This window comes from Salmo salar, chromosome 12 (genome assembly GCF_965601325.2).
Source record: "Salmo salar chromosome 12, fSalSal1, whole genome shotgun sequence".
Classification (NCBI taxonomy): Eukaryota; Metazoa; Chordata; class Actinopteri; order Salmoniformes; family Salmonidae; genus Salmo; species Salmo salar.
Genome location: NC_138302.1, coordinates 83,061,763 through 83,183,658, shown reverse-complemented (window position 1 = coordinate 83,183,658; position 121,896 = coordinate 83,061,763). Strand labels below are relative to the sequence as shown.

Here is a 121,896-nt window from a genome sequence, read left to right as displayed (position 1 = left end):
AAATACATTAAGAAGGAAATAAATTACACTATTTTGCTATGAACAAGGCACACCTGTTAATTGAAATGTATTCCAGGTGATTACCTCATTTAACCTTGTTGAGAGAATGACAAGACTTGAAGAATCTCAAATATGAAATATATTTTGGTTGAACACTTTTTTTGGTTACAACATGATTCCATATGTGTTATTTAATAGTTTTGATGTCTCCACTATTATTCTACAACGTAGAAAATAGTAAAAATTAAGAAAAACCCTTGAAGTAGTAGGTGTGTCCAAACTTTTGACTGATAATGTATATACAGCTGACTAAATTGTTAATAGCCTTTGTCGTTTCGAAGAAGTATTTTTTTTTATGTAAATACGTTTTTCTGTTGCAACTCGCTAAGAGGTCAGGGAGGGGTGACATCATGCAATCCCTTTTCACATTTGGCTCCACAAGAGGTCACTGTTCTGTTTCAGGTTCGGCAGAACTGCAGCTCTTGGCTACACCTATTCATATATATATAATAATATATATAAGTGTGTGTGTATCTACAAAATGCCAACAATGAACAATGGAGCTGTCTATTCAGGCAAAAGAGACGAGGCAAAATGTCTCACGGTTAATAAACTGGTGCCCTGTGTAGTTTCAGCAAATGCAATGTGCCATTCAGTGTACCGACGAGGGCAAAAATAAAATGTCATAGGCACAGGGACCTAGGCACTACTGTACATTGTCAAACTGCAGAGAGGAATATCCTACTTTTAAAAATGTTTGATTAACCCCGTATTTCATTTAATTTCTCCTTTCTGCTATAGGCTCCCGAGTGGCGCAGCGGTCTAAGGCATTGCATCTCAGTGCAAGAGGCATCACTACAGTCCCAGCTGTATCACATCTGGCCGTGATTGGGAGTCCCATAGGGCGGTTTACAATTGGCCCAGCGTCGTCTGGGTTTGGCCGGAGTAGGGCGTCATTGTAAATAAGAATTTGTTCTTAACTGACTTGCCTAGTTAAATAAAGATAAAGAGAAAAAAATAGGCCACAGTTTAGTCTGTTTCTTTAAAGAAAATGTCCCTTAGGAAAGCAGACAAATCACAATTATAGTATTGTGTTAGTGGGGTAATAACATTGGAGTATTGGCCTACTGTACAGGTTATAAACCCTGATTAGTCAGACTTGCCAAAGAAACATAATTTGTTAAATACCCAGAGCATCACATAAAAAGTTCCTGCAATTATGTATTTATTTGATTAGATAAAATCATCACTTATCTGTTCATAAAAAGTATATTTTTATGTAACCACATTAGAATTTTATGGCGCAGAAGAACTTGGTGTTAACTTCTGTCTTCAAAATAGTAAGTCATCTACATTTTTTTCTCTGTTTGCTCTGTTATGTAATGTGTTGATGTTCAGTTGGCTTTTGGACAAGTTCATCTCAGTTACAAGAGGGGGAAACTTTGCAGATCGACCTCGCTGACTGTCTCTCACTGTTTGTTTGCTCTCATGTATTTGTGCAACACTTTTTCACTGCGTAGGATTTGAACTGAAGGGTGGGATCTATGAAACAGGCCTTTTCTGAAACGTGGCCTTGGGCCTGTCCAGTATTCGTGCTCCTGTTGCTGTATTTTGTGAAATACAACCAAATGTCCTTGTAATATAGACGGGTCAAGCATGGATTACAGCACCATGTGGTTTTATTGGATGTTCTGTGCTGTGAAATGGTTTATTTTGTGATTTGGGCCTTGTTTCTCCCTCTGTCCACAGCGCTTCTCCTGCCTGACTGTGCGGAACAAAAGATTAGCAGTCAGGAAATGCCCCAGCCAATCAGCTGCAGCCTTACATCCTGCCAGTGAGAGCAGGCCACTCACAGCTTGGTATCTATCCTAGCAGCCGATCGGCCAGCCTGGAGAGCCGTGGCTGTGCTCTGAGCAGGGTGAGGACAGAGGGCTGTCCTCCATGTTTTAATAAGCATTGACATAAAACACTGAGTTTTTTAGCCATGCATCCACAGAGGTAAGCTTGCTTTTCATTATTTCACTTTAATAAGCTACCAGCTACTGTGTATGTTCTGTGCCTTGGGAATATAGGTTTGTCTCAGGGAGAGAGGGGGGAAGAGTCCCCACAGCACAGTAGTGGAGCCTGGCAGGAGAGCAGAGTACAGCACAGCAGGCTGCCTCTGCTGGTTATGTCTCTGATCACATACGGGTCAGCCTGTTTTACTACCTTTTTACAGAATATAGCATGGCAAGAGGAATATATCCCTGTTGGAATAAGGAACAGGATTGATCCGTTTGGCTTGGCTGTCAGGTTGTAAGGGTTTATGACTGTGTCACAGGCCTGTACATTCAAAATGGAAGGTGTGGGGAGGTGAGAGCTGTACATTCAAGATGGGATCCCAGTGGATTTAACAGATGGTAAAGAGACAGCTCAGCAATAACAGCACAGCAAGAATGATTTAGGCCTCAGTGGTATTAGAGCAGGGCACTGCTTTTAATCGTATGCCCTTTTAAGCAGGAAAGCAATCTTTATTGAGGACAGACAAGGGCAACTATTAAAAAGGCATATTCTCATGGCTGTACAGTCTGTTTTTCCAGACTACTGTTTATACCTACAGGTAGTTCTTGCATTCTTCTTTTAGCGTGTTTAATTATTGAACAGGATTTTTATATTGAACAACTAGCCAAACTAAAATCTCTCTGAATGTTAGATTATATTCCTCAAAGGTTTAGTATCTTGTGAGAAAATCTGCCTAATGGTCTTTTTCAGTTCACTGCTTTCTCTTTGCTGTGGAGTGGCAGCCATTTCAGAGAGCTTCCCCTTTCTGTGCCTTGGCTCTAGGCACTCTGGGTGATATCATGTGAAGCCTGACGAAGGGAAGCAGGGCTGTTTCAGACAGCCTTGGCCAGAAAAATATCATCCCAAGAAGGATATATGAATATTTAATTTTGTAGGAGAACTCATATAATTCACACACATAGACCAATGCTGTATCTCGGCAGATGATTTGTCAACAACCATGCAAACTATCATATTATTCCTGAATTTCTGGCATGTAATGCCAATTGCCTCTAATTCACAGAGTCAAAACACATGACTTTTTACCGTACAATGGTTCTTCTTAATGAATTGAATGGAGAGCAAACCTTTTCATCCAGTGCCTTTTTGTGAATGGTCTTTGGTAATGCCCATAATCTCTTCATTTCTGTCTGGCGTGAGGATTTGAGGTGCTGCCACCGACTTAACCCATTGATAGACGCTAGCTACCTTTAGCGCCCATTGATCAATGTATCTTCTTCTTGGGGGACTTTTGTTTAAAAAAAACTGACGCTTGCTGTAAAAGTTAAGTTGTTTTGGAAACATAAACTTATATTTCATATCAGCGAGAAATACTTTTCTAAACACCAAAGGTTAAATGAATACACACCTTTTATTAGTATTCCCACACGGCCATAACGCCATGTTACAGCGCTTGTTTAAGGAAGACCGACAGAAAACAAAGGTGACCACCTGTGCTAAATAGCTATCTACCGTGCACCTGTGTGTAAGCATAACTGGGGAGGAAGTGTAGTTAGTCAACTGGAGGAACACAGTGTATGGATCAGTGAAAATCTGCTAGTGTTACAGTAAGTGTATCTTTTTTATTTGAAAGATTCTTTATCGCTGATATGAAAGATAAGGGCCGTATGTTTCGAAAACCGCTTAGCAAGCGATGAATTGTAGTTCAGAATTGTAGTTCACATGGCCAGCAGTGGGCGACGCTAACTGCAGAAAACCCTACGGAGAGAAGGGTTTTCTAGAGCTACGACCAACTGGGCTTTGTAATAATGGTCCAAACAAGAAAACCAATTCATGCTGCCACTTTTGCTTTTATTCACCACACCTGTGTTGTCTGACCTTTTCTAACAACCTTCATGTCATTCAGATTTGTTCTCCATGTTAAACCATCATTGTTTTTGTCTATCATAATCTTTTTAATGGCAACATTAGTATTTATTTAACTACAAATAGAAATGATGGTTCAAAGTGGTACTGCCAGAATAAAATAAGTAATAGCAGTACCACCGTTGGTTACAAGTAGAGACACATTGTAAAGGTCCAGAGGAAAAGCCAGTAGGAAAGTGTTGGACTGGGAAGAAAAGGGTGTTGGCAGCATGTTCTCCAGTCTTAACCACAGCCGTCCATTTTGATTTTGAGGCCTGTGACATTTTCAGCCCTGTCTTTGTGCTCAATGTAAGGCCCTTCCTGCATTCCTGTGAGCCGGTCTACTGGTAAGCTGTGTATGATCTCTACAGCAGCTCGTCTCGACTGGAGCGTCGTGTGTGCAGTGTTCTCAGCAGGCAGGCAATAAGGGAATGTCTTCAAAATGGACGCCACACACACTGCCTCATAGCTGTGGAGTGAGATGGGAGGGAATCTGATACGCTCCCTTTCTGCCTGTGTAACTGCATCCCCCATGTTTTAGAAAATGCACACAACCAGTGAGGACTATATGGGCTTTGAGGGAGTGAGGGACTTGGTTCCAGGGGTTTTGTGATAGTGAGGAGAAATCCTCTCTGCATTGCAGCACTGTGTCTGAGGAGATAGGGGAGAAGAGAGCCTGTGTGGCACTCTGAGCCAGGCGCCCAATCAGGCACCTCCGTGTGGTGCTCAAACCAATCGGCAGTCCACAGCTGAGGTTAAAGATTGACAATCGCAGAGAGAGCAGCAGGGAGAGCAAGGCCCTTCTGGAAAATTCTGCACCAATCTTTGTCTCATCCCCCACCGGCCTCAAAAAAATTAAAATAAGAAAGAATAACAATTAAAAAAGGCTGAAGAATCTGTATTCTGTGCGTAAAGAGAAAAAAAAGGTATGCTGTCAATTTCCTACATTGAAGCATGGGTGTTCTGTCAGAGAGGGCGTGGGAGGGATTATATCACTATATTAATGAAAATAATGTATTTTCGGAAATGTTTTAACTACAAGGGTGTTGTAGGCATTGGTTTAGTGTGTTTTCACTGTCTCTTGCTCTGCGTATCTGACCGGAGGAGGAGGGGATGTTGCTGAGGCAGACTCTGTCTGTGCTGAAAGCCTTTATCAGAGGTGGAGGCCAGTAAAGCCAGTGCTCTGTCTGTAATTTTCTGCCCCCGAGATGGAGAAGAGAGAGACAGAGGTGATAAAGAAATGGTGGAAAAGGGACTACATTTGCTTCTCTAACAGGGAGCTGCTGTCTTTGTATCCCACACTTTCACATTCTAATTATGCTGCTCTCTCCAAGAGCTAAATAAAAAGCTGGTGAAATGGAATCTATCTGAGCTGTGAGACAGTGGCTTGTGCCGTGGCGTAAAAAAAAAATGTCTGAAACAAGGGGATCGACACATTGGTGTCTGAAAAAACAAGGATGGTCATGTTGCGCTGATACTGCGTAAAACCTGTTTGACAGTTTTCTTATGAAGCAGTGGCTTTCCCACAAGAAAGTACCTTTTTAAATTCAAGGAAGTGTGCATTTAAATGATGTGTTCATAGGGCTGGGGCTGTGTTTGTTCAAGACAATGAAACAGTAATGTTTGAGTTGCTCCTCTCTTGACTTGAGGGATATAAAACGCATGAGACTGAGGTAGTCCCATTTTAGAGGGAAACGACTATGGCATTGTAGTCACCATGCAGTTTTAGAGCTGATGGTTCTCCATTGCCCCTGGCCTCAGTTCAGCCTTGGCCTGTCTCAGTAGGTATTGGGGCCCAATGGTTGTGGGCTCAGGATTCATGGGTGATGCGAACAGTTGAGTTTGATATCCATTTTTAGATTACCAACAGGTTTGTCAAACTATTCTATGATTTCTTGAAAGTATTATTAATTCTTTTGTTATTTTTTAAGCTTTAACATAATTTATCTAAAAAGGCATAACCTCACATTTTTAAACCCTATTTTACATAATCTGAAGTGTTTGTTATGCCCGCCATTGGTTGAGACATAGCATTTTCTTGAATGCAGGGTGAGTGTTATTTCAACCTTAGAAAAAGTGGATCTATCCCTTCAGACCCCTGCAATCTAGCTGGTTCGCCACTGACATTTAAATGGAATTTAAATTTTAACTTCCAATCACTACCAGAAAGATGGCCTCTGGTCCACCCATTGTCGAATGTCAACTTGAATGGAAATGTCTATTCTATTATCTCACAACACAAACACCTCAGATGATGTAAAATAGGGTCTAAGCTACAACATATTTTTGGTCATGTAGTGTATGTGGACAAACATCTCATTCCAAAATCATGGCCATTAATATGGAGTTGGTCCCCCCTTTGCTGCTATAACAGCCTCCACTCTTCTGGGAAGGCATTCCATTAGATGTTGGAACATTGCTGTGTGGACTTGCTTCTATTTAGCCACAAGCATTAGTGAGGTCGGGCACTGATGTTGGGCGTTTAGGCCTGGCTCGCAGTCAGTGTTCCAATTCATCCCAAAGGTGTTTGATGGGGTTTAGGTGGTCTTTGCAGGTCAGTCAAGTCTGTGCAGGTCAGTCAAGTTCTTCCACACCAATCTCGACAAACCATTTCTGTATGGACCTCGCTTTGTGCACGGGAATTGTCATGCTGAAACAGGAAAGGTCCTTCCCCAAACTGTTGCCAAGAAGTTGGAGGCACAGAATCGTCAATAATGTCATTGTATGCTGTAGCGTTAAGATTTCCCTTCACTGGAACTAAGGGGCCTAGCCCGAACCATGAAAAACAGCCCCAGACCATTATTCCTCCTCCAGCAAACTTTAAAGTTGGCACTATGCATTCGGGCAGGTAGCGTTCTCCTGGCATCTGCCAAACCCAGAGTTGTCCGTCGGACTGCCAGATGAAGCAGATGAAGCAGTCACTCCAGAGAACGTATTTCCACTGCTCCAGTCCAATGGCGGCGAGCTTTACACCACTCCAGCCGACGCTTGGCATTGCCCACGGGGATCTTAGGCTTGTGTGCGGCTGCTCAGCCATGGAAACCCATTTCATAAAGCTCCCGACGAACAGTTCTTATGCTGATGCTTCTAGAGGCAATTTGGAACTCGGTAGTAAGTGTTGCTCAGTACCGAGGACAGACGGTTTTTACGCGCTTCAGCACTCGGCGGTCCTGTTCTGTGAGCATGTGTGGCCTACCACTTCGCGGCTGAGTTGTTGTTGCTCCTAGACGTTTCCACTTCACAGTAACAGCACTTATAGTTGACTAGGGCAGAAATTTGACAAACTGACTTGTTGGAAAGGTGGCAACCTATGACGGTGCCACGTTGAAAGTCACTTCTGTACGGGCCATTCTACTGACAATGTTTGTCTATGGAGATTGCATGGCGTTGTGCTCGATTTTATACGTGTCAGCAGTGTGTTTGGCTGAAATAGCCAAATCCACTAATTTGAAGGGGTGTCCACATGTTTGTTTTTGGGTAATTGATGCTAAAGCTGAAAAAATTAGTTATTTAAAACATAAAAAAAATTGCAATCATAAAATAGTTTCACAACCCTGTTTGTAAGCCTTCAAATTATATCAAACTCAACCGTTTTATCTTTTTTAGGGAAGACACGGATGTCTCATGGTAGAATGGGGTATGCAAAATGGGTCAACTTTGACCACCTCTAGCTCCTGAATGTTTTAGTATTCAGGTTCAAAAAGTCCCTTTCTACCCTGGGCAAACATGTATGGAAGGTTTTGTTCAAATCAAAAGAGGTGCAATCAGAAAGTCATTGAAATCATATGGAACCACCCCATGTTGAGTTTGAAACTAGAACGCATTTAGCTGTTAGTTAATAATAGTTAGTTACATAACATCCATGCCCAGTCAATTCCAGTAGATGTGTGTAATTTGTCCATTTGAGAAATCCACTTTTGACATCAATGCATGGTTTATGGGTTTGAGTTCATGTGTAGATAGGATTCAACCCCATGTTATGAAATGCATGGCTCCAGAAAAGCAAATCTAATCTCTGAGACATTGTTCTGAGGCACTGACAGATGATTGTTGACCTTCAACCTAATCACATTCTGTCAGTTTCACACTCTGGAACTCTGAACATTAGAACACTGCTTTACTAGACATTTTCCTTCTCCCAATAAGAGAGGGACTCTTGCTGGCCATAGCCTGTAGATTTATGATACCTCTGCACCAAAGCGAACAGTCTGTGTCCAGTCAGGATTGGTTTAGACAGAGTTTGCCTCCGGGCCAAATGGACTCTCACTCTAAGAATAACCCCATTGTAGTGAGACCGAGAGATTGAGTCAGTGTTGAAGCAGACCTTTACAGCCAGACGGGATTGTCTTTCCTCTGAAAATTATACTAGATCCACACAAATAAGATTTGTGAGACTTTGGTTTTACATTTACACACACGTATTTCAGCAGATGCTTTTATACAGTGTGATTTATGATTGTTACTTAGTAGATGATGTTGCGAAACCACGTGCATACTGAACATACTGTAGATGAAGCAATGTCTGGTGTAAACAGAGTCAAACTGTAAAAAGGCATTAGATGAATTGATCTATGTTGGGAGTCTTTCTGTAGGTATTGTCATAACAGGGCTTTAATAGTGCATCTCTCTTTCTCTGCCAGTTTGGCTGAGGAGGAGGTGAAGACTGAGTCGGATGCAGTAGAGGGGATGGAGATCTCTACACGATCCAAAGGTGAGAAACACAGAAAGCTGAGCTGTACTTCCACCTATTTATGCCTATGCCTGCAGGCAGTATGTGGTGGTGGTGAAAGGCTTTATTTTATTGCTCCCATGTTGAGTGTAGGCTAGTGTATGTATGTGTCTGGTACAGAGCTGAATCGCACACGGTACAAGATGGAGGCTAATGTGCTGCTTCTGTTCATATCGCTGTCATGTCTTATCACTATGGTAACTGTTTTTTATCTTCTGTACTGTATGAAAACAATGAACATCTACTGTTCTATGGCCAGTACATGCACTTTCTTCTGGGAAATAATACATCTGTCATGTTGGCTTGCCTGACATTTGACCCCCTCCCTGCAGTTTCGGACCCTGGGACAGTGGAGCGGGCGGCCCAGAAACGCAAGGTGCCCAGCCCCCCTCACTCGTCTAATGGTCACTCCCCGGCTGAGACCTCCCCCAGTCCGGTCAAAAAGAAGAAGAAGCCAGGAGCGGTCAGCAGCAGTAAAGACCAGGTGCGACCTCCCCCTCCCTGCTTCTCTGTGCTCACACTGTTGTGCTTTCAGAGGCTGCTGGATTTCTGTTACACTGAAATATATCCTACAAAAAAACCTGTGTATAACATTTTCTGTTCCAGTTGTCTTTTGGTATGCCATGGGACTATTTTATGTTTGAGGTTTATATTTTCTTATAGTGTTACATTAAGCCTATATGACCTAATACTATGTAATAAGATTTATCTAAATAATTGTTTCATTGTGTTTATATGCTTGTTTTACAAATTTTGCCTACTGAAATCAAGTGATTGGTGATGCTTCGGCTGTTGCTCACTCACACTGAGACTATTAATGATTAGCACTTTTATCTTTATAAATGGTAAATTACAATAGCAACCTGGGCTTAAAAGCCATGGATCAAAGTTTGTCTCAATGCAAAAAAAGTAATCGGTGTGGCCCAAAACACAGACTGCTTATGAGATCCAATCAGTAAGCGATACTAAAGGCTAGTTTCTCAAACTGATCCTTTTCACTGTCTTGACCTTTGAAAGTGGATTTGTAATATAATCTACAGTAATGATTCTCTTCCAGTCTGATACCAGGAACGGTCAATTAATCAATGTTTTAATGCCTTATGTCGCAACACAGGGTTCTAAGTAGTCTATTTTGGACAGTTACTATGTAGATTGTCGTTTTTGAAAAACATTTGTAATTGTTTTTTTCATGTCTGCTATGCTGCTCATGTAATCTCACACCTGATTTTGAAACCCCAAATGTTCTCTTTCTCTTGCCTGCATTTCAGTCAGAACTAAGACATGGTCCCTTTTACTATGTGAAGCAGCCAGCACTCACCACAGACCCTGTTGATGTTGTGCCGCAGGACGGCAGAAATGACTTCTACTGCTGGCTGTGCCACCGCGAGGGCCAGGTGCTCTGCTGTGAGCTCTGCCCGAGGGTGTACCACGCCAAGTGCCTCAAACTACCCGCAGAGCCCGAGGGTGACTGGTTCTGCCCTGAATGTGAGGTACTCGCTTGTGGGTGGGACCGAAAACCAGTTGTCTACCAGGAAGATAACTTTAGAACTTTAAAATGCATGGGAGGCTGGGGGTTGAGGCCGGACCATGATGACAGACATCCCTATTTTATGGAATTTACAGAGTTGAGAAAAATCTTGGAGTTACAAGAAATTCTGACCATGTTGGTATAAGATGTGGTCAAGGTAGTAAAATGAAGCTTGATACTGGGAATATCCTTTGAAATGGGAATATACATTTGAAGCTAACATCTTGCTCACAAAAGATCTCTCTTTTCTTTCAGAAAATAACAGTTGCAGAGTGCATAGAGACTCAGAGTAAAGCAATGACGATGCTAACAATAGACCAGCTGTCTTACCTGCTAAAGTTTTCACTCCAGAAGATGAAACAGCCAGGTGTAAGTGCACTGACCGCCCTCCTCCAACTGACTGATCAGTAACATGCTAAATCAACTGTATGTGGGGCACATATTCCAAAGGCTTGTGCTTCTGCTTTTACCCTCACCACATTGTCATGGAAGAACTACTTATTTCTACCTTTTCTAACTGTTGTTATTGACTAATTGTTTTGACAGTAGATATTGAACTGTTGAAGAATAGAGAGATTAGCGTTAGTAAAATTCATATACACTGAGTGTACAAAACTTTAGGAACATCTGCTCTTTCAATGACAGACTGAGCAGGTAAATCCAGGTGAAAGTTATGATCCCTTATTGATGTCACCTGTTAAATAATATCCACTTCAGTGTAAATGAAGGGGAGGAGACAGGTTAAAGAAGGATTTTTAAGCCTTGCGACAACTGACACATGTATTTTGTATGCGTGCCATTCAGAGGGTAAATGGCCAAGACAAAATATTGAAGTGCTTTTGAACAGGGTATGGTAGTAGGTGCCAGGCACACCGGTTTGAGTGTGACATGAACTGCAGCTCTCCTGGGTTTTTCACGCTCAACACATTCCCGTGTTTATAAAAAATTGTCCACCACCCAAAGGACATCCAGCCAACTTGACACAACTGTGGGAAGCATTGGCGTCAACATGGGCTAGCATCCCTGTGGAATGTTTGACACCTTGTAGGCCATGCCCGGATGAATTGAGGCTGTTCTGAGGGCAAAGAGGCGTGCAACTCAATATTAGGAAGGTGTTCCTAATGTTTTGTACACTCAGTGTAATTCCAACGTGAGTGAACAGAACTCTCACACAAACACAATAGAATAGTTGTGTGCTTGTTTATATGGTCTGATTTTAAGACTGCTCAATGCTTTCTCCTGATTTTGTGTTCCATCAGTGATGAGGTCCATTGTCCCTTCCCCAATACACTGTGAACTTAGTTACTATACTCAAGTCTTAAGTATCCTTTGGTGTTCTGATTACAAAATGGTAAGCCATAAGTAAGGGTGTTCTAACACTAAACCACCCAAGCCTGTTTTTAGCCAGTCCTCTCCTCTACAAAGGAACCATTGAACCAAGGGTCCAGTTTGGAAAGCGGTGTTGTGGTGAGGATACAGTTGCCCCTCTTACTCTTTTTCAGGACCAACCACGCTCGTCATCTCACTCCCCCCATGCAGGCGCCACGCAGAGAAAGGCTTTTAATTGGGTAATCAAACACAAAAAAAAGACCTAATCATATTTCCCCCGTTATTTTCCTCCTGTTTGGAGTGTTTTTGTGTCTGTTTTTAGTTGCTGTTGTCTGTCCTGGGGTGGTAGTGTTAGTATGGGTTGTGGTGGTGGAGGTCATGCAGTGAAGGCTTAATCCTAAATTGAGATGCAATTGAAATCTTAACCTAAATCTTGAATTAATTGCAATTATATGTGTACATGAAAGTTTTGGCTATGAGTGTGTCTCAAGTTAGGATTTGGTCTAAGTGTGACCTATTTGGAATTGGAATATGAAGGTTAATTCACTGCACGTCTCTTTTGTCTCTTCTCCAGACGGAACCCTTCCAGAAGCCTGTATCTCTGGAACAGCATCCGGACTATGCAGAGTATATATTTCACGCCATGGATCTCGGTACATTGGAGAAGGTTAGAAAATGTACTGTTCTTCTTTCTTTGGGGTTAGAACTACAATCCCAAACCTCAGTGGTTGATCACTGACCTTTTCTATTTTATTTTTCCAGAATACAAAAAAGAAAATGTATGGCTGCACTGAAGCTTTCTTGGCAGATGTGAAATGGATTTTACACAACTGCATAATTTATAATGGAGGTCTGTGTCCCTGTTTTGATTGCAATGGATTTTTACTGGTTATCAATAACTGGTTTGTAATGATTACTCACTGTGACCTTCTTTATTTTAGGCAATCATAAGCTCACTGCCACAGCTAAAGTCATAGTGAAAATCTGTGAACATGAGGTAAGCATGGGTATGCGGTCAAAGATTCTTTCAGGCCTTCAGAAAATATTCTTCTTACACGTACAATGATTCTTCTCTTTCAGATGAATGAGATTGAGGTCTGTCCGGAGTGCTATCTGTCAGCTTGCCAAAAGAGAGACAACTGGTTCTGTGAGCCATGCGTGAGTTCAAAGCTTGTGCTAAACGAGTCATACATTTGAATTGTAGTACCTTCTGTATACTGAATGTGGTCTGTATAATGGTCTCAGTATGATAACTAGTCTTCCTGTTTACTTTGCTCAGAGTAATCCTCACCCTCTGGTGTGGGCCAAACTGAAGGGGTTTCCATTCTGGCCTGCCAAAGCACTGCGGGACAAAGACGGGCAGGTGGATGCTCGTTTCTTCGGGCAGCACGACAGGTACTTTTGGTACTTAACTATGTCACTTATACTAATCAGTACATTTGGTATTTCACAGCTCTCTGTCTCTATCCTCTGTGTCTATTCAGCTGTTGCGTTGTATTATTATTCTTCACCTTCCAGGGCATGGGTCCCCTTAAACAACTGCTACCTCATGTCCAGGGAGATTCCCTTTTCTGTGAAGAAGACTAAGAGCATCTTCAACAGTGCCATGCAGGAGATGGAGGTCTACGTAGAGAACATGAGGAAGAAGTTTGGAGTGTTCAACTACGCCCCCTTCCGGACACCTTACACCCCTGACAACCAGTACCAAATGCTGCTGGATCCTGCCAATCCCTCGTCCGGCTCGGTCCGGCCCGAGAAGCAGGAGAAGATCAAGTTCAACTTTGACATGACTGCATCTCCCAAGATGCCCTTGGCCAGGAGCATGCTGTCTGACGGGGGCATGGGTGGAGTTGGAGGGAGTACAGGCCGGAGGATCTCCCTGACAGATATGCCCCGCTCGCCCATGAGCACCAACTCCTCTGCTCACACAGGCTCTGATGGAGAGCAGGATACACCAGACAAGGGCCCGGCTAGAGCCCCAGTCAGCCACTACAGTGCTGGGGAGGAGTCCATGGACTGCACAGGTAGGTACTGCCTCTCTGACAGTCTGGAGTCCTAGGGGAATATGAAATATACTGTAACAGTGACCTAGACTCTGGTTTTCGGTATAAATCAAGAACTGTAAACACAGGGCATGTTGATTTCTTCAACGTACAATTGTCATAATTTTTTTTTTAATACCTACCACTTAAATTAAGATCCTAAGAAGAGCATGACATTGACAGATATATCTGCGCACTCTCCACAGCTTCACCTGCTTCCAATCGACCTGGTCCTGCCTCTGGTGCCAATGACAGCCCTAAACCGTTCCACTCCCAGGGTCCTGCTCTAGTCCCCAAGCAGGAGAAAGCAACTCTCACAGGGAGCATCCTTAACCTCAACCTGGGTGAGCTGCCACACACCTGCCCTCAGTCACACCACAATCATCTTCAAAGCTCACCTATTTAGCACACCTAGGAAAGGCTTCATGACAGCAAAACCATATCCATAAACCTTAACCATATGTAGAGGCATTCCTACTTGGTCTAGTGATTGGAGTGGATTTCAACCAATCAATAACATTGTTTGTGATCTTGTGTGCTGGCCTGTCAGACCGTAGCAAAGCCGAGATGGACCTAAAGGAGTTGAGTGAGACTGTACAGCAGCAACAGCAGGGGGCCCCACCAGTCCTCACCTCGCCCAAGAGACAGATCAGGAGTCGCTTCCAGCTCAACCTGGACAAAACCATTGAGAGCTGCAAGGCCCAGCTAGGTGAGTGAACTCGCCACACCGCTAGTAAAGCACCACTTATGAAGATAGCAGCACCAGTCAACTACTTTGTTTTCAGTTAGTCCATTTGTATGAAAACAACCAAAAGAGCCTTTGACGTTATACATTTACCACAATTTCCCCTCTGCTGTGTACAGGTATAGATGAGATATCTGAGGATGTGTATAAGGGAGTAGAACACAGCGACTCAGAGGACTCTGATAAATCAGATTCGAGTGACAGTGACGCCAGCGATGAGGAACAGAAACCTAAGGCAGGCAAACACACAAAGGCCAATGACAAGGGCGAGAAGGACCCTTCCAAGAGGGGATCCAAAGACCCCCTGCCCCCCAGCCTAAATGAGGTCAAAACAAAGGGGCCAGCAACTGCCACAGTAACCATGGGGGATGCGGGGGCACCATCTACCCTCTCTGAATCCTCATCTAAAGGGAAGCAGGGTGTACACTCGGACAAAGAGCCCCCAGAGGAAGCAAAAGCAGCCCCAGTGTCCCCGGCATCCAGAGAGAAGCCCCAGGTGAAGCAGGAGGCGAGGCAGCCATCTGTGGTGGACGACTCCGACTCTGAGAGGGAGCTGGTGATTGACCTGGGGGAGGACCAGAGGGGCAGAGACAGGAAGAAGAGTAGGAAAGATTCACGCGCCACCAAAAATCCACCAGCCAATAAGACAGAGGGTGAGAGTCCTCCTGTTCTCTATCACTAGTTGATAAAATATGAAAGCAAGAAGAAATTTTAACCAAAACAGATGCTGTTATTAATATTTTCTTTCCATTGTAGGTAAAGCCCTGTCAAGTTCCCTTACTCCATCTCAAAACAACACAGCCCATTTCTTAACCCCCAGTATAAAAGATTCATCACATTCTCCACTAGCCATCCCTCTAAACATGGTGTCCTTCACTACTGCTTCTTCCACCACCATCGCCCCAACCACACTCCCCAATGCCACACTACCTATGGCCCCCATCACATCCTCCTCTGCCACCACAGCAGTGAAGAAACAGCGCCCTCTGCTGCCCAGGGAGACTGTCCCGGTGGTGCAGCGGGCGGTGGTGTGGAACCCCACCAACAAGTTCCAGACTTCCTCCCAGAAGTGGCACATGCAGAAGGTGCAGCGGCAGCAACAGAATCAGCAGCCAGATACGCCTCAGCTGCAGGCAGCATCACCAGGCCAGCCACAGACAATGCCGCAAACGCCAGCATCTGCAACATCTTCATTGCCACAGCAACCTTCCCAAAGCATGCGGTACCAGACCAGGCAATCTGTCAAAGGTACACCACAGTATTAGTTGAAAATTAAATTAGCACACTACAGAGAAAATGGACACAGCAAAAAAACTATTTGAGGTTCAACTGCAGGCCTAAAAAACATTGCTGTGATTTTTTTTATTTATTTAACCTTTATTTAACTAGGCAAGTCATTTAAGAACAAATTCCTATTTCCAATGACGGCCTACCAAAAGGCAAAAGACCCTGCGGGGACGGAGGCTGGGATTTTTTATTTTTATTTAAAATAAATACAATATAGGACAAAACACATCACGACAAGAGAGACAACACCACATAAAGAGAGAACTAAGACAACATCATAGCATGGCAGCAACACATGGCAACAGAACATGACAACAACATGGTAGCAACACAACATGGCAGCAGCACAACATGGTACAAACATTATTGGGAACAGACAACAGCACAAAGGGCAAGAAGGTAGAGACAACAATACATCACGCAAAGCAGCCACAACAGTCAGTAAGAGTGTCCATGATAGGGTCTTTGAATGAAGAGATGAAGATAAAACGGTCCAGTTTGAGTGTTTGTTGCAGCTCGTTCCAGTCTCTAGCTGCTGCAAACTGAAAAGACGAGCGACCCAGGAATGTGTGTGCTTTGGGGACCTTTTAACAGAATGTGACTGGCAGAACGGGTGTTGTATGTTTTATTTATTTATTTCACCTTTTATTTAACCAGGTAGGCAAGTTGAGAACAAGTTCTCATTTACAATTGTGACCTGGCCAAGATAAAGCAAAGCAGTTTGACACATACAACAACACAGAGTTACACAAACATACAGTCAATAATATAGTAGAAAAATAAGTCTATATACAAAGTGAGCAAATGAGGTGAGATAAGGGAGGTAAAGGCAAAAAAGGCCATGGTGGCAAAATAAATACAATATAGCAAGTAAAACACTGGAATATTAGATTTGCAGTGGAAGAAAGTGCAAAGTAGAAATAGAAATAATGGGGTGCAAAGGAGCAAAATAAATAAATACAGTAGGGGAAGAGGTAGTTGTTTGGGCTAAATTATAGATGGGCTATGTACAGGTGCAGTAATCTGTGAGCTGCTCTGACAGCTGGTGCTTAAAGCTAGTGAGGGAGATAAGCATTTCCAGTTTTAGAGATTTTTGTAGTTCGTTCAAGTCATTGGCAGCAGAGAACTGGAAGGAGGAATTGGCTTTGGGGGTGACCAGAGAGATATACCTGCTGGAGCACGTGCTACAGGTGGGTGCTGCTATGGTGACCAGCGAGCTGAGATGGGGGAACTTTACCTAGCATGGTCTTGTAGATGACCTGGAGCCAGTGGGTTTGGTGACGAGTATGAAGCGAGGGCCAGCCAACGAGAACGTACAGGTCGCAGTGGTGGGTAGTATATGGGGCTTTGGTGACAAAACGGATGGCACTGTGATAGGCTGCATCCAATTTATTGAGTAGGGTATTGGAGGCTATTTTGTAAATGACATCGCCGAAGTCGAGGATCGGTAGAATGGTCAGTTTTACGAGGGTATGTTTGGCAGCATGAGTGAAGGATGCTTTGTTGCGAAATAGGAAGCCAATTCTAGATTTAACTTTGGATTGGAGATGTTTGATGTGAGTCTGGAAGGAGAGTTTACAGTCTAACCAGACACCCAGGTATTTGTAGTTGTCCACATATTCTAAGTCAGAACCGTCCAGAGTAGTGATGCTGGAAGGGCGGGCAGGTGCAGGCAGCGATCAGTTGAAGAGCATGCATTTAGTTTTACTAGTATTTAAGAGCAGTTGGAGGCCACGGAAGGAGAATTGTATGGCATTGAAGCTCGTCTGGAGGTTAGTAAACACAGTGTCCAAAGAAGGGCCAGAAGTATACAGAATGGTGTCATCTGCGTAGAGGTGGATCAGAGACTCGCCAGCAGCAAGAGCGACATCATTGATGTATATAGAGAAAAGTGTCGGCCCAAGAATTGAACTCTGTGGCACCCCCATAGACTGCTAGAGGCCCGGACCACAGGCACTCCGATTTGACACATTGAACTCTATCAGAGAAGTAGTTGGTGAACCAGGCGAGGCAATCATTTGAGAAACCAAGGCTATTGAGTCTGCCGATGAGGATGTGGTGATTGAGAGTCGAAAGCCTTGGACAGGTCAATGAATACGGCTGCACAGTATTGTTTCTTATCAATGGCGGTTAAGATATCGTTTGGGACCTTGAGCGTGGCTGAGGTGCACCCATGATCAGCTCTGAAACCAGATTGCATAGCGGAGAAGGTGTGGTGGGATTAAAAATGGTCGGTAATCTGTTTGTTGACTTGGCTTTCGAAGACTTTAGAAAGGCAGGGTAGGATAGATATAGGTCTGTAGCAGTTTGGGTCTAGTGTCTCTCCCTTTGAAGAGGGGGATGACCGCAGCTGCTTTCCAATCTTTGGGAATCTCAGACGACACGAGAGGTTGAACAGGCTAGTAATAGGGGTTGCAACAATTTCGGCAGATAATTTTAGAAAGGGTCCAGATTGTCTAGCCCAGCTGATTTGCAGGGGTCCAGATTTTTCAGCTCTTTCAGAACATCAGCTGACTGGATTTGGGAGAATGAGAAATGGGGAAGGCTTGAGCGAATTGCTGTGGGGGGGTGCAGTGCTGTTGACCGGGGTAGGGGTAGCCAGGTGGAAAGCATGGCCAGCCGTAGAAAAATGCTTATTAAGATTCTCAATTACAGTGGATTTATCGGTGGTGTCAGAGTTTCCTATCCTCAGTGCAGTGGGCAGCTGGGAGGAGGTGCTCTTATTCTCCAAGGACTTTACAGTGTCCCAGAACTTTTTTGAGTTTGTGTTGCAGGAAGTAAATTTCTGCTTGAAAAACCTAGCCTTGGCTTTTCTAACTGCCTGTGTATATTGGTTTCTAACTTCCCTGAAAAGTTGCATATCACGGGGGCTATTCAATGCTAATGCAGAACGCCACAGGATGTTTTTGTGTTGGTTAAGGGCAGTCAGGTCTGGAGAGAACCAAGGGCTATATCTGTTCCTGGTTCTAAATTTCTTGAATGGAGCATGCTTATTTAAGATGGTGAGGAAGGCATCTTTTTTTTTTAAATAACCAGGCATCCTCTACTGAAGGGATGAGGTCAATATCCTTCCAGGATACCCGGGCCAGGTCGATTAGAAAGGCCTGCTTGCTGAAGTGTGGAGGATGAGGTCTGCAGTAGATATCTAAGATAGGAGGGAGTGAGGCCTAAGAGGATTTTATAAATAAGCATCAACCAGTGGGTCTTGCGACGGGTACACAGAGATGACCAGTTTACAGAGGAGTATAGAGTGCAGTGATGTGTCCTATAAGGAGCATTGGTGGCAAATCTGATGGCCAAATGGAAAAGAACATCTAGCCGCTCGAGAGCACCCTGCCGATCTATAAATTACGTCTCCGTAATGTAGGATGGTCATCTGAATCAGGGTTAGTTTGGCAGTTGGGGTGAAAGAGGAGCCATTACGATAGAGGAAACCAAGTCTAGATTTAACTTTAGCCTGCAGCTTTGATATGTGTTGAGAGAAGGACAGTGCACCGTCTAGCCATACTCCCCAAGTACTTGTATGAGGTGACTACCTCAAGCTCTAAACCCTTAGAGGTAGTAATCACACCTATGGGGAGAGGGGCATTCTTCTTACCAAATCACATGACCTTTGTTTTGGAGGTATTCAGAACAAGGTTATTAAAGAAAGAGAAAGTTGTTGGACACTAATAAAGCTTTGTTGTAGAGCGTTTAACACTAAATCTGGGGAGGGGCCAGCTGAGTATAAGACTATCATCTGCATATAAATGGATGAGAGAGCTTCCTACTGCCTGAGCTATGTTGTTGATGTAAATTGAGAAAAGCGTGGGGTCTAGGATTGAGCCTTGGGTTACTCCCTTGGTGACAGGCTATGCCTGAGACAGCAGATTTTCTGACTTTATACACTGCACTCTGAGGTAGTTAGCAAACCAGACCCACAAGAATGGAATGGTCTACCGTATCAAAAGCTTTGGGCAAGTCAATAGAAATAGCAGCACAACACTGGAATCAAGGGCAATGGTGACATCATTGAGGACCTTTAAGGTTGCAGTGACACTTCCATAACCTGAGCAGAAACCAGATTGCATACCAGGAGAATACTGTAGACATCAAGAAAGCCAGTCAGTTAAGTTTTTGATGAACAGGGCAAAATAGAAATAGGCCTATAACAGTTAGGATCAGCTTGATCTCCCCTTTTTAAATAAAGGACGACCCGTGGCTGCCTTCCAAACAACGGGAACCTCCCCAGAGAGGGAGACAGGTTAAAATGGTCAGAGATATGCTTGGCGATGATAGGGGCAGCAACATTAAAGAAGAAAGGGTCTAAACCCTGTCACTGATTTAGTCTTGGTTCTTGTTGTTTACTCTAGCTGTCCAGCAGAAAGACCCTCCACTCAGTACGTCCACGTCGTCTGTTACCCTGGTGACCAGTACCCCACCCTCTGTGGCCATGATGGCAGCCCCTGGATTAGGTAGTGGCCCCTCCACCCCATCCTCCATGGCAGGGGACTTCCAGATCCCCACCGCATCAGCAGACGTAGCAGCTGACATTGCGAAGTACACTAATAAAGTAAGTATGCGAGGCTTGGATCGATGGCCAGAGTAAGCAAGCTGAAGGCTGTACACTACACTATCAGTATTATGGTTTGGTGCTTGGAGCAAGGCTTATTGAAGCATGCACACTTTTGGGGGACAATTTTACATATGGCAGATAGATGAAAGATGTATTTTCTTTGTTATGTCTTTTATTTAAGGTATGATTAGTCATTGGCCTCTCGGGTACTCAAGAGTGTGATGGGTCTGCATTCAAAGAGATTGCATAAAGCTTACTTCCGGAAGGTTTTAGCTTCAGGTCTCCTTTTTCCCTCAGATAATGGATACAATCAAAGGGACTGTGACTGAGCTGTATACAGACCTTTCCAAAAACACTTCAGGGAACACATTAGCAGAGGTAGGTATCTGCTGGTCACCCTCAGAGGGACTGAATACCACCATGCCTATAATAGTTAGCTGTATGACTCTGGGGAGTCTGAGTGTATATCCTTGTCTCTCCCACACAGATTAGACGATTGAGAATTGAAATAGAAAAACTGCAGTGGCTTCATCAACAGGAGCTGTCAGAAATGAAGCACAATCTAGGTAAGGACCTTTGCATTACTCTAGCTTAAACTGCAGATGACCTTGGCAAATCTGGGTCAAGGACTGTCTGTCAGTATAACAATGAATGTCATTGACTAAGGAGAAGTAATCACATTATTCTACAGAAAAGGTTGTTATTGTCTGATGTGTGTGCATGTGCAGAGTTAACCATGGCGGAGATGAGGCAAAGTCTGGAGCAGGAGAGGGAGCGACTGATGGCGGAGGTGAAGAAGCAGATGGAGGTGGAGAAACAACAGGCGGTAGATGAGACCAAGAAGAAGCAGTGGTGTGCCAACTGCAAGAAGGAGGCCATATTCTACTGCTGCTGGAACACCAGCTACTGTGACTATCCCTGCCAGCAAGCCCACTGGCCAGAACACATGAAGTCCTGCACACAATCTGGTAACGCACACGCACCAGCCATATTCAAAGCTGAATTGATATTAGTTAAAGAATATTGAATCCATCTGACTACAGGTATCAATTGTATGGTTATATATTTCTGTTCTCCTTTTGTAGCGACAGCCTCACAGCAAGAGCCTGAGTCGGGGTCCACGGCAGACGGCCCAAACAAAGCCTCAGGACAGTCAAGTGGTCAAACCTCTCCCAGAGGAACGACATCCGCCCCCACAGACAAAGACTCTAACGTGGAGAAAAGCAAGGACAATGTCACTGTCAGCCTTTCCTAACACTGAGCCCTTGCCCCAACCTTTGAGTTATTGCACTTGGACCTGTAACATAAAACTATCGACACTTTATATTTTCAAGCTGCTGCTCTGGAGTAATCCAAAGGCTCTTTTTTTGTTAATGACCGGAATTTCATCTTTCCCAAAAATCTACAATCGTCCTTATCCATCTCAAGTATACTTACTGTATTTCCAGGAGATTAATGTCCAATGTACTGTGGGACAAGTAACCACCAGAGGGCACCACCTGTTCTCGCAATCACTGTCAGCAACAGGCAGTACATTACACTCCCTTTGCAAGCTCATAGAGAAGCAGCTTTATGGCCAAATTTGAGGAGTAGGTGTGTGAGTAAGATGCATAGAAAGTTTATCTATTATTATCTGTAATATTAATAAACATTTATTGGGAGTGCATAATAAGTTTTGGTACTTGACAGTTTGGTCAATGATCATCCAGATGCCCAAACTCAATGTGAACGGACAAGAATGGAACATGGCTTCAGATGAGTGTTAACACAAATGTCTTTTTCTTTTTTTACAATTGTATGTTAATTTATTTATACCAGAATGTTGCCTACAGTTTATTGCAGAGATAATGTTGAATATACTGCCTGTTGAATTAAGATATGGTTTAAAGATAGGCTTTTCCATTTCGGAATGTTTTTCTTTCCTCCCCTGGGTTTCGTGTTCATCATAATGCTGCCATTTGTCCTGAATTCATATTTGTGTTATACGCATGTTGTCCCTGAGAAATAAACCATGTTTATGGAAAACACAGGACTAGTGTTTGAGGTAACAGAATATACCACTACATCTAAGGCTGTTACATTTTTCAATGTGTCTGCCACATAATTCCAAAATGTTAATGTAGCTGGTTGAAAATTATAAACTACAGCGAACAAGTCTTCGTGTGTCAGGTTTGAGCGCTCTACACCTTATTCACTCATCTGAGAGCAGGAAATGTCATTTGATTTTCACAAACTATTTTCCTACTACAATCTACTGTAATGGAATCATTCCTCCCTGTATAGAGAAGTGACTAAATCAACTGTTGTATTTAATGTCGTTTGTTTACATTCTGTAAATAAATAAAGTATGTTCTGAAACTGTTTGACCATTTATTATGGCAGTTGGGGTGAAAGATGTCAAATAAAATGTTATTGGTCACACACATGGTTAGCAGATGTTATTGCGAGTGTAGCGAAATGCTTGTGCTTCTAGTTCCGACAGTGCAGCAATATCTAACAATTCCACAACTACTTAATACACACAAATCTAAGTAAAGGAATGGAATAAGAATATATAAATATATGGATGGGCAATGACAGAGCAGCATAGGCAAGCTGCAATAGATGGTATAAAATACAGTATATGTATGAGATGAGTAATGCAAGATATGTAAACATTTAAGTGGCATTATTAAAGTGACTAGTGATCCATTTATTAAAGTGGCCAATGATTTCAAGTCTATGTAGGCAGCAGCCTCTCCGTATTAGTGATGGCTGTTTAACAGTCTGATGGCCTTGAGAAAGAAGCTGTTTTTCAGTCTCTCGGTCCCAGCTTTGATGCACCTGTACTGACCTCACCTTCTGGATGGTAGCGGGGTGAATAGGCAGTGGCTCAGGTGGTTGTTGTCCTTGATGATATTTTGGCTTTCCTGTGACATCGCGTGTTGTAGATGTCCTGGAGGGCAGGTAGTATGCACCACGCTCTGGAGAGCCCTGTGGTTGTGGGTGATGCAGTTGCAGTACCAGGCTGTGATACAGCCCGACTGGATGCTCTCAATTGTGCATCTGTAAAAGTTTGTGAGGGTTTTGGGTGACAAGCAACATTTTTTCAGCCTCCTTAATGATAAACTTGGAGGGTTCTATGGTGTTGAATGCTGAGCTATAGTCAATGAACAGCATTCTTACATAGGTATTCCTCTTGTCCAGATAGGATAGGGCAGTGTGATGGCGATTGCATTGAAGTGGGTCTAGGGTGACAGGTAAGGCGGAGGTGATATTATCCTTGACTAGTCCCTCAAAGCACTTTATGATGACAGGTGAGTGCTACGGGGCGATAATCATTAAGTTCAGTTACCTTTGCATTATTGGGTACAGGAACAATGGTGGCCATCTTGAAGCATGTGGGGACAGCAGACTGGGATAGGGAGAGATTGAATATGTCTGTAAACAAACCAGCCAGCTGGTCTGCGCATGCCCTGAGGACGCGCTAGGGATGTGTCTGGGTCGGTAGCCTTGCGAGAGTTAACATGTTTAAATGTCTTACTCACGTTGCCACCGAGAAGGAGAGCCCACAGTCCTTGGTAGCAGGCCGCGTCAGTGGCACTGTATTTTCCTCTAAGCGGGCAAAGAAGGTGTTTAGTTTGATACCATTGCAGCTCACTTCCCGTCAGATAGGTAGCAGCATGGCTCTAATTGCACCATTGTTGTACTGTGTGACCTCGAATTTTGATTTGGCGCACAAGTGCGCCTAAAAATCTGACGGGAAGTGAGCTGCAATGACATCTTGGTATCAAATCCTAGATGCCATTGCCTGGCGTTGTGCCCTTGAGTTGAACAGCTCCCCGGATTAAAATCGGAAGCAATATATCGGTTGGACCTTGTGTGCAATTGACCAATACAGTGATGGCATAATCTATATTAATCTATTGTAGATTGAATGGCAATGCCCTGGTTTCCCTGGGGTTTGTTTTGGCATCAGAATCTGGCTTTCCACCCCTGGCCTGAATTAGCGCTGTAGTAACAACTGAGCAAAATAGCTCTCCTCTAGCTGACAATCAGTCAGCGCCATTCTGCATTGCCAGCTAGTGCGAGCCAACCAACACGAAATGAAAATGGAGGACTAAACGGAGACTGTGCAAGAACGTAAAATATCGTCAATGTTTACAAGTGGGTCGAATTGCAACGTATTATATACCCAAACTATACTTGTGTGGCATTCTTTGTCAATTACTAGATACAGTACGGTTGAATACTGTTTATATTTGAAAGTATCTAGCTAGTTGTAAGCAGCTAGCTAGCCAGTCGAAGCGTGGTGGTGGCCTAGCTAACGTTCCGCGTTTTGTAACGTAATTTGCGGTAATACATCACATGTATGTTCGTAAACTTAAATTATTTGGCTTTAAACGAGTCCCTATCTGTGTGTGCATTAACGCATGTTGTCTGGTAGCATGAATTCATGTTGAGGTCACTGCATGGGGATCGCTACATAGTTTGCTACAATAAAATGGTGGGTGTGTGATCCTTCTCGAGTTTTCAACTTCAGTGCTTTTATCTAGTAAATTTGCAAAACATCAGGTACTTGGTTAGCTAGTTGTGGCGTACAATATTTAGCCACCCAACATAAATCTCATCGTTTTCTAGCTAACGATCGTGGCCGATTTCTCAGTGGACGCAGACGCCTTGCATTTGCGATCTACTGCTACGTTAACGGTACCACGATAAGCGGTTCGTGTCAATAATTGTTTCTTCGGTGTCATTCAGATACTTCTTTGCCAGCCACCCGAGTACGACTATCGGGATTATAATTTGTATGATACGAAAGACCAAGTCGAGCATGTGATGTGTTCCTACAACGGTTGTCAAGATCCAGCTAGATGGTTCGCAGTGTTCTGTTAGGCCTGGACTGAGAGCTATCTAGCTAGCACAGTGCAAAATAACGTCAGGCATTAGTATGCGATCACTGTCACTTCCCCACGATTTAGTTTAGAATAACATTGTAGTTCTTTAGCAATGTTGCAGTGACCACCCCTTCCCCAAACATGCCAATTGGGGTGGGTCTCTGGGAGTGGTTTTCTCACGTGTGTCGTGACCATGATCGGGGAACAATCCGCGGTGCACCCCTCTCATCCTAGCATCGCGGTTCTCTTGCTAGTATTTTGTCTTTCGTTGAATCGCTGTAAATTCAAATCCAGACATTTCAAATTCCTTTTTATTTTGTGGGTGAGGCTATTTAATTAATGACTATGTTTTAAAGGAGGGGAAGAAATGTCAATAGGCCTACCACTCTGCCTTTGAATGAGGACTCAACTCTTGCCAGTTCACTTCACCTATTTTGTGGGCCGAGTCCCTTTGCATTCACATTGCTATGTTTAGAAAGGAACCAATATATCTTTCCAATATGCACGCAGGGTTTTTACAAAGTGCAGGACAAGCCATTCAATCAGAATGTTTTATGAAGACTGCTATATATACCTACATACATTTTGGAAGCTAATATGTTGCATTTAATTAAAATATAATAATTGTAAACAGAATATACTATTAACATGTACATTTTATTGATAACAGGATAAATGGCAATAGAATAAATGCACTTGTACACCGAAAAGTGCAGTTTTCCCAGACATCTGGCAGTATTTCAATGTTCTCAATGAAGTGTGGATTAAGGTAAAATTTGGAGTACAGTAGGATATCCCATCCCTGCATTCAGGTACGTTTTTCGACCCTGAGTGTAACGGTAGGGTCTGTATCTTTTGGCAAGTGCTTCATCTATTGGTGAGTTGTAGAAATGTGGTTAATTTGCGTTGCATTTGTCCATTAATACCATCAATATGGTCTTTTGGCATACAATAACCATTTATATTCAGTGGTGTACCCTCCCCAACAGTAAATCAGGGATGAGAAATGCATTTGAGAATAATCAGACCAATGTAAATGGGATATTGATTCTTAACATGTGAAAGTAAATGTCAATGTTTCCCTGCATGTGTGTTTGTCAGTCATTGAAACATACAATGGGGTGCACATTTTAAAACTTTACAACTTTGTGTATTAGGCAACTTCTATACAGCCAAAGCCATTCCCAGAGTTGTGCTAATGTAATTTTGATGTCAAGTTGTTGGTCTGAAGTGTTTATTTAGTGACAGTTTAATGTGTTTTTACAACCCAGTTAAGTTTTATTATTATGATACAGATGTTTTGTCAATTAATGCACCAATTCAGAGATAAATATGACTGACTTGAATCCCAGGCAAACCCCCAAAACTGCAGAAATGGTCTTGTCTCTTCTTGCTGCATTTGTATATACCCCATCACCAATTACCTTTCTCATTGAGATATTATGAAGTTGTAATTGTCACATGCTTCGTTAACAACAGCTGTAGACTAACAGTGAAATGCTTACTTATGGCCCTTCCCAACAATGCAGAATACAATAGTAGTAGTAATAATAAATAGTAACATGAGAAATAAATACACAATGAGTAACGAGAACTTGGCTATAGACATGGGGTACCAGTACCGAGTCGATGTGCTGAGGTACGAGGAAATTGAGGTAGATATGTACATACAGGTAGAGGTAAAGTGACTAGGCAACAGGATAGACAGTAGCAGCAGTGTGTAACTGTGACAAATGTGTGAGTGTGTGGATATAGAGTAAAAAATAGTTAGTCCGGATGGCTATTTGGTTTAACTATTTAGCAGTCTTGTGGCTTGAGGTTAGAAGCTGTTCAGGAGCCTTTTGGTCCCAGAGGTTTCGCCTGTTCGGTACCGGTTGCCGTGCTGTAGCAGAGAGAACAGTATGACTTGGGTGGCTGGAGTCTTTGACAATTTTGTGGGCCTTCCTCTGACAACATTTGGTATAGAGATCCTGGATGGCAGTGAGTTCGACCCCAGTGATGTACTGGGCCGTACGACTACCCTCTGTAGCACCTTACTGTCAGATGACGAGCAGTTGCCATACCAAGCGGTGATGCAGCCAGTCAAGATGCTCTCAATAGTGCAGCTGTACAACTTTTTGAGGATCAGAGGGATCTATGCTGAAACGTTTAATAAGCCTCCTGAGGGGGAAGAGCCATTGTCGTGCCCTAGGGCTGGGCGATATATCAAATTATGAATTCAAATTTATGTTATTGCGCGATGTTCCAAGTGCCTGTATCGCTAGAATCTAGACTAGGTTTGTCGTATTTTCAGTTTTTATGAGTGTTCCGTCTCCTTCGCAACTTCCCACTCAGACACCAAGCCCGTCCCCCAGCCTACTCGCAAGACGAAATATAATGTATTCTCTGACAACAAGCAATTTAAACTCGCTATTTGATGTTTGGTCCAACAGAATCGGTCATATGGACACTGAACTGCTTAGATACATTATTTTATTGTAGCAGACGACAACTTAACCTTTCTAACGATACCGTTTTTATGTCTCAACGCCCAAAATGTAGAGTAGAGCAGACCCTACTAAAACGAGAGTATCAATGACCATGATTGTGGGAAATTAATGCTCAGGTTGTCGCTCCCGCTAGCAACATTTTAGCCACAGACGTAAACGTCAGCAGTCTAGTCTGTGTTTTGTAATTGTGCAATGAGCATTAAAAGACGCGTTTATATAAGGGATTGGCAACTCATTTTCATTCTGAGAAATAAGCATCTTATCCAGGTAGGCCACTTGATTTCAATATCTAAACAAAGTGAACAGGCTAGAGGATCTATTAATCACAGTTCAACTGTACTACTTTGTTAGCAAGCAAATAGATCCAAGTAGGCTAGACTTGAAATAGAAAGTTATCTTGGCTACTCACTAGCACGCGGGCTTGTAATTGATGGATTTGTTTGCGACCTGTGTTAATTTTCTATAATGCCTGCTATTAGAAGTTGTTCATTATTAGAGGATGTGCATGATTCTGGCTAAATTTATAACAAAAAGGGCATTTTCACAGACGGACTTGAAAGCCAGATAAGTGATTTATTGCAAAAAGCAGGTTAAACTATTTTGATTAAATTATTAGTGTGTCTTATGGTGGCAGGTTAATATTTAGCAGTGTATTGACCTTTTTAATTGTGCAACAACGCTTATTTAGATCATGTATTTTTTGGGTGGAGATATACTGTGTATTCTGAAAGTATTCAGACCCCTTGACGTTTTCCACATTTTATTACGTTACAACCTTATTCTAAAATGGATTCAATTATCAATCTACACGCTACCCAATAATGAAAAGAGCGAACAGTTATTTTAAGAAATGTTTTGAAATTATATATATATATAAAAAAAAAAGAAACAGGTTCCTTTATTTACATAAGTATTCAGACCCATTGCTATGAGACTCGAAACTGAGTTCTGGTGCATCCTGTTTCCATTGATCATCCTTGAGATGTTTCTACAACTTGATTGGAGTCCACCTGTTGTAAATTCAATTGATTGGCATGTTTTGATATTGCACACACCTGTCTCTATAAGGTCCCACAGTTGACAGTGCATGTCAGAGCAATAAGGAATTGTCCGTAGAGCTCCGAGACAGGATTGTGCCGAGGCACAAACCAAAAAGTTTCTGCTGCATTGAAGGTCCCCAAGAACACAGTGGCCTCCATAATTCTTAAATGGAAGAAGTTTGGAACCACGAAAACTCTAAATTGAGCTGGCTGCCTGGCCAAACTGCAGTCAGGGGAGAAGGGCCTTGGTCAGGGAGGTGACCAAGAACCTCATGGTCACTATGAGAGAGCTCCAGAGTTCCTCTGTGGAGATGGGAGAACCTTCCAGAAGGACAACCATCTCTGTAGCACTCCACCAATCAGGCCTTTATGTCAGAGTGGCCAGACAGAAGCCACTCCTCAATAAAAGGCACATGACAGCCCACTTGGAGTTTGCCAAAACAAAGGACTCAGACCATGAGAAACAAGATTTTCTGGTCTGATGAAACCAAGATTGAACTCTTTGGCCTGAATGCCAAGAGTCACGCCTGGAGAAAACCTGGCACCATCCCTACGGTGAAGCATGATGGTGGCAGCAGGGACTGGGAGATTTGTTAGGATCAAGGGAAAGATGAACAGAGCAAAGTACAGAGAGATCCTTGATGAAAACCTGCTCCAGCGTGCTCAGGACCTCAGACTGGAGTGAAGGTTCACCTTCCAACTGGAAAACTACCCTAAGCACACAGCCAAGACAACGCAGGAGTGGCTTTGGGACAAGTCTATAAATGTCCTTGAGTGGCCAGCCAGAGCCTGGACTTGAACCCGATCGAACCCGATCTCTGGAGACACCTGAAAATAGCTGTGCAGCGACGCTCCCCATACAGGTGTGCCAAGTAGAGGTCGACCGATTATGATTTTTCAACGCCGATGCCGATTTATTGGAGGACCAAAAACCGCCGATACCGATTAATCGGCCGATTTTTGTACTAATGACAATTACAACAAAACTGAATGAACACTTTTTTTTATTTTAACTTAATACATAAATCAAATTTATTTAGTCTCAAATAAATAATGAAACATGCTCAATTTGGTTTAAATAATGCAAAAACACAGTGTTGGAGAAGAAAATAAAAGTGCAATATGTGCCATTTAAAAAAGCTAACGTTTAAGTTTCTTGCTCAGAAAATGAGAACATATGAAAGCTGGTGGTTCAATATTCCCAGTTCTTCAGTATTTCTAGTTAAGAAGTTTTAGGTTGTAGTTATTATAGGAATTATGCATTGACTATTTCTCTCTATGCCATTAGTATTTCATTTAACTTTGACTATTGGATGTTCTAATAGGCACTTTAGTATTGCCAGCCTAATCTCAGGAGTTGATAGGCTTGAAGTCATAAACAGCGCTGTGAATCAAGCATTGCTAAGTACTGCTGGCAAACGCTGCAAAGTTTGAATGAATGCTTACAAGCCTGTTGCCGCCTACCACCGCTCAGTCAGACTGCTCTATCAAATCATAGACTGAATTATAATGTAATAAATACAGAAATATGAGCCTTTGGTCTTTAATATGGTCAAATCCGGAAACTATAATTTCGAAAACAAAATGTTTATTCTTTCAGTGAAATACGGAACCGTTCTGTATTTTATCGAACGGGTGGCAACCCTAAGTCTAAATATTGCCATTACATTTCACAACCTTCAATGTTATGTCATAATTATGTAAAATTCTGGCAAATTAGTTCGCAACGAGCCAGGCGGCCCAAACCTTTGCATATACCCTGACTCTGCGTGCAGTGCACGCAAGAGAAGTGACACAATTTCCTTAGTTAATATTGCCTGCTAACATTAATTTATTTTAACTAAATATGCAGGTTTAAAGAAATACACTTCTGTGTATTGATTTTAAGAGAGACATTGATGTTTATGGTTAGGTACATTCGTGCAACAATTGTGCTTTTTTCACGAATGCGCATTTGTTAAATCGTACCCCGTTTGGCGAAGTAGTCTGAGATTCGATGATAAATTAACAGGCACCACATTGATTATATGCAACGCAGGACAAGCTAGTTAACCTAGTAATATCATCAACCATGTGTAGTTAACTAGTGATTATGTGAAGATTGATTGTTTTTTTATAAGATAAGTTTAATTCTAGCTAGCAACTTACCTTGGCTCCTTGCTGCACTCGTGTAACAGGTGGTCAGCCTGCCATGCTGTTTCCTCGTGGAACGCAATATAAGCGACCATAATCGGCATCCAAAAAACCTTGAAATCGGCCCTAATTAACAAGTTGACTATGTCTGTACCCTACACACTCAACCTTTTTTACAGTAGTCACTATTCTATTATTTTGCAACTTTTTATTTCAATAGGTCTAGATGAAGTGAATTATTGTTGCTAATGTGTGTTATCATGAGACTAAAGGAAGTGACCTCATATAGACAAACTGTCAGAGAACAACCTCTGTTTCAGCAGTGTCTTGAATTTGGAATCCGTGACGTTGTATGATCTGAAGTCCCTGACAGTGTCTCACACATTGAAAAAAGTTAGGCGTTGGATGGGTGCCAACCTGTTGTGATGCATTATATTTTTCAAGGCTGTATACTGTTGCAATTTCCGTACCCTCAAATGCTTATCGGATGTTTTCTGACTTATCTACAGGTCTAAGATCCCAGTTCCAGACCTGTGATGAGTACTGATCAGAACCTGCTGTGAGTGGAAAAGGAGCACTTTTGTCATCAGAGAAGCACTTTATCAGTGCCCTACCACTGCAGAGCAGCAGGTAGGCTCATGTTTTATTCTGTCAAAGAACGGATGCCATGCACTCATTTGTTTGATTTACGGTGGTTCCATTTATTTTGTAAACCATAGGAATCGTGTAAATTTAGATGTTTCAACAGACTAGGCTTGTCCCAGTAGTGGTGTTCTATATAGTTTTTATGAACTGGGTGGTTTGAGCCCTGAATGCTGATTTGCTGACAGCCGTGGTATATTTAAGCAATAATGCCTGAGGAGGTGTGGTATATGGCCAATATACCACAGCTAAGGGCTGTTCTTAGGCACAACGCAACACAGATTGCCTGGACACAGCACTTAGCCGTGGTATATTGGCCATATATCACAAACCCCCAAGGTGCCTTATTGTTATTATATACTGGTTACCAATGTAATTAGAGCTGTAAAAATAAATGTTTGTCATACCTTTGGTATACGGTCTGATATACCACGGCTGTCAGCCAATCAGCATTCTGGGCTCGATCCAGCCAGTTTATAACAGAATATATACCATGGGTATGACAAAACATTTATTTTTACTGCTCTAATTACATTGATAACCAGTTTATAATAGCAATAAAGCACATCTGTGGTTTGTGATATAGGGCAAATATACCACAGCTAAGGGCTGTATCCAGGCAATCCGCAGCATTGCGTCGTGCATAAGAACAGCCCTTGGCCACATACCACACCCCATCGGCCCTTATTGCTTAATTGTACGAATTTGACGACATGGGAGAATTTGGCCCAATTAGTGAACTGCCTCAGATTTTCTGTCCTTCCATTATCATTTTCAATATCAATGAACAGCAAGGTGATAATATGGCATTGTAAAACTGTTTTACCTGAAGATGTACAAATATTGTTCTGTAGGAGGGGTTTTAAAATACTCATAACTTCGTTCAATCAAAATTCTTCTGCTGCTGTTTTGTCATTTTACCATGGTTTGTGGTGTAACGAGATCTAGGCTAACAAGGATAAATTCACTATTCAACTACGGGTAGAGTTATCATTATAACTACAGCAGCCAACCTGCTGTAGCCATTTTGTGCAAAGGAGGAAAATTGATGGTATGAAAAGACGACAGCAATGGCTGACAAAAACAAATTCGGATAATTTTGGGAAAAGGGTTGTCTATCGATATGAAGAAAGTAGTTGAACATTGACAAAGTGCTGCTCCACCCACCCACCCTCCCCAAAACAACCACACTCTTCAGTTAAATGGAGTTGAAGAGTAGCTATCTCAAGCTCGTCTCTTGTGCTCTTCTCTTAACTGTAGACGTTCTGTTTGAAAGTAGTGAGTGACTCCATCATCTATGGAGGAGAATGTGAGCCCTGAGCTCTATCTTGCTCTCGAGCCAGAGCAGAGCCAGGACCCTATGGATAGCAGCTCTCAAGGTACCTTGGACTAGCTTCCTTTCCCTTGTCAATGAGGGGGGCATCTTGTTTGTCTAACTTTAATGGGCACTGCACTGCTGGATTCTCTGTAATTACTCTTTGTAAGGTGTTGATTAGTGTGTAGGGTCAGGATTACTAGAATCACAATGGATTTCACTATTCCTATGTACGCTTTGAAGACCTAATTAGCTTAGTAAATCAGTCTTTTGATTGGCAAAATCTGCTACTTCACGTAAACACATTATTTGTGGCCCTTAATGTGTCTATACCATCAACAGCTATCCCAGAGGACGATAAGGTCCAGAAGGACAGAGTAGATAAAGAAGACCAAGAGCACGGTGACAATGCTACTAAGGAAAAGCTAGAGGAGACGGAGCAATCTGCTAAGACCACAAGCGAGTTCAAGAAGACCTGGGGATTCCGCCGGACCACCATAGCCAAGAGAGAAATGCCAGGAGACACAACTGCTGAGGGCCAGGATGGCCAAGTAGGGCCTGTGCGCCGCAGCGGGAGGCAGGCCAAACGCACTGACAAGTTGGAGGAGTTCCTGCTAACCACCAAGAGAACGCGTACAGTGGGGAGGAGGAGTGCACCTGGCAGCGTAGAGGGTGGGGACCCTCCCTCCCAGACCCATACAGATGCGGAGACTGCCTCTGAGGCCAGCTGTGACGGCAACACAGAGGCCAAGTCTGTGGAGGGTAAACCGGATTCCCCAGTGAGGAAGACGAGCAGGAAGAGGACAACTCGGAATGCTAAAGGCCGTGGCAGCTGCAGAGGTGGCTCGGTCAGTGACGATGGAAGCTCTGACAATGAAGAGAAGGGTAGTGGAGATGCACCTAAAGAGCCCCAGCCTCAGCCCCAGGAGGAGAAGGAGGAGGACAAGAAGACAATCATCCCTGAAAAGAAAGAGGAGGAGGATACAGTGCAGCCGCAGCCAGAGCAGGACTCTGTGAAGAAAGAAGTGTCAGAAAAAGAAAAGAAGGAGGACGAGAAGGAGGAAAATGAAAAAGAAGAGAGCGAGGAAAAGCCCGTGGAGACCAGTGGGAGGCATGCCTCCAGGTCCAGCAGTCCTGCCAAGGCGGCCAGTAGGGCCACCAACCCAAACAAGAGAGACACCAAGTCCAGAGGAGGGGCAAAAACCCGCAAAGACAAGGAGGATGAGGATGATGATGAATATTCATCATCATCCAGTGACTCGGGCGACACTGAAGGATATGACCCTAATGCATTGTACTGCATCTGTCGACAGAAACACAACAAAAGGTAAGCATTTGGATGTTATTTTGCATTTCAATTGGAAATCTGATGCCTCTAGTACTTAAAAATGCTTTGTCTGATCCTTCATGGATTACGGATTGTGATCAAAATAGCCTCCATTTCCCACCGACAAGGGGATGAATAGTTAGTGATTAGTTAACCTGAGTGATGTCCTTGACTTGTAAACTCTTATCACTATACTTTGCTGCCAATAGGATATGTATTGCGATTCTCACGATTCACTATGTATTGCGATTCGATACTGTTATTTTACTGCGATTCAATGTTCCATATTGCTCACCACATGGTCGCTGGACCAGAGAGAAAGCCATGAGAAACACATTTTGATCAGTCAGGAAAATAAAAGTGCTCAAAACAAATTGGCTCCCTATTTAAAAGATGGAGAACAAGCTGTGAAGGTAAAATACTGGAGTTTTGGTGCAGGTACAGCCAACTAGCGCAAAAATATAGCGACGTTGTCAAAACAATGTGATATAAATCGTCACAAATAATATCACAATATGTAACCCTCCCATTGCTACTGTTTGCATAGTAGTCTCTCTATGCTCTGCTAAGTGCTCTGTGTACGCCCAGGTTCATGATCTGCTGCGACCGCTGTGAGGAGTGGTTCCATGGAGACTGTGTGGGCATCACTGAGGCTCGTGGACGTCTGATGGAGAGGAACGGGGAGGACTACGTCTGCCCCAACTGCACCACCAAGAAGAGCCAGACAGCCAAGCCCAATGGCAAACTCAAAGCAGCTGTCCCTGGGGCCCGCAAGGCCGAGCAGAGCCCCTCTGTGGCAGCTTCCTCACCTACAGCTGCTGCTGGTGCAGATGAGAAGGGTGGAGATGACTTGGGTATTAAAGGGAGAATAGAGAAAACAACAAACCCCAGTGGAAAAAAGAAGATCAAGATTTTTCAGGCAGTAGGTTTTCTATTACTTTTCTCATAGCTCCAGTGGATGAACCCAACAAAAAACCTGGTCAAGTTTGTCATGCCAATAATACCTTTCTGAAAGACATCTGAGAGCTCCATATTAGGGATGGGTGTGAATACTTGATTGAATGTTTCTATTTTATTACTAATAATTGATTAAAAGCACTCAATGTGTAAGCAATGACAACATATCAAACTCTGAGATGTGTTTATTGTTTGTAGTGAAAGTAGGTTTTCGTTTTCAGTTGTATCAGGACAACCTGTATTTGGAACAACCGTGTTGCACTGTGCACCTGTGTGACCTGTTTGACTTTCAACAGGCAACAGAGGAGTCTAATCTGCCCAAATGTATCGGGCCAGGCTGTGAGAAGAACGCCCTGAAGGACTCTGTCTACTGCGGCAGCGAGTGTATCCTGAGACATGCCGCCGCAGCCATGGCAGCCAAGTCCATCTCTGAGCCCAAGCAGAAAGATGAACCTAAGCAGAAAGACCAAGACAAGGCCAAGGGACAGAAGAAAACACCTGGTACCAGGGCAACGCCCAAGGTAAACATGGGGTTCATAAGATATCGAAGATGATTACATTTTTACCTACTGAAACTGGTTAGTAATATATTGTGTGGAGCCCAAATTAAGCATAATCCTCATACATTCCAATGTTTTGAAATACGTTCTCTAAATCGGGCCAAAAAGGTACACCAATTTTGAGTGTGAAATTGAGTGTGAATATTTCATTACCAATGGGTTATACAACTGGTTAGATTTTTTTCAGAAATATCTTGAGTAATTATAGTGACCTGAAAGAATGTTTATTGGTTACTTGCTAGATTGTAATTTTTTCTGAGTCATTGGTAGCAAACATTCATGGAAAGGTTGGTGATTGATTGCATCAGTAGGAACTACAGAACACAATTCTGGTCTGAGGAACATCTTGTGGAGGAGAGACAGGGGGACATTGCCCCAGGAGAAATATATTTGCCGTCATTTGATTGCTATTCAATAGCTATTTCATCTATTCAGCTGTGTCTAATAAATTACAGACAACTGTCATATGATTTACTAAATAGTTTTTTTCCCCCAACGTAATGAATTGGCAGCAGTTTAAAATTGTATATACAGGACCCGTCAAAAGTTTGGACACCTACTCATTCAAGGGTTTTTCTTTATTTTTACTGTTTTCTGCATTGTATAATAATAATTAAGACATCAAAACTGTGAAATAACACATATGGAATCATGTAGTAACCAAACAAGTGTTAAACAAATCAAAATATATTTTATATTTGAGATTTTCAAATAGCCACCCTTTGCTTTTACAGCTTTTCACACGCTTGGCATTCTCTCAACCAGCTTCATGAGGTATTCACCTGATATGCTTTTCCAACAGTCTTGAAGGAGTTCCCACATATGCTGGGCACTTGTTGGCTGTTTTTCCTTCACTCTGTGGTCCAACTCATCCCAAACCATGTCAATTGGGTTGAGGTCGGGTGATTGTGGAGGCCAGGTCCTCTGATGCATAACTCCATCACTCTCCTTCTTGGTCAAATAGCCCTTACACAGCCTGGAGGGGTGTTTTGGGTCATTGTCCTGTTGAAAAACAAATGATAGTCCCACTAAGCCCAAACCAGATTGGATGGCATATCGCTGCAGAATGCTGTGGTAGCCATGCTGGTTAAGTGTGCCTTGAATTCTAAATAAATCAGACAGTGTCACCAGCAAAGCACCATCACACCTCCTTCTCTATGCTTCACGGTGGGAACCACACATGCGGAGATCATCCGTTCACCTACTCTGCGTCTCACAAAGACACGGCGGTTGGAACCAAAAATCTAAACTTTGGACTCATCAGACCAAAGGACCGATTTCCAACAGTCTAATGTCCATTGCTTGTGTTTTTTGGCCCAAGCACATCTCTTCTTCTTATTGGTGTCCTTTAGTAGTGGTTTATTTGCAGCAATTCAACCACGAAGGCGTGATTCATGCCGTCTCCTCTCAACAGTTGATGTTGACATGTGTCTGTTACTTGTGAAACATTTTTTTGGGCTGCAATTTCTGAGGCTGGTAACTTTTTAACTTATCATCTGCAGCAGAGATAACTCTGGGTCTTCCTTTCCTGTGACGGTCCTCATAAGAGCCAGTTTCATCATAGCGCTTGATGGTTTTTGCGACTAAGGCCTTCATGTCTTAAAGTAATGATGGACTGTCGTTTCTCTTTGCTTATTTGAGTTGTTCTTACCATAATATGGACTTGGTCTTCTACCAAATAGGGCTATCTTCTGAATACCAAACCGACCTTTTCACAACACAACTGATTGGCTGAAACACATTAAGAAGGAAAGAAATTCCACAAATTCAATTTTTTACAAAGCACACCTGTTAACTGAAATGCATGCCAAGAGTGTGCCAAGAATGCCAAGAGTGTGCAAAGCTGTCAAGGCAAAGGGTGGCTACTTTGAAGAATCTCAAATTTCTTTAACACTTTTTTTGGTTACTACATGATGTGTTTACTACGTGTTATTTCATAGTTTTGATGTCTTCACTATTATCCTACAATGTAGAAAATAGTAAAAGTAAAGAAAAACCCTTGAATGAGTTGGTGTGTCCAAATGTTTGACTGGTACTGTATATTTGTCCATTTGCTTTGATGTATTGGTGAATTGAGGTTGATGTCAGACTTTGATCATTAAGTATTTAATTGAACCTAACATATGCAGGACATATGCACAAACACACCACAGGTGAAATTCAATTAACTTGTGAATAACCTTGTTTCTCATTTTAATGTGCATCGTCCTGCATTACATAACACCATAACTTTCAGTATTTTGCTATGAAACCCTTCCTGTACTGATTTGAGTGAATGTCTGTCTGTCCATCCAGAAGAATTCCACCACTGGGAGGAAGACCAGCAAGAAGTCCACAGAGGAGGAAGAGTCTGACGCTGAGGCTGATGAGGATGGTGATGAAGAGTCACACGAAGAGCATCCACCGCCACCCGCCATGTCGTCCTGGTCCAGCGACCATAATTACAATGCAGTAACGCCAGAAAAGACTACACCCATAGCACCACCAACAGTGTTAAACAAAACGTGTATGTATCTCTTTGAAGGTCTTAATAATCCACTCTTAACTGTTTATCTTCTCACACTATAGGGGTTGTCTAGTGAGCCAGTTGAATGTATGATATGCATTGATCTATTACGGGTTCTTTGAAAAACCACGTTGTTTGCCCATTATAAATGTGGTTGTTATCATGGTGACGTAATGGCTTAGATGAATGACCCATATCTGTGGGGAAAACTGTAATGACATTGGGTCCCCAAATGTATTCTGAGTATGTTGCCAGGGCCTGGTTACTTAGTCAGGTATGCAGAGTGGGTAAGTACACATTGCAATGAATGGATACAAAGATAAGTATTTTAGGATTTATTTTGAAAACCCTATTGTTAAAAAGAAAATCAGTAACCATGAACAAAGCAATGGTTGGGGATTACTTGTGTAGATTCATATAAATCCTAGGTTACTGTATGCTGTGTGTGTGTTGGCACCCATGTGGTGCGTGTGAGTATCTCCACGTGCTCCTCTTGCCAAAGCTGCTGTTCATCTGAAGGCAGTCCCTCCCTCTTCTCTCCAGCAGGTAGGTCTGTGACTTTTTATCCCTGGATTTATACAGTGGACTATACAGAAATACAGCTCACTGCTGATTTAATTAAGCCATAAGTCTCTTCAGCGCAGCCAAGGAAGTATTCACTATTAGTTTTGTGAATAACGTGCTGGTTTTTCAAATAGTTTGCATTATTATTCATATTGAATGTCATGCATCCAAACTCCCTCTGCGACACTGGCAATAAAATAAAAGGTGTTAAGACAGATTTTGGATGCCTTGATTGATTATGGGAGAGGTCTTGGATTAATGGGGATGTCCTGGCCAGTTGCTCTGTCAGCATGTGCCACAGATCTACACCGTGCCAGGAGGAAGTGCAAGTCTGAAGCGGACAGACTGGAGAACAGCTGGGACAGGAAATCTATAGTTTCTTCTACTGAGACGAGACCAGCTGAAGACACAGGAGCACAGAAGTATTAGAATGACTGCACAAGAAGCGTGGAAGACCAGAGTCCTCATAAACTATACATAAAGAGCAGGGAGGCAGACTGTTGTCACCTAAAAGTTATACCACACTTCTGATTTACTGATATGAAAATATATGAAAGATATATTTAGGGACAATTGAGTGTATTGTTCACTATGAGGAACTCTGCTTTGGTTCCTAGCTTTATCCAGGTTACTTAAGAAGGCAGATATTACAGGTTGTGGATTTTTGGAGTGTGAGGGCAGTCACAAGGTATTTGGTAGTTCACGCTCTCAGGAACCATCTTATCCACCATAATACCAGCTGTCTGTTACTCTCGACCTTGAGGGATGTCATATGTGATTCACTCAACCTGCTCGCATGTCTATATCTTCTGATCTGTAATATCTTATTTTGCAGACATACAAGTTCTGATTATGACATTTTTATTGTTTGACAACGAGATCTATATTTTTTTGGTACAAATCAGTCAACTTGAAATTGTCTCTCTTTGGATCAATTAGTAATTGTGTAGTTGGTGATGGCAGTAACATTTTCTCTTGATGGCACTCGGGTATTGCCGTTTTGCATGTACATCCCAAATTCTCATACTTTGGTAATGAGCAACACAGACATGGCAGAAAAGCTTAATTTGCTTTAACAAAGCTATAACTAATATAGATGTACATATTTTGACATGGTCATACACATTTTATTTGAGCTAGTATGCACAACCCATGTCTGTGGAAGATGTTGCATTGATCTTGAATAGTTTTTATTGAATTGTTGAGGTTGATAATATTCCTTGACAATACATATTTAGTCTTTATTGAATTCTCATTAAATGCGTGTACCCCTGAAGGTAGATGGTGTTAGGACATCACTACACTGTTTTGTTTTCTAGCTTTGCTAGCTTCACAGCTCTACTTTCTGTGGTGAACATATCCGATTTTAGGTGGGTAGTATGAAGATATATAATGTTCAGACATTTTCCTTGACATGGTAAGTTCCAAGTTCAGTTGAACTTTTGGGAAACATTGGTTGTTTTCGGCCTACTTGATAGTGGGTCAACTGGTGGGATCTTCAAAGACCAGACAAAGAGAGAAACCAATAGAATTGTAGTTTTGTGGAGAATTCCCTTTACCCAGTGACTTTCTAGACAGGGTGTCTTTGGACACAACTGGTATCTGTTCTGATCTAATGGGTTGTTGATTGGGATCCAGTGCTGTAGCTCAGGAACGGATGTAAAATGTTGGTTATGCAGGCACCATTCATATCAGAGAGCACTGTTGCTTAGTAGTCAGGCCTGTGAGGATTTAGCCAGCTCATCCTTTCTGATAAGACTGAAGTGTTGCGTCTTGCTGACATTCTTCATGAAAAGGATTACCACCATTTCAACTGATGTTAAGAGGATTGAAATTGCAACGCCAACATGATGGCGATACATTTTTGCCGGAGAATAATGGAGATTTCTACGTTCTAACTTTCTGTTTTTATATTAATTCAACCCATTGTTGTATGTGTGCATATTGTTGGCTTTTTCAGTGTGTGGAAAGATGTATTTAACTAGGTTTATTTTGTGTTTCTAATGTCAAGGTATTTATTTCTACATCCAACAAAGAGAGGAGGTCCTGTCTTCAAATCACCAACATTTGGTGTTTTTGTATGCATTCTGGTCAGATGCTGTCTGACAGTCAGTGATTAAGTGAATCTAAGTGGGGATATCTTACACCACCCCAAGATCACATTGAATATTCCTACATGTCCTAAATTCTGAATTCTATTTACTTGACATTATGTTTATGATGGTTCACATACTGTTTGTACTTAAGTTTAAAATAAGTTGTTTTATCCTCCACAGCTCCTGAAAAGGAGAGTGAAGAGGACCAGAGTGAGAAGGAACCAACCCCCCCTGAGAAGAAGTCTCCTGCTTCCACAGTGCCACTCAAAGGAGGAAAGAAGTCTCCTGGTCCCAAAGTATTAAAGATATACACCAGACGCAATAAACCAGCAACTCCAGTCAGCAGTGCTAAGGCACCAAAGAAACAACCATATCCCCCTCCTAGCAAAACAACCAAATCCAAGAAACCACCACCACCACCTGCTGTCCTGACCCCTTCTGCCCCTGGCTCTCTAGACGCCCCACGACATCACGTCACAGGGGCCCTGAGGGTCGGCAAGTCCAGCTTTACCATCCCTAAGAAGCAGGCCCAGCCCCAGCCCCAGCAGAGAGACTCCTTAGGCCGTAGTCCGTCAAGAATCCCGTCCTCACCAGCCCCCTCCTCCCGACGCCCTGATCCAGCCACTTTAGCACCTTCCATGATGTGCCCGACGGCTCCGCCCAACAACCAGATGAGACAGAACATCCGCCGCTCGCTCACAGACATCCTATACAAGAGGTGTGTACCCATACGTTTATTGGAGAGAATAGTTTGTATTGTTTTGTGAGCTTCATGTACCTAAGGTCATTCATCTGAATGTTTATATTTCTAAGAGAATAAGATTGTTGTAGGCCAATGGGAAATAGATTTTCCTGAAATGAGCTCTAAATGTGAGTTGTATCTCATTGTTCCACCAGGGTGAGTGACAGTGATGATTTGAATATGTCTGAGAACGAGGTGGGAAAACTGGCTGTCAACATTGAGAAAGAGATGTTCAACCTCTGCTTGTGCACGGACAGCAAGTACAAGAACAAGTACAGGGGCCTCATGTTCAACCTGAAGGACCCCAAAAACAAGGTCAGTCCACAGAAACACTGACTTGGGCTCTTTTGTGTCTGCAGAAGAGACTAGTCAAGCGATAAGTTGTGTATGCTGAATCAAATATGCTGAATGTTGGAAAGCCATGTACATTTTAATGACAAACTGTCTTTCTATATTATAGTAATGCGTTGTTGGTATGTGGGTAAATTCACTTACAACATGAATTGATTGTGAGTCATGAATTGGATTTAAATGAATCTGCTGAATATTGGAAGTTCACTCCAACCCAGATGCGCAGCCTACCAGACCTAGAATTATGTGAATGACAGTGTGTTGTGTTTGTCTCAGGGCCTTTTCTATAGGGTGGTCTGGGGAGAGGTCAGCCCCTTCAGGCTGGTGAGGCTGAGTGCAGATGAGCTGCTCTCCAAAGAGATCTCAGAGTGGAGGAAGCCTGACACCACTGAGGTAAGAGAACATGATAATGGAAACCAATAATTCTATGACCAGAGCAATACTTGGAATTTCATTGATTGTGCAACTAAATATCACAACTAAAGAGACCATATCATTAGCCTTATATTCCCTTTATTGCTACAGACACTAAGTTGATGACCTACGTTGTATCCCATAGGCTCCCAGCGCTAGATCCCAGACAGGGCAGTCCAAATCGAGCCATAGGCAGGATGCTGGCCCCCATGATGTGGACATGGAGGACGCTCCTCCAATGTCTGATGGAGATGTATGTATCTCTGGCACCTCCCCATCTCCTCGCATGGCATCTGCTGCAGTAAGTGGTGGTTTTGTCTTTCATCTTCATTTTCCCTGCATAAGACTGGAACCATGCTATGCTGGGTGGCTAACATTTGGGAAATATATTGTGGTTTTACAGTTGAATTATCTTACCAACCTGTCCTATCCTTCTTTAAACTGTCCCTTTGTCCTACTGAAGCTCATTACCATCTGCCCCGCACCCTTGCTTTACATAAATGTAGCTATCATTTTACAGTTGATCTAATGATTCATGTATCAGAACTTTATTGCCATACAACAAATGGTTGCTTAGAATAATTTTGGTATTCAGGCCCTCATCAGATTTGGCTATGGTTTTATGTGCTATTTTGAGAATCTATTGAAGGTCAGTTTGTAGATTTGACTGTCTCTCTGGTCTCTTTTCCAATGTGTTCAGGAACAAGAGGAAGCTGGCTCCACTCCCTTCTCTGGCTCAGTTCAGGCTGGGGTGAGGAGTGGCAGTGCCCTGCCAGATATCTTTAGCATGATGCGGGACACCACGGCCGAACACAGGGCCCACCTCTTTGACCTCAACTGCAAAATCTGTACAGGTAAAAATGAATGAAAAGAATGACAGGTGAAGCGTTTTGATGGTATGTAAGAAACGGTGGCATATGTCCCTCAATGACCTTAGGAAATATCTTAATTTCTATTACCCCATGCTTCACTTAGTGGATTTGAAGGTTTAAGTAGCCTCTGTCTCCTCTCTTCCAGGCCAGAAGTCTGCAGACGATGAACCAGCAGCCAAGAAGGCCAAACTCTCCAAGAAGCCCGAGGTGAGGCATGAGGTGAGACGCTTGCCCAGGTCCTCCTCAGGTGAAGGTGCCCCGGTCAATTATCCCGGCAGTGAGACGCCAGTCCCTGAGCCCCTGCCCTACCATGAGGACGCAAGCATCATGTTACCTCCACCCCAGACCCCAGCCCCTGTCACCGTACCAGCCGTCTCCTCTGTCAGCATCACCCGCAGAGATCCCCGCATGGCAAGACACAGCTCTGGAGTGACGGTCAGCCACTCAGCCCCAGACACCTCCATGGTGGCACCAATCTCAACAGATACCTATTCAAGACCCATTCCAACAGATACCTATTCAAGACCTATCCCAGCAGAGCCTACTCCGGTTGTAGTGATGGAGGTGGTGCCCAAGGGGCCCCTCCCCATGCCCCCGGCTCCTCCACCCTCCATCCCCAGGCCCGTCATGCAGAAAGCTGCCTCGTCAGAGCCTCCTCCAGAGGGTGAGACCGCCATCTTCCTCCATAGTCAGGAGATGATGTGGAAAGGATTCGTCAACATGCACACCGTGGCTAAGTTTGTCACTAAAGCATACCTGGTCTCAGGAACCTTTGAGCACCTGAAAGAGGTTGGTTATTCATTTGTTTGAAAAAAAAATGTAGGTCAATGGTAGTTGTAGTTTTTTTTACGTGAGCTAAGAAAAAACACATTGTCGAACTAATGTCAGAGACTGACATGACAACTGTTATATTTTAATCATAGTGAAACTTGAACTCAATTTTGACCAGAATACATGTATTACTTGTTTGATCTGGTTGTGAATAGATGTGGTAATAATGTCATCAGAGTTCAACACAAAGGTGACATTGTTAATCCTGTACAGGATCTACCTGACACCATCCACATCGGAGGCCGAATCTCCCCCAGCACCGTGTGGGACTATGTGGGGAAACTAAAAACGTCTCTGTCCAAGGTAAAGCTGTTCACCATGAGGTATTTATACACAACCTACTTCCTGGTTGAGGACCCTAAGGTCACACCTCTCTCTTTGGGTTTGCCCTGTCCCCAGGAGCTGTGTCTGATCCGGTTCCATCCAGCCACAGAGGAAGAGGAGGTGGCCTACGTCTCTCTCTTCTCTTATTTCAGTAGCAGGAAGCGCTTTGGAGTGGTCGCCAACAACAACCGACGCATCAAAGACCTGTACCTCATCCCCTTGAGCGCCAAGGACCCTCTGCCCTCCAAACTGTTACCCTTCGATGGGCCAGGTAAGCATCTGCAGGGAGACACAGTGGCCTCTGATAATCCACACACTGGTTCCATTATGATGTGTCAATATACCTGAACACAATTAAGTTAGTAATGATGTCAGTCTATAGTTTTTTTCTGAGTGGTAAGTATCTTCAGGGTTTTGTTAGTTAGTTTTGTTCTGTGTGAAATGAGAGCTTATTTCATGAAGTTGATTTACGATATACACTGTAGGGGGCGATCATGTGCTTTTGTTGTTGCCTTCCTCCATGACCATCCCTCTGTACTTTTTCTGTGCGCTCTGTGTACTTTGTGTATATTATCTTGTATCACATGTCTGTCTTAAATAAAGGATGTTGTGCATCACAGGTTGGTGCCACCTTAGATGTCAGTCTCAGCCTGTTATTTTAAAGGCTCACCTTATATTCTGCACTGTAGATACTCCAGTGAAAAATGTTTGGGTAATGATGTTGTTTCTGAAAATGACATCTGCCACAGTATGTTACATTTAAAGTGTTCTACACTGCAACTTGGTCTACTGCGTTAGTGGATCTCCAGTACTTACATGTCATAACTGAAGCGGCAGCACCTGACCTGCACCTAGCCCATCCCATACCACAAACTGAATGCCTGGGGAGCCATGGTAAGTTATCCTGAGAGAGGTCCAGCTCAGTGAGCCTTGGACAGAGATTGGCCCACTCATGTTGCTGTTTTCAAGAAGATTAAGGACAAGAATAATCTATGGCTTTCAACCACTTGTCAGACTGAATTTAAGAATCAAGAAACACACATCCATTTAGTTTGTCAGCAGAGGTTGGGTTCGTATGTGTCATTAAAAACATAAGCTGAATGAACTGCACTTTACAACAAATATATAGTCTTTTTTATATGGCATCGTAAAGAATATGTGGAAATGTCCACTTATTTACAAGTGACTTCATGAGAATGCATACTAATGACAATCTAACAAGATGAAAAGCTTTTTGAAACTGGTGAATGTGAGTGTTTGTGTAACTTTGAAGGGTGATGAGGTTGTTTGATCAGACAGGAACATGTAGTCTGTGCACTGCATTAGACAGTCACATTTCTCAAAGTATGATGGGGAGTTTGACTGCTCAGCAGTGTGATGATTCTTACTACTTTTATAAAGGTTGTCTGTGGCCTACAATTCTTGTTTTATATTATTTTGACACATTCATATTATAACTTAATGGTTATACTTTTACCTGATTATACAGGTGGCATTGTTTGCTCATGTTATTGATTGTTTAAACAATTCAAAATGGAAAGTGAAGACCACAGCTTGTGAATTTAAATCAACACTTTTTTGTGATCTGTTTTTGAAATCCTATGTTGCTGTCATATCAGGGGGTGTTTGAAATAAGCTATCGTTTCACTGTTATCGTTTCACCGTCTCTGGAAATGTTTCTTGAATCTAGTTGAGATATGCAAGTATGTGAGTGGATACATATGTTCTAGAATGTTTTTATTCCATTTTCATTATTTTACCTTTCTGTCTTGTAGGTCTTGAGCCAGCGCGCCCTAACCTCCTCCTCGGCTTGGTGATCTGCCAGAAGGACAAGAAGCGTGCTGTAGCCTCCTTTGAGACTGAAGAGAAGCGTTCCATGACCCAAATCAGAGACCTAGATGACACAGGCCTTCCAAAACCAACCTCGGCCATCAAGGCTGAAGTGAAAGCAGAGAAAGCCTTGCGGTACACCCAAGATCTTCCCTTCAACACATCCCCCCCAGGTACACCTCCCTCTCTCAGCTCCTCAGAGACCTCATCCACCTCCATGGCAGCCTCATCAGTGCTGGCCTTCCTGTCTTCTGTCAAAGCCCCTGCTACAGGCAGAGAGTCACCTTCCTCCAGCTCTGCTCTGTCCTCTGCTACCAATGCCACCCCCCTTCAGACCATCCTGAAGACTTTGTTTGGGAACAAGATGCATGACTCTGAGGCGTCCTTGTCCCCTTCTGAGCATGGTGCTGTTGACGTCTCAGCCGGCCCTGCCACTCTGCTTGATCCCATCGTTCAGCAGTTTGGACAGATTTCTAAGGAGAAGCAGGTGGAGGAGGATGAGGATGATCGACCATATGACCCAGAGGAGGAGTATGACCCAGGTATGGGCTATGGAGCACCCCAGAAGTTAGTTAAAGAACCTGAGGTCATCAAGCAGCCAGAGGCTACGGATCTAGACGATGTGGCCTATGATCCGGAGGATGACACCATCTTTGAGGAGGTCAGGACTGATGTCCCTGGTCAAGCCAGGGCCGCACCTGGAGGTCTGACCGAACAGCAGAAAATGCTGGAGGATCTCAACAAACAGATTGAGGAGCAGAAACGTCAGCTTGAGGAGCAGGAGGAATCCATCCACCAACCAGTGTCAACCATAGGGACATCAGCTGCCTCGTTCTCAGTCATTGACAGCTTGATCTCACAGCCATCCCTACTGGCCAACAGTCAGCTCCTGCAGCTGGGAAAAAAGGTTGATGAGTTGATGAAATCCTCCTCTGCTGCCGCTCCTTTGATTAACCAGAGAAGGGACCCAAGGCAGAGCAGGGACCCCAGGCCGAGTAGGGACCCCAGGAGGCTAACCTCAGACTCAATAGAAAAAGAAGAGACACCTCTTCCTGCTCCTGTCTCAGCCACCACGCAACCACCACAGACTGATGTCCAAGAACCAGAAACACCACTGTCCCAAGAAGAGGTTATAACAGAATCTCTTCCCTTCCTGGAATCAGACACAACAGAGGAGTCCATTCCCCTGTTAGGTGAGCATGTAGAACCTGATATGGAGGTCAATTACGTGGAGAAACGAACTGTGGAATCGGAGGAAGTCGACCCAACCAAGAGTGACTTTGACAAATACAGTATTTGGCCAAATGCAGCCAGCATTTTAAAGACAGGAGAGATTTCTAATTCTGAGCAGAACAGTCAAGAGTCTACGTCCGCTGGCTACTTCAAGATGTCCGCAAACAACAACTCCTCAGCTTCACCTACAATTCATGTACTGTCTCAGAATGTCACCCAGGATAGCTCCACCCTGGTGGACACCCAATCCTCCCACATGTTACACATGGAAACATCAGGCTACATGGGCTATGGAGCTCCTCCTGACATTCCTCCAACAGCCACCTTCCCACCCCACCTTGGACCCCCACCGATGCAGGGTCCACCTCCAATGCTTGGGCCACCACCCATGCAGAGTATTCCTTCCTTGTCAGGCTCTCTACCTATGCAGAGACCTCCACCCATACCGGTTCCTTCACCCATGCAAGTGGAGAGTGACCAGTCTCAGTACTCTCAGTATGGGCCAACTCCTGCTGCTTACCCTCCCTATCAGAACCAGTGGGGTGGCTCTCAGCAGCAGTATGAGGCACCCCTTGGACCTCCACTCCAGACCATGAGTGGAGGACACCCTCCATTCCAGCCGATGGGCCAGAGAGCTCCACCTCCCCAGATGTTCAATTCCCCCATGGGTTCCCTGGCTCCCCAGCACACGGGGCAGCAAGGCCCACCTCCAGTCCAGTTCATAGAGGGCCATGGCCTTCCCCCACCTCCTACTTTTGATGGGCAAAATGGTCTAACTCAAGCAAGGTTCACTGGACCCCCTCCTCCATTCAACTTCCCTGGACCCAGAGGCCCCCCTCCTCCCTTCACAGGGCCTCCCCCAGGCCACTTTGACAACAGAGGACCCCCTCCATCCCACTTCCCCGGACCTAGAGGTCCTCCGCCTTCTCATTTTGGGGATCATGGGTCCCAAGCACCCATGATCGACCCACCAAGAGCCCCTGTAGACCAGTACAACAATGCCAGTGTTGGTTCCTACCAGCAGAGCATGGACCATCACCAGGGTCAGACCCCTCCACACATGTACAAAGACAACCAGGCTCCCCCACCAGGCCCCTCTTACAGAGGACCTCCACACTACCAGTATGAGGGGCGGAGAGGCGCGCCTCCCAGTGGAGATGTGGGTGAACAGCGTTTCCATCCACCTAACCAGTTTCGGGACTCTAGAGCACCCTCCCCACCACCACACAGGGGATCTTATGATGACCAGAGACACCCTCAAGACCACCGGGGGGGCCCACCTCAGCATTTCGGAGGACCTGACCGGTTTCGACTTGACAATCCAGTAGACTTAAGACCAACCCGCCACAGTGGGCCACTGCTCCCGACCCCTCCAGAGGGCCCCATACCTCTACCAAACCGCATGGGGGGCCACAGCCCAGAGTCCCACAGGGATGACCACTGGCGACGACACTCGCCTGACATGAGAAGGAGCAGCTCCACCAGAGAGGGCTCAGAGCCCCGCGGTGGAGACAGTGCCAGTCGGCTTGAGGGTGGCCACAAAGACCGGGAGCCAATCCCTGTTTCCTCTGGGTTGTCGGAAAGGCAGAAGGATCTGTCTGAGGACCGCAGGAGAGAGAGGAACCGTGAGGGGCCCCAAGGGGCCAGGCCATGGGACAGGAGCCAGGGCAAGCGCTGGAGCCGGGAGAGGGACAGAGGCAGGGAGAGAGACCGAGGAGAGAGGGAACGCAGCCGGGAGAGAGACCGCAGCAGAGGGAGGGCGGGAGAGCGGCACAGGGCTCCAGAGGGAGAGCGGCACAGGGCTCCAGAGGGAGAGCGGCACAGGGCTCCAGAGGGAGAGCGGCACAGGGCTCCAGAGGGAGAGCGGCACAGGGCTCCAGAGGGAGACGGGCACAGGGCTCCAGAGGGAGACGGGCACAGGGCTCCAGAGGGAGACGGGCACAGGGCTCCAGAGGGAGACGGGCACAGGGCTCCAGAGGGAGACGGGCACAGGGCTTCAGAGGGAGACGGGCACAGGGCTCCAGAGGGAGACGGGCACAGGGCTCCAGAGGGAGACGGGCATAGGAATCAAGAGACAGACAAGAGGAAGGACAGGGAGAGAGACCGTGACCGAGAAAGGGACAGAGTTAGGGGGAGAGAGCCTGACAGGAGAGACTACGACCGAGAGAGAGCCAGGAACAGAGACCGAGAGAGAGACAGAGAAAGGAAAAGAGACAGGAGCAGAGACCGGGACAGAGGCAGGGAGAGAGAGCCTGACAGGAGAGAAAACGACAGAGACAGAGCACGGGACCGAGAAAGGGACAAAGACCGAGACCGCCGGGACAGGAGCAAGAGCAAAGAAAAGAGAGAAGACAAAAAAGAATCAAACAAATCTTATGTCCCAAAGGAGAATGATAAACCTGCAGAGGTGGAAAGTGATAAAAACACATCATAATGTCTTACTTCTGTGGACCACTTTTCTCTGTAGTAACCCAATCACCCTGTGACTTTCACTTTCAGCATCATAACTGTACATGTAAATAGGCATTATTGTGAATGCTCTTGTAGTTGAAAGGTCTACACATTTTTGTATTCCTTTTGCCATTTTATACATTTTAACACATTTAAAGAAACTAATTTTGTGGTCTTAAGTATGATACCATGTAATTTATATATTACATCTACCTTTCTCCTGTGAAAGTACCTTCACGTGGTACAAGAATCACATGAAAGTAACTCATTAACTCCCTTCCTTGTAATGTAGATATGAATGTATTTGTGTATATACTGGTATGTTTTTATTCACATTTTTCTAAGTAGAGAAATGATAAGCCATATATCTGGAATGGATAATGTGAGAATTGAGGAAACACATTGATTGCTATAGTCTAACGTATATGTCTAACGTATATGACAGTATGTGCTTGTATGTTCATCAGTCAAGCACTGAATGGTTGTATCTATAGTGTTGCTAATTACAGTTAACAGTTGAAATGTCCTGATTTTGTTTAAACTTGGCCAATTAAACCTACTTTGACTACATATCTCTTTGTCATTAATGGTTATTGTCTAACAGATTATTTTAGACTAACAGATTATTTTATTGATTTGAGTTGCATCTAGATCAATGTCCGGTACATCCACTGCAGTACAATTGCCCTGAACCTTGGCTTGCTACCTGCTACTCACACCAATATGAGTCCGATCCAATGCAACATTTGGATGCACATGTATGATTTGGAGACATGTAACCAAATGCAGTTTTCATGTAATCAGACAAACAAAAGCAATGTAGATTGGCTAATGATTGATTTAGAGAATAGTGAACAGAGAAGTGTACATTATGCTTATTACATTTTACGAAATATTTTTAGAAGATGCCAGTTTAATTTCTCCTAGAATATTGAGAACAGGAATATGTCTGATTTACACCTCACCTCAGAGGCTGAAAAGAGAGATTTAGAACATATGGGCTCAGTTTATACATCATTCACAATTCTAAAATGGCAGGCACATACTTTTTAAGGCACCTGCAGCCTATTTTAAACAGAATGTATGTGATATCTCTTAAAAGGCAATTCTGACATTTTTCAACCTTATCTCCAGCATCAAACCAGTGTCTACATATGTGAAAAGAGTGCATTTCTATGGTATGTGGTTAAAAAAAAGGCTTCTGACTCACAGGGTAGGATTAAAAGTAAAAAAGTGATTTGAAAAACCTGCGTAGTTTCCAGCCCGAGGGCGTCACCGCAAATGTCATAGTGTTTGAAAATCAGTTTTTAAAATGTTTTAACTTTTCATGTCATCTGGTAGCTTAATATTTTTTTCTACAAAACTTAGAAATGCTCCTTTTTATTTTTTGACAATTTTTTTTAACATACATTGACACTGGTATTGTGGTGGAGATAATGAAAATGAGGTTGAAAAGTGGTGAAGTTACCCTCCAAAAAGGCAAGCAAGAATGATCATTAAAAACAGTGACTGACCAGGGCCTGGTTTCCCGATAGCAATGGAATTTAGGTTTACAAGTGTTTTAATGATGTATCTTGCCTACAACTGACAAAGATGCATCACGCGTTTTCCAAAACCCCATGCAGTAAGAACGTTCGCTAGTGGTCTTTGGAGCATGTGTCGATACTGATAGGATCGAAAGAAAGGCAGCGATCTTTTTATATGTTGCTTGTGTGTTAATTGCAAAAACATTGACAACGTTGTATGTGTAGTCAACTGTGTTCTGAAATTGACGGATAAACCATTTGTTTCTATGTTTAGTGGAGATCTTTGTATAAAGTGACGCGGGAGGGCAAAAAAGCATCTAGCGACGCACTTAGCTGTTCTACGGGTGGTCTGAGGTAGGCGTTAGATTACAACCGTTTTCAAGTGCAACATTAATAACAATGGTTTTGGGAAACAGCTCTGAGATTTAAAGATGGTCCTACGAAGGATGACCTCAGCCTTAAAATGCTTTTGGGAATCCAGGCCCAGATCACACAGTTCTACCAAGATAGTTACCGGTAATGAAATATACACTGCTCAAAAAAATAAAGGGAACACTAAAATAACACATCCTAGATCTGAATGAATGAAATAATCTTATTAAATACTTTTTTCTTTACATAGTTTAATGTGCTGACAACAAAATCACACAAAAATAATCAATGGAAATCCAATTTATCAACCCATGGAGGTCTGGATTTGGAGTCACACTCAAAGTTAAAGTGGAAAACCACACTACAGGCTGATCCAACTTTGATGTAATGTCCTTAAAACAAGTCAAAATGAGGCTCAGTAGTGTGTGTGGCCTCCACGTGCCTGTATGACCTCCCTACAACGCCTGGGCATGCTCCTGATGAGATGGCGGATGGTCTCCTGAGGGATCTCCTCCCAGACCTGGACTAAAGCATCCGCCAACTCCTGGACAGTCTGTGGTGCAACGTGGTGTTGGTGGATGGAGCGAGACATGATGTCCCAGATGTGCTCAATTGGATTCAGGTCTGGGGAACGGGAGGGCCAGTCCATAGCATCAATGCCTTCCTCTTGCAGGAACTGCTGACACACTCCAGCCACATGAGGTCTAGCATTGTCTTGCATTAGGAGGAACCCAGGGCCAACCGCACCAGCATATGGTCTCACAAGGGGTCTGAGGATCTCATCTCAGTACCTAATGGCAGTCAGGCTACCTCTGGCGGCCCCCCAAAGAAATGCCACCCCACACCATGACTGACCCACCGCCAAACCGGTCATGCTGGAGGATGTTGCAGGCAGCAGAACATTCTGCATGGCGTCTCCAGACTCTGTCACGTCTGTCACATGTGCTCAGCGTGAACCTGCTTTCATCTGTGAAGAGCACAGGGCGCCAGTGGCGAATTTGCCAATCTTGGTGTTCTCTGGCAAATGCCAAACGTCCTGCACGGAGTTGGGCTGTAAGCACAAAACCCACCTGTGGACGTCGGGCCCTCATACCACCCTCATGGAGTCTGTTTCTGACTGTTTGAGCAGACACATGCACATTTGTGGCCTGCTGGAGGTCATTTTGCAGGGCTCTGGCAGTGCTCCTCCTGCTCCTCCTTGCACAAAGGCGGAGGTAGCGGTCCTGCTGCTGGGTTGTTGCCCTCCTACGGCCTCCTCCACGTCTCCTGATGTACTGGCCTGTCTCCTGGTAGTGCCTCCATGCTCTGGACACTACGCTGACAGACACAGCAAACCTTCTTGCCACAGCTCGCATTGATGTGCCATCCTGGATGAGCTGCACTACCTGAGCCACTTGTGTGGGTTGTAGACTCCATCTCATGTTACCACTAGAGTGAAAGCACCGCCAGCATTCAAAAGTGACCAAAACATCAGCCAGGAAGCATAGGAACTGAGAAGTGGTCTGTGGTCACCACCTGCACAACCACTCCTTTATTGGGGGTGTCTTGCTAATTGCCTATAATTTCCACCTGTTGTCTATTCCATTTGCACAACAGCATGTGAAATGTTTTGTCAATCAGTGTTGCTTCCTAAGTGGACAGTTTGATTTCACAGAAGTGTGATTGACTTGGAGTTACATTGTGTTGTTTAAGTGTTCCCTTTATTTTTTTGAGCAGTGTATATCTATATAACAAAATGAGCTGTTTTTTTATAAACTGTTAAATGGTTATGCTATTTATACCTACACTAAGCAGTGGTGAATATACTACCCAATTGTCATTCTTGAGTAAAGGTAAAGATACCTTAATAGAAAATGACTCAAGTAAAAGTCAAATCAGTAAAATACTACTTGAGTAAAATTCTAAAAGTATTTGGTTTTAAATATACTCAAGTATCAAAAGTAAATGTAATTGCAAAAATATATAACAAATACTTTCAAATTCCTTATATTAAGCAAACCAGACGGAACCATGACATTTTTTTCTGTTTTTATTTACAGATAGCCAGGGGCACACTCCAACACTCAGACATCATTTACAGATAGCCAGGGGCACACTCCAACACTCAGACATCATTTACAGATAGCCAGGGGCACACTCCAACACTCAGACATCATTTACAGATAGCCAGGGGCACACTCCAACACTCAGACATCATTTACAGATAGCCAGGGGCACACTCCAACACTCAGACATCATTTACAGATAGCCAGGGGCACATTCCAACACTCAAGACATCATTTACAGATAGCCAGGGGCACACTCCAACATCATTTACAGATAGCAAGGGGCACACTCCAACATCATTTACAGATAGCAAGGGGCACACTCCAACATCATTTACAGATAGCCAGGGGCACACCAACACTCAGACATCATTTACAAACCAAGCATGTGTGTTTAGTGAGTCAGAGGCAGTAGGGATGACCAGGGATGTTCTCTTGATAAGTGCGTGAATTGGACCATTTTCCTGTCCTGCTAAGCATTCCAAATGTAACGAGTACTTTTGGGTGTCATAGAAAATGTATGGAGTAAAAAGTACATTATTTTCTTTAGGAATGTAGTGGAGTAAAAATGTAGTGAAGTAAAAATATAAATTGTAAAATAAAGTACAGATACCCCAAAAAACAACTTAAGTATTACTTTAAAGTATTTTTACTTAAGTACTTTACACCACTGATACTAAGTATACATAAGTCAATTATAATTTCATTATACTTTATTAAAATATCAAAATCTTCCCCTTTTCTTTTATGCCCTCTGGTTCTGGTTGCTAAACAATCTACCTATTTGGATGAATACACTCATCTTATTCATATCTCCACTGTTACATTAAACACCTGTTTAATGTCCAGATACTATTGCTTTTCTCTGGTAGAAGGAGGATTCTTATTTGGCGTTTTACTGGTGCTCTCCGAAACTGTTTTGGTCATTTCCCCAATTCTAGGCTTTTTGGCACGGCAGCTCTTTGGGGCATCTCTGGTTCTGGCTTTATTAACCTTGCTCCGGGGTACCTTATGAGGAGATAGCTCTATGGCTGGACCCTCAGTGGTCTGAACCTGGCTCTGGGATGGGTCTTTAGGACATGGGTCTATGGCTGAACCCTCAGTGCTCTTATCCGGGCTCTGGGATACCTCTTGAGTACATTGCTCAATTGCTGAGCATTCAGTCTTTAACTGACTCAGTGAAACCTCTTTAAGTGGCTCTTTCACTGAATTGTTCTTGCCTCCTGAATCTTTAGTGGGTGCACTCTCTATTTTCTCATTTCCCTGATTATTAAAAACATCTTTGGTGGGGGACCGAGTCTTTACATTACCTTGGGCAGTATGTGAGTGCCCTGTAGAGCCAGTAGCTACATACTTTGGAACATCTTCATAATGCCTAATTGATGCACGCTCAGGGGCCAAATCACCATTTTTGGGGGAAACCAATCTTGGAACAGGGTCCCGAATGGAACCAGCTGTGCTAACAATAGCATTGCGAGGAATGGATAGGTCGTCACTGACATCTCTTTCATCTAAGTAGTTACCATGCTGGTAATGGCCTGCCATTGTTTGCTTATTATCTGAGAATTCTTCTCCATTTGAGAAAGTCATCTGGATCTTCTTGGGGCACCACACAAACTCATGTTTGGGCTCATAGTGCTTGTAGGCATACTCAACTAGATCCCTGCGCTTTTGCTTATCAATGACAGCAAAGATGAAGTAGTTGAGCACGCTCTCCTTCACATTGTTCAGGTTGCCTTTGACAAGAGTTTCTTCCAGGAAGAAGCGGACGAGTGGGGCCTGGTAATGGGGGAACCCCAGAGTGCCCAGGCACTTCAGGATGCGGGTGATGCGCAGGTTGTTGTGTGTGTTTCTATCATGAACGAAAACACAAGAACAACAAAAATACAAGGATACTGTTATTCTCAGAAGGTTCATTTGAAAACTGAAATTGTAGGTATTATGTATCGCAATCACTATAAAATAACAGTTAAATGACCCAATGAAGAAATTGCTAACCTGTTCAGGTTGTCAAATCTCTTATACCAGTTATTTGCCCGTCGCACGTTTCCTGTTGTTTCATTTGACAGCTGTATGCCGTAGAAGTCCAGCATGAGCTTGTAGGACTTGACCAGCCTCTTCTTCGCAGTTTCATCTTGAAGGAAAGCCTGAGGAAGTAGAAGATTTTCATTCAGAACAATTATGAACAAATTATATTTTCATTCATTTCTAAGCCCACCAGTCAATAGATGACATACAGGTAACTGACAAAATAAAGCAAATACCAGCATAGTTTTTTTGGTACAGTGTCTCCGCCATAATTTCCTATGACTGAAAACAGCTTCTGGACATCAGAACAGCGATCACTAACCTCAATTTGAATGAACATTTCTACTTCAATGAGTCGGCAGCTCTGGATGTTCTGCTTCCTCCGGACTAGGCCCTAATCTCCGGGACTCGAAAGAAGAAGCAACGGCGCAAGAAAGGCAGGCGAGGAGGCACCTTGACGAGATTATATCGGCGAGCTAATAAACCACCTGTACTCTCCGTTCTATTGGTGAACGTGCAGTCACTAGAGAACAAACTGGATGAGCTCCATTCGAGACCATCCTATCAACAGGACCTGGAAAATGGTAATATTCTATGTTTCTTAGAGTTATGGCTGAATGGGGACAAGGATAATATACATCTCCCTAGTTTTTCTATGCATCGTCAAGACTGGCCGGCAGCCTCAGGTAAGACAAAGGGAGGAGGGGTGTGTCCATTTGTCAACAACAATTGGTGTGCGATCTCTAATTTTAAGGAAGCATCACATTTTTGCTCACCTGAGTTACAATAACTCATGATAAAATGCAGAACATACTATTTACCACACACATTTTTTGTAGCTGTCTATTTACCACCACAAACCGATGTTGGCACTAAGACCGCACTCAAACTGTATAGGGCCATAAGCAAACCAGAAAATGCACATCCAGAGGCGGCGCTTCTCGTGGCCAATGATTTTACTGTAGGGAAACTGAAATCCCTTTTACCTCATTTTTACCAGCATGTCACATTGCAACTAGAGGCAACAAAACTCAAGATCATCTTTACTCCACACACAGAATCGCATGACCATACGTACAGACCCCAACCAGAAGCCATGGATTACAGGCAACATCTGCACTGAGCTAAAGGCTAGAGCTGCCACTTTCAAGGAGTGGGACACTAATCCAGGCGTTTATTAGAAATCCCACTACGACCTCCAACGAGCCATCTAACATACAAAGCGCCAACACAGGACTAAGATCAAATCCTACTACGCCAGTTCTGGCGCTCGTTGGATGTTGCAGGGCTTGCAAACTATCACAGATTTCAAAGGGAAATCCAGCCGAACTGCCCAGTGAAATGAGCCTACCAGACAAGCTAAATACCTTCTATGCTCGCTTCGAGGCAAGCAACACTGAACCAGCCAAAATTGAACGGGCCTATTTATATAATGAATATGAATTCGGAGGGCAGAAATGATTAAATATTAAAGCATTAGTCCTGTCACTAAAGGCATCAGTATTACAAAAGTTATACTTAAATCTGAACTGGTTCTCTAGCAGATTAGTAACAATGTCTCACATCATGTTCAAGAATGGCTTTTTCCCTTTATTCAGATTACAAGCTCTTACTTTCGGGTTATTTGAAAATGAAACAAGCCATAGAAAGTTGGTTGCAATTTCAGTTTAATCCACCAGAAAACTATTATTATGGTTAAACTCAAATATACTCATTGATAAAAAATGATAATCTTTGTAAATTATATCATAAATAGGACTGGTGAAGTTATGACACACATTCAGCTAACAAAAATATATGGAAATGTCTGCTCGACCCAAAATTACAACCAACTAATTGCAGCATTACCGCAAAAATGGAAGAGAAGTGGAAGGTGGGGAAAGTAGGGAACTTGTCTGTCGGCCCTGCATTAAAGACCAAAATTGGTTAAAGGTGTGATAAATAAAAAGTATACCAGCTGCATTTAAGGACCAATAAATTGACAGCTGTGCCATATAGATTACAAAATAGTTGGGAAGAGATTTTCGATGTTCCGATTCCATGGCACATTGTTTATGAACTGATACACAAACCGATGCCAGATTCAAAAGTTTTTCAATTAAAATTATTTACCTGGAGCTAACTCTGCAAATAGCACTGCATGGTGATTTGAAAAGTCATAGTCAATTGATCAATAATATAATAATACTCTTAACAAAATTTTTCAATTTACAATCTGTAGAAACTATGAGAATAGAAAGGTTCAGAACTTTTGTGAAACATCACAGTACAGTTGAAAAAATAGAAGGCAAACAGAAATAAAAACTGGATGGTCTTTTGAGATAGATGGGCGAGGTTGAGAGTAGCTGAAGGATGGGACTAAAAACAAACAAAAGATACAGTAACTATTGTAAAATATACTGTGTCTGAAAAATGTATTTAGTATGTATAAGATGGAAGTAGAAACCTAAGTGTTGTTGTCCATTAGTTTACTCCAATTAGGGGAGGTAGGGTTAGGGGATTTAAAAAAAATATATATATATATATATATATATATATATATATATATTTAAGCAGACAATTACATCAATGGAAGCCACAACTTAACTGCAATATTAAAGCTGATCTACCCCCCCTAAAAAAAAAAAAAAACTCTGCTCTGAACTATGCATCAGAGCACCAGCTGTTCCGGAAGACTGTGATCTTGCTCTCCGTAGCCAATGTGTGTAAGACCTTTAAACAGGTTAATATTCACAAGGATGCAGGGCCTGATGGAATACCAGGACACGTACTCAGAGTATTCACTGACCAGTTGGAAAGTGTATGCTTCACTGACATTTTTAACCTCTCCCTGACCCAGTCTGTAATACCTACATGTTTCAAGCAGATCACCATAGTCCCTGTGCCCAAGTACACCAAGGAAACCTGGCAAAATGACTATCGCCCCGTGGCACTCAAATCTGTAGCCATGAAATGCTTTGAAAGGCTGGTCATGGCTCACATCAACACCATCACCCCAGACAACTTGGACCCACTTGTAACTTATTTTGTACATGTTGCTGCTGGACATCAGAACAGAGATTACTCACCACGAACTGGAAGAAGCTTTTTTCTTTAACGAGTCCGACGAGAAGGATATACTGCTTTCCCGGGAACAGGCCCAAATCCCCGTCATTTGCGTGAAGAAAAGGCGGAGGAAAAGAGGGCGCAGGTCGGGCTGCCTTTGGATAATTCGTTGGCGAGCGAGTAAACTCCCACTGCCATCCGTTCTACTTGCTAACATGCAATCATTGGAAAGTAAAATTGATGACCTACGATTACGATTATCCCACCAATGGGGCATTAAAAACTGTAATATCTTATGTTTCACTGAGTCGTGGCTGAACGTCGACACAGACAAAATAGAGCTGGGGGGATTTTCAATGCACCGGCAGAACAGAGAAAAAGCCACATCTGGTAAGACTAGGGGTGGGGTGTGTGTCTTTTTGTCAATGGTGTGCAATGTCTAATATTAAAGAAGTCTCAAGGTATTGCTCGCCTGAGGTAGAGTACCTTATGATAAGCTGTAGACCACACTATCTACCAAGAGAGTTCTCATCTATATTATTCGTAGCAGTCTATTTGTCACCACAGGCCGATGCTGGCACTAAGGCCATAAGCAAACAAGAAAATGCTCACCCAGAAGCGGCGCTCCTAGTGGCCATGGACTTTAATGCAGGCAAACTTAAATCAGTTTTACAACATTTTTACCAGCATGTCACATTTGCAACCAGGGAAAAAAATCCTAGACCACCTTTACTCCACACACAGAGATGCATACAAAGCTCTCCCCTGCCCTCCATTTGGCAAATCTGACCATAATTCTATCCTCCCGATTCCTGCTTACAAGCAAAAACATAAGCAGGAATTACCAGTGACTCGTTCAATACGGAAGTGGTCAGATGACTCGGATGCTACGCTACAGGACTGTTTTGCTAGCCAGATTGGAATGTGCCGGGATTCATCCAATGGCTCCAATGAAGTCATCGGCTTCATCAATAAGCGTATTGACAATGTCGTCCCCACAGTGACTGTACGTACATATCCCAACCAGAAGCCATGGATTACTGCCAACATCCGCATCGAGCTAAAGGCTAGAGCTGCCGCTTTCAAGGAGTGGTACACTAATCCAGATGCTTATAAGAAATCCCGCTATGCCCTCAGACGAACCATCAAACAAGCAAAGCGTCAACACAGGATTATGATTGAATCCTACTACACTGGCTCTGACGCTCGTCGGATGTGGTAGGGCTTGAAAACTATTACAGACTACAAAGGAAACCCAGACGCGAGCTGCCCTGTGATGCGAGCCTACCAGACGAGCTAAATGCCTTTTATGGTTGCTTCGAGGCAAGCAACACTGAAGCATGCACGAGAGCACCAGCTGTTCTGGATGACTGTGTGATATTGCTCTCGGTAGCCGATGTGAGCAAGACCTTTAAACATTCACATTGAACACTGAGCTGTAGTCAATGAACAGCATTCTCACATAAAGTGCCTTGCGAAAGTATTCAACTCTCTTGGCATTTTTCCTATTCTGTTGCCTTACAACCTGGAATTAAAATAGATTTTTTTGGGGGGGGTTGTATCATTTGATTTACACAACATGCCTACCACTTTGAAGATGCAAAATATTGTTTTATTATGAAACAAACAAGAAATAAGACAAAAAGAAACAGAAAACTTGAGCGTGCATAACTATTCACCCCCCCAAAGTCAATACTTTGTAGAGACACCTTTTTCAGTAATTAAAGCTGCAAGTCTCTTGGGGTAAGTCTCTATAAGCTTGGCACATCTAGCCACTGGGATTTTTGGCCATTCTTCAAGGCAAAACTGCTCCAGCTCCTTCAAGTTGGATGGGTTCCTTGCTGGTGTACAGCAATATTTAAGTCATACCACAGATTCTCAATTGAATTGAGGTCTGGGCTTTGACTAGGCCATTCCAAGACACTTAAATGTTTCCCCTTAAACCACTCAAGTGTTGCTTTAGCAGTATGCTTAGGGTCATTGTCCTGTTGGAAGGTGAACCTCTGTCCCAGTCTCAAATTTCTGGAAGACTGAAACAGGTTTCCCTCAAGAATTTCCCTGTATTTAGCGCCATCCATCATTCCTTCAATTCTGACCAGTTTCCCAGTCCCTGCTGATGAAAAACATCCCCACAGCATGATGCTGCTCCCACCATACTTCACTGTGGGGATGGTGTTCTTGGAGTGATGAGAGGTGTTGGGTTTGTGCCAGACATAGTGTTTTCCTTGATGGCCAAAAAGCAACATTTTAGTCTCATCTGACCAGAGTACCTTCTTCCATACGTTTGGGGAGTCTCCCACATGCCTTTTGGCGAACACCAAACATGTTTGCTTATTTTTTTCTTTAAGCAATGGCTTTTTTTCTGGCCACTTTTCCGTAAAGCCCAGCTCTGTGGAGTGTACTGCTTCAAGTGGTCCTATGTACAGATACTCCAATCTCCGCTGTGGAGCTTTGCGGCTCCTTCAGGGTTATCTTTGGTCTCTTTGTTGCCTCTCTGATTAATGCCCTCCTTGTCTGGTCCGTGAGTTTTGGTGGGCGGCCCTCTCTTGGCAGGTTTGTTGTTGTTCCATATTCTTTCAATTTCATTGTGCTCTGTGGGATTTTCAAAGTTACGGATATTTTTTTAGAACCCAACCCTGAACAGTACTTCTCCACAACTTTGTCCCTGACTTGTTTGGAGAGGTCCTTGGTCTTCATGGTGCCGCTTGTTTGGTGATGCCCCTTGCTTAGTGGTGTTGCAGACTCTAGGGCCTTTCAGAACAGGTGTATATATACTGAGATCATGTGACAGATCATGTGACACTTAGATTGCACACAGGTGGACTTTATTTAACTAATTATGTGACTTCTGAAGATAATTGGTTGCACCAGATCTTATTTAGGGGCGTCATAGCAAAGAGGATGAATACATATGCACACACCGCTTTTCCTTTTGTTATTAATTTTTTCTTTGGAACAAGTAATCTTTTTCATTTCACTTCACCAATTTCGACTATTTTGTGTATGTCCATTACATGAAATCCAAATAAAAATCCATTTAAATGACATGTTGTAATGCAACAAAATAGGAAAAACAGCAAGGGGGTGAATACTTTTGCACGGTACTGTAGTTGTGAATGTCAATTGAATGCTGAGCTGTAGTCAATGAACATAGGTGTTCCTTTTGTCCAGGTGGGAAAGGGCAGGGTGGAGTGCGATTGAGATCTTTTCATCTGTGGATCTGTTGGGGCGGTATGCAACTGGATCCTGGATGGGCCGCCCCAGGTGGTAAGGGTAGGCAACAACACGTCTGCCATGCTGATCCTCAACACTTAGTCCCCTCCTGTACTTCCTGTTCACCCACGACTGCGTGGCCAAACACGACTCCAACACCATCGTTAAGTTTGCTGACAATACAACAGTGGTAGACCTGATCACCGACAACGATGAGACAGCCTATAGGGAGAAGGTCAGAGAACTGGCAGTGTGGTGCCAGGACAACAACCTCTCCCTCAATGTGAGCAAGACAAAGGAGCTGATCGTGGACTAAAAGGTTGGCCAAACAGGCCCCCATTAACGTCGACGGGGCTGTAGTGGAGTGGGTTGAGAGTTTCAAGTTCCTTGGTGTCCACATCACCAACAAACTATCATGGTCCAAACACCCCAAGACAGAAAAGATATGGCATGGGCCCTCAGATCCTCAAAAAGTTCTACATTGAGAGAATCTTGACTGGCCACATCAACACTTGGTATGGCAATTGCTTCACATCCAACCACAAGGCGCTACAGAGTGTAATGCATACGGCCAAGAACATCACTGGGGCCGAGCTCCCTACCATCTCGGACCTCTATACCAGGCGGTGTCAGAGGAAGGCCCTAAAAATTGTCAAAGACTCCTGCCACCCAATTCATAGACTGTTCTCTCTGCTACCGCACGGCAAGGAGTACCGATGCACCAAGTCTGGAAACAACAGGACCCTGAACAGCTTCTGCCCCCAAGCCATAAGACTGCTAAATAGTCTTGTGGTTAACTATCTGCATTGACTTCTTTTTGCACAAAATCTTTTGACTCTACACACACACACACACTCACATATAACATGAACAGTTGAAGTCGGAGGTTTACATACACTTAGGTTGGAGTCATTAAAACTCATTTTTCAACTACTCCACACATTTCTTGCTGACAAACTATAGTTTTGGCAAGTCGGCTAGGACATCTACTTTGTGTCACAAGCAATTTTTCCAACAATTGTTTACAGACAGATTATTTAACTTATAATTCACTGTATCAAAATTCCAGTGGGTCAGAAGTTTACATACACTAAGTTGACTGTGCCTTTAAACAGCTTGGAAAATTCCAGAAAATGATGTCATGGCTTTAGAAGCTTCTAATAGGCTAAGTGACATAATTTGAGCCAATTGGAGGTGCACCTGTGGATGTATTTCAAGGCCTACCTTCAAACTTTGTGCCTCTTTGCTTGACATCATGGGAAAATCTAAAGAAATCAGCCAAGACCTCAGAATATTTTTTGTAGACCTCCACAAGTCTGGCTCATCCTTGGGAGCAATTTCCAAACGCCTGAAGGTACCACGTTCATCTGTACAAACAATAGTACGCAAGTATAAACACCATAGGACCACGCAGCGGTCATACCGCTCAGGAAGGAGACGTTTTCTGTCTCCTAGAGATGAACGTACTTTGGTGCGATAAGTGCAAATCAATCCCAGAACAACAGCAAAGGACCTTGTGAAGATGCTGGAGGAAACAGGTACATAAGTATCTATATCCACAGTAAAACGAGTCCTATATCGACATAACCTGAAAGGCCGCTCAGCAAGGAAGAAGCCACTGCTCCAAAACCGTCATATAAAAGCCAGACTACGGTTTGCAACTGCACATGGGGACGAAGATTGTACTTTTTGGAGAAATGTCCTCTTGTCTGATGAAACTAAAATAGAACTGTTTGGCCATAATGACCATCGTTATGTTTGGAGGAAAAAGGGGGAGGCTTGCAAGCCGAAGAACACCATCCCAACCGTGAAGCACGGTGGTGGCAGCATCATGTTGTGGGGGTGCTTTGCTGGACTGGTGCACTTCACAAAATAGATGGCATCATGAGAAAGGAAAATGATGTGGATATATTGAAGCAACATCTCAAGACATCAGTCAGGAAGTTAAAGCTTGGTCGCAAATGGGTCTTCCATATGGACAATGACCCAAGCATACTTCTAAAGTTGTGGCAAAATGGCTTAAGGACAACAAAGTCAAGGTATTGGAGTGGCCATCAGAAAGCCCTGACCTCAATACCATAGAACCTTTGTGAGCAGAACTGAAAAATTGTGTGCGAGCAAGGAGGCCTACAAACCTGACTCAGTTACACCAGCTCTGTCAGGAGGAATGGGCCAAAATTCACCCAACTTATTGTGGGAAGCTTGTGGAAGGCTACCCGAAATGTTTGACACAAGTTAAACAATTTAAAGGCAATGCTACCAAATACTAATTGAGTGTATGTAAACTTCTGACCCACTGGGAATGAGATGAAAGAAATAAAAGCTGAAATAAATAATTCTCTCTACTATTATTCTGACATTTCACATTCTTAAAATAAAAGTGGTGATCCTAACTGACCTAAGACAGGGAATTTTTACTAGGATTAAATGTCAGGAATTGTGAAAAACTGAGTTTAAATGTATTTGGCTAAGGTGTTTGTAAACTTCAGACTTCAACTGTACACACAGGCATACTGTTGCCACACACACACTTCCATACTAATCACATACGCTGTTGCTACTGTTTATTATCTATCCTGTTGCCTAGTCACTTTACCTCTACTTATATGTACAGATCTACCTCAATTTCCTCGTACCACTGCACATCGACTCGGTACTTGTACCCCGTGTATAGCCAACTTATTGTTACTCATTGTGTATTTATTCCTTGTGTTACCATTTCTCTATTATTATTATAATCTCATCTTGTCTCAGCATTGTTGGGAAGGGCCACTAAGTAAGCATTTCAGTGTTAGTCTACACCGGTTGTTCATGAAGCATGTGACAAATAACATTTGATTCGATTTGATAGTGCGTTGGGCCACCACGAGCCGCCATAACATCTTCAATGCTCCTTGGCATAGATTTCACGTGTCTGGACCTATATTGGAGGGATGCGACACCATTCTTCTATGAAAAATTCCATCATTTGGTGTTTTGTTGATGGAAAACGCTTTCTCAGGGACCGCTCCAGAATTTGGGTTAAGATCTGATGACACACACACACTTTAAACCTCCTATTCTCCTTTGAGACCCCTCTTTCAAAGTCACTGAGATCTCTTCTTCTAGCCATTTTAGCCAAAATAATGGGCAACTGGGCATTTTTATACATGACCCTAAGCATGATGGGATGTTAATTGCTTAATTAACCCAGGAACGACACCTTTGTGAAAGCACCTGCTTTCAATATACTTTGTATCCCCCATTTACTCTTGTATTTCCTTTATTTTCGTAGTTGCCTCTATGTAAATGCAATATGTAAAGAACATTTCCTTGCTCAAAGAAACTACTAGAAGTACCTCAATTTCCTTTATGGTGAGTTCCTTGGCTTGATTATTCATTCCTGGTTCTTGAAGAGGGAACAACCTAAAATAAATGTTTGTTTAAAAAATATATACATATACAGTATATATATATATATATATATATATATATATATATATATATATATATATATATATATATAGTATATATATATATATATATATATATATATATATATATATATATATATATATATATATATATATACACACACACACACACACACACATATACAGTGCCTTGCGAAAGTATTCGGCCCCCTTGAACTTTTCGACCTTTTGCCACATTTCAGGCTTCAAACATAAAGATATAAAACTGTCATTTTTTGTGAAGAATCAACAACAAGTGGGACACAATCATGAAGTGGAACGAAATTTATTGGATATTTCAAACTTTTTTAACAAATAAAAGACTGAAAAATTGGGTGTGCAAAATTATTCAGCCCCTTTACTTTCAGTGCAGCAAACTCTCTCCAGAAGTTCAGTGAGGATCTCTGAATGATCCAATGTTGACCTAAATGACTAATGATGATAAATAGAATCCACCTGTGTGTAATCAAGTCTCCGTATAAATGCACCTGCTCTGTGATAGTCTCAGAGGTCCGTTTAAAGCGCAGAGAGCATCATGAAGAACAAGGAACAAACCAGGCAGGTCCGAGATACTGTTGTGGAGAAGTTAAAAGCCGGATTTGGATACAAAAAGATTTCCCAAGCTTTAAACATCCCAAGGAGCACTGTGCAAGCGATAATATTGAAATGGATGAAGTATCAGACCTCTGCAAATCTACGAAGACCCGACCGTCCCTCTAAACTTTCAGCTCATACAAGGAGAAAACTGATCAGAGATGCAGCCAAGAGGCCCATGATCACTCTGGATGAACTGCAGAGATCTACAGCTGAGGTGGGAGACTCTGTCCATAGGACAACAATCAGTCGTATACTGCACAAATCTGGCCTTTATGGAAGAGTGGCAAGAAGAAAGCCATTTCTTAAAGATATCCATAAAAAGTGTTGTTTAAAGTTTGCCACTAGCCACCTGGGAGACACACCAAACATGTGGAAGAAGGTGCATTGGTCAGATGAAACCAAAATCGAACTTTTTGGCAACAATGCAAAACGTTATGTTTGGCGTAAAAGCAACACAGCTCATCACCCTGAACGCACCATCCCCACTGTCAAACATGGTGGTGGCAGCATCATGGTTTGGGCCTGCTTTTCTTCAGCAGGGGCAGGGAAGATGGTTAAAATTGATGGGAAGATGGATGGAGCCAAATACAGGACCATTCTGGAAGAAAACCTGATGGAGTCTGCAAAAGACCTGAGACTGGGATGTAGATTTGTCTTCCAACAAGACAATGATCCAAAACATAAAGCAAAATCTACAATGGAATGGTTCACAAATAAACATATCCAGGTGTTAGAATGGCCAAGTCAAAGTCCAGACCTGAATCCAATCGAGAATCTGTGGAAAGAACTGAAAACTGCTGTTCAAACGCTCTCCATCCAACCTCACTGAGCTCGAGCTGTTTTGCAAGGAGGAATGGGCAAAAATGTCAGTCTCTCGATGTGCAAAACTGATAGAGACATACCCCAAGCGACTTACAGCTGTAATCGCAGCAAAAGGTGGCGCTACAAAGTATTAACTTAAGGGGGCTGAATAATTTTGCACGCCCAATTTTTCCGTTTTTTAATTGTTAAAAAAAGTTTGAAATATCCAATAAATTTCGTTCCACTTCATAATTGTGTCCCACTTGTTGTTGATTCTTCACAAAAAAATTACAGTTTTATATCTTTATGTTTGAAGCCTGAAATGTGGCAAAAGGTCAAAAAGTTCAAGGGGGCCGAATACTTTCGCAAGGCACTGTGTGTGTGTGTGTATATATATATATATATATATATATATATATATATATATATATATATATACACACACACATTTTAAAGAATTGTATTATAACAATTAATATTCTAAATAAAAATAATTGAAAGCCCATATAAATGTAAAGGAAACTAACCATTGGATGTATGAGTGAACTCTTTCCAGTTTTAAATATTGCCTGTTCCAATTATTGTGAAAGTCCTCAATGAAGACACCTAATCAGAGCAAAGGTTACAGTAAAAAAGTATTCTAAAATCGAAACTGCACTCAAAGAAACAGTAAATACATTACCATCAGGGGAAGAGGGTATTTGTTCACGGTAGAACTGTAAATTAGGCATATCATCCTGAGGGGGAAAAAGCAATGCAAATTCAGAAATGGGGATATTTCTCAGAGAGTTGTATCAAAACAGTACAAGAATTATAGAGGAATTGGATAGTGAAATGATTATTTAAATCATTCAGTTTTTCCATGTATTACACAAGGGAATGAGAACTTATTTACTTGTTGTTGCCCGCCGAAGTACAAGTTTGATCTACGCTCCTGTGGAAACAAGAACCAAGTGCTAAAGACTGTACCAGCTACTGACTACACTCTAAGAAAAACAGGTTCAAAAAGAGTTATTTGCGGAGTAATAGGGTTCCACCAAGAACTGTTTTTATCTAAAGAACCCTTTTAGGAAGACGAGGGTTCTTTGTAAGGTAAAAGGTTCTACCTAGAAACTTTAACATCCTAAGAACCGTTTTTGGAAGAAAGGGTTCTTTGATGGTTTCTTGGAAGGCAAGAAGGCTTCTGTCAATTAGGTTAGTATTATGGAGTAACTAAAATGTTGTTGATCCATCCTCAGTTTTCTCCTATCACAGCAATTAAACTCTGTTACTGTTTAAAAGTCACCATTGGGCTCATGGTGAAATCCCTGCGCGGTGTCCTTCCTCTCCGACAACTGAGTTAGGAAGGACACTTGTATCTTTGTAGTGACTGGGTTGGTTGATACACCATCCAATGTATAATTAATAACTTCACCATGATCAAATGGATATTCAATGTCTGCTTTATTTTATTTTACCCCATCTACCAATAGCCTCTTTGTGAGGCGTTGGAAAACCTCCCTGGTCTTTGTGGTTGAATCTATTTTTGAAATTCACTGCTCGACTGAGGGATCTTACAGATAATTGCATGTGTGGGGTACAGAGATGAGGTAGTCATTCAAAATCACGTTAAACACTATTATTGCACTAACAGTCCATGCAACTTATTATGTGATAAAGTTTTACTCCTGAACTTATTTAGACTTGCCATATCAAAGGGTTTGAAAACGTATTGACTCAAAACATTTCAGCTTTTCATTTTAATTATATATATTATTTTACATAATTGACATTATGGGGTATTGTGTGTAATCAATTACAATTGAGGGTGTAAAAAGTGAAGGGGTTTGAATACCTTCTGTATTGCTCCCGTTACTGAGATAGTGGTCACAGTTTAGATTATTTAAGTAGTCTCACCTATCAATCTTCCCTACCATGGCAATCATTCTGAAAGCATGTTTTGGGTGATTAAAAGTTAAAATTGTTAGATATACTCACTTTGGCTGGATTCAAATAGGAATTACATATCACTTTGCAAGCCAGCATGATGTGACTTGCAGCCTGATGTGGTCTGTAAACCAGGAGTTTCCTAACACCCCTTGTGTTAAGGTATAACTAGGCCCTCAAAGAAAGGCCTTGTGATACTGTATTGATTGTCATAAAGAGTTTAATTGTAAAGCCTAATATGGCTGGAGGAACCATTCAGATGATAAAAGGGTTCTTGGTAGAACTATTTAGCAGCCTTGAGGTAGGTAAATGGTGGCGTATTCCCTGTCTTCTCTCTGGCAGTGGCGAGAATGATGGAGAACTACAGGCTACGTGTGTGAACTGTGGAGGCCTGTCGGACGCTTGACCACTTGGCCAATCAGAACGTAGAAAAAAAACATCTACATTTATGCTGTGTCTGCCTTGAAGTTCAGAAAACTCCACGGACCCCCTTTGCGCAGTGGAACACAGAACGATATGTGACCACTTGGTTACGGTGACACTGTTCTGCCAAGGACACACAAACCAGAGTGGCCACCGCAAAGCCCAAGGAGCCTGACCCACTCTGGAAGTTGCTGTAGCCATCCTTGGGATATTTAGCCTCTATTGGCTATTGGGACGCTGAGCCCGTTGTAGCTTGGTATGCCAGGGTGGGAAATTGGAAATGTGAATTGGGCCAAGTTAAGAGGTAATAATGCATATAGGTTATAGTTTATTGAGATGTATGAATACACCACACCAAAAGCTTGATTTTATGGCTGTTTAAAAATAGATTTCCTACAATTCTACGTAGTAATGTTTTATGTTCACTACTTGGTCATTCTAACCCTAATCTAGCGCACCTGATTCTAATAATTAGCTGGTTTATAACATGAATCAGGTTACTTACAACTGGGGTTGGAGTGAAAACCTACAGGAGGATAGCTCTCCAGGAACAGGGTTGGAGTGAAAACCTACAGGAGGATAGCTCTCCAGGAACAGGGGTTAGAGAGCGCTGTTCTATAATGCTAGGTTATTCAATAGGCTACATCTGTAGGTACAAACTTTGATTGAGGAAATGATGACTGTCACTAACTGTTTTTGTTGTTGTTGCTCCCTCACCTAAAAGAATTGCACTACACCACTACCTATGGGGACAAACCGAAGAATCCTATGTGGTTCCACTCAGCACCTTTTTTTTCTAAGAGAGAATGATTAACAGCAATAGAACCGCATTAGGATTGATAATGCAGCCTGCGGCACACCATCATTATCAGGTGGATTTATATGAAATAGCATAAATTGTGTAAGATTGTTTGAAGAGAATAATGACTTACTGGATAATCATGCCTGTACTTTTGCATATCCTTTGCTGCACTTTTGAATCTGTTAAACCTGTGTGACTAAAAACACATTCACTTCATGAGTTCATAAAATGGCAGTTATGGAAACACCTGACCTAAACAATACTGATAGGCCCACATGTTTGAGCTCATGCAGTATGTACAGTAAAACAAAAACTTGGAAGGAAAATTTCACTAGCTGCATAGGCCGGCAATCATTCTACTTGGCTACTGACATAGGCCTACAGCAGACTTTATCACTCATATCCATTTTATATATCTAGAAGTTAAAGATAGAGATCTTCACATAGACAGACATAATACATCAGTATTCCTAACCCCTTGGCGGAGCTTTGATTGGTGAGCAATAGCTTTAGGCTACTCAATATGAGATGCAATGTTGTAGAAATACAATAATGGTTAAATAAATATAATATATTATATATCGTATATTAAACTTATATTATAAATCTTGTCCCAAAACCCTGATTCTCAATGTATCAGAGCATAACACTTACTTTTTGCGACCAACCGGTGTATTGGTGTGCCCACTCCTGAGGAAATACAACAGTGAGAATGAGGTACAAAGAACAGTAGTGAATCATAATCTGTTGAGGTCTTCAAATTATCTGAAGATTTGGGCATATGACAGAGCACATGTATAAGCCATTGAGCCATGCATTTAAAATTATTTTTGTCAGAACATTCTAAAGGATTAGTTAATAATATTCTGTTACCATAATTCTAGGCCTACATTGGTAAAAATATTTTACATGTACATTTTGCTTTGGAAAATGTAATATTTCATCTGTGTTTTATGGTGCCAATAAGATAGGCTACAGCTCTCAACTCTGGACCTCAAAGCCAGTTCCACTGCATTTTTCCATTGTTCCCTTCGAATCAGGGACTGACTTAGACCTGGGACACCAGGTGGCTACAGTTAATTATCATGTAGAACAGAAATCCAGCAGGTTCCGGACCTCATAGGGGAAGAGTTGAATACCCCTGGGCTACAGTATTCTAAACTCATCTGCTGAGAGTCCACACAAAAACATGTTTTTATCAGGGCCCAGGGGCCTGTGTACGTACATGTTGGGACTTTTGACGACTGGTTCCTTTGTTTGGAGCATCCTCCCATGTCGAGTCGTACTCGCAGTAGTACTCATCCGTGTCTTCAACATCATATGACCTAGCTGACCTGAGAACCCGAAGCTCCACTTCTCCACTGAGAATGGTTTCTGGACTCTCCACTTCTTCACTAAAATGGGATTCTGGACTCCCCACACTTCCACTGGGAAAGGATTCTGGACTCCCCACACTTCCACTGGGAAGGGATTCTGGACTCCCCACACTTCCACTGGGAAGGGATTCTGGACTCCCCACACTTCCACTGGGAAGGGATTCTGGACTCCCCACACTTCCACTGGGAAGGGATTCTGGACTCCCCACACTTCCACTGGGAAGGGATTCTGGACTCCACACTCCTTCACTGGGAAGGGATTCTGGACTCCACACTCCTTCACTGGGAAGGGATTCTGGACTCCCCACACTTTCACTGGGAAAGGATTCTGGACTCCTCACTCCTTCACTGGGAAGGGATTCTGGACTCCACACTCCTTCACTGGGAAAGGATTCTGGACTGTCAGGATCATTTGGCAAGATACTTCTCCGTGTGCGTTCCAAAAACCAAGCAAAACAATTTTCCACGATCAATCTCCAGGGTAAGTAGGAGAGAACTGGAACCAGGAAAAATGGACACAGCCGTTCAAACCTGCGACGCATCCTAAAAAGTTGTCGTCTCAATTTAGTAAACTACTTACTGCTCGGGCCAGCTCTCTTCCTATTATCACTGGACGCCCACTAACTCTGCCGCGCCCTTTCCCTAATAACAAAATAATGTACTCTGTAGCCTATTGAAAATGTTCTAAAGGTTAACAAAGATTGGTTTATGATTGACTAATCCACGAGAGCCACCACGCTATCTTGCATTTGGATTCGGAGAATGTCAGTACAGTTTCACTTTTGTTTTACTACGTCATGTGCCTCCACCAGCATTTGCAAGAAGTCATAAACACCAGCCAATCCAGTTTACAGCTGACTGATATGGGTTTGGTAACCGCCAATCCAGTTTACTGCTGAATGATATGGGGTTTGATACCAGCCAATCCAGTTTACTGCTGAGTGATATGGGTTTGGTACGCTATCCTTGATACAATGAAAATAGTTCAGAAAAATAGAATAATGAAGTAATCTTAATGCAACATCTGTTTGAGTGCGAACCCATTACACCTTTTTGTTGATATGGGTTTGGTCAAATGACTCACTGGAGTCATGTAAGCCTAGCTATTTGTAAAGTGAAACATACCTAACAGTTGTAACTATTTTACCAGACTTGATCTGGTTTTGTCCTATTTTCCCCCTCACTTAAATTATAGGCCTAACATTTTCAGAAAATAAAAGTATGCCTTTGATGGGCCATATTGTAGGCCTACAACCTACATGATTATTGCTCTGTGTTGAACATCAGCTCCATCTATAGGCCTAACCTACTTTTCAACATAAAAGTGAAAAGATGTCATTATGGCAGTATATTCAAAAGAATTTGAGTGAGTCCACACTTTCACCGGGGTACACATCCAGCCGCCTTCTCCCACTATAAGTATGTAATGATAACACATTCTGGTGTTGTTTCCCCTACGTCATTCTGTTGACATGGACTGCAGAGACATTAAACAGAGGTGTACATGATACAAGAGTTAACCTTAGTCCTAAATTCAGAAGGCCTACAAATACTGTAGTAGGCAGAGGGATCATGACAGAGACAGGAGAAGGGACAGGTCCTGGAGCAGAGACCGGGACCGAAACGGGGAGAGGGATAGAGAGAGGGACAAAGACAGAGACCACCGGGACAGGAGTAAGAGCAAAGAAAAGATAGAAGAGAAAAAATAAATAAACAAATCTGATGTCCCGGATAGTGATAAACCTGCAAAGGTGGAAAGTAATTAAAACACATCATAATGTCTTACTTTTGAGGACCACTTTTCTCTGTAGTAACTCAATCACCCTGTGACTTTCAACTGTAAATGAAAATAGATGTTATTGGGAATGATTTTCAACATGACAAAGGATCTTATGGAAAATGCTCTTTTAGCTCTTGTAGAGGTCTAACCATTTTTTTATTCCTTTTTTCCCCTATTTTTTTATTCCTTTTGCCACATCATATTTTATGAATTTGTCACATTTGAAGAAACTCATTTTGAGGTCATTTAAATTCAACTGACTTTATGATACCATGTAATTTATATATTACGTGTACCTTTCTTCTGTCAAAGTACCTTCATACAGTACAAGAATCACATGAAAGTAACTGATTAACTCCCTTCCTTGTAATGTAGATATGAATGTATTTGTGTATATACTTGTATGTTTTTAATCAAATGTTTCTAAGTAGAGAAATTATAGGCCATATATCTGGAATGGATAAGTTGAGAATTGAGCAAACACCTTGATTGTTATAGCCTGAAGTCATTGAACAGTATGTATGAATGGTTGAATCTATAGTATTGTTAATTACAGTTGACAATTGAAACATGTCCTGATTTTGATTCAACTTGGCCAATTAAACCTACTTTGACTACATTTCTCTTTGTCAGTAATGGGTAGTGTCTTTTGATCGCTTCTTTATTTCTTTTGAGTTGCATGTAAATCTATGTCAGGGTGAACCGCCTTGTTGTGAAGAGCAGCCAGGTAGCAAGCCATTTCAACATGTGTGAATCAGAAGGTCAAGATTTAGTGGGATTTTATTTTATTTGACTATTTAAAATACACCCGGCAACACATAAGTATACCAAACACTGTCATGGATATAAGCATAACAAAGTCAATGAACTTCAGTCTTGTAACCAAAGGCAGTTGTAATGTAGTCATGTAAACAGACAAACAAAAGCAATGTAGATTGGACATGAGACTTCTATGATTGACTTAGAGAATAGTGAACAGAGAAGAGTACATTTATACCTATTACATTTTCCTAAATATTTTTAGAGGATGCCAGTATAATTCCTCCTAAATATTGAGAACAGGAAGGTGTCGGACTTACACCTCACCTAATAAAAGCTCAAAAGATACTTATTAATTCAAATCATTATACATGCAAAATGTAATCACAAGTCTAAAAAAGCAGGTGTGTAATTTTAAGGCTAGTAGAATATTTTAAGCAGTAGAAGTATGATATCGCTTCCAAAGGCAAGCAAGAATGATTATCAAAAACAATGACTGACCACCAGATCACACAGTCCTACCAGTCTAGTCATTTAAAAAATAAATATTGAATGGTTAAGATAGTTTTTTTTTGTACCCACACGATAAGTATACATAATAGATGACACTTCATAATGTCCTATTCCTTGTTTAATACTTGTTTAATATCCATTTATTTGCCATTTTTCCCTCCACCTTTTTATCTAGTATCTGGTTTCTCCACTGTCTCAATTTAGCTGTACAGAATTTGTATGAATACTCCTCTTCTGAGCATGTTCACTGTTACATAAAACCCGGCCTTTGCCTGTTAAATATCCACATAACCTGTCTTCTCTTGGGTAGCAATGGGAGTCTTATTTGGTGTTTTACTGTTTTATTTTTTACGCTTTTTGGATGGGCAGTTTCCTGGAATCGGCATTGGCTTTGGACGGGTTTTGGACTTAATCCGGCTCGGGGATACCTCTTTAGGAGATGGCCCTGTGGCTGGACCCTCATTGGTCATAACCTGGCTCGGGGAGTCCTCTTTAGGATGCGTCTCTGTGGCTGGACCCTCATTGGTCATAACCTGGCTCCGGGATTCCTCTTTAGGAGGTGGCCCTGTGGCTGGACCCTCATTGGTCATAACCTGGCTCGGGGAGTCCTCTTTAGGAGGTGGGCTAGTGGCTGGACCCTCATTGGTCATAACCTGGCTCGGGGATTCCTCTTTAGGAGGTGGCCCTGTGGCTGGACCCTTATTGGTCATAACCTGGCCCTCTGAATCTATACGACGTCTAATCCCTGTTGTTTTATCTCCCTGAATATTTTGCACATCTTTGGTGGGGAGGCGATTCTTTTCATTTCCATGGGCAGTATTAGAGTGCCTTGTAGAACCAGTAGCTCCATACTGCTTTCAAGCATTGACACAAGTCATTTCTGATTTACCTTCATCTGGGGTATCTTTGCGAGGAACAGATATATCATTACTGTCATCTGAGTAGTCACCATGCTGGGACGGGCCTGCCATTAGTTGAATATTATTTGAGACTGCTTCTCTGTTTTTAGAAAATATTCTGGATTTTCTTAGGGCACCACACAAACTCATGTTTGGGCTCATAGTTCTTGTAGGCATAGTTAACTAATTCCCTGCGTTGTTGCTTATCACGAACAGCGAATATGAAGTAGTTGAGCACACTCTCTTTCACATTGTACAGGTTGCCTTTGACAAGAGTTTCCTCCAAGAAGAAGTGGACCAGTGGGGCCTGGTAGTGGGGGAACCCCAGAGTGACCAGGCACTTCAGGATACGGGTGATGCGCAGGTTGTTGTGTGTATGTCTACCATAAACAAAACACAAGACCAACAAAAATACAAGGGTACTGTTAATCTCAGCACTGTTATTCACAGAAGGTTCCTTTTAAAACTGAAATCATAGTATTGGAAGGACAATAAAATAATAGTTAAATGACCAAATGAAGAACTTGCTAACCTGTCCATGTTGTCAAATCTGTTGCGCCAATTATTAGCACGTTGCACTTCCCCTGTTGTGTCATTTGACAGCTGGATGCCGTAGAAGTCCAGCATGAGCTTGTACGACTTGACCAGCCTCTTCTTTGCAGTTTCATCTTCAAGAAAAGCCTCAGAAGGAACCGGATTGTCAGTCAGGACACAATGGACACATTGTGAACACATTGTGGACACAATATGGACACAATATATTTTCATTCATTTCTATGCCCCCAGTCAATAGATATGACTTATGTAAATGGAGTATGTAGCGAATACTTTCTTTCCTCAAAGAAACTACTATATTTTTTGCCTATGCAATAAAGTACCTCAATTTCCTTCTTGGTGAGTTCCTTGGCTTGATTATTCATTCCTCGTTCTTGAAGAGGGAACAACCTAAATAAAATGTTTGTTTAAAAAATACATGTTTTAATGAATTGAATTATTTAAAAGAACAAATTATTTAAAAGTTATTAAAATCCCATATAAATGTTAAGGAAACTGACCATTGTATGTATGAGTAAACTCTTTCCAGTTTTGAATAATCCTCATACCAGTTATTGTGAAAGTCCTCAATGTAGATACCTTATCAGAGAAAAGGTTACAGTTACAAATGCCCATGTCTTGGAGTCTTGTCAAATCTACACAGCATTCAATAAACAGTATAGATTACCATCAGGGGAGGAGGCCCTCTCTCCAAGGTAGAACTGTAAATTAGGCATGTACCTATCATCCTGAAAAGAAGATGCAATGCAAATTCAGAAAAAGTGACATTTCTTAGTTAGATGCCTGTATTTCAACAGTACAGGATTAACATCAGAGAAATTGTCCTGTCAAATGATGACCCAAATTATACTGATTCTCAATGTATTACTTAAAGGCCTAACGCAGCAGTTTTGATTTCAATATAAAGTTATTTCTGGGTAACAACTAAGTACCTTACTGTGATTTTTAAATCCAATTAAAATGGTAAAAAATAAACAAAAATAGCTTCTTAGCAAGAGTAATTTCTCAAGCAAGAATTTTGCTAGGACTGTCTAGGAGAGGTCTGGGTGGGAGGGGAAAACTGAAAACTAGCTGTGATGTCACCAGGCAGGCCAAAACTCCATCCCACCAAAACAGGCTGAAATTTTATTAAAAACAATTCTTACACTAATAGGGCATTATCATCATTTTCACAATTTCACAGTATTATTCCAAACTCAGTGTGGAAATATACACTGCTCAAAAAAATAAAGGGAACACTAAAATAACACATCCTAGATCTGAATGAATGAAATAATCTTATTAAATACTTTTATCTTTACATAGTTGAATGTGCTGACAACAAAATCACACAAAAATAATCAATGGAAATCCAATTTATCAACCCATGGAGGTCTGGATTTGGAGTCACACTCAAAATTAAAGTGGAAAACCACACTACAGGCTGATCCAACTTTGATGTAATGCCATTAAAACAAGTCAAAATGAGGCTCAGTAGTGTGTGTGGCCTCCACGTGCCTGTATGACCTCCCTACAACGCCTGGGCATGCTCCTGATGAGGTGGCGGATGGTCTCCTGAGGGATCTCCTCCCAGACCTGGACTAAAGCATCCGCCAACTCCTGGACAGTCTGTGGTGCAACGTGGCGTTGGTGGATGGAGCGAGACATGATGTCCCAGATGTGCTCAATTGGATTCAGGTCTGGGGAACGGGCGGGCCAGTCCATAGCATCAATGCCTTCCTCTTGCAGGAACTGCTGACACACTCCAGCCACATGAGGTCTAGCATTGTCTTGCATTAGGAGGAACCCAGGGCCATCTGCACCAGCATATGGTCTCACAAGGGGTCTGAGGATCTCATCTCGGTACCTAATGGCAGTCAGGCTACCTCTGGCGAGCACATGGAGGGCTGTGCGGCCCCCCAAAGAAATGCCACCCCACACCATGACTGACCCACCGCCAAACCGGTCATGCTGGAGGATGTTGCAGGCAGCAGAACGTTCTCCACGGCGTCTCCAGACTGTCACGTCTGTCACATGTGCTCAGTGTGAACCTGCTTTCATCTGTGAAGAGCACAGGGCGCCAGTGGCGAATTTGCCAATCTTGGTGTTCTCTGGCAAATGCCAAACGTCCTGCACGGTGTTGGGCTGTAAGCACAACCCCCACCTGTGGACGTCGGGCCCTCATACCACCCTCATGGAGTCTGTTTCTGACCGTTTGAGCAGACACATGCACATTTGTGGCCTGCTGGAGGTCATTTTGCAGGGCTCTGGCAGTGCTCCTCCTTGCACAAAGGCGGAGGTAGCTGTCCTGCTGCTGGGTTATTGCCCTCCTATGGCCTCCTCCACGTCTCCTGATGTACTGGCCTGTCTCCTGGTAGCGCCTCCATGCTCTGGACACTACGCTGACAGACACAGCAAACCTTCTTGCCACAGCTCGCATTGATGTGCTATCCTGGATGAGCTGCACTACCTGAGCCACTTGTGTGGGTTGTAGACTCTCATGCTACCACTAGAGTGAAAGCACCGCCAGCATTCAAAAGTGACCAAAACATCAGCCAGGAAGCATAGGAACTGAGAAGTGGTCTGTGGTTACCACCTGCAGAACCACTCCTTTATTGGGGGTGTCTTGCTAATTGCCTATAATTTCCACCTGTTGTCTATTCCATTTGCACAACAGCATGTGAAATTTATTGTCAATCAGTGTCGCTTCCTAAGTGGACAGTTTGATTTCACAGAAGTGTGATTGACTTGGAGTTACATTGTGTTGTTTAAGTGTTCCCTTTATTTTTTTGAGCAGTATATATAAAACCCAGGATTTTTTTAAATATTTTTTTTACAGCACTGGGCCTTTAAAGAAATAAGAAGATGCTTACTTGTTGTTGCCCGCATAGATCCTGAGAAAATACGAGAACAAAAATTAAACAAAGGATTAACTGGAGGACTACATAAATGGCATACATGTGTGAGATTTTGTGAAGAGAATGATGACTTATTGGATAATCACATCTGTACTTGCTGCATTCCTGAAACTGTTAAACCTGTATGACTGAAAACACATGCACATTCAGGAAATTGCAGATACTGGAAACACTTGACCTGAACAATACGGATAGGGCCATGTGTCTGAGAACAATATGTAAAGTGAAACAAAAACTTGGAAGGAAACTCTTTCACTAGCTTCATAGCCTGGCTACCATTCTACCACTGACAAAATCTTACTCTACCAGACTTTATGAGCCATATCCATTAATGTGCTCTATTTACAGTGCATTCAGAAAGTATTCAGACCCCTTTACTTTTTCCACATTTTGTTACGTTGTAGCCTTATTCTAAAATTGATTAAATAGTCCCCCCACCTCATCAATCTACACACAATACAGCGTAATGAGTGGCCCAGCTTTGGCTGGGCCACTCAAGGACATTCAGAGACTTGTCCCGAAGCCACTCCTGCATTGTCTTGGCTGTGTACTTAGGGCCGTTGTCCTGTTGGAAGGTGAACCTTTGCCCCAGTCTGAGGTCCTGAGTGCTCTGGAGCAGGTTTTCATGAAGGATCTCTCTGTACTTTGCTCCGTTCATCTTTCCCTCAATCCTGACTGACTAGTCTCCCAGTCCCTGCCGCTGAAAAACATCTCCACAGCATGATGCTGCCACCACCATGCTCCACCGTAGGGATGGTATTGACCAGGTGATGAGCGGTGCCTGGTTTCCTCCAGACATGACGCTTGGCATTCAGGCCAAAGAGTTCAATCTTGGTTTCATCAGACCAAAGAATCTTATTTCTCATGGTCTGAGTTTCCTTTAGGTGCATTTTGGCAAAACTCCAAGTGGGCTGTCATGTGCCTTTTACGGAGGAGTGGCTTCCGTCTGGCCACTCTACCATAAAAGCCTGATTGGTGGAGTGCTGGAGAGATGGTTGTCCTTCTGGAAGGTTCTCCCATCTCCACAGAGGAACTCTGGAGCTCTGTCAGAGTGACCATCGGGTTCTTGGTCACCTCCCTGACCAAGGCCCTTCTCCCCCGATTTCTCAGTTTGGCCTGACGGACAGCTTTAGGAAAAGTCTAGGTGGTTCCAAACTTCTTCCATTTAAGAATGATGGAGGCCACTTTGTTCTTGTGGACCTTCAATGCTACCCTTCCCCAGATCTGTGCCTCGACACAATCCTGTCTCGGAGCTCTACGGACAATTCCTTCCACCTCATGGCTTGGTTTTTGCTCTGACATGCACTGTCAACTGTGGGACCTTATATAGACAGGTATGTGCCTTTCCAAATCATGTCCAATCAATTGAATTTACCACAGGTGGACTCCAATCAAGTTGTAGAAACATCTCAAGGATGATCAATGGAAAGAGGATGCACCTGAGCTCAATTTCGAGTCTCATAGCAAAGGGTCTGTATACTTATGTAAATAAATATTTTTTGTGTTTTTATAAATTTCCAAAATGTTCTAAAAAACTGTTTTTGCTTTGTCATTATGGGGTATTGTGTGTAGATTGATGAGGAAAAAGTTCATGCAATCCATTTTAGAATAAGGCTCTCACGTCACCCCGCTCCTCCGCTCTCTCCACTGGCTTCCAGTTGAAGCTCGCATCCGCTACAAGACCATGGTGATTGCCTACGGAGCTGTGAAGGGAACGGCACCTCCATACCTTCAGGCTCTGATCAGGCCCTACACCCAAACAAGGGCACTGCGTTCATCCACCACTGGCCTGCTGGCCCCCCTACCTCTGAGGAAGCACAGTTCCCGCTCAGCCCAGTCAAAACTGTTCGCTGCTCTGGCACCCCAATGGTGGAACAAGCTCCCTCACGACGCCAGGACAGCGGAGTCAATCACCACCTTCCGGAGACACCTGAAACCCCACCTCTTTAAGGAATACCTAGGATAGGATAAAGTAATCCTTCTAACCCCCCCCCCCCCCTTAAAAGATTTAGATGCACTATTGTAAAGTGGTTGTTCCACTGGATATCATAAGGTGAATGCACCATTTTGTAAGTCGCTCTGGATAAGAGCGTCTGCTAAATGACTTAAATGTAATGTAAATGTAATAAAATGTAGAAAAAGTCAAGGGGTCTGAATACCTTCCAAATGCACTTCTATATCTGAAGTTATGAAAGAGGTTATTCAGTATCCCTTTCTAATTATTTAATAAAACTCCCTAACACGTGACATGCAATGTTGCCATACAAGTGCATCGTTTATTAAATAGCATCTAATAATGGTTAAATATTGATTGTTGTCCCACAATAAACCTGTTTCTCAGTGTAGTAGCTACTATAGAAATGAAAAAAGACTTACTCGTTGCCTTGTTGACGGACCGGTGTACTGAGGAAATACAACAGGGAAAATGGTAAGCAATGTGAAGTGGTACAAAGGACAGTAATGACTGATTGATAATCTACAGAAGTCTGAAAATGCTCTGCAGGCTTGGGCCTATGAGAGTGCATGTGAGCTGGAGCCTTGAGCACTTTGTGGACATTGCGTATACTGGCTTCTTAATCCCTACGATGTGTATCAAGGATGTGTATCAAAGTTGTGTATTGGAAGTATAAGCTGTATCAATTTATAAGGCTGATGGAACAGCTTAGAATGTTTTGCTTAAAATGTTTATAAACTATTATTTTCTCACATTTTAAGTGCAGCAATGTACCCAGGCAGTAGGCCTACTAGCAAATTTTCCAAAATACAAATAGCAGGAAAACACAGTTCTAAAATGCGCACTGGTGGTTTCATGGACAGAGATGGAAATATCCATTAGAAATTTAGAAAGAGGGGAGATCTAAAGATGCAACAACTATCGTGGGTTGCTAATATGATTAGTATAATGCCTTTGGCTGCTAGACAATGAAAGAAAGTTTCTATGGAGGGATTTTGGCTATAGGCTACTTTGAAATAAGGTAAGACATGCCTCCAGGGTTGTAGTGCTGCAGGAGCGCAGGGGAGGGGCACTGCCTCACTTTTTTCAATTTGAGAATACACTGAGCTGCTAAAACTATTTTGGAAAATTCATATTGATCAAATCAAATGTTATTTGTCACGTGTGCCAAATACAACAAGTGTAGACCTTACAGTGAAATGCTTACTTACAAGCCCTTAACCAACAATGCATTTTTTAAGAAAATATAGCTAAGATAATATTTACTAAATAAATGAAAGTTTAAAAAAAGTAACACAATAAAATAACAATAACAAGGCTATATAGGGGTACCGGTACCGAGTCAATGTGGGGGCACTACACCACTGTATGCCTCATAATATAAGGTAAACTGTCCAGGTTTCAAACAATTATGGAACAGGAAAAATATAGCAACGCTAATAATCGGCCTAACCGTTTTCTGGTAGATGGAAAGGCTTTTCCAAAAACCTTCTTATTTAAATGTTAACTAGCTACAAAGTAACCTACCTGGCAGAATGATATGATTATTTGCATCAATCCAGTGCTCATTTGTTTTGAAAACTCCATCTCATGTGCACAACAGAAACCTGTGAATAACCTCCTATCAGCCTAATTACTCAACAACTTATAATGCTTATACATGTTAAAAAAAACGAGAAAATGCAAATGTTTTTATTCATATTTATTTTTATATTGACTCTCGTTAATCCTAGCTGTATTTTATGGTGCTAATAAGACTATTATATCATCAGCAGTCAATAAAACTTTTAAAACCGATCTGCTCACCTGAAACCATAGAAAAAGGAAATGATTGTCAGCGGCTCTGAATACGTACATGTTTTGGACTTCTTTCACAACTAGTTTCTTTGCTTGGAGGATCATCCAATGTCGAGTCGTACTCGCTGTAGAACTCGTCGGTATCTTCAACAGTATATGACCTGAGAACCGGAGCCTCCACTCCTTTACTGAGAAGGGATTCTGGACTCTCCACTTCACTGAGAGGGGATTCTGGACTCTCTTCTTCACTGACAAGGGTTTCTGAACTCCCCACTTCTCCATTAAGGGATTCTACGCCAAGATAATTTGCGCCCTGCCAAAAAAATGGAAACACCAATCTCCAGGTTATGCAGGTGAGAATTGGAACCAGGCAAAGGGGGGCTATAATAAAACACCTGTCACGTCCTGGCCAGTATAAAGGTTAATGAGTATTGTAGTTTGGTCAGGACGTGGCAGAGGGTATTCGTTTTATGTGGTTCGGGGTGGTGTGTTTTGTTGAAGGGGCATTTGGTTTAAGTATTCCGGGGTTTTTGGGCACTATTTGGTTTTCAGGTATTCTATGTTTAATCTAGTATGTCTGTTTCTATGTTTGGTTAATTGGGGTTGGGACTCTCAGTTGAAGGCAGGTGTTGTCTATCTGCCTTTGATTGAGAGTCCCATATATTAGGGTGTGTTTGTTTGTTATTTGTGGGTGATTGTTCTGTGTTGAGCCTTATGCTTTGCCAGACTGTTGGTTGTTGTTGTTGTTGTTGTTGTTGTTGTTGTTGTTGTTGTTGTTGTTGTTGTTCGTTCGTTCGTTCGTTCGTTCTAGTGTTTGTTATTTTGGTATTCATTTTGAAAATAAATAAACGTCAAGATGAGCCTGCACTTACCTGCTGCGTTTTGGTCCTCTTTCACCGACGACAACCGTGACAACACCACTGTTCAATCCCGAGACACATCCTAGTTGTCGTCTCTGTTTAGCAAATCATTTACTACTGCTCGCAGCCAATGAGATAATGTAGACCCTAGGCTGTAGCCTATTCAAAATGATCTAAAGGTTGACAAAGATTAGTTTTATGATTAAGGAAATCAAGAGAGCCACCACGATATCTTGTATTCAGATTCAAATAATATATCTACAGTTTTACTTTTGTTTCTTCTATCTATGTCATAGCCCAGCGGTTCTCAACTGGTTTTGCCTGGGGACACAAAATTGACAATGACAATTGAGTCACGACCAAATATTATGGACTGTTTACATTTTGTAATGTTGTATTGCAGCTTCCGTCTTGGTCAGGCTTCACTTGCAAAATAGACTCTGTCTCAATGGGCTACTATTATGGTATTAAAGAAAGTCATTACACAGACATATTAGCCGAGAAAACATTTATTATCAATTCAAGAGAATAAGCCATTTAATTAGGCAACCAGTTCAGGAGTATGTGTAATAAATGATCAGACTCAGAACATGGCATCAAAACCAGTCCAATAATGTTAATGAACAGTAACACATACCAGTGTTTAAAATAGAAGAAAACAAATCAAATAAAATGTATTTATAAAGCCCTTCTTACATCAGCTGATGTCTCAAAGTGCTGTACAGAAACCCAGCCTAAAACCCCGAACAGCAAGCAATGCAGGTGTAGAAGCACGGTGGCTAGGAAAAACTCCCTAGAAAGTCCAGAACCTAGGAAGAAACCTAGAGAGGAACCAGGCTATGAGGGGTGGCCAGTCCTCTTCTGGCTGTGCCAGGTGGAGATTATAACAGAACATGGCCAAGATGTTCAAATGTTCATAGATGACCAGCAGGGTCAAATAATAATAATCACATGTGGTTGTCGAGGGTGCAACAGGTCAGCACCTCAGGAGTAACTGTCAGTTGGCTTTTCATAGCCGATTATTCAGAGTATCTTTACTGCTCCTGCTGTCTCTAGAGAGTTGAAAACAGCAGGTCTGGGACAGGTAGCACGTCTGGTGAACAGGTCAGGGTTCCATAGCCGCAGGCAGAACAGTTGAAACTGGAGCAGCAGCACGGCCAGGTGGACTGGGGACAGCAAGGAGTCATCAGGCCAGGTAGTCCTGAGGCATGGTCCTAGGGCTCAGGTTCTCCAAGAGAGAGAGAAAGAAAGAAAGCGAGAAAGAAAAAGAGAGAGAGAATTAGAGAGGGCATACTTAAATTCACACAGGACACCGGATAAGACAGGAGAAATACTCCAGATATAACAGACTGACCTAGCCCCCCAACACATAAACTACTGCAGCATAAATACTGGAGGCTGAGACAGGAGGGGTCAGGAGACACTGTGGCCCCATCCGACGATACCCCTGGACAGGGCCAAACAGGTAGGATATGACCCCACACCACTAGAGGGATATCTTCAACCACCAACTTACCATCCTGAGACATGGCCGAGTATAGCCCACAAAGATCTTTGCCACGGCACAACCCAGGGGGGGGGGGGGGGGCAACCCAGACAGGAAGATCACGTCAGTGACTCAACCCACTCAAGTGACGCACCCCTCCTAGGGACAGCATGGAAGAGCACCAGTAAGCCAGTGACTCAGCCCCTGTAATAGGGTTAGAGGCAGAGAATCCCAGTGGAGAGAGGGGAACCGGCCAAGCAGAGACAGCAAGGGCGGTTCGTTGCTCCAGTGCCTTTCCGTTCACCCTCACACTCCTGGGCCAGACTACACTCAGTCATAGGACCTACTAAAGCGATGAGTCTTCAATAAAGAGGTTGAGACCGAATCTGCGTCTCTCACATCGGTAGGCAGACCATTCCATAAAAATTGAGCTCTATAGGAGAAAGCCCTGCAGTAAGGAGGTTTGCGTCTTGTGACCGTAGCGTACGTGTAGGTATGTACGGCATCGGAAAGATAGGTAGGAGCAAGCCCATGTAATGCTTTGTAGGTTAGCAGTAAAACTTTGAAATCAGCCCTTGCCTTAACAGGAAGCCAGTGTAGAGACGCTAGCACTGGAGTAATATGATAACATTTTTGGGTTCTAGTCAAGATTCTATGTCAACAACAATGATTATGATTTCGTAACCATCAATTAGCATGTGAATAGTTTCACATCCTTCAAAAGTTTTTTTTAAAGGTGTAGTTATTAAAGAGTTCAATAAAATGTAATATGAATGTCAGAATGAATTAATATACTGAACTATAACTCATTGACCTGTTTATTTATTTATTGTGTGTGCGTGTTTGTGGCCTATCAGTGGGAAAACTGGGGGTGTTTCTTCAGTTTGATAAGTTTATTAAAGTCTGGGGTGATGGTTGACAGGGAAACTCGGAGGTCATGCTGGCTGTCCAGTTTGTTTCTGCTTTTAGTTTTCAGCACAGACATAGCAGAGAAGCCACTTTCACACAGATAGGTAGTCCTGAACGGTAGCATGATTCTGATGACAGGCGAGAGCAAGATACTCTCCCACTACGCTGCACCAGAACTTTGGCAGTGTCATTTCCAGGAAGCGCATGCTCAGTCCCCGATCAAATGACAGCTCCACCAGCTGATCATCTTCGTTGCTTGACAAAGTGACGCTTCACATCGCCTCTCGAAAGGGGTCCGGTATCCAGTCGTCTTGTCTCCTGTTCTCCTCCGAGAAGTAGTCGCAAAACCTTCCCTGCAGCTTATTAACAAGATCCTGTTTAACGTTTTTTTTCAGTGTCGCTGTGCGCTTTGTTGATCAGATTCTGAATATCGAAATCAGCATTTGGAAACATGTCAATCCTCCCGTTAGAAACATGATTTGCCCAAACGACGAGCTTCATCTTGAAGGCATCCACTTTGTCCCTCTCTTCAAATCGATTGTGCTCCCGTCCCTGTTCTTTGACCAATTGAGCGAATTGAGATGATTAAAAAAATCCTCCAGGTGGCCAACCTTCGCGAGCCATTCCTCACAATCGACATGTTCAGCCAGAGGTGACTTGTTTTCCGAAAGAAACGCAGCAATCTCCGCGCGAAGCTCATAAAAGCGACACAACATTTTACCCCTTGAAAGCCAGCGAACGTCTGCATGATAAAGCACCTGCTGGTGTTCGCTCCCCATATCCCTCTAGAAGGCCTGGAAACACCTATTTTTCTTTTAACTCTTTTTGATATAGTTGACACACTTAATCGTATCCTTTAGAGTGGCGTGGAGTTCAGGTACCATGTCCTTCGCTGCCAATGCCTCCCTGTGTAGAAAGCAGTGGTTCCACGTCGCACTCGGTGCTCTCTCCAGGATCCACTTTACTACTCCGGAGTGCTTTCCCTTCATGGCAGCTGCCCCATCAGTGGTCACCGACGCACCCATCCCAGGCCAGACCCACGGAGCCCAGGTACATACCCATTGTGTTAAATACAGCCTCTGCAGTGGTGGAGGTGGTGGTGGGCAAATCAGCACTAAAAAGAAACTGCTCCTCGGAGTTATTATCCCAGACGTGTCTGACATAGACCATTAGAATTGCATGGTTAGCCACCCGAACATGTGGATTCATCAAGCTGCAGTGCGTAATGGGCATTTGCACTGATGTGCTCTGATGTCTGCCGCGTTGTCCTCAGACATGTCCTGGATTCTCCTCCTCATGGTGTCATTGGATAGTGGTATGATTTCAGTGCACATGTAGTAGAGTGATGTTGTTCCCCTAGATTATGCAACAAGTTGCGCACAAGGACAGTTCAAGTAGGCCAGGTCAAGAGGGGATGTTAATAAGTTAATAACAATAATAATAATTCAATGTGTTTTCTTTATTTAATTACAGCAGCATAGTTAATGTTATTTTTCGGTGTACAAACATTTTTTGATATCTATATTGTAAATACACCTAATTGTAAAAGTTTGTATATTTTGGTTTGGTCCATCGCGGGTTATCCGTTATTGTATTAGTGAGTGTGTGCAGCGCGAAAACCCTCTGAGTTCGAACGTAGCTGGTCAGCAACAATAAGCAGTGCAGCGCACGCACGCCTGTGTGTAGCGTTGTGTACAGTCAACAACAATAAAGCGACGCGCCGGTATCCTTTCAAAATAAAAGCTTAGATGCGGTGGTTACCTATATATATATATATATATATATATATATGGTCGCGGGAGGATTTTAAGGGGTCGCGGGAATATATATATATATAAAACCTTAAAATCCTCCCGCGACCATCAGTATTTGCAAGTTGTCTTGGCCAGTGTTGAGGTAAATCATTGATATAAGCCTAATGATATGATGTGTAGAATAGATTTGTAGTTGTAAATAGTTTGGAAGTGTGTAGGCCTAACTAATGAGTGGTGAACATGAAATAGTAATCTGTAGTTGTAAACACATTCTCAAACATGTAACTGATGTATTGTGAACATGAAAAAAACAAACGTGTAGTTTCAATCGCATTGGCAATCTTGCAACTTAATATTTGCAAGCAATAATTGCATCTGTTCACCTGCTCATTTGAATTTTGTGCTCTGACTTTTGGCAGTACTTAAGCGCCCTACTGTGACAAAAATATTTGTTTATGTGGAAACAAAGATTTGCAAGCAAGGAGACTAGGAGAACACCCCATACAATAGCAATCAGATGATATAATCAAGAATATCAGACAGTGAGGTGCCACCTGACCCTCTGTTCAGAAGGTTAAATCAAGATTTAATTTTGTGATGTCGATGTACTGTACTGACAATGAAACAGCATGGCCGAAAACCAGACCGCCGTTGTCCACCATAGGAAGCAAAATGGTAATTAAGAAATAATAAGTGAGCATTGCATTTACAACTCATAAATTAATACAATAACTTAAACATACTTTTAAAAGTAATCTCTGAACGTGTCCCAGCAACTCGTGGCCCAGCTGGCTAGTTTGACTGACATTGCTAGCCTGCTGGCGCGTTGCAGGTTGCAGGTCGACATACTTGTGCATTCAAGGTGGACTTCACTGTGTCTGCTTCTTAACTTATGGGTGTATTACAACGCTTGGATAGTTATCATAGATGAGCATAATTGGGTCAAATTATTTGATGATTTATTGGCCTCTACTTAAAAAAAATATATAATAATCCAAATCACTTTTGCAGGGCTGACCAACTCTGTTCCTGGAGCGCTACCATCCTGTAGGTTTTTGCTCCAAACCCTGTAGTAACTAGCATGATTCAGCTTATCAGCCAGTTAGTTAGGTGTGCTAGATAATATTTGAACAAAAAACTACACTCCTATTCAAAACCAGGATCCTATACTGGATTTTTTCATACTTCCAACACGATTCAATGAGACAAGATTTGAAGGATATGTTAAACACCTATCCAAGCGTTGTGAGATCTGGCAGGCGTCTGCAATGTAGTCAGGCAGGAATGCAACCCATTCGATATAACAATCTAATGCCTGACTGCACAGTCCATGACCTGGCATGCAAATGACATGCTATGCAACTATTGGTTGATGCAATGCATTGTCTGCAATTTGGTCAGGGCCTGGAACACTAAGAACACTAAGGTAACCTGCATAAATGACTACCGACCCGTAGCACTCACATCTGTAGCCATGAAGTGCTTTGAAAGGCTGGTCATGGCTCACATCAACACCATTATCCCAGAAACCCTAGACCCACTCCAATTTGCATACCGTCCCAACAGATCCACAGATGATGCAATCTCTATTGCACTCCACACTGCCCTTTCCCACCTGGACAAAAGGAACACCTATGTGAGAATGCTATTAATTTGACTACAGCTCAGCATTCAAAACCAGAGTGCCCTCAAAGCTCATCAATAAGCTAAGGACCCTGGGACTAAACACCTTCCTCTGCAACTGGATCCTGGACTTCCTGACAGGCCGCCCACAGGTGGTAAGGGTAGGTAACAACACTTCCGCCACGCTGATCCTCAACACAGGGGCCCCTCAAGGGTGCGTGCTCAGTCCCCTCCTGTACTCCCTGTTCACTCATGACTGCACGGCCAGGCATCATTAAGTTTTCCGATGACACAACAGTGGTAGGCCTGATAACCGACAATGACGAGACAGCCTATAGGGAAGAGGTCAGAGACTTGGCCGTGTGGTGCCAGGACAACAAACTCTCCCTCAATGTGACCAAGACAAAGGAGATGACTGTGGACTACAGGAAAAAGATCTTGGCCAGGTCGCAGTTGAAAATTAGAACTTGTTCTCAACTAGCCTACCTGGTTAAATAAAGGTGAAATAAATTTAAAAAAAAAATCAAAGTCTGGCATTCTCTGGATATATGGTGCTTTCAAGACAACTGGGAACTCTGTTAAAACAAGGTTGAATCATGTAGATGGCAGTGCTCTTCAGGTCGTAGCTCTAGAAAGAGGCCCGAGTTTCTGGATTTACAATTCCGAGTTGAATGAAAGTTCAAAACTTATTTTCCCAGTCGTAGCTCGTTTTTCCTGAGTTCCCAGTTGTCTTGAACTCACTAAAGTCAGATTTTGCAGTTCAGTGTTAACAGTTGTTTTGAGCGCGGCACAAATCATGCTTCATTGACAGCATGGCCAATGTTGTATGTTTATCATTTTAAACTAGGAAAAGAGACCCTTAATTTAGACTTGGGACCACACAGCCACTCCACTGAATAGCAGGCTAATGATTGCTTTGCAATGCTTGCAGTTAGCCACTGATTCCTTTCAAACCACTCATTGTTGAATTTGCAATTTCCAACTTGTTGTGTAATGTTTATGTCCAATGGCCGATGAGCACCAATACATTTTATCTATAATTTCTCTTCATATGACAAGGATTAAAAAGGATTTACCAGTAGATTGTCGACTTGATTCATGATGATGACTGCTAGCTAAGATTTTGAAAGTATGATCAGTCCAATCAAAGCTACTGTAAATATAACGTGATTTGATGTAATTTTATCTATCGCCAATGACCTTGAGCCTTCTTGCATGGGCGCTTCTAATGTAACTCTATGGCAGCACCCAAGGGGCTTGAATTTTCTAGCTCTACCCTTAGACTTGGCGGTGACGTAGTGACAGAACACTGAGCCAATCACGGCGCAGCGCTCCGTATTTTCTGATGGCTTGCCCCACCACCACAGAAAGCACTGAGCTAGACTGAAACACATGCGTTTTGGAGCTGCTTTACTCAAGAAAACAAAACATAGACCATGTTTGTATGCTGCTTTATTAACTCAATGATATATATCTTTTTTTTACATTGTTTTCAAACTGATATGTGACATGTATTAATGCCAAAATAACATGCAAAACAGTCAAGCCCCCCCCAAAAATGTGGGGCTAAAAACAGGTGGGGCTCAAAAATCTGCCCTGAATGAATGACATTTTCTCGGCAGGTTCCCTTAGAATGACTGCTTAGAGTGTTTTGCAGAGGGTGGAATCAAACTCAGACTGTTTGCGGCCGTCAAATACTTTTTTCTGACCTCACCATTCACAAGTGACAACACTGACTGGATGTCCTTCTCACTGCATAGAAAAACAAAATACACATCACAAAACTGCATACAGGTAAAATACCTGACCCCACTCTCCCCTTCGGTCAACAGCTCCTCCCCTTTCACCTAGCCCCTTTCTTCCCCAGCTGTTTGCATAGTGGATGTAGATAGTACCTTCCCGATTGTGCCTGAATGACCTGAAATCGTCCACTGTTGCCATGCCGACCAGGAAATCAGCTTCCGAGAGGATGGACTCAATGGTGCCACCGTCTGCCTCGTAACGCCCCTCTCCCTGCACCTCCCTTTGTACTGAGGAGTTAATTACTGTCTCTACCTGGTAGCTGGTCTTTTGGCAGGCCTGGATGAAGAACCGTTTGGGTTTTACTGCCAGAGCTGGGCATTGCTCTCTAAAGAAGGGGTGTTTGAGGGAGCAGATGGGCACCCGTACCCCATCTGTCCCAAACACACACCCCTTCCCCCTGTGGGATAAAAGACACCACTTGGAACAAGATAGAGGAATAGATATTGACTGAATTCTAAAGTGTGTGTCTAAACAAATTTCTATTACCAATATGGTAGGGTTACAAGAGCTCCATCATGTCATTTTCACTATATTGATTACACATCTTGTTCTTTCAAATCCACAATTGTGTCTACAGTAGAGCAGGGTTAGGCAAATCCAGTTCTCAGAGAGTACAGTGTGCTAGTTCTCTTCTACTTTTGGCACTAAACTTTAAAAGTCTAAGCCCTGGGGATTAAACTTTTGTGAAAAAAAGACTGAAAAAACCCCCCGACTTTATATCGGAGTTGTGTCTGTTGTCATAGCGATAGAGGACTCATCATGGTAACCAGTTTTAGCGTGGACATTGCCATTGAGTGCTTCCACCAGGGTTGGGTTCAATTCCAGTCAATTTAGGAAGTACACTAAAATTCAAATTCCAATTATCTTCAATGCTTTTTAATTAGGAACAGTTTAGATTTGAATTGTATTCACTTTTTGAATTGACTGGAATTTAAATAGAATTGATGCCAATCCTGGCTTCAAGCATTTATAGTTGTCAACTGGGCGGGGATTCCTATGAGTTGGGCCCAATCAACCAATGAAGAAGAAGAAAGTGTTCTACTTCAAAGTGGAGATAGCCTCGATGGCGCTGCCAATGCTGTCAGACACTGTAACGCACAGATACAAAGATGAGTCCTCTATCTCTATGGCCTGTTGTTCATACGGGTATCCTCCCTCTCATTGGCTAGAATGGTTCAACCTGATCTCACCTCCTACCACCCACCTTCCATCTTTGAGGACATGCATTTCCATTGTTAGAGCGCTCACATCTAACTTGTCAATATAATAGACAATCTTTGGTTTGGTTTATTTCAATCCTGCCCACAGCTGGCAGCACCCAAGTACTCATCAATTCAGAGGAGAGCTGCACACGACCCGATCGAAATGCCGATGGTCAATTTGGTTTGACATTAGATATCCCGATTGGGCTAGTTAGGGACCATTAGTAAATTACACAATGTGAAAATGTTTTTTATGTCAATAACTCCAAATTTGAATGACAACCTCAAACCAACTTTACATTTTAGAAATAAACAAATATTGAACGTATTTAATGGGACAACTAAAACATGTGCAACATGAAAATGGTCCTTTTTACATTGTGTAATTTTTTGACAGTCCATAAGTAGATTTATAGATAGCAAAATTGGTTTGACTTTTGATAGCCTATGGTTGCACACCTGCCGGCTGAAGCTAATTGGCGAAACAAGTTGGCTAGTTTGCCAGCTAGTCTAGGCTACATCCAGACACAATACCTGGTTAGACTGTTTCAAGTTATCTAGAAGGGTGAGTGACTGTAACTGTGTAATGTTTTGGCAGAGTGAAAGTACAAACGCTTCCCACGTTCGAACACACACACAAGAGGCACCCACCCCAAATCACGTTCTCAGTCACATTTCCTAATGAGGAGAATTGAAATCGAGGCTAAATCAGGAAGTTTAGCCCCCCTTTAATGTAGACCTATTAAGAAACATCTATTTTTACTTACAATGAAAGTGATTCCAAAATGACCATTCATTTCCTAATGGGAAAAACATCATCCCCTAACACAACCAAAACAAATGCGCCAAGTTTGTAGAATCATACACTTGATATAGTCATTGTGTGCTAGGAATATGGGACCAAATACTTTTTGACACCTTTAATACATTATTGTCACACCCTGATCTGTTTCACCTGTCCTTATGCTTGTCACCACCCCTCCAGGTGTCACCCATCTTCCCCATTATCCTCTGGGTATTTATACCTGTGTTTTCTGTCTGTCTGTCAGTTCGGCTTGTTTTTGTCAAGTCAACCAGCGTGTTACTCTGTGCGCATGCTTTTATTCCCCTCCCCTTTTCTCTGTTTTTGCTAGTCCTCCCGGTTTTGACCCTTGCCTGCCTTGACTCTGAACCCGCCTGTCTGACCTTGAGCCTACCTGCCACTCTGTACCTCCTGGACTCTGACCTTGTTATTATCTTTTTTGCCTGTCCCTTGGATACTAATAAATATCAGAGACTCAAACCATCTGCCTCCCGTGTCTGCATCTGAGTCTCGCCCTGTGCCCTTATAACTATAAGTGAATTTGTCCAAATACTTATTATGACTTGTACAAATGGGGGGACTAGATACATGAAGTGCTTTCATTTCTGAACTATAAAACAGATATGTATGAAAATACCCTCAAATAAAAGGTGACATTATGTACTGTCGCCTCATATGAAACATTTTATCTCAAATCCATAATGCTGGAGTATAGCGCCAAAATCAAAATGTTAGCTTCACTGTCCAAATACATACAGAGGGAAGTGTGTAAGCCATTGAGCCAAGCATTTTATATAATTAAGTTATATCTGAACATTCTGAAAAATTGAGTAATTAACATTCTGTTAACGTTATTCTACATTGAAAAAAAAAAATTATTTGGAAAATTAAATATCCCAGCTGTATTTATATGGTGCAAATAACAGACTTTTGATCTTTGGCTACAGTAATCTAAAACTCATCTGCTGAGATACCGCAAAAAGGGGCCAGGGGCCTGCATACGTTACATACATGTTAGGGGCTTCTTTCACGACTAGTTTCTTCGTTTGGAGGATCCTCCCATGTCCCCTGATTCTCCAATTAGAAGGGATTCTGGACTTCCCACTCCTTCAGTGGAAAGGTATTCTGGAACTCCTTCAAAGGGAAGGGATTCTTGACTTCCCACTCCTTCGGTGGAAAGGGATTATGGACTTTCCATTTCTCTGGGAAGGGATTCTGGACTGTCAGGATCACTTGGCATGATATACACTATATATACAAAGTTTGTGGGCACCCCTTCAAATTAGTGGATTTTTCAGCCACACCCTTGGCTGACAGGTGTATAAAATCGAGCACACAGCCATGCAATCTCCATAGACAATCATTGGCAGTAGAAAGGCCTTACTGAAGTGCTCAGTGACTTTCAACATGGCACCGTCATAGGATGCCACCTTTCCAACAAGTCAGTTCGTAACATTTCTGCCCTGCTAGAGCTGCCCCGGTCAACTGTAAGTGCTGTTATTATGAAGTGGAAAGGTATAGGAGCAACAACTGCTCAGCCGCTAAGTGGTAGGCCACACAAGCTCACAGAACGGGACCGGCGAGTGCTGAAGTGCGTAGCGCGTAAAAATCGCATGTCCTCGGTTGCAACACTACCGACTTCCATACTGCCTCTGGAAGCAACATCAGCACAATAACTGTTTGTCGGGAGCTTCATGAAATGGGTTTCCATGGCTGAGCAGCCGCACGCAATCATAAGATCACCATGCGTAATGCTAAGCATCGGCTGGAGTGCTGTAAAGCTTGCCTCCATTGGACTCAGGAACAAAATTAAGGCAGTTATACAATTTTAAAAACATTACAATACATTCACAACAGATTTAACAACACATTACGTGTGTGCCCTCAGGCCCCTACTCCACTACCACATATGCAAAGAGTCAGTATTTGCAGTGTTGACCCTTCTTTTTCAAGACCTCTGCAATCCGCCCTGGCATGCTGTCAATTAACTTCTGGGTCACATCCTGACTGATGGCAGCCCATTCTTGCATAATCAATGCTTGGAGTTTGTCAGAATTTGTGGGTTTTTGTTTGTCCACCTGCCTCTGCTTGTCCACCCGTGCTTCTACACCTGCATTGCTTGCTGTTTGGGGTTTTAGGCTGGGTTTCTGTACAGCACTTTGAGAAATCAGCTGATGTAAGAAGGGCTATATAAATACATTTGTTCTCAAGTTCTCAATAGGATTAAGGTCTGGGGAGTTTCCTGGCCATGGACCCAAAATATCAATGTTTTGTTCCCCGAGCCACTTAGTTATCACTTTTGCCTTATGGCAAGGTGCTCCATCATGCTGGAAAAGGCATTGTTCGTCACCAAACTGTTCCTGGATGGTTGGGAGAAGTTGCTCTCGGAGGATGTGTTGGTACCATTCTTTATTCATGGCTGTGTTCTTAGCCACTCCCTTGGCTGAGAAGCAACCCGACACATGAATGGTCTCAGGATGCTTTACTGTTGGCATGACACAGGACTGATGGTAGCGCTCACCTTGTCTTCTCCGGACAAGCTTTTTTCCAGATGCCCCAAACAATCGGAAAGGGGATTCATCAGAGAAAATTACTTTACCCCAGTCCTCAGCAGTCCAATCCCTGTTCCTTTTGCAGAATATCAGTCTGTCCCTGTTGTTTTACCTGGAGAGAAGTGGCTTCTTTGCTACCCTTCTTGACACCAGGCCATCCTCCAAAAGTCTTCGCCTCACTGTGCGTGCAGATGCACTCACACCTACCTGCTGCCATTCCTGAGCAAGCTCTGTTCTGGTGGTGCCCCGATCCCGCAGCTGAATCAACTTTAGGAAACGGTCCTGGCGCTTGCTGAACTTTCTAGGGCGCCCTGAAGCATTCTTCACAACAATTGAACCGCACCTGTGTTAATGAGAGAATCACTGACATGATGTAAGCTGGTCCTTTTGTGGCAGGGCTGAAATGCAGTGGAAATGTTTTTTGGGGATTCAGTTCATTTGCATGGCAAAGAGGCACTTTGCAATTAATTGCAATTCATCTGATCACTCTTCATAACATTCTGGAGTATATGCAAATTGCCATCATACAAACTGAAGCAGCAGACTTTGTGAAAATTAATATTTGTGTCATTCTCAAAACTTTTGGCCACGACTGTATAGTGTGTATGTTGTGTGTGTGTATGCATGTGTCTGTGACCGTGTTTGTGTCTCTTCACAGTCCCCGCTGTTCCATAAGGTGTATTTTTATCTGTTTTTGAAATCTAATTTTACTGCTTGCATGAGTAACTTGATGTGGAATAGAGTTCCATGTAGTCATGGCTCTACTCTATATAATACTGTGCACCTCCATATTCTTTTCTGGACTTGGGGGCTGTGAAGAGACCTCTTGTGGCATCTCTTGTGGGGTATGCATGGGTGTCTGAGCTGTGTGCCAGTAGTTCAAACAGATAGCTCGGTGCATTCAACATGTCAATACCTCTCACAAATACAAGTAGTGATGAAGTCAATCTCTCCTTCACTTTGATCCAGGAGAGATTGACATATTAATGTTAGCTCTCTGTGTACATCCAAGGGCCAGCCGTGCTGCCCTCTTATGAGCCAATTGCAATTTCCTAAGTCTCTCTTTGTGGCACCTGACCACACGACTGAACAGTAGTCTAGGTGCGACAAAACTAGGGTCTGTAGGACCTGCCTTGTTGATAGTGCTGTTAAGAAGGCAGAGGAACGCTTTATTCTAGACAGACTTCTCCCCATTTTAGCTACTGTTGTATCAATATGTTTTGACCGTGACTGTTTACAATCCAGGGTTACTCCAAGCAGTTTAGTCACCTCAACTTGCTCAATTTCCACATTATTCATTACAAGATTTAGTTGAGGATTAGGGTTTAGTGAACGATTTGTCCCAAATACAATGCTTTTAGTTTTTGAAATATTTATGTCTAACTTATTCCTTGCCACCCATTCTGAAACTAACTGCAGCTCTTTGTTAAGTTTTGCAGTAATTTCAGTCGCTGTAGTAGCTGACGTGTATAGTGTTGACTCATCCACATACATAGACACAGTGGCTTTACTCAAAGCCAGTGGCATGTCATTAGTAAAGACTGAAAAAAGTATGGGGCCTAGACAGCTGCCCTGGGAAATTCCTGATTCTATCTGGATTATGTTGTAATTGGTAGCCCACTAATTCTGGCATGCCTTTCAGTAATAACAAGATAATATAGGCTGTAGCCTATTCAAAATGTTCTAAAATGTAATAAAGATTAGTTTAATGATTAAATAAATTATGAGAGCCAACACAATATCTTGCATTTGGATTCGAATAATATCTCTACAGCAGTGGATTTGATAAAAATAAAAACAGTGAAACATTAAAAAAGTTTTCCTTTTTAAATAAAACTGTACCAAATATGTTCACGTCCCCAAATAAATGATTAAAACACACTGTTTTGCAATGAATGTATTCTTAACAGCACCCTCTAGGGTAGCACCATGATGTAGCTGGAGGACAGCTATTTTCCGTCCTCCTCTGGGTACATTGACTTCAATACAAAACCTAGGAGGCACATGGTTCTAACCCCCTTCCATTGTCTAACACAGTAATTATGACTTCCGGAGGACGTCCTCCAACCTATCAGAGCTCTTACAGTATGAACTGACATGTTGTTTAGCCAATCAAAGGATCAATGAACAAATATAGTACTGTCATGACGTGGCCCTGTAACGCTTGATGTAGTGGGTGTGGAGTCAGGCGCAGGAAACAAGAGTGTTTGCTATCGTGCTTTAATAAATGCACCGTCAAAGAGAGTATGCACCCAAGAACAACAACAGGGTGTAATCAAAAATACAAGGATCCAAAAACACGTTCCACTACACAAAACACAGTGAACGACAGAAATAAGCCTGCACACAGAACAGGTGGGGAAACGGGCTTAAATACCCAACTAATCAATAATAGAACACAGGTGAAACCAATAAAGACAAAACCAACAGAAAAGGGAAAAAGGGATCGGTGGCAGCTAGTAGGCTGGTGACGACGACCGCCGAGCACCACCCGAACAGGGAGAGGAGTCACCATCGGCAGGAGTCGTGACAGGCCCTTTTTGGGTATAAATCGTGGCATACCCCTCTCTCTCGCTCACTCTCTGAATGTGTATATTTCTCAATGATGAGGTTTGCGTCTAATTCTTGTATAAAATGAATGAGTAAAGATTAAACTAGTTGTGAAATGATGTAATGTGATGTTAAACCTTTAATGTGAAAGAATTGTATTCCCTTTAACCTGTTAGGGCTAGGGGGCAGTATTGACACGGCCGGATAAAAAACGTACCCGATTTAATCTGGTTACTACTCCTGCCCAGTAACTAGAATATGCATATAATTATTGGCTTTGGATAGAAAACACCCTAAAGTTTCTAAAACTGTTTGAATGGTGTCTGTGAGTATAACAGAACTCATATGGCAGGCCAAAACCTGAGAAGATTCCATGCAGGAAGTGGCCTGTCTGACAACTTGTGTTTCATCTTGGCTCTTTTTATTGAAGACTGAGGATCTTTGCAATAACGTGACACTTCCTACGGCTCCCATAGGCTCTCAGAGCCCGGGAAAAAGCTGAACGATATCGAGGCAGCCTCTGGCTGAAACACATTATCGCTTTTGGCAAGTGGCCGATCAGAGTACTATGGGCTTAGGCGCATGCCCGAGTCGACCGAATGCTTTATTTTCTTTTGTCTGTTTACCTAAACGCAGATTCCCGGTCGGAATATGATCGCTTTTTTATGAGAAAAATGGCATAAAAATTGATTTTAAACAGCGGTTGACATGCTTCGAAGTACGGTAATGGAATATTTAGAATTTTTTTGTCACGAATTGCGCCATGCTCGTCACCCTTATTTACCCTTTCGGATAGTGTCTTGAACGCACGAACAAAACGCCGCTGTTTGGATATAACTATGGATTATTTTGAACCAAACCAACATTTGTTATTGAAGTAGAAGTCCTGGGAGTGCATTCTGACGAAGACAGTAAAGGTAATAACATTTTTCTTATAGTAAATCTGACTTTGATGAGTGCTAAACTTGCTGGGTGTCTAAATAGCTAGCCCTGTGATGCCGGGCTATCTACTGAGAATATTGCAAAATGTGCTTTCACCGAAAAGCTATTTTAAAATCGGACATATCGAGTGCATAGAGGAGTTCTGTATCTATAATTCTTAAAATAATTGTTATGCTTTTTGTGAACGTTTATCATGAGTAATTTAGTAAATTCACCGGCAGTGTTCGGTGGGAATGCTAGTCACATGCTAGTCACATGCTAATGTAAAAAGCTGGTTTTTGATATAAATATGAACTTGATTGAACAAAACATGCATGTATTGTATAACATAATGTCCTAGGGTTGTCATCTGATGAAGATCATCAAAGGTTAGTGCTACATTTAGCTGTGGTTTGGGTTTATGTGACATTATATGCTAGCTTGAAAAATGGGTGTCTGATTATTTCTGGCTGGGTACTCTGCTGACATAATCTAATGTTTTGCTTTCGTTGTAAAGCCTTTTTGAAATCGGACAGTGTGGTTAGATTAACGAGAGTCTTATCTTTAAAATGGTGTAAAATAGTCATATGTTTGAAAAATTGAAGTTTTTGCATTTTTGAGGAATTTGAATAACGCGCCACGGGATTACACTGGCTGTTGAGTAGGTGGGCAAGCGTCCCACCTAGCCCATAAAGGTTAAAGTTTAACTAAGTCATTGGCCCGCCCCCGTGAGCACAGACATGATCTGGCGTCATAGAACAGCCTTTTCTACAGTTACAAATAAAACCCCCTACTGAGGAAATCCTCTTCAGACCATGCATACCTTGGTGTCAGGTGAGGTGGCACAGGTTTGAGTACCAAGACTGAGCAAACCCACAGCGTGAGCTGTGATTGTGAATAGTTATTGAATTCCTAACCATACCACGTTGAGCATTGGCTACACGGCTGGAAATGGTTAAACTCTGAGACTATCGATCCCGACAGAATAAGAGCAAATCTTAGATACTAATTACTAGTCTGCAGCTAGAAATTATGATAACCTGGGATTGTGAACACCGACAACTGCCGAAACATCTATTCTATGAGAACATTTCTGAATGGTACTCTGAAGTATCCATTCTAACCATGAAATACTTTGATCTTCAGGGAAACAAAAAGAGAGAGAGACTCGGATGGACTGACTCTTCAGCAGACGGACTGACGATTCCAACAGAGATCACGATGACACCTGGGCGTAAATATATATTGATTGCAATTATTCCCGAATGAGTGTGCGTTCATGTGCAAAATAACCACATTTGTATTAATATAATTATAGTTGTACTGTGTGTAGTGATCCCTCTGGTCTTTCCCGCATGTCCTCAGTCCACACCCACTTCCCTTTGTCCACTGAGCTGTCATATCGGCTTAGCCCACTAGGGAACCTCCCCTATCATTTCCTTGTAACCATATGTACTATTTGTTTGTTTGTGCATTTCTGTGATTATTTAGTTAGTAAATAAATGATTAAGACAATTGGTGTATGGATGACTCATAGTGAAGACTGGGTTCGTGCAGATAACCAACAACGTTTGGAATGAGACTGATGTTAGGTAAATAATAATTAATTCATAAGAAGACTAATTGATCAGATATTAAAATATCTGAAGAGTTATATAACGAAAAGTATAACTTTGTAATCTGAAGATTTTCCTTGGTGGCCCGACTTTCTAGTTAATTACATTTACATGATTAATTTAATCACGTAATAATAAATACAGAGAATTGATTTGATGAAATAAGTCTTCACTTTTAATGATGCCAAAGACACGACAGTACTGACAACACAAGATACAGCTAGCTAGCACTGCAGTGAGCCCGTTTTCTACAGCAGGAAAATAATCCTGCAGCAACAGGAAATGTGAATTATTATGTGGATTATAATTAATTGACATTTCTTTGTAGGGGTTGATACATTTTTTGTTTGGGCAAATCAAGTCTGACATTTTAAAGTGTACATTTCAAACTTTAGAAGCCTTTTTAAACATTGAGTACACTACAGGTTTGCATTTCCTGCTAAGCAGGAAAATTCTCAGCATCAAAGGAGTGATCAAATTAAGATCATACACCTCAGTGTGGTGAGTAGTTGACTCAAAGAGAGATAATAGTTGAAGAATTCTGAACAAATTCATTTCTTCAACAATTAAGAAGAAGCAGCATAGAAAGAGAGATTTCTCTGTATTATTTTCTTCTAAGTTTACCTTTCACTTAGTTAGCTAATAAAGATCCCCAATTAGAGGCAGCTGGTCATTGTTGTCTCTAATTGGGGATCATATTTAAGTAGTTGTTTTTCACACCTGTGTTTGTGGGAGAATATTTTGAGTTAGTGCATGTTGCACCTCTTCGTCACGGTTTGTTGTTTTGTTTATAGTTTATTGTGTCTTGCATAGTTTCACATTCAAAATAAAAGCTGTGGAACGAAACACACGCTGCGCTTTAGTCCGCTCCTTCATACAACGAACGTGACAGGAATGCTATTTATGTTAGCTAGCTGACTAAGGATTTCCATTACTGCAACTCTTCCAATTTAAGGTAAGCTTTCGTTTTTTTTCATTGATTTAACTGCTAAACTGCTTGCTGTATACTGTACTGCGTGATTGTACACATGATTGTATTGTGGGTATACTAACGCGTTAGTTTTAGTTTGTTAATTTTCCACTAGGCAAGGACATCACTATAACATCTAGTTTTGATTTACATTTGGTTGAGATGTTAACTAACATGAACTCATCATGAAATCAACAAAAAATGTCCCCATGTCATTGGATATAGGTTAAAAGTTAGGTGAAAAAAATGACGAAATGCCCTTATGTTGATGATGTTTTGCAAATCCAATAAGTTTTCCACGTTGATTCAACGTCATCAGATTACATTTTCTGGTTGAAACTATGTGGATAAAATGTTGATGGAACCAGTTTTCTGCCCAGTGGGAGGGTGACAACGATGTAGGCTTTGTAGCGGTTAGTGGTTACTTTATGAAGGTTTGGCTTGGAGAGGTTTTTTATGCCAGGTCACAGACAGCTGTGAAGTCCACAAGCGAAGGGAAAAAGGTGAGAAGAGGCGAGCGCATACCTGACAGAAGGAATTATACAACGAGCAAAGTGAGGATGCTGTAGGTGGCTTCTATGAAAGTGAAACGTGTTTGCGAGTGATCAAGGGTGTATTCATTCTATTGATTCTGTTGCAAAACGTTTCTTAAACGGAAGCAAATGGAACGAAATGGGGCGGGACCTACCTGAATTAGTCCAATAGAAACTCTCGTTTTGTTTTGCAACTATTTGGACCAATGACTACACCCCACACCTGCTGAATGCAGGCAAGAGTGTGCAAGGCGGTATTGAATGTGGCACTGTTTGTCACCTTGATTATTCCAATTTGTCTCTCTACATTATAAACTTTCATTTGTAGGCTAGGTTGTAGCAACCTCATGATGGGTATAGGGCAAATTCCAGTATCATGTAGTAGTGTAAACCTATCTGTAACGGCTGTCTGGAAGAGGGAACCAAGGTGCAGCAGAGGATGTGTTCATCATTAGAATTTTAATTCAAATAAACAAGAGAACACTACAAAATGAACAAAAAACGACAGCAAACAGTCCTGTTAGGAAAATACTCAAAACAGAAACAATTACCCACAAAACCCAAAGGAAAAACATGCTCCTTATGTGTGACTCCCAATCAGCACCAACGAGCTTCAGCTGTGCCTGATTGGGAGCCACACACACACAGCCCAAAACAAAGAAATACCAAAACATAGAAAAAGGAACATAGAACGCCCACCCAATGTAACACCCTGGCCTAACCAAAATAAAGAACAAAAAAAACCCTCTCTATGGCCAGGGCGTTACAGTACCCCCCCCCCCCCCCCCCCAAAGGTGCGGACTCCGGCCGCAAAACCTGACTCTGAAGGGGAGGGTCCGGGTGGGCCTTCTTACGGCGGCGGCTCAGGTGCGGGACGTGGCCTCTGCTCCACCCTTGGCGTCGCCCTCTTAGGTGGCGCACCTGGCCACGCCGAAGGTCTGGTGGGCGACCCTGGCGGCGCCCGGCAGTTCAGGGCAGTCTGGCCACTCTGGCAGTTCAGGGCAGTCTGGCAGTTCAGGGCAGTCTGGCAGTTCAGGGCAGTCTGGCAGTTCAGGGCAGTCTGGCAGTTCAGGGCAGTCTGGCAGTTCAGGGCAGTCTGGCAGTTCAGGGCAGTCTGGCAGTTCAGGGCAGTCTGGCAGTTCAGGGCAGTCTGGCCACTCTGGCAGTTCAGGGCAGTCTGGCCACTCTGGCAGTTCAGGGCAGTCTGGCCACTCTGGCAGTTCAGGGCAGTCTGGCCACTCTGGCAGTTCAGGGCAGTCTGGCCACTCTGGCAGTTCAGGGCAGTCTGGCCACTCTGGCAGTTCAGGGCAGTCTGGCCACTCTGGCAGTTCAGGGCAGTCTGGCCACTCTGGCAGTTCAGGGCAGTCTGGCCACTCTGGCGACTGTTGACTGGCGGGCAGCTCTGACTGCTCTGGACACGTGAGACCCACTGGAGGCCTAGTCCTGGGAGGTGGCACAGGACGGACCAGGATGGGGAGACCCACTGGAGGCCTAGTCCTGGGAGGTGGCACAGGACGGACCAGGATGGGGAGACCCACTGGAGGTCTAGTCCTGGGAGGTGGCACAGGACGGACCAGGATGGGGAGACCCACTGGAGGCCTGGTCCTGGGAGGTGGCACAGGACGGACCAGGATGGGGAGACCCACTGAAGGCCTGGTCCTGGGAGGTGGCACAGGATGGACCAGGATGGGGAGACCCACTGGAGGCCTGGTCCTGGGAGGTGGCACAGGATGGACCAGGATGGGGAGACCCACTGGAGGCCTGGGCCGAGGAGGAGGCACAGGATAAACCGGGCTGTGGGGGAGCACTGGAGTTCTGGTACGGACACTCTTTACCCACACTCCAGGCTGAATGCCCACTTTGGCCCGGCACGGGCGGAGAGCAGGCATTGGGCGAACTGGACCCTCCCAGCACTCTGGAGACACAGTGCGCAACGCCGGCGCAGGATAACCTGGACCGAGGAGGCGCACTGGAGACCAGATGCGCTGAGCTGGCACCATCCGCCCTGGCTCGATGCCTGCACTCGCATGGCACTTGCGGGGGGCTGGTATGTAGCGCACCGGGCTTTGAACGCGCACTGGGGACACCGTGCGCTCCACAGCATAACACGGTGCCTTACCAGTACCACGCGGCTTCCGGTAAGCACGGGGAGTTGGCTTAGGTCTACCACCTGACTCCGCCAATCTCCCCGTGTGCCCCCCCAAAAAAAATTGTGGGGCTGCCTCCCGTGTCCGTTGCGCTCCCTCTCCTCATACCAGCGCCTCTCAGCTCTCGCCGCCTCGATCTCCCACTGCGGGCGGCGATAATCCCCAGCTTGAGCCCATGGTCCTTTCCCGTCCAGGATTTCCTCCCAAGTCCATGACTCCAGATAGCTTTTCTCCTGGTGCCTCTCCTTGTGCTGCTCCTTCCTCTGCTGCTTGGTCCGTTGGTGGTGGGTAATTCTGTAACGGCTGTCTGGAAGAGGGAACCAAGGTGCAGCAGAGGATGTGTTCATCATTAGAATTTTAATTCAAATAAACAAGAGAACACTACAAAATGAACAAAAAACGACAGCAAACAGTCCTGTTAGGAAAATACTCAAAACAGAAACAATTACCCACAAAACCCAAAGGAAAAACATGCTCCTTATGTGTGACTCCCAATCAGCACCAACGAGCTTCAGCTGTGCCTGATTGGGAGCCACACACACGGCCCAAAACAAAGAAATACCAAAACATAGAAAAAGGAACATAGAACGCCCACCCAATGTAACACCCTGGCCTAACCAAAATAAAGAACAAAAAAAACCCTCTCTATGGCCAGGGCGTTACACTATCAATGTTACATTGAGCTGGGTGAATGGAATATGAATGACAGTCATCCAATATGCTGTATAGAAATAAGGCCATGCTCATAAAAAAACATTGTCCTCCCTAATCTTAAACGGCACCACAGTTGAACTTCTTTACTATGTCATGTACATCCACCCAGCCTGGAGGGACATAAAAAAAACATCACAAATCATATGAATTTCCCTCAAACCAGGTTTCTCCACCAGCTTTTACAAGAAGTCATAAACACCAGCCAATCCAGCACACTGAGTCATATGGGATTGGTTGAATAACTCACAGGAGACAGACAGGCACTGCAATCATGTAGGCCTACCTTTTTGTAAAGTGAAACATACCTAACAGTTGGAACTATTTTACCAGATCTTCATCTGGTTTTATTCTGTTTTCCCCCTCACTTAAATTATAGGCCTAACATTTTCAGACAAAATGAATGCCTTTGATGGGCCATATTGTAGGCCTACCACCTACAGTACCAGTCAAAGGTTGGATACACCTACTCATTTAAGGTTTTTTCTTTATTTTTACTATTTTCTACATTGTAGAATAATAGTGAAGACATCCAAACTATGAAATAACACATATGGAATCATGTAGTAACCATAAAAGTGTTAAACAAATCAAAATATATTTTATATTTGAGATTCTTCAAAGTAGCCACCCTTTGCCTTGATGACAGCTTTGCACACTCTTGGCATTCTCTCAAACAACTTCACCTGGAATGCTATTCCAACTGTCTTGAAGGAGTTCCCACACATGCTGAGCACTTGTTGGCTGCTTTTCCTTCACTCTGAGGTCCAACTCATCCCAAACCATGTCAATTGGGTTGAGGTTGGGTGATTGTGGAGGCCAGGTAATTTGATGCAGCACTCCATCACTCTCCTTCTTGTGTTTGGAGGTGTGTTTTGGGTCATTGTCCTGTTGAAAAACAAATGATAGTCCCACTAAGCGCGAACCAGATGGGATCACTGCAGAATGCTGTGGTAGCCATACTGGTTAAGTATGCCTTGAATTCTAAATAAATCACAGATAGTGTCACCCGCAAAGCACCCCCACACCATCACACATCCTCCTCCATGCTTCACGGTGGGAACCACACATGCAGAGATCTGTTCACCTACTCTGTCTCACAAAGACACGGCGGTTAGAACCAAAAATCTCAAATTTGGACTCATCAGACCAAAGGACAGATTTCCACCGGTCTAATATCCATTGCTCGTGTTTCTTGGCCCAAGCAAGTCTCTTCTTCTTATCGGTGTCCGTTAGTAGTGGTTTCTTTGCAGCAATTCAACCATGAAGTCCTGATTCATGCAGTCTCCTCTGAACAGTTGATGTTGAGATGTGTCTGTTACTTGAACTCCGTGAAGCATTTAACTCTACTTATCCTCTACAGCAGAGGTAACTCTGGTCTTCCTTTCCTGTGTTGGTCCTCATAAGAGCCAGTTTCATCATAGCGCTTGATGGTTTTTGCAACTGCACTTGAAGAAACTTTCAAAGTTCTTGAAATTGTTCGTATTGACTGACCTTCATGTCTTAAAGTAATGATGGACTGTCATTTCTCTTTGCTTATTTGAGCTGTTCTTGCCATATATGGACTTGGTCTTTTACCAAATAGTGCTATCTTCTGTATACCACACCTACCTTGTCAGAACACAACTGATAGGCTCAAACGCATTAAGAAGGAAATAAATTTGACAAATTAACTTTTAACAAGGCACTCCAGTTAATTAAAATGAATTCCAGGTGACTACCTCATGAAGCTGGTTGAGAGAATGCCAAGAGTGTGCAAACCTGTCATCAAGGCGAAGGGTGGCTACTTTGAAGAACCTCAAATAGTTACTACATGATTCCATATGTGTTATTTCATAGTTTTGATGTCTCACTATTATTCTGCAATGTAGAAAATAGTGAAAATAAAGAAAACCCCTGTAATGAGTAGGTGTGTCCAAACTTTTGACTGGTACTGTACATGATTATTGCTCTGTGTTGAACATCAGCTCCATCTATAGGCCATCTAAGTTACTTTTCAACAGAAAAGTTAAAAGATGTCATTATGGTAGTATATTTAAAATAATTTGAGTGAGTCTACACTTTCACCGGGGTACACATCCAGCCGCCTTCTCCCACTATAAGTATGTAATGATAACACATTCTGGTGTTGTTTCCCCTACGTCATTCTGTTGACATGGTCTGCATAGACATTAAACAGAGGTGTACATGATACAAGAGTTAACCTTAAGTCCTAAATTATCAGTAGGCCTACAAATACTGTAGTACAGTTAAAAGTATTTCAGTATATCTTTTTTTTTAATTGCCAGATCATACGACCCCTTTCATCTTTACATACAGTGGGGGAAAAAAGTATTTGATCCCCTGCTGATTTTGTACGTTTGCCCACTGGCAAAGAAATGATCAAATCAAATCAAATGTATTTATATAGCCCTTCGTACATCAGCTGATATCTCAAAGTGCTGTACAGAAACCCCAAACAGCAAGCAATGCATGTGAAAGAAGCACGGTGGCTAGGAAAAACTCCCTAGGAAAAACTCCCTAGAAAGGCCAAAAACCTAGGAAGAAACCTAGAGAGGAACCAGGCTATGAGGGGTGGCCAGTCCTCTTCTGGCTGTGCAGGGTGGATATTATAACAGAACATGGTCAAGATGTTAAAATGTTCATAAATGACCAGCATGGTCAAATAATAATACTCATAGTAGTTGTCGAGGGTGCAACAAGCACGTCCGGTGAACAGGTCAGGGTTCTATAGCTGCAGGCAGAACAGTTGAAACTGGAGCAGCAGCACGGCCAGGTGGACTGGGGTCAGCAAGGAGTCATCATACCAGATAGTCCTGAGGCATGGTCCTAGGGCTCAGGTCCTCCGCGAGAAAGACAGAAAGAGAGAAAGAGAGAATTAGAGAGAGCATATTTAAATTCACACAGGACACCGGATAAGACAAGAGAAATACTCCAGATGTAACAGACTGACCCTAGCCCCCCGACACATAAACTACTGCAGCATAAATACTGGAGGCTGAGACCGGAGGGATCAGAAGACACTGTGGCCCCATCCGATGATACCCCCGGACAGGGCCAAACAGGCAGGATATAACCCCACCCACTTTGCCAAAGCACAGCCCCCACACCACTAGAGGGATGTCTCCAACCACCAAAATTATCAGTCTATAATTTTAATGGTAGGTTTATATGAACAGTGAGAGACAGAATAACAACAACAAAAATCCAGAAAAACGCATGTCTGAAATGTTATAAATTGATTTGCATTTTAATGAGGGAAATAAGTATTTGACCCCCTCTGCAAAACATGACTTAGTACTTGGTGGCAAAACCCTTGTTGGCAATCACAGAAGTCAGATGTTTCTTGTAGTTGGTCACCAAGTTTGCACACATCTCAGGAGGGATTTTGTCCCACTCCTCTTTGCAGATCTTCTCCAAGTCATTAAGGTTTTGAGGCTGATGTTTAGCAACTCGAACCTTCAGCTCCCTCCACAGATTTTCTATGGGATTAAGGTCTGGAGACTGGCTAGGCCACTCCAGGACCTTAATGTGCTTATTTTCTCGATATTTTTGTTGTTCTGTCTCTCACTGTTCAAATAAACATTAAAATGATAGACTGATCATTTCTTTGCCAGTGGGCAAACGTACAAAATCAGCAGGGGATCAAATAATTTTTTCCCCCACTGTAAGTCTCATCTGATATAGTAAGACCTTTACCCTGGTTTCCAGGGCAAGCAGCTGCAGACCTGAGCCAGGTTAACGTCACCTACAGTACATGTTCTCCAGGCAACATCAGAGCCTAAAACGCCCTCTGGCTCCAGCTCCATCCATGGTTCATTATAGGCCACGCACAGTCCTTTGGTGAGGCTATTTGTGGAGGAAATGTACATTTACAAGAGACAAGATTAAAGAAGAGGGAATGCTGAATTGTTGCCAAAATCAAAAGAACACAATTTAGAGTGAGATTTAAATTCAATAAGTTGCATGTTTACAGGACATTTATGTTTTATCTAAATGATATAATTGATTGATTGTGTGGTTGGTTAGTTATTATTAGTTTCAACAGATATGTGAATCTTTTCACCAATCTGCAGTCCCCAAGGAAAGAAATGGGGCATATTATAATATAAATTAATATCATTTAAAATATAATCTACATCCCATATTCACTGCTTGTTTCATGTCTATCCACAATTTTTTCAAATAGACTAGATAAATTATTTTGTGGTATGTCACAGTCGTCATTCCTCCGTAAAGGTGCTGTCCCAGAGGATGGAAAGGCCCGTCAGGCCTCCCTAAAGGTGCAGTCCCAGAGGATTGAAAGGTCCATCAGGCCTCCCTAAAAGTCCTGTCCCAGGGATTGAAAGGTCCGTCAGGCCTCCCTAAAGGTGCTGTCCCAGAGGATTGAAAGGTCCATCAGGCCTCCCTAAAAGTGCTGTCCCAGGGATTGAAAGGTCCGTCAGGCCTCCCTAAAGGTGCTGTCCCAGAGGATTGAAAGGTCCATCAGGCCTCCCTAAAAGTCCTGTCCCAGAGGATCGAAAGGTCCATCAGGCCTCCCTAAAAGTGCTGTCCCAGAGGAGTGAAAGGTCCGTCAGGCCTCCCTAAAGGTGCTGTCCCAGAGGATTGAAAGGTCCATCAGGCCTCCCTAAAAGTGCTGTCCCAGGGATTGAAAGGTCCGTCAGGCCTCCCTAAAGGTGCTGTCCCAGAGGATTGAAAGGTCCATCAGGCCTCCCTAAAAGTGCTGTCCCAGAGGATTGAAAGGTCCGTCAGGCCTCCCTAAAGGTGCTGTCCCAGAGGATTGAAAGGTCCATCAGGCCTCCCTAAAAGTGCTGTCCCAGGGATTGAAAGGTCCGTCAGGCCTCCCTAAAGGTGCTGTCCCAGAGGAGTGAAAGGTCCGTCAGGCCTCCCTAAAGGTGCTGTCCCAGAGGATTGAAAGGTCTGTCATTCTGCCCTTTTGGTTAATAAGCCTCAAAGCACTACTCACATTAGCTGTAAAGTTCAGGTCAGTATCCTTCCGTGACACCTTTATATCCCTCCGTATCATGTAGGGTTCTATAGAAAAGACGCAATTATCACAATTTTCCAACCAAAACATTTACATAGAGGAAATGTGAAATAACGCTTAAAATAAGAGGCCACTTGACCATGCCAAAATTAAGTTCTATGAACTGTTTTTTTTTTGTGTGTGGAGGGAGGCAGGTGCAGTGTTCTCAGTTTATAAAAAATAAAGGGAGGGAGGGTAAACTCTTCCATGGATGGCATAAGCACAAGGAGACAGCTGAAATCCTCCATTCACAGTGATCTGGATTCGGATATGAAAGTCAGTGGGTACTTTTTACTTTACTCTTAATAATTCAGCATAAAAGTTGAATTATGTGAACATGCAAGTCTTGGTACACTCAACAAACAACGCATCAGTTCTGCTGCTGTGCTGTGACTTCTATCTTAATCATTTTCTATGCTGACATTTAGTAGTCTCTGTTATCAGTGTAAAGACAGCATCATGTTCTTGGTTATATCATGGCTCATCTTCCATCGAGGGATGGAACATTGGCAGATGACAGGCCTGGTGCTTGATATCCTGGTCTTAATGTCTTCCTGTGAGAGTTAGCTTAGAGGCTGAGTCAAGCCGAACCATTCTGTAGGGGAGAGCGTGATAGGAGCTTAGCAAATCAGATAAAACACTATAAATACTCCTTAGGCATCAGCAGCCACAAAGCCATTAGAAGGGTTGGGGACTAATGCTCAAAGATCATTTTCTGTTTTATTAGAGAATCACAAGCCAATATATTTCTCAATGCATATTCTTCTTGTGAAACTTCAAAAACCTTTGTTTGATTGCATTATTTGTGTCTGACATTAAACCTGTAGTTGTATAACTGATCTGCCCTAACAACCATGCATATTAATGCCACATGGACTGGAAAGGACTTTGGACATCGACTATTAACTTATCTTTCAGGGACATAATCCATTGAAATAGTAATGATTGTTCTTATCCTTTTTTCAGTAGAGAAAACAGCCATTCTCACTCTCTGCACTCTTACCATCTGGGTGGTAATGGATTTTGTTGGCACTGAGTAAAGCACAATATGGTATTTACTGTACTTCATATAGGACATAATAGCCCTGAATAGGCTTGAAAGGAGACAAACAATACATGTAGATTGTAATAACAGAGATGATCATGCTCTTAGTAGAGAAGAGGTAATAAACCTTCAGAATTTAGAGGGACTCTCCCTCTCTTTCTCCCTCTCCCTCCGTCTCTGTCTGTATCTCTCCCTCTTTGCTCCTTCTCTCTCAGACACACACACACACACACACACACACACACACACACACACACACACACACACACACAGCCTTTAGCAATGATTCATTAACTTTATTATTAATGATGTTTATATTAATATAATTGAATATGGAAATGTAACCTGGTATGCGCAAAATCAATACAATAATAATAAACTTGTTACAAAATGATCAATTTACATTATTATAACTGGTCTCTGTGTCTAATCAGACCCATGTAAATGTACCTCATGTCCTAGTCTTTGAGTATTTGAGAGCAATCATGACATTTAAGACTTGAGGCTTTGGGGGTCATAAAATACTCACATGGTTAGCTACCTGTATTCTCTCTCTCTCTCTCTCTCTCTCTCTCTCGATTTAGTTAATGATGAAGGCTCTATTGATCCCTCTGGGACTAAGTGTGCTTTATAAAGGTCAACTCCGCCACCAGCCCATGCTTCATCAGTCAGAGTAATACATTACCCAAGCGTTTTGTGAATACTTCGCACATGTATGCTTCGCAAAGTAATCAAGAGAGTAGATTTTGAAAAGGCCAGCTGTTTCTACAGTGCACCCCTCTCTCTCCAAAGAACCAAAAGAACAATAGTCTCTTTCACCAACTGAAGCCATCCAATTGACCATCTCTTACTGATTACAAACCAGTGTTCAGCACCATGGACAGGTCCAGCTTGCTGCGCACAGTGGGGTATGACTTTTGATCAAGGCCACCAGTTTATTTAGATTTAGATTCAAATAAATGTTCATTTGAAATGATCTACATTCTTACATAAGAAGTTGGATCGGTTAAAGATGGATGAGAGCAATGGCTAGAGGATCAAAAAGGCTACAGACAAAAAAGTCCAAGTGTGTCCTTCTTGGTCATTAGTTGTAAAAACTGTCTAAGCTACCGGCCATCATTAGAGCTGAGGTTTAACCCAGTGTGTATCATGAAAAAACAGTTTGGCTAGCCAGGTCCAGGTCAGGAAATTCTCCTTGTCTGGCCCTATCCATAAACTGTCATTTGACCGGTCTTGGTGATAAACGTGTCTTGCCAGCGCAATGTGCTTTAGTTCCAATGTGTGAGAGAGCAACATCATTAAAGCCTCGGATGAACACCAGTAAATCTTACATTTGGGAATTCAGACTATAAGCTATGCATGCACACCGGAACGCATACTGTAATGAGAACACATACCCCAAAGCCTATGGAAAGTGCGTGCAGTGCCAGTGTAAAAAATACGACAGGTACAATTACCTACACCGTAATACTATATAGGCCTAGGACACTGATGAGTTATATCAATCAACTATATAGGCCAGGCCCCATAACTGTTATGTGAATGGGGTGAATGTGGCCATGTGCGCGCTTTGTTCAAATAGGGGAAAATGACAAAAAAAAACTGTGCCTGTTTAATCACCTGTAGGGCCTAGCCTATTCTTCAAGAAGCCTAAGATAATAACAGAGGGACAACAAGCATTAAAACAGGTTTTCTTCCTATAATTAGCAAGGCTGTGTTGGTCAAGGTTTGCATGACATAACTTGCGCGTACACCTGCTGTCTCTCTTCCTTAACACACCCTCCCACCTCTCAGTGCCCACTCGAGTTCGCTCGGAGTGAGGATGAAGGCGCAGAACATTCGGACCCTTTCTCTCATCCTGTGTATGCTATCCTACCTGCTTGTGGGAGCCGTGGTGTTCGACGCCCTCGAATCAGAGACCGAGAACTCGAGGAAGAAGATCCTGGAACAGAAACGCAATGAGCTGAAGAAGAAGTACAGATTTACAGATGACGACTACCGGGAGATCGAGAGAGTGGTTCTACAGTCGGAGCCCCATCGCGCGGGGAGACAGTGGAAATTCGCGGGATCCTTTTACTTTGCTATCACCGTCATCACAACGATAGGTAACTCATTTTGCTATGCCTCTTAGAAATATGTCCCAAGCAAGTCTTGGACTCGTTGTTTATGTGGTTTCTTTGCTCTGCAAGTGAAATCATCCATACATGAATCATCCATGCCTCCATACAACAAATCTGTTTGAACATTTCCTCTACTCTTATGGGCTTACCATGGTGCTGAAGCTGAACTCTTGTTTAAATTATTAATGAAACTGGCAGTTATGATAATGCAGTTATGGGGATTGTGTTAAAGAGACTACTGTTCTTTGGGTTATTTATTTATTAAAATATTTACTGTGTTTGTGTGTGTTAATGTACACATATGATGTGTCTATAACTTTGATATGATTCTGTTCTGCAGGTTATGGTCACTCTGCTCCAAGCACTGATGCTGGAAAGGTATTCTGCATGTTCTATGCAGTTCTGGGTATCCCTCTGACACTGGTCATGTTCCAGAGCATGGGGGAAAGGATCAACACGTTCGTCCGCTACCTCCTCTGCAGGCTCAAGCGATGCATGGGCTTAAGGAAGACTGATGTGTCCATGGGGAACATGGTGCTGGTGGGCCTACTGTCCTGCATGAGCACCCTCTGTGTCGGGGCAGCAGCCTTCTCCCACTTTGAGGGCTGGACCTTCTTCAATGCCTACTACTACTGTTTCATCACGCTCACCACCATCGGCTTCGGGGACTTTGTGGCCCTGCAGAAGAAGGAGGCCCTCCAGAGGAGGACTCCCTATGTGGCCTTTAGCTTCATGTACATCCTGGTGGGGCTGGCAGTGATCGGGGCTTTCCTGAACCTGGTGGTTCTACGCTTCCTCACCTACAGCACAGAGGAGGCAACCAGGAGCCTGGAGGTGGAGGGGGAGGAGCAAAAGCCAGCAGCGCCTAAGAGGACAGGGGGTGGGGAGGTGGGGGAGGCGGGGGAGGAGGAGGCAGATGTGGAAGCATCAGTGTGGGACAGAGCTGATGGGATAGAATGGTTTGGAGCTGAGGATGGGAACAGTAGCCGCTGTAACCTCTCCCTGCCCATAGAGGGAGGCACCAGTCGTACCAATCTCATCCCCTCTCCATCTGAGGAGCGTAGAGAGACCCCTGGGGTCAGGGACTCTGCTAAGCATCCTGAGTTCCGCATCAGCGCCCTCTGCTCCTGTATGTGCTTCAGGCTGGGTGCCTGTGACAGCCCCTCTCCGGCCCATTGTGAGCACTCAGGCTGCCACAGCAACCCTGTCTTCTACAACTCCATCTCCTACAGGGTGGATGGAGTCTCCTGCAGCTCCAGGGGCACCTCAACCCAGTCCTTCCCCAGCAGCGATGCCCTTTTCCTGGGGATGAGCAGCCCTCACACACGGAGGAAGTCAGTATAGCTGCTTGGATTGTTGGGACACACTCTGGACTAAAGTGGTCTTTGTTCCTATCTACACTACAGGCAGAGATGTTATTCTGATTCTCTGCAGGTGGAACACATTTTGTATGCTTTTCCAAAAAGGTCACATTTACAGATTTTAGGTTGTGCTTCTACACTATATATACAAAGTATGTGGACATCCCTTCAAATAAGTGGATTCAGCTATTTCAGCCACACCTGTTGCTGACAGGTGTGTAAAATCGAGCACACACCCATGCAATCTCCATAGACAAACATTGGCAGTAGAATGGCCTTACTGAAGAGCTCAGTGCCTTGAACGTGGCACCGTAATAAGATGCCACCTTTCCAACAAGTCAGTTTGTCAAATTTCTGCCTTGCTAGAGCTGCCATGGTCAACTGTAAGTGCTGTTAAAGTGAAGTGGAAACATCTAGTAGCAACAACGGTTCAGCCGTGAAGTGGTAGGCCACACAAGCTCACAAAAAGGGACTGCAGTGTTGAAGAGCATACAGTGGTTCCTCCTTTAAAAGTTTGTAAGCTTACACCGCGGGACTTAGAGGTACCCAGCGTCACGGCTTCACTGCTCCAGACCACCGCAAGGGGGAGTTAAAGCACTCATTACATTGTAGAATAATAGTGAAGACATCACAACTATGAAATAACACATGTGGAATCAGTTAAGAATAAATTCTTATTTACAAGGACAGCCTACTCCTCCCTCCCCGTCGGGGAATTGAACCGCGGTCTCCCGTGTGCCCTTCCCGCACGACACAGGGTTTCTTTAGCTAAATAGCCCAGTACTGTACTGCTGACCGTCACGTTGTACAGCGCCATATTTTCCATTCCATCCTAACGGAAACCTAGAGGGTTTTTCATTTTTCTTGAAATAGAAACACCATAATATTAATCAAATTAATTAAGCAAGTACTAGTCAAAAGTTTGGACACACCTACTCATTCAATGATTTTTCTATATTTTTACTATTTTCTACATTGTAGAATAATAGTGAAGACATCACAACTATGAAATAACACATATGGAATCAGTTAAGAACAAATTCTTATTTACAAGGACAGCCTACTCCTTCCTCCCTGTCGAGGAATTGAACCGCGGTCTCCCACGTGCCCTGCCCGCACGACACAGGGTTTCTTTAGCTAAATAGCCCAGTACTGTACTGCCGACGTCACGTTGTACAGTTTCCTTTTTTGTTTTTCTTAGAATATAAACACCATAATATTAATCAAATTAATTAAGCCAAATTTCTTAAAATCAATCCCATACACTATGTTATTACAAAAAAGGTTTTACATTTTCTTGTAATGCCAATATGGAAGACTATTAAATGGTTCTCAAAGATGCTCTCTGGTGGTCAAACTAGTACTAACTTGCATTAACAGAAAAATTGGCTTACAATTTGATAATGTGCCACAGAATGCTGCAGCAGCCCGCAAGGTGTGCTGCAGTATGACACAACTTTTAACGGAGGAACCACTGTAGCGGGTAAAAATCGTCTGTCCTCGATTGCAACACAAGATCTGTTCGTCGGGAGCTTCATGAAATGGGTTTCCATGCCCGAGCAGCTGCACACACGCCTAAGATCACCATGCGCAATGCCATGCATCGACTGGAGTGGTGTAAAGCTTTCCGCTATTGGACTCAGGAGCAGTGGAAACACGTTCTCTGGAGTGATGAATCACACTTCACCATCTGGCAGTCCGACGGAAGAATCTGAGTTTGGAGGATGCCAGGAGAACGCAACCCAATGCATAATGACAACTGTAAAGTTTGGTGGAATAATGGTCTGGGGCTGTTTTTTATGGTTTGGTTTAGGCCCCTTAGTTCCAGTGAAGTGAAATCTTAATTCTACAGGCATACAGTGATATTCTAGACAATTCTGTGCTTCCAACTGTGTGACAACAGTTTGGGGAAGGCCCTTTCCTGTTTCAGTATGACAATGCCCCCATGCACAAAGCAAGGTCCATACAGAAATGGTTTGTCGAGATCGGTGTTGAAGAACTTGACTGGCTTGCACAGAGCCCTGACCTCAACCCCATTGAACACCTTTGGGATGAATTGGAACATTTACATTACATTTACATTTAAGTCATTTAGCAGTCATTTAGCAGACGCTCTTATCAGAGCGACTTACAAATTGGTGGATTCACCTTATGATATCCAGTGGAACAACCACTTTACGGAACGCCGACTGTGAGCCAGGACTAATCGCCCAACATCAGTGCCCGACCTCACTAATTATCTTGTGGCTGAATGGAAGCAAGTCCCCGCAGAAATGTTTCAACATCTAGTGGAAAGCCTTCTTAGAAGAGTGGAGGCTGTTATAGCAGCAACGGGGAGACCAACTCCATATTAATGCCCATGATTTTGGAATGAGATGTTTGACGAACAGGTGTCCACAATCTTTTGACCATGTAGTTTGTTAATTTTTTTCCAGTCAATATGTAGCTTTTACAGATATCCTATTCTGCATTATATTTTTTAATTGCATTGTTTTCTATGATACAGATAAATAAATAATTTACTCAGGTATAGCGGTCTAAGGTACTGCATCTCAGTGCAAGAGGCGTCACTACAGTCATTGGTTCAATTCCAGGCTGTATCACATCCGGCCGTGATTGGGAGTCCTATAGGGCGGCGCACAATTGGCCCAACGTCGTTCGGGTCTGGCCAGGGTAGGCCGTCATTGTAAATAAGAATTTGTTCTTAACTGACTTGCCTAGTTAAATAAAGGTTAAATAAAAAATTAAGTAAATAAGTTATGAAATAAAATGTACTACATCGTCAAACTGTTTCTTTTCTCTAAAGAAGCTCACTGCTTGTAGTATATGATTTCTTGATGAATGCACAAATGTTTAAAATATGGGCATTATGATGGAGGAAATGTTTTCCATACAAGAGGAAAACCCAGACCTGCAATCATTTGCTTATTTAGCAATAGCTTACATTGCATGTAAATTATAAAACAAATCTTTACGTTTTGTATGAATAGACTTATCACCATCTGTACATTTCATCGCCATAGTTTTGGAACTGTAGGTATAGACTACATCATGAGGATAGGAAACACTAACGAGGGAGAGAGAGAGACAGACACAGGTGGGCCCACTGAACGTCTCAGACATTCCTCTATGATGTCACTTGTGCCCTGCAGCTTATTTCCAGTCTGCTATCATCAGCTGATTTGCACTCTCGGCTTAGGCTGATTCCCTTGGTAACGTGTCCATCCCCAGCTCTCTGCAGTGGAAAACGTGCTGGAGAGGCACAGTGGGTGGAAGCTGAGATGTGAAAAGTATTGACTGTGATCATTTCTGTATTGACTCTCTTGCATCTCTGACCAACTACACCAACTACATTTGAACAAAAATAACTGCCACAACACATTAAGTATGCTGATACGATACCTTTCTTCAAAACAAATGGCCATAGTTTCTGCTCTAACTAGTGCAGATTCATGAGATGATCACAGGGCCTCTAGTGGCAGCCGTCTTTAAGGGCTTTATTAAATCAGATCCTCTTTAGCCAACATCCGCATAGTTGTTTTGATGGTGTTGGAACTGTGATAGAGCTGTCAAATGGCTCCTGGCATTATACCTAAATCGGACATTGCCATTGGCTGGAATGTGAGATGTAATCTACACCTCGATTAGGTTGCTTAGTCCTATTGTTATTTAGTCATAGTGTTATTAGTTAAAATTTGTGTTACTGTTCTTGTCCATTAGTGTTCTGTATTTTGTTTTGTTTCGTGTGAACCGCAGGAAGAATCGCTGCTGCTTCTTCAATAGCTAATGAAGATCATAATAAAAATCATAAATATCCTAATTATTTCATTTAATGATTTCAATTTCAGCATAATTCTTTCTATATAGCCTACACTTTCTCATTCTGAACTTCCGCAACTGGGATGGGTGTGGTTTTGTGGCAATGATCAAGAGCTGCTCACCGATTTGAGCACCACCAAAACATCAGCTACAGTATGCGGGTATCGGCTATCGCCGGTTAAAGCTGACTGTATGCTTCCCAGTCGAAACAGTTTGCACATATATGACAACATTTTGTGATGTTTTGATCTTCATTATTTTTTTTCTGTTGGCTGTTTGTGCACACAACTTTTTCTTCAGGCAAGTTGAAGTTCGGTAGCCGAAGTCTACGCCCCTCCGTTAGTGATTGGTCAACAGTACTACTCAGTGGGAGTGGGAACATGAAGTGTTTGTTGGTATTCAAGGAGAGATGACCAGTTTTCATGCAAATCTTTTCACTTGAGATACAGTATACTGCACCAAACATCTTAGTGTTGCAGATCAGGGGGTTTGGTCAAGACGTTTACACAGATCAGACATGGACAGAGTTGGATTAGCTCGGTTTCAAGGGTGTTTATTGAAATAACAAAGGACGAGAAAATGGGTCTCCTCCAGGAGACCTCCTCCGGGATACCGTCGTCACGCTTCCACGGACACCGACGTCACGCTTCCAGACAAGCTAAACACCATCATTGCCCGCTTTGAGGATAATACAGTGCCACCCGCCGTACCAGCCCGCTAACAAGGGCCGCGTCCCCCCTCTCCTTCTCCGTGGCTGACTTGAGTAAAACATAAACGTGTTAACACTCGCAAGGCTACTGGCCAAGACGGCATCCCTAGCCGTGTCCTCAGAGCACACAGACCAGCTGGCTGGTGTGTTTACAGACATATTCAATCGCTCCCTATTCCAATCTATTGTCCTCACATGCTTCAAGATGGCTACCATTGTTCCTGTACCTAAGAAGGCAAATATAACTGAACTAAATGACTACTTCCCCGTAGCACTCACTTCTGTCATCATGAAGTGATTTGAGAGACGAGTCAAGCATATCACCTCCACCTTACCGGCCACCCTAGACCCACTTCAGTTTGCATACCGCCCCAATGGGTCCACAGACAATCGCCATCACACTGCCCTATCCCATCTGGACAAAAGGAAAACCTATATAAGAATGCTGTTCATTGACTACAGCTCAGTATTCAACACCATAGTACCCTCCAAGCTCATCATCAAGCTGGAGGCCCTGGGTCTCAACCCCACCCTGTGCAATTGGGTCCTGGACTTTGACGGGCCACCCCCAGGTGGTTAAGGTAGGAAACAACATCACTTCGCTGACCGTCAACACTGGGGCCCCACAAGGGTGCGTGCTCAGCCCCTCCTGTACTCCCACGAATGCGTGGCCATGCACGCCTCCAACTCAATCATCAAGTTTGCAGATGACACAACAGTAGTGGGCTTGATTACCAACGACGAGACAGCCAACAGGGATGAGGTGAGGGCACTCGGAGTGTGGTGTCAGGAAAACAACCTCTCACTCAACATTAACAAAACAAAGGAGATGATCGTGGATTTCAGGATGCCACACCCCCTATCCACATTGAAGGGACAGTAGTGGAGTAAGCGGAAAGTTAAGTTCCTTGGCGTACACATCAGACAAACTGAAAGGGTCCACCCACACAAACAGTGTGGCGAAGAAGCCTTAGGAGGCTGAAGAAATTCACCCAAAACCCTGACAAACTTTTACAGATGCACAATCGAGAGCATCCTGTCGGGCTGGTACGGCAACTGCACCGCCTTCAACCGCAAGGCTCTCCAGAGAGAGGTGCGGCCTGCACAACGCATCACCATGGGCAAACTACATGCCCTCCATGACACCTACAGCATCCATAGTCACAGGAAGGCCAAAAAGATCATCAAGGACATCAACCACACAAGCCACTGCCTGTTCACATATCCAGAAGGCGAGGTCAGCACAAGTGCATCAAAGCTGGGACCGAGAGACTGAAAAACAGCTTCTATCAAGGCCATCAGACTGCTAAACAGCCATCACTAACTCAGAAAGGCTGCTGCCTACATTGAGACCCAATCACTAGCCACTTTAATAAATGGATCACTAGTCACTTCATACAATGCCACTAAATAATGGCACTTTAATAATGTTTACATATCTAACATTACTCATATCACATGTATATACTGTATTTTATACCATCTATTGCACTTTGCCTATGCTGCTCAGCCATCGCTTATCCATATACTTACATGTACATATTCTCATTCACCCCTTTAGATTTGTGTGTATTAGGTAGTTGTTGGGGATTGTTAGATTACTTGTTAGATATTACTGCACTGTCAGAACTTGAATCACAAGCATTTCGCTACATTCACATTAACATCTGCTAACCATGTGTATGTGACAAATAAGATTTGATTTGATTCTAGGCTCCGGGGTCTTGCTGTATCCTGTGGGGAATAAAACTGAGCTCCCTCCGTTATCTCTGGTACTGCGCACAACTACACAGACGTAACCTCTCTTCCCCCAGGCCCCTCCCTCGTGTGCTGCCATTCTGGCAGCTTTATGGGACTCGTTCAGCTGGTGAGCAATCAGCCCCTTGATTACTCACAAACCACAATCAGCCCCAATTAGTCCTGGCTGAAGAGCCCATCGAGACCTGGCACGTCCAGCAGAGAGAGCCATCGCCTTGTGATGTAGATTCCATATGTCACCAGGCCTCGATGAGTCTCCCCCTGGTGGCTAACCTGCTGTACGCACATTAGATAAAGTCATTCTTGGCAAAAACATCAAAACTAAGGACCGATTTTTTTGATTTCTTGAAGTGTTTCCGGCTATGTTTTTGCTACAGTGTCTCAAGGACAAACAACAGTAATATTGTCTCTTTTTTTGTAGTTTTTCAAGCAAATGTCTTTAAGGGCAGGGGGTCTTAAACTTTTTCAGCCTGGGACCCAGAAATAGAAATTCTGTATTTTCCTGGGACCCAAGCTTATGAAAACATGCAACTATACGTAAATATCTGTACATTTCATTGCCCTTATGCCTAAAACAAATGCAATATAGAAAAAAACTAAAAACAATGAAATACCCATAAATATCTTTTGATGTTTATTTTTCCCCATTAATACATATCTGTCTAGGTTGGAACTGCTGCTGTTAAAATACAATAACTTTATTCCTTCTGAACTGGAATAAACTGACTGATTGTGCAGATGTATAACAGAACCACAGGAGGCTACTGAGGGGAGGAAGGTTCATAATAATGGCTGGAATGGAGCGAATGGAATGACATCAAACACCTGGAAACCAAGGAAACCATGCGTTTGATGTATTTGATACCATTCCGCTAATTCCGCTCCAGCCATTACCATGAGCCTGTCCTCCCTCATTAAGGTGCCACCAACCTCCTGTGAACAGAACACACGCACGCACGCACACACACACACACACACACAGGCTCAGTTTTTGATCGTGCAACCCTAAGTAACAGTACAGATAAAATATAATCAGGCCTACTGTACATCTTACTATATAAATTAATGTTGAAAAAAAGTCTAGGTTGGAACTGTTGCTGTTAAAATACAATAAATAATTTGTAGTCTGAACTGGAATAAACTGATTGATCACATTACACAGATGTAGACCAGCACACACACAC

General features: G+C 43.0%; 5 protein-coding genes across 10 annotated transcripts; 3 read left to right on the top strand and 2 right to left on the bottom strand.

Annotated features, from left to right (window-relative positions):
* Nucleotides 1–1,292: 1,292 nt before the first annotated feature.
* Nucleotides 1,293–22,479, top strand: LOC106565794 (MYND-type zinc finger-containing chromatin reader ZMYND8). 5 transcript variants are annotated; one of them, XM_014133326.3, is made up of 21 exons: nt 1,521–1,998; nt 8,547–8,617; nt 8,968–9,119; nt 9,904–10,125; nt 10,419–10,532; nt 11,666–11,731; nt 12,067–12,159; nt 12,255–12,342; nt 12,434–12,489; nt 12,573–12,650; nt 12,772–12,887; nt 13,011–13,516; nt 13,741–13,878; nt 14,085–14,243; nt 14,399–14,932; nt 15,036–15,527; nt 19,919–20,118; nt 20,419–20,499; nt 20,609–20,687; nt 20,850–21,089; nt 21,207–22,479. In XM_014133326.3, exons 1-21 carry the CDS (start codon nt 1,985–1,987, stop codon nt 21,374–21,376), a joined length of 3,669 nt encoding a protein of 1,222 aa, XP_013988801.1. In that variant the 5' UTR covers nt 1,521–1,984; the 3' UTR covers nt 21,377–22,479. The 5 variants fall into 5 exon arrangements, with proteins under 5 accessions (XP_082815478.1, XP_013988801.1, XP_013988804.1 ...); XM_014133329.3 differs by having other exon boundaries at nt 1,522–1,918; XM_014133330.3 differs by lacking the exon at nt 1,521–1,998 and adding an exon at nt 3,961–4,832.
* Nucleotides 22,480–24,123: 1,644 nt separating this feature from the next.
* On the top strand, nt 24,124–50,245 carry LOC106565795 (death-inducer obliterator 1). Of its 2 annotated transcripts, XM_014133336.3 has the most exons (16): nt 24,124–24,267; nt 31,170–31,290; nt 32,563–32,681; nt 32,960–33,944; nt 34,533–34,866; nt 35,198–35,422; nt 37,757–37,967; nt 40,808–41,345; nt 41,525–41,684; nt 41,997–42,113; nt 42,280–42,435; nt 42,835–42,988; nt 43,152–43,795; nt 44,051–44,140; nt 44,237–44,432; nt 45,937–50,245. In XM_014133336.3, the coding sequence occupies exons 3-16, from the start codon at nt 32,600–32,602 to the stop codon at nt 49,656–49,658; spliced, it is 7,614 nt and encodes a 2,537-aa protein (XP_013988811.3). In that variant the 5' UTR covers nt 24,124–24,267; nt 31,170–31,290; nt 32,563–32,599; the 3' UTR covers nt 49,659–50,245. The 2 variants fall into 2 exon arrangements, with proteins under 2 accessions (XP_013988811.3, XP_013988813.3); XM_014133338.3 differs by lacking the exon at nt 32,563–32,681.
* A 3,342-nt stretch (nt 50,246–53,587) lies between these two features.
* Nucleotides 53,588–72,066, bottom strand: LOC106565796 (uncharacterized). Its single transcript, XM_014133339.3, has 9 exons — nt 71,131–72,066; nt 70,560–70,595; nt 70,036–70,101; nt 67,650–67,688; nt 67,437–67,491; nt 67,282–67,360; nt 65,243–65,309; nt 55,617–55,765; nt 53,588–55,470 (listed from the first exon to the last, which is right to left on the bottom strand). Exons 1-9 carry the CDS (start codon nt 71,821–71,823, stop codon nt 54,471–54,473), a joined length of 2,184 nt encoding a protein of 727 aa, XP_013988814.2. The 5' UTR covers nt 71,824–72,066; the 3' UTR covers nt 53,588–54,470.
* Nucleotides 72,067–72,880: 814 nt separating this feature from the next.
* LOC106565797 (opioid growth factor receptor-like) lies at nt 72,881–82,728 on the bottom strand. The gene is made up of 8 exons (XM_082959350.1): nt 82,494–82,728; nt 81,061–81,087; nt 78,640–78,660; nt 76,455–76,515; nt 76,288–76,366; nt 76,111–76,177; nt 75,765–75,913; nt 72,881–75,612 (listed from the first exon to the last, which is right to left on the bottom strand). Exons 4-8 carry the CDS (start codon nt 76,501–76,503, stop codon nt 75,339–75,341), a joined length of 618 nt encoding a protein of 205 aa, XP_082815476.1. The 5' UTR covers nt 76,504–76,515; nt 78,640–78,660; nt 81,061–81,087; nt 82,494–82,728; the 3' UTR covers nt 72,881–75,338.
* Nucleotides 82,729–112,677: 29,949 nt separating this feature from the next.
* On the top strand, nt 112,678–118,051 carry LOC106565946 (potassium channel subfamily K member 9-like). Its single transcript, XM_045692098.2, has 3 exons — nt 112,678–113,050; nt 113,406–113,690; nt 114,075–118,051. The coding sequence occupies exons 1-3, from the start codon at nt 112,768–112,770 to the stop codon at nt 114,407–114,409; spliced, it is 903 nt and encodes a 300-aa protein (XP_045548054.1). The 5' UTR covers nt 112,678–112,767; the 3' UTR covers nt 114,410–118,051.
* Nucleotides 118,052–121,896: the final 3,845 nt, after the last annotated feature.

What these genes read in the sequence shown, in the direction of transcription:
- LOC106565794 (XM_014133326.3), top strand. An exon ending in GGTTCTGCCCTGAATGTGAG is followed by an intron (nt 10,126 to 10,418) that starts GTACTCGCTTGT and finishes CTTTTCTTTCAG; the next exon opens with AAAATAACAGTTGCAGAGTG. An exon ending in ACCAGCCAATAAGACAGAGG is followed by an intron (nt 14,933 to 15,035) that starts GTGAGAGTCCTC and finishes TTTCCATTGTAG; the next exon opens with GTAAAGCCCTGTCAAGTTCC.
- LOC106565795 (XM_014133336.3), top strand. Translation starts at nt 32,600, where the DNA reads ATGGAGGAGAATGTGAGCCCTGAGCTCTATCTTGCTCTCGAGCCAGAG. An exon ending in AACAGTGTTAAACAAAACGT is followed by an intron (nt 37,968 to 40,807) that starts GTATGTATCTCT and finishes TATCCTCCACAG; the next exon opens with CTCCTGAAAAGGAGAGTGAA. An exon ending in TAAAAACGTCTCTGTCCAAG is followed by an intron (nt 44,141 to 44,236) that starts GTAAAGCTGTTC and finishes CCCTGTCCCCAG; the next exon opens with GAGCTGTGTCTGATCCGGTT.
- LOC106565796 (XM_014133339.3), bottom strand. Translation starts at nt 71,823, where the DNA reads ATGCGTCGCAGGTTTGAACGGCTGTGTCCATTTTTCCTGGTTCCAGTT. An exon ending in AGTACAGGCATGATTATCCA is followed by an intron (nt 67,689 to 70,035) that starts GTAAGTCATTAT and finishes TTGTTTCCACAG; the next exon opens with GAGCGTAGATCAAACTTGTA. An exon ending in AATACCCTCTTCCCCTGATG is followed by an intron (nt 67,361 to 67,436) that starts GTAATGTATTTA and finishes TGCTCTGATTAG; the next exon opens with GTGTCTTCATTGAGGACTTT.
- LOC106565797 (XM_082959350.1), bottom strand. Translation starts at nt 76,503, where the DNA reads ATGCCTAATTTACAGTTCTACCTTGGAGAGAGGGCCTCCTCCCCTGAT. An exon ending in GTTTACTCATACATACAATG is followed by an intron (nt 76,178 to 76,287) that starts GTCAGTTTCCTT and finishes CATTTTATTTAG; the next exon opens with GTTGTTCCCTCTTCAAGAAC. An exon ending in AGATTTGACAACATGGACAG is followed by an intron (nt 75,613 to 75,764) that starts GTTAGCAAGTTC and finishes TGTTTATGGTAG; the next exon opens with ACATACACACAACAACCTGC.
- LOC106565946 (XM_045692098.2), top strand. Translation starts at nt 112,768, where the DNA reads ATGAAGGCGCAGAACATTCGGACCCTTTCTCTCATCCTGTGTATGCTA. An exon ending in CACCGTCATCACAACGATAG is followed by an intron (nt 113,051 to 113,405) that starts GTAACTCATTTT and finishes TCTGTTCTGCAG; the next exon opens with GTTATGGTCACTCTGCTCCA. An exon ending in CTGGACCTTCTTCAATGCCT is followed by an intron (nt 113,691 to 114,074) that starts ACTACTACTGTT and finishes TCTCCCTGCCCA; the next exon opens with TAGAGGGAGGCACCAGTCGT.